The sequence below is a fragment of the Streptopelia decaocto genome (assembly GCF_964273445.1).
Source record: "Streptopelia decaocto genome assembly, chromosome: Z".
Lineage (NCBI taxonomy): Eukaryota > Metazoa > Chordata > Aves > Columbiformes > Columbidae > Streptopelia > Streptopelia decaocto.
Window position 1 is genome coordinate 71,075,373 of NC_138657.1, and position 137,254 is coordinate 71,212,626.

Genomic DNA, 137,254 nt, shown 5'->3' on the forward strand with positions numbered 1-137,254 from the left:
ACATACACATACACATACACATACACATACACATACACATACACATATACATATACACAAAATAGTCATTCGGTGTTCTTTCTAAGTTTCAGTAACTAACATCTTTGTTCAATTTTATCTTCTCACTGGTCAGGCTGGTTTGTTATACTGTGTGTAAGAGCAATTAGCACTTGCATGAGTCCCTCCCTGCCTCTCCCTAGTCCAAAACAGCCAGGTTGCTCTTCCTTTGTCCCCTTTGTGTAAACCGTGTGCCTTTCTCTAGGCACTGCTGACAAAGGAGATGGCTGATCTAGTTGGACTTGAGTAGGAGAGGAGAATCTACTGTTTGCAGAGAGTTTTTCTTCACCAGCTGGGGACTGCCTTTAGGTTTGAATTTCTAGCACGAGCTTTGGCTTAGTGGAGTCCTATCTCTGTTGTCCTGATAGGAGCTGAAAGTCTGGAGCTTCTTGGAAAGGAAAATGTCAGTACAGATCAAATGCAAAGGGCTTCCATTGCTCTGAAGTGTTGGATGCATACAATGCCTGTCAGCAGTAAACAGCAGGGTATAGCACCAAGGAGCTCTTCTGCTGGAAGAGCTAGGTACATTAGGGCATTAAGTCTCAGTCCTGTGATTATCTGACTTAATAATAATTTAGTTTTGCTGTGTATTTTGCTTACTCTTTTCCCCTCCAAGAAAATGGGATCTGATGTGTCATACAAATAAAATGCCCGAAGACTGATTGTGGGAGGAGGGAATTACCAGCATCTGATGGAATTAAAACTGTACTCTCCACATTCCTGTTTTAATTATACCTGCTAGAGAAGAGGCTCTTCAAAACAAGAAAGTCTATTAAAATTTCCATGAGGAAAGGACTTGTTGATTCACAGTGTATTAAGCCCATAAGAGGCCACAGGATCACCTGGCCAGACCTCTGAAATGGCCTGGGGGGAAGGCTTCCATGCAGCCCACACCACATTGTGAAAGGCCTCCTCGGGGGCACAGGAGGTCTCAAGGTCCATGTTGGCTCTGCTGCTGACTGATGGCTTTTGCCAGCTTGTTTTCTGTCTTCTCACAGTGCTCACTTGAGCCTTCGGTGGTGCAGCAGCTTATGACAAGTGCCCTGGGCTACCTTCCCCACTCAGGGACTGCCTTGGTAGCCCTCAGCTGTCCTGGCATCCCTTGAGCAGCAGTGGGAACTGATTGCTCCCATGTGCTCTGTGCAGAGCATATGCCCTACTTCTGCTCTCCTGGTCAGCTGTGTTCCTACCAGCTGCAGCTGCCTGCTGATACCACCTGTGCACCTCTCTCTCCTGGGAGAATATTTCTACAGTGCCTGCACAGACCTGAAGTGCTGCTGGTTTGGGCTTTTACTTGCCTGTCAGGTCAGATGGACACTGGTGTTGTGTGGGGATGTAGCTTTTACCATGCTGCTCCTGATTCCCTCCATCTTGCACCTCTGCTTGGGGCAGCAGTGTTGGTTATGTGCGCCGCAATATGTTACAGCACGCTCTGAGCCCCAACCCACACTGTGTCCACAGGAGCTCCTGTTGTCTTTGCCCGCATGGAAATGCAGTCCCTCTAGCAGTGACAAAGCATCCCAGTGGAGCCTGGTGCCTTCTGTTAGCATTTGGAGCAAGGAATGCCTGGTCTGGAGCACGTCAGCAGACAAAGTAATGCTAAAAAAAGCCATGAGATGTTAAGTGTTTCAGCTAAGAAAGTACTGGGAGAACACTGTGCAGAGAGCTGCATGGGGTCAGGTCCCCAGCTGCTATGTGAGCATTGCAGGAACGCTCTTACTGCATTTTGCTGGCAGCATTAGCTTCCTCAGGCATCACATGTGCCAGGAGTCAACGTGACTGAAGAGGAGATCCAGGCACAACTGGGTCAGAGACCTGCAAGGGCTGGCTTGGTTGACAACGCTCGTGTGGTGAGCTAAAGAGGTTGTAGGAGGATTTGTTGAGGAGTCCTCTGATTCTGCAGGAGGTGGAAATACTGTCTGGTCTCTGACACAATGGTGGCATAAAGGTGGGTGTCCCCAAGCTGAGCTGTGTGGCCCTGGGACACCCCAAAGCCCTGGTGCTCAGGGAGTGATTTCCTACAGCTCGAGGTCAGCGCTGCTGAATAACAACCCTTCTGCCTTGTGCTGCTGGCAGCCAAAAGGCACGGATTAGGGTAGAAAAGGAACCTGGTGCATGTGATACCAAGGTTCTGCCAAGAAACCTGGGAAACAAAATGATTTTGCCCAGAGCACCTTGGTCAGGCAGTGCTTCCCTTGTTTGTCAGCACTAAATGCAGAGCCCGAGCCCAGGAAAATCAGGAGGAGAGCAGGCAGGGACAGGCAGAACCAGTTTGAGAAAAACAGCAATTTAGTGATAGATGCTGTGGTGAATTGAGACATCCTCACCTCCTCTTCCCAGTGTCCTCCCAGGAGTCATCAGTGCCATCACTGTCGCATGGCTGTGAGTAGGAGTGACACAAGGCATAGCTGGCTCACACACATCCCTACTGCCTTGCACCCCGTGTCCTGCTCCAGCTGTCACCCAAATTCTGGGTGGCAGGCCCCTCCGCCCTCTTTCATCAAGGAGCTAGTCAGAGGTTGTGCAAGGTCCTCTCCTGGAGCTGCTGTCTTCGTTGGAAGCAGCAGCACACTTCTATAGGCTTTCCTACCAGCTCTTCGCCATCTCAGCTCATACTGTGCTGCTGATCACGTCCACCCCAACACTCTGCTGGCATAGTTATCTGTGGGTTTTATCGCCCAACAATGCGTGCAATGTTATTGTGCTAAAAAGAAAACAAAGCCTAATCCATTTTAAATTAAAACAGTGCCCCAGTGTCATGCAACTGATGCAGACATGGTCTGGCTGTGCAGTCCTGCCGGCCCCCCAGGGGCTTCACCCCAGAGGTGCTGTGCTGTCTGCTCTGCTCCCAGCAAACTTCAGCCACTGCCTTCATGCTGGGGGGATGGTTTGCACAGGCTCCCTCTAGTCCAAAGCCTCTGGGCTCTCCTGTCTCCTGAAGAACTACATCGCTTCAGATGAGAAGCAAAGCATTGCCATGTGTCAGAAGTTAGCAACAGACAGAAAACAGAGAAAACAGAAACATCTGGGAGCTTTTCACAGTGTTATAAGGCTTCCACAGAGCCTTGGTCAGGTCTGGCCTGGGGTTTGTGAAGTCTTGAATGGTCTGAAGAGGATGTGAGCAAGGGTGCAGTATTTGCAAAGCAGGGCACTGGTCCTTTCAGCTCCAAAGAGTGTTTTATGGCTGTACTGCTTGTGTTCTAATAAATCAGTTTCTGTGATGGCCCCTTGCAGCTGCCTTTGTCACCCGGCAATATTACCGGGGCTGCTCTGGAGGCAACGCTGGCCCTGGCAGCGCTGCCTAGTAGGAGCACTTCCCCAGCCCTTCTGCAGTGTGGTTTTGTTTCCAGCTGCAGTGAAATGTGCATGGGCACACTGGCCACAGATGTGCAGGGCAGACCCGTGGTGCTCACACCAAGTTGCATGGTAGAAAGCAACGCTTTGTGGTTGTGTTCAGCAGGGTCACCTCCCCTTTCTCTTTGCCCCTGAATCTGGCAAGATGAATAAATCTTCACTCCATTGTGATGGGTGACATGCTCTGCCCCAGCAGCTCCACGGGGCTGGACAGACCCATTTTGCTTGTTTTGTCTAAAGCTGTTTTATGTCTGCACTATCCTGCCACAGTCGTGAGTGTGGGCTTCACCCAGTAACCACTGTGTTGCAGTTAATCTTGCCAGTGGGAGCTCTGGCTACAAATCTCTTCTGAGATCTTGGCTGTCTGCTCTCCTGCTGCTTGCCCCTGCACGCAGGAGGGCCTGGCCGCCAGGCACGGGCTGCAGAAGATCAAGGCTCGCATGTGCTGACGGGACTTGATAGACATTAACTTATTATAAGCCTGATTTGGGCAATTAAGCCAGGTGGCTATGAGTAAAAACTCTTCTGTTTGTGTGCTGCATCTCTCTGCATCTGACCTGTGCCCTTCTATGAAAGATCACAGAATCACAGAACCATAGAATTATAGAATCACAGAATGGTTTGGGTTGGAAGGGACCTTAAAGATCACCTAGTTCCAAACCCCCTGCCATGGGCAGGGACACCTTCCACTAGACCAGTTGCTCAGAGCCCCATCCAACCTGGCCTTGAACACTTCCAGGGATGGGGCAACCACAGCTCCTCTGGGCAGCCTGTTCCAGTGTCTCAACACCCTCATGGTGAAGAATTTCTTTCTTACACCTAATCTACATCTACCCACTTTCAGTTTAAAGCCATTAACTTAATTTTGCTTTGCCTCCATCTCTCCTTCAGCAGAGTGGACCTTAAAAGGTGAGTTCTTGTCTAGATTTAAGAAGATGCAGCTTTCCAGTGGCTGCTCGCTCGGTGCAGCCCCTGTTCATGGCTGTGCATCTGCAGCCGGCACCGAGGCGCGGGGAGGACGGGGGCTGGCGGGCTGGAGCCGAGCACCCCCGGGGGTGAGCGCTGGCTGTGCTAGCCCTGAGGAAGTCTGTTTGGCATATGGCGGAGCCTCAGCATTTCCATGCGGCTTTCTGACTCTGCTCTTGGCTCTCCTCTCCTGTGTCACAACTCGGCAAGTATCATTTGTGAATCCGACTTCCTTTTCTTCAGCCTATTTTGCCAGCTCATCTCTGAAGAGGATGATGACTGAGAACAGAGATTAAAGAGTGCGCTGGATCTCCCTTGACCCTGTGGTACCCTGGCATGCTACGTATTAAAAAGACCTCCTGTTTTCTGTTTGCTGTCTTCCACACAAGCAGCACCAGAGATTCTCAGGGCATCTGAGCTCCAGAACTCAGTTTCTCAAGATGTTTGACAGATGAATAGTTCCCTTCCTTTGCGAAACTCCCTGCCAGGCTGACTGTCACGAATCCTGCAGGGACTGGTTCTAGGTGGGGGTAATTAGTCTCTGTTTTGGAGCTTCAGAGAAGGGGTCTTTGGTAAAATCCCAGCTGTGCCTAAAGGCTGGTAAAGTGAGAATTTACTGTGAGGAGGGTGAGTGGCCTGGATCTCTTGGAAAGCACAGCCCATGAAAGCCAAGCAGGCAGGCCGGGAGCAGGGCAGGCTTAGGAAATGAAGGAGTTTTTCCTGGAAACCCGCATGCTGAAAAATGGTCTTCAAGTCCTATATGCAGAATGGTATGTATTCTCACCAGGATGCTGTGCCAGGAGGAGCTAATGTTTTTCCAGCCAAAAACCTTGGACCAGCAAGAGGGAACAGGAAAGAGATTCTTCCTTCATGAGCAGTTTTGGTGAGGTTGCAACTGATGTAAGGGGTCGTCTTTTGAAGTCCTCATCTTTGAAATGACTTCGATGGAAAACTGGCGAGGGCACAGGAAAAAATTGTAGACTGCTATAAAGCTGGGAAAACGCCTTCCAGAGAAAAAGTTAAAGGGCTTCACTTGATTAGTTTACCAAGGTGGCTATTGAAAGATTCTTTGAGTAGGATATGGGAAAATACAGGTACGAAATGTGTCCTTTCAGCACCCATGGGAGGAGATTTCTAAGGGAAATACTAGGTCCCCCTAAGTTTTTGAACCCCTGCTGTTAGAAGGTTTCTGACCAAACCACGTGTTTCCCAGAAAGCAAAAACTGAATCACACACAAGCTATTGGGCTCAGTGCCAGGGATGATGTGGTAAGGTGATGCAAAGCCAGGCAGAATGGTCTAGTGAATCTTTTCACAGCTCTAAGTCCGTAATTGCAAACTCCTCTGCTTCCTCTGCCACAGGGGTATCCTACCCCCGATCCCAGGTACTTTCTATTTTGTTTTGACCACTTTAGGTCAGTAAGACATGGTGACAAGGATTCAGAATGGTTATTTTTATCTTGCTGTCCCATTAATTCCCCTCTCTCCAGATATCTGGCTTGTGGTCCTCTGGCCACAACAAAGGCTTGAGTAGTCCATTGCACTTTTTGGGGAAGTTCTTAAGAAAGAAAAAGTCATCCTTGTGCCAGCAATCTGTGTGAGTAGCTCTAACCAGCACCAAATACCTTCTAAGTAGTGAAACATGTTTGGTTTACAGGAGTATGCAGTTTGCAGTTCTGTGGAAATCTTTACCAGGAAGCATTTCACAACTTTCTGTAAATTACAGACAAGATCCTCAACTCTGCTCATTTCTTATTCATTGAGATGTCATTTCTCTTTCCTGAGTGCCAGTTCACACTGCAGACGGGGGAGTAACTTAGTAGTTTCCTGTGACTATAACACAATCGGATTTTGCTAGTGGCTTCTAGCATGAGCCACTTCCATCAGCCACGGCTTGCTCAATTTAAACTTCCAGGGAACTGGCCTGAGTCAATGGTCAGTGTCTCTTAGATGCAGCGATATATTGTATACAAGCTGGTTACATAAAATAACCATATATTGAGTGATATATTTTAATTACACAACATAGAAAGTTAAAAATGTTTCAAATAATTATTCTTACTTTCAAGGTCAGCAGTTAGAGACATAAATTACAAAATAAATAAATTACAAAAACTAGTTAATGAAGTTGCCTGGATTGAGAAGCACAAGGACATGGCATGGAATAAAGAGGGCATGGCATTTTTTGTTCACTCAGTACAAAAGCCATCTGAAACTTGCATCCTGAATAATGTGTAAATACTTCAGGAGGTGACTCCAGCCCTCAGTAGTTGTATAGCTACAGAGAATGATACTGAGAATGAACAAAGAATCTGTTAGTAGTAAAAGTGGTCAATCAGCAAAGGATGTTGTGTCTTGGAGGCGAAGATGTGCGTAGAAAACCTGAGAATTGTTTCCAGTTGAGAACCTCCAGATGAAACTCTAATACTCCACAAAAGGGTCTTTAATAGTATTTGAGGGAGATTGGGGGAACAATAGAGGGGACATGGCTCCTATGCAAAAATTTAAAATTAAACTTCAGGTGTAACCCCACAACTGAGCAAGTATTTACCTCCATGTTGGTAGACATAGGAACAGAGGACCCAACAAAAATCAAGTGTAAGGACAGACCACCCCATCCAGAATAAAGCTCAGAGATAAAGGTATTTGAATGGCTTGGAGTTCACAACCTGCGAGCTGAAAGAAGTAACAACCAGCTTGCAGGTCTGGTGTCCAGCTGGAGGTGGTGCCACATGAGAGATGAAAAAATATGCACCTCACTTTCAGTGGAGAAAAAGGATCTAGATATCTTCAGAAGAAGGAAAGTTATAGAAAAAGCAGGGAGAAGGATAAAATGGAATACATACTTGCTAATTTTTTTTTGTTCCAAATTGATCTTATATCTCTCTGGACAAAGGAAGTGTTTTTGGCTACTTTCTGTAAGTTGTTTAATGTAATTTCGGATGTGAGCGCTAATTAAAGTGCACAGGATAAGGACCATAAATATTCAATAAAACAAGGAAAACGAATAGGTCATCTCAAGAAAAGAGGCACTGTGCAGCAAAGAATATGTTGCTGAAACCCACTGAAGCGAGTTGTAGGACCCATTTTCATCAATGGTGTCATTAGGGTCCTTCAATAAGTGCAAGAATGTGCCCATAACATGAAGCTGGGAAACACTGCTATTGCAGTTGAAAATCAAAGTATTGCAGCAGGGAGCGGAGCATCTCCCTTATGAGGAAAGGCTGAGGGAGCTGGGTCTCTTTCGCTTGGAGAAGAGGAGACTGAGGCGTGACCTCATTAATGTTTATAAATATGTAAAGGGTGAGTGTCATGAGGATGGAGCCAGGCTCTTCTTGGTGACAACCAGTGATAGGGCAAGGGGTAATGAGTACAAACTGGAACACAGGAGGTTCCACTTAAACTTGAGAAGAAATTTCTTCTCAGTGAGGGTGACAGACACTGGAACAGGCTGCCCAGGGGGGTTGTGGAGTCTCCTTCTCTGGAGACATTCAAACCCACCTGGACACCTTCCTGTGTAACCTCATCTGGGTGTTCCTGCTCTGGCAAGAGGATTGGACTGGATGAGCTTTCAAGGTCCTTTCCAATCCCTGACATTCTGTGATTCTGTGGGTTGTGAAGACTGTCTGTAACAGCACAAAACCTCATACCCCAGCGTGATGAGCTGCTAATGAGAACTCCTGGTATGAACTGTAAGAAAACAAAAAGAAGAGCAGGCAATACACCTGATTGTGTTCTTACTATGAGCAGTTTCATCTGTTGCAGAAGTATTTTCCTTACAGGTTAAATGTATAATTTAGCATGTGTACATTCAGAAAAGATTAATTAAAACTTGAAGTGGTACAGAGGGTTAAAGTGATCAGAAGAAGGGGCGTTTTTTTTCTGATAAGCTAAGCTCTTTTGAACTTCTGTCTAACCTTTCAATATACAGTTTGAGAAGGGATAGAGTTGCTGCCTATAAATACATCACAAATGCCACCAAAAGGGCAGACTTCACATAGAAACAAATAAATACATTTTAATGGAGAAATGAAAGAAGGTTCATAAACACTGTGGTTTTACAATAAGCCCAAGGAAATACAGAGCAGGAGGAGGACCACTGCTTTCCACATACAGCTTGATGAAGTCATGAGGGAAGCCATGTAGTTGCTTTTTAACAAAGGGGGTCAGACTCGATGCCCAGGCAAGGGCTGTCAGTCCTAATTTGCACATAGCTATGGGTAAAATCTTGTTCTGTTTTCTGTAATTAAAAAGATTGACTTACTCACCGCTTGAGAGAGATCATGGCGCACCTCAGTGCCCTTGGAAGTGTTTGCCAGCTCTGACTCTCCACATTTTTATCCTGCTGGGACAACACTATAGCTGGTGTTTGCCAGCAGCTGCTGGGGAGGTTGCTTGCCCACCTGGAACAGACTGACAGGCATCCAGAGGCTCCTATGTAGACCTTGCTTAAGATCAGACTTTCTAGTTCCCAGGAGGTTTGTTATTTTGAAACTCAGTTTTGGAAGCAAATCTCTTAAAATTAAGATAAAATTCAGTTTATCAACAGGTAAAAATGGATGTGTAACTATTATATGTTATAATTGCACATAGAAACATAAAAAAAAAGTGTATTTTAAAATCAGCCCTACTAGACCTGCTAAAACTCATAGCTCCAAAGCAGCTGCCATTCCAGAGGGGTGGTCCTGGTCCAGGAACTCCCAGGCCAACTAGTTCCACTGGCTACCTATCTCCTACAGTTTGGTTACACAGTGAAGCAGGTGAGGATCTGGCAAGACTGAGTCTAAAGCCCCATAACATCAGTGCTGGGGTTATTATGAAATTAGGAATTATTATCCTAGAAAATCAAGGGATAGAAACAAGCTAATTTACATTCTCACCTCCCAAAATTAATTGCCGTCCTATTCTTAGGCACTACAAGGTGGTCACGTGCTGAAGATAAACTATGCACTACGGTGGTGGAGGGCTTGGGTGTCCAATGGTACCAGCACAATGAATGTACAGCTATAGAGGCAAAACCAAAAACAATTGGTAGGAGATATTTTATGCAACTTTTGCAATTGCAAAGCAGAGTCTAATATCACCTTGAAGGAAAGATTATTATTTAGGGAATTCTAACCAAATCGAGTAATGAGATACAAAGTGTAGGTTTTAGGTGCCAGGGTATGGGATTCACCTTGGTGAAGAGCGTAGATCAGGCTGGTTTCATTTGGAAGTCAACTAGGGAACTTCTAAATCACGAATATGCACAACAACTGCATTGACAAACTAGTGCCCACTGCTGTTATGTTAAAAGTAACAGACAATAAGCCTGCAAAAGAGCTCAGGAATTCACTAGTATATCCCGTGGGAAAGGATTACTGGTACAAATCTGAATCAGCCCCGGAGTCCCAAAGTCTTCGAGACGTCCAAGCCTTTCCTTAGCATGAGTTAATTTTCCTGGGAATGACGTCTTTTCCCTGAGAATAAACCCTTTTACAAGCATTTAGAGGTTATCCCTCCTCACAGCACTGGAGTTAAAACAAGATCAGGCAGTGTTTCCAGAAGTACATCCATTCTAGCTCAGCCCAGTGCACCTTCTGCTGCTGAGGATCAGAGGAGGTTCCTGGTACACCAGTGCTTTGTGCTTCAGACTGGATCTGTGCTGAACTGAGCAGAGGTTTGATGTTGTGTATTTTGAGACACCTCATAGCAAAGATGGCACAGAGCTGAGCTGCTAACGGGAACCTGAATCCAGCCGACCACATTTCCTCTGAACTAAGTCCACCAGAGAATCCCAGGGAACAGCTCTTCATGAGGATAATACATTGGCACGACCTTGTAAAGGACGACAAATGCTGTGCTTTTCCACCTGGCCTGCAAGGTTCATGATCCACAACCCCTGGCATTCCCAGAAGGCTCATCCAGACAAAGTGCCCTGGTGATCGAGTCACCCTTCATTCTAACCGTGTCCTGAGCTGCCAGACATCATCTCTACAGAAAAGCTGACAAAGTGTAAAAGGTCATGGGTGGAAAGAAGACACGTGCGATTACAGCTTCTGTGATATGATATATGCAGCCTCGAAGAGTAATGAAGAGGGAGCACAATGAAACCTAAGAAAGGGCAGCAAAGGTGACGGCTCCACGATTACTCCATTTGCACATAGTCAAAGCAGGGAATGCAGGATCATCTCTCTGGGGAAGCAGACAGAAGGAATATACCGAGGTGTGAGGTGGGAACAGCATGGGGCTTTTCCTGAAAAGCGGATAGACTAAACCTGTCCTTCCTCTGCCATATCCACCCTTCTTCTTCCTCTTCATTCAGGATAAAGACCATTAACAAGATAAGCCACGGGAACATGAGAAGGAAAGAGCACTGAGATTGTGGTTTATGGTTTGTTTTCACCCTACAGTCCTGTTTCCTTGAGCCTTGATAAACTAATGTCTTCTTATCTGATGTTTCAGTTTATCTGGTGTTGAGATAAACAAGGTGAATCAGGATCAAGTCTGAAGTTTGGGAGTGCATTGATCCTACCTGCAGGTCACCACCCGAGACAGGGCTTTCTGGAAAAGCCAGGTGTGCGGGAACGTGTCTAGCACAGCAAACAGCAGGGGCCCACCGTGCCAGGTTGCAAAGGGTCAGCCGCTTGTGTTCCCAGCTGCCAGCTTTTTGGGAGACATTTCTTCTGCTTAGCACAAAATCCAGCCCCAGATTCAGCAGGATCTCCTCTACAGCTCTCCAGAGGTCTCAAGCCCTCTTGCAATGATGGCAAGTCTGTGGATGTGGATGTATTCACATGCGCTACACCAACCACATTCATAAAAGGAAGGTGCTGGGATGGCCAGTGATTTGGGCTGGGAAACAGCTGGGCAAACTGGTTTAGCAGAGGTGTGGAACCCATGGGGCACAGCACAGAGCTGGGACTGTGGAAGTGCTGCAGAGTTAACAGTCCATTAACCTGTCTGGTATCTTCTTTCGTGTGCAAAAATTGCAGGTTTGGGGAAAGGAGTTCCCCCATTCCCTTCTGCAATGCATGCAAAAATATTTTGCTGATTGGACTTAAACTTCCTAATGACGATTTCAGTTGACTGCCATAAATGCTGTGTCCCGAGAGAGTAAGTGTTCATTCCCTGCTCCATGATCCTGTACAAGCTGGGATGCTGTGGGCACAGACTACACTTCACCAGGCTGGGCAGCAGTGCCTGCTTTGCTCCCTCCTTGCACAGAAACCACCCCCCACCCCCAAAGAGCCCTGGGGCCCCGTCCTTGCTGTTTCTGATTCTGACAATTTTGTCATGGGAGAAACAAAACCGTGGGCAAGGAGAAACAAAACCTTGATAGGAGATTTCACTCAAGGTTTATACAACAGCAGGACAAGATTTTGTTGTTTTGTTCCTTGTTTCTTTCTTGATAACCCTTGATGTTTACTTCATTTTTTTCTTGGCAAGAAGTGAGCTGACATCACCACAGCTCTCTGATCTCTTCTGCGAATTGCATTAGCTAATTTAAGTCCAACCTTGTGACGTGCATCCTTGTTTGCACCACCTGTGCATTGCTTTGCATCTACCAACATGAACCCAATCTGCTGTTGATGTGCTCAGTCACTCAGCATCAATATTGCCCCCTTGAACTCGTCAAGGCAGCCTCAGTCCTTTACTGCCCTAAATTAGTGTCACGGCTAATTCTGTCCCGCCACTGCTTATGTGCTTTTCCAGGCCATTTATAAAGATGCCAAAAAGCATAAGCACTGAAAATCACAAGCCCCAGTACAGCTTTGGGGAAGGCATCTCTGGTACCTCCCACTTCCTTGAAAACTGACCTGCCATCGTACCTTCCATTGCTTGTCTGCTTAACCATGGAGACCGGCATCTTCTAGCACAAGATGGACTAAGGAGATTTGGTGCAGGACTTTGTTCAAAGCTTTTTGGGATCCAGTTATTCTATATACATAAACTGAGCTGCACCCACACGCTTTCTAACACCTCTGAGAAACAGCAGAAAAGCAAGACTTCTGCCCAGAGTAGAGGTGTGTCATCCTCTAGCCTCAGCAGGAAGAAATGCTTTTCTTAACTGTACATCACTAAGAAGAGGGGACACTCACCACAGAGGGTCCTTCACCCATTGCTGAGGAAAGGAGACACCAACAGCTGAGAGGTCCCTCACCCAACACTGAGGAGTAGCGGTGACATCCTCCTCTGAGGGATCCTTCCCCCATTTCTGAAGAGAGGGGACATCCCATCACTGAGTTGGGGTGGACACCCACTGCTGAGGGGTCCCTCACCCAACACTGAGAAGACAGGACACCCACCAGTGAGGGATCCTTCACCCATTACTGAGGAGAGGGGACAGCCATTGCTGAGGGGTCCCTCATCCAACACTGAGGGGACACTCAAGGTCCCTCACCCACTACTGAGAAGAGGGGACACTCATGGTTGAGAGTCCCTCACGCACCACTGAGGAGAGCAAACACCCACCACTAAGGGGTCCCTCACCCATCGCTGAGGAGAGAGAACACCCATCGCTGAAAGGCCCGAGGAGCCAACGGGGTCCCCTGTATCCCACACAGGGACCTCACGCATGAGCCAGCGGGAGGCTGGCATAGGGTACGGGCAGCTCCCGAGGTTGTGGCGGGTTCGAGTCCCGCGTCGGACGGCTCACCTGGCCGGGCCGCGCCGGGCTGTGCGGCGGCAGACTTTGCCTCCCGCCTCTATAAAAGGTAACGGCGGCGTGAGTCAGAGCCACCGCCTTCTCCCCGCCCGCTCTCACGTACGCGCGCCGGGCGGGCAGGCAGGCACGGAGCCGCTGCCGGCCGTCCCGCACCAGCGCACTTGCCGAAGATGAGCCGCGCCGTGCTGCGGGTCTCCCTCCTGCTCCTGGCCGCCCTGGGCCGCGCCGGCGCCGGTAGCGAGCAGGACCAGGACCAGGAGCACGGCGACGAGGACTCCCCGCACCCCCGGCAGAAAGGTGAGCAGGGGGTCCGCCGTGCGTGGAACGTCCCCGATGCATGGGGCACCCAGCTGCTGGGTTTGGCGTGCCTTGTGCACGGGGCACTCTGATGCACGGTACAACCAGGTGCTGGGTTTGGGGTCCCTGGTGCCTTGGCACCCCGATGCAGGATGTACCCCAACTCTGAGTTTGGGGTCCCTGTTAGCACAGGGATCCTCGCTTAACTGTTTTGGGATCCTGGATGCATGGGGCACTCTGATGCATGGGTTGCTGAATTTGGGATGCCTAATGTTTTGGGGAGTCCCCAGTGCTGGGGAGCTCTCTCTTTTCTTGGCTTGGGGGGCTACTGTGTCTCCTGCTGCACCTCTGTTAGGGGCCCAGGTTTTCCCAAGTGTGGGGTGCCCCTGTGGGGCTGTGCTGCTCCCAGCATCGCCAAGCTGCAGGCGCTGCCCCCGCCCCCTCTCCCCAGCACTTCCCTGCCTTTGTCCTTGCTCCCGCCAACTCCTGTGCAGCCCGACCCCTGCCCACGGGCTGGGGGCCCCTGCTTTGTGTGCAGCCCTTTTCCCCCCACTAAGTCACTTTTGAGGGGCTCACGGCTGCTGGTGTTGGGGTAGGCAGGACTGTGCAGCAAGCAGTGCCTTACTAGGACCCCACGGAGGGTCCAGCCATGGACCCCAGCGTGGCAGGACGGCGGCCCGTCCCCTTTGTCCTGCAGCGTGGTCTCTCCACAGCAGGGTCCGCTGTGCTTGGCCCTGCATCCACGTTGTCCCTTTGCAGTCTGGCAAGGATGGGGTCCAGCCCTGCTGTGGGCATCTCCCCATGACTGACGATGAGAAACAGGGGACACGCCTGAACTCAGGGCTGGGTGGTATTGTGTGCCCCCCATCCCAAGAACTGTCTTACTGGTAGTGAGTGGGCTTTCAGATTTTTGGCTCACTGTTTCGGGGGAAAAGTCCTGGGTCTTTGCTCTTGGTGACTTTTCTGACAGGGGACTGTGACGCAGCCAGTGCTCAGCAGGGATTTTAGGGGCAGTGCCATGCATTTTCTCACGTGTGGCTGAGTGCTGCACTGGGATGTTCATGCCCCTGGCTACACTCTTCTGTCCGAGCTTTTCCCACAGATTTGTTTCTTGGGCTCAGCTTAACAGTGTGTCCTTGGTTTTGCCTCTGGTAAGAAGTTGTCCTGACCTGTGCCAGGACAGCTGCCCTGTGGTATGGACCAGCAATTGTTTGGTGCCAGGAGCTGCTTTTGTTATTGCAATGAATCACATTTTTTACCAGAGCTGCTCTTGCTGGGCTGAGCACTGGACAGAGATGAGGACACACATGGTCCTTGCCACAGAGATGAAGTAACCCAGGCCACAGGGTGGGATGGTGTCAGGCATTCAGAGTACTGGTATGGTGTGCTGGCAGCAAGCGGCTGGGCACAGCTTGGGGTTTGGGATGAGTGGGTGGGGAGATTTGGATGGAGATGGGAAAAGGAGGTGAGAGGTGGCATGGAGGCAGGTAGAGAGCAGCCAGCCTGACCCATGCTGCATGAGGGTTGGAGGCTGAAGATGTAGCTGGAGTCCCATAAGGGAGCAGGTTTCAGCTGGGACTCAACAAGCCTCTTGCCAGGTGCTGGATGCTGCGTGTCTCAGCACCACTGCCGGGCAATGTGCTGGCTCCCTTTTCATCAAGACTTGTGCCTGATGTAGGGCTGGTGGTCCCCCAGGCCTGAGGAATTGGCACAAGCTGGAGCATTGTCACTGAGGCTTTATTACGGGGTTGTTCTCTGAGAAGCCTCTGGTTTGCACAGAGAGCAGAGTGCTGTATTATGGGTGTCTTTGGGAAACAGTAACTCCCCTGCCCACCGCAGCCTGTTTTGTCTCTCCTTCTTATTCAGACATGTCCTGCTCTCTAAGTCCTCTTCTTGTTCCTTCTCCAATGCCCCTTCCATCCATCTGAGCCCATTTTTTTTTCTTAATACCCCTTATTCATCTCATTTCCCAGCTCCAAGCACTGATCTGTCCCCTGGGATTTCCCCATTTCTACCCCTTCTGCTGTGATGCCCTTTCTCTGCAGCACTCTGCGATTATTTCCTCTTTACCCTGGCACTTGCCAGAGCAGTTGGGTTCAGAGGGAGCCGGAATGTGCCCTGGAGTAAAGCCTGCCCTATGCCTTCCTCCACCCAAACCCTTGCCCCTCTCAGGGGGGAGCTGGCCCGAGCAGTCCTCCCCCAGGAGCACAAAGAACAATCCCTGTGGTGACCTGTGCTACCAGTTACAGATTAAAGGCTGATCCCAAAGGCTTGCAGTGGGTCAGATTTTATAAACACAAAGGGGCTTTAATGCAGCTGGGCTGGGGGGGAAACAGTGCCCGCATAGGCAGGGCACGGGGTGGTGTCCTGGGCTGAAAAGACATGGGTGCTGCACAGGATTTGTGTCTGGATGGAGAAACCAGGTCTGTGCTGGCAGAGGTAGGGCTAGAATGGCAGTCCTCCTGTAGAGAGGTTCCTCATGGGGCTTGGCAGAACCATTCTGGGGTCGTGTGCCCCACTTCCCAGACCCCCATGACTGACGATGAGAAACAGGGGACACGCCTGAACTCAGGGCTGGGTGGTATTGTGTGCCCCCCATCCCAAGAACTGTCTTACTGGTAGTGAGTGGGCTTTCAGATTTTTGGCTCACTGTTTCGGGGGAAAAGTCCTGGGTCTTTGCTCTTGGTGACTTTTCTGACAGGGGACTGTGACGCAGCCAGTGCTCAGCAGGGATTTTAGGGGCAGTGCCATGCATTTTCTCACGTGTGGCTGAGTGCTGCACTGGGATGTTCATGCCCCTGGCTACACTCTTCTGTCCGAGCTTTTCCCACAGATTAAGACCCGGCTTCCCCCCTTCCCTGGGCCATGAGCTCCACTGGTTCCCCCACAGCCTGGGACTGATCTGCAGGCAGGAGCTTCTCCCTCAAGGCCACAGTGAGGTGGTCCTGCCCTGGCATGCCCTGAAATTGCGCCACGTCCCAGAGGGCTTTGACCCAGGCGTGGCCCAGGGCTGGGTCCCAGTGGGGAAAGAAGGGTCTGGCATCGTGTGCCCAGCTGGTAAGAGAGCAGGATGTGCAGGCTAGAAGCAAGCCCCCTGCCCTGCCTGCCTCACACAAGCCATTGAACCCATTGCTGGAGTTCAAGGCAAGCAGGCAGCACTGATGGCCATGTTGCTGCCAGGCAGCAGCCATGCTGTGAATGGCACACGTGTTGTTGGGTGCTTTGCAGCAGCTTCAGGCTGTAAGCCTCTAAAATGTGAAAAGCTAAGGATGGAGGGGGCAGACATACAGGGCCCTCTCTGGTCTCTCTCATTGCTTGGCTTTGCTGAGCGGTGCCTCTTCCTCTGTGCAAATGATCCTAAGTCCCTCGGGTTCACGGTCCATCCTGATGTGCCTGTGGTGAGGTCTCCTAGGAGCAGCCTCCTGCAATGGTGCTTTTCCGATGTGGGATTAGCAGCGGCCCATGGCTGTGCTGCCAAAAGCTGCTCCTACCCTTCCTCGCGGGCTGCGGGACATGCCGAGCAGCACGCTGCTAATGGCAGCGTCTGCCTGAACTCGGCAGGAAAGTGTTGTTGGATGGTGTTGGATGTCAAGGAGGGAAGGGAGCGGGAGCTTGCAGCAGCGGCAATAACCCAAAATGGGAGGGCCAAGAGGGAGTGAGCAACTGGGAGAAAGCACAAAGGAGGGAGCAAGTGAAAGGGGGAAACTGCTGGATCGCAGTCTGCTGGGGGAACGGCGGTGGTGCTTAGTGCTCAGCTGGACCGGAGGGGCTCTGTAGGGCTGAGCAGAGAGGCTTCCATGCCTGTAAGGACAGGCAGCTCCTGTTGGTACCCTACTGTGTTTCCCTTCAGGGACTCCAGCACGGAGTTGTCTTCTTGCATGTTATCTCCCTGTGTGCTCATTGCAGCAGCAAGGTTGTTTCCCCCCACATTCTTTTGGGGTGCTTTGCAGTGCCTGCTGGGGCTGTGGGTGCTCAGAGTTAGGGCAGGGCATAAAAAGAACTGCAGCACCCACTGCTGAGGTGCAGCCACGTCTGTTGTGGTGAGTGGCAGCGGTTCAGCAGAAAGGAGACCTGGCACCATGCAGCTTTTGGAAGAAGACATGCTCTGGCGAGGAGCATGGGAGGTGAGCTGAAATTATGCAAATCAACATTTGGGCAGGGCAGTGGGTTAATGTTCATGGCAAAGGGCTGCGAGATTGCAAATGCCCCCGTGTGGAAGGGACCGGAGTACTGCAGGGCTCCTCTGAGCCACTCTGAGGCCAGGGCAGATGCCGAGACCCAGATCCAGTGCCTGGGCTGGGCTCACCTTGGTGCTCGTTTGCAGCTCATGGTGAGCTTGCAGCCCATCCCTGCACAGCTGGGCTTGTGAGATGCCTCCCCGAGTGGGTGGCCCGGCTGTGCCGTGGCTGCGCCCAGATCCATGGGATAGGGAAATACAGTCAGGCAGTTTCAGTATGTGGATAAGCGCTTGTGTGTCCTCTTGGCTCAGATACCAAAAGACACCCAGGGAATGTGTTGGGATGGATCTGACTGATTCTTGGATGTGGCTGATGCCTTCAGGGTGTTCAAAGCTGCTGAACTGATCTGGCAGAAGGCTGCAAGGAGGGTCCAAAGCTGTGGGAACAGACAGGTGTGTGGGGCACATGGGAGTCCGGGGTGAGTGGCACGGTAATGACACAGCAGGGCAAGTGCCAGCATGGTGCTATTTCTCAATCTACAATAGGATGTTTGGGTTGCTTTCTGTCGAGGCAGAGTCCCTGGAGGTGAGCAGAAAGCAGGGTGCCAGCGCAGGCCATGCTGGTTGAGGCATGCGAAGCGAACTGAAGCACCACGTGCCAACCTTGGGCTGCTATCCCTTAGCTGTGGCGGGACTGCCCCAATGCGAGTACCCCTCGCAGGGCATCCCCATGCAGATAGGTACCCTCGCACTGCAGGAGGGAAATCCTACCTTGGAAGCAGCAAACATGGTTCTCTCATGCAAGCCATGACCACCTCATGCAGATGGTAGAGTCAGGTGGGACAGGAAAATAGAGACGGGGTGGGGGAAGATATATGGTGTTTCCAGAGAAGGGTGGGTGTACTGTTGATTTTGGTGCATAGTCAGTGTCCAGGGAGCAGGTAACCTTTGTGTCAGCAAGGCTGGCAGGATGAATCTCAGCTTGCTGCAGCAGAGCTGGGTGCATCCCAGGGTAGTGGCATGAAGGCAGGCATGGAGAGGGCACTGCAGCCTGTCCTGGGGCACAAATTTTTTGGCTTGCCTAACTCTCTGCTTCTTCATATGCCTTCAGGAGTACCCCATGCCTAGGCAAGTGACTCCTGAGCATCAGAATCACTGCAGAGATGAGTCACTGGTGATGCTGGAGGGAGCCTTGTGGGCTGTCCCTGTCTCTGTGACTCTCGGTGCCCCTAAGCACCCTCCAGCCCTTCCCAGTCCAGTTTTGCCGTGACCATCCACTCACCAGGGCAGCAGCTGCACCAAAGGTCCCCAGCAGCACCCATGCTTGGATCCTCACTGAGAAGAGGGCAGGATCCTGCTGGGCTTAGGGCCTTGCATAGGACATCTGGGCCTGGGAAATCGTGCCTTTTCCTTTCTCACCCCTGAGCTGGAATCTGCTCCTATTAATAGCAAGTGTCTGCCGATAGCTGTTAGCAGCAGGGATGGAGACCAGAGCAGTGCCTGCTGAGCCCCTCCTGTGTCCCAGTCAGCCTGGCAGGTGTTTCCCCATGCCAGGGGACAGAGATGGTCTCAGGGATGGACTACACCTGCTAAATGCTCCTCCATGTCCTTGCACCTGGGGGAGCTAATGGAAGTGAGCACAGATGCTGCTCCTCGCTGCTGGGTGCATGCAGCACTGTCAACCCAAGCCTGCTGCACCCCATCACCCTCTGCTCCTGCCCTTGTGGGCTGGGATGTGTCAACAGCCTGTCTGCACTGACAAGCACACTGGAAAGGACAAGTCAGAGGAAGAACCCACTAATTACCTGTTGTACCAGTCAGGGCAGGAGAATAATCCTTGTGGGCCATGCTTCTCTGCTTGGGGCAAATCCAGGCCCTGCATCCCTTTGCCTGGAGCTGGCTGCATGCAGAAGAGCTGGTGATAGACAAGGTGTTTGGTTGGGGGCATCTGAGAACAGGCTCTGGATCAGCTCTAAATCCAGCTCCAGTGGTGTGCCAGGAGCATGGGCTTTGCTGGCAGCTCTGGAGGAAAGCGATGGTGTGCGGGCTGGTGTGTGGAGCACTGCCTTACCCTCAGGACCTGCCCCAGGAGGGCGTTGCTCCCTCTAGGTCTGCAGACTGAGGACCCAGCCATGGGAGGCTCAGGGCATGCCAAGGTGTCCCACACCATGGTGCACCCTGCCCTGTCATGGGGACATGTGTGCCCCATGGGTGACATGGCTCATGCAGAGGTCCTCGCATGGGCTCTACCATCCTCTCTCCCGCTTTTCCTAGGGAAAGGGTTTGTGTGTGGTAGGACTCTTATGCAGCTCTGCATGGGAATTTGGGTGGTCAGGTGAGCTGGGGCAGGGGGCTGCCAGCATGGGAGTAGGGGTGTGTGTTTGATGTGGCACATTTTTCTGTGGCAGTCTGCTCCCATGGTAGGGGCACTTGCTGCTGAGGAAGATGAGGTTATGGAGCTCATTTGCTTCTTCTGCTGTGAGTGCTGGGACTGCTTTCCCTGCTGGGAGGATGGCATTTGTGCAGTGCAGCTTGCTGGCCAAAATCTTCGTGGTGCGAAAGCTGCTCTTCCCCACATCCCCTCCAGCATTTTGGCATTGCAGGAGTGCCATCAGGACAGCTGCTTCCCTGGCTGCTCTTGCTTTCAGGGAAGCTGCAGACCTGGCTCCTTAAGTACTTTGTCTTGGGACTGAGAAAGGTTTTGGCTATGCCAGAGTAACTGCAAGAGCACTGGTACAGCTGATCAGTGACGGAAGCCAATATCTCTGATTTTTCCATTATAAAGATGATGATGTAATGTCAAGCTCTGGGGTTTTCTGTCTGGACGATGTGTGCAGGAGACCTGGCCCTGCTCAGAGGGGGCAGTGCCATCTGAGAACATCCCCTTCACCAGGGCAGGGGGAGGAGTGGGAAAGCAAAGGCAGGGAGAAAGACTGAAGGCATTGGGGAGCCCAGAGACCTGCTGCTGAAGCTGTGAGCGCTGCCTGGCAGAGGTGTGTTTGCTGACAACCTTTCCCTTCCATTCACGTAGGTTTTTTTTCTCTTTTTTCAAGGTCCTGGCCACAGTCACTGGAGCTATGAAGGTAAATACCCTGCACTTACTCCTGCTTTTTTCCTACCACCCAGCAGAGCCTGGACTGGAGCCAGCAGTGGTTAATGATTATAGGGCTCCTGTGCGCACTCCTCAGCTCACCCTTCCCTCCTGCCTGACCCTGATGCTCCAGCAGTGCCCAGACCTGGGCATGGATGGGCTGAATAGCTGGGAGTGGTTCTGATTTGAGTAGGAAACAGCAGCTCTGCTGAGGGTTCCCCCAACCCGTGGGTGTGGGGGGATGCCCTGGGGGCAGGGCTCCTCCCTGAGATGGAGCTCCCCTTATCCTGTGGCAAGCAAGGGAAACAGGCTGGTCTCTCCAGGCTCAACTTGCAGCCCATCTGGAACTTTGACCTGCCCAGGGATTAGCTTGTGTTCTCATCCCTGTGCTCTGTCACCTTCCCTCCCCATCCTGCCTTGCCCTGCCCTCCCATCATGGCCTGGGGGGCTTCTCCATAGCACCCATGAAGTTGCTGCAGTGCTAGCACCAACATATCCCTTCCTGCTGCTGTGGCAGGCCAAGCCCCAGCACCACCACTCTGTTCAGGACCAGGGGCTGTTTTGGACCTGCTAATGCCCAGGTCCATCTTTACAGGGGTCCTGTGAGGGGCTGAGCTGGGGACAAACCTTGGTTTGCACGGAAGCAGTGCAAGGGGAGGTTTCTGGGGCATCAGCCATGCTTATCCCAGCAATGGCCTTGGGGAGAGGTGGCAGTGTAAGCTGCAACCCCAACCATGTGAGGTGGCCCATTGCAGGGCTGTACCGGTGCAGTTTAACAGTCGGGAACCCGTCAGACCTGTGGCTGTGGTCTCATGTGATCCCAGCAGCACCGTTGTACCTCACTTGAGCAGCATGGGCAAAGTGGTGGGTCGATACCTGCCAGAGGCCAGGCTGTGCAAGGCAGCAAGCGTTTGATGAGCTGCAGAGCAGCAGCTTCTTGGCTTGCCAAGTCCACTTGTAAATGATCTTCTCGCACTCTTCCCAAACACCCCAAAAATAGACTTTCCTGGCAGCTCACCATGCTCCAAGACCTTTCCTGATACAGCCGCATGTGGTCACATGGTGGCACAGAGCTGCTCCCAAGCTAACATGATGGAAACTAACCCTGCATGCATGGTTTATTCCCTGGCCAGTGTCCATCCCCTTCCCCATCATCCACCAAACCTCCTTTCTGGAGGGGTCCTAGCCCAGGTGGTCTCACTGGCACTCCGTCCCTTCCTCCTCATACCAGACAAAGATCACTGGGGCATGGACTATGTGAACTGTGATGGTACTGCACAGTCACCCATCAACATTGACACGTCCAAGACCATCTTCAGCCCCCAGCTGCGGCCAATCCAGCTCTCTGGCTACAGCCTGCCCGCCAACGAGAAGCTCAGGCTGAGGAACAATGGGCACACAGGTGGGTGCAAAGGCACAGGCAGAGCCCAATCTGCCTCTCCCAGCAGGACTGGTCTCTGATGCCCTTCCCCTGGGCTCTGGAAAGGGGATTCTCCTGCAGGTTGCAGTTGTGTTGCCTTCAAGGCCAAAAGGGAAGCATTGAGCTGTTGAGCCTCTACAGGTTTCTGTGGCTGGAGGGGAGAAACCAGGAGATGGAGAACTCCCTACACACTTACTGCCTTTGGTAGCTGGCTCCAGGAATTTATTATAATCCATGTGTCCCTGACATTTCTGATGCAGGTTTGCAGCCACTGTTTTCTTTCCTGCATTTCACTTTCAAAGGACTAGTCAGTCTCTTTAAGGTACCTACCTTTCAAGTCTTTCAGGACAAAGCAGTGGTCAGCTTCTTTAAGTCTGTGTTTTGGGACGCTACCAGATGTTTCCCAGAAAATAAGACCTACCCCAAAAATAAGCCATAGCATGATCTTTCAGGATTTTTGAGGATGCTCAAAATACAATCCCTACTCAAAAAATAAGCGTTAGTTACAGTTCATTTTTTAAAAAGTCAATTTAAATAGTGTTCATGCAGCTAATGTGTAAAAAAAGTAATACGTTTTGGAGCAAAAATTAATCTAAGACCCTGTCTTATTTTTGGGGAAACAGGGTATCTCAATAACTTAAGAAAATTCTATAGGTCTTTTGTTTCCCTTCTCCAATTTTATAATATTTTTAGAAAGTCTGGACACAACTTACTATTTTAATATTAGCCTCACCATGCCAGATATGGAGGAAAAACCTGTTTTCTTCCTGGTCAACACCCCACAGCTGGGGATGGTGAGTCCTGGTTGTTACCAGCTTTTTCTGGGAGCAAGCCAAGTGTTTTGTGCATGCTGGTGTCTGCCAGTCCCTGAGTTAAGAAAAGGTGGCGTAGAAAGGGACTTTAAAACTTGTTGACGGTGTGATAAGGCACCTCTTTGCCCTGGTAGCTAATGAGATGGAGCTGACCTATGTATACAGCAAACTCAACAGGTCAGACTTGCCGTGCATGGTCAGAACAGCCGCGCAGTGCATGTACAGAGCTTTATATTATGGCCTCCTGCCCTAGCATGCCTGTAGAGTTAAACTAGTTGAGCTCAGTAGTTGCTATTTTGGACACCCTGGCATCTGGTGTTGCTTGGTGTTCGGAAAAGCAGTCAGAGCATTTTCATTTGGGGGGGTGGTAGGTTCTCACATGCATATAAGATGACTCTTTTTTTTTTTGTTCTGGCAACTACAGGTCTGCTTTATGAAAAGCCATAAATAAATAAAAAGTTGCAAGTCCAGTAAGATATTTGTATGGTTACTCCCTTTTGTAGTATAAAGTGTATACACTGTAAAAGCATTTGCAAGGTCCTGAAAATTACTCAGGTAGCTAGCAGAAGATATAGATATCAAGATATACAAAATAAATGTAAAAGCAGATAAATTCACAGGGAGGGAGCGGTCTCCCACTTCCCATGTTTGAGTTTTGTATCTCTGAACCCAGTGTCAGGGAACACGGGAGAGGACAAATGACTCATTACAGCCCTGTTACGTGGTTAATCCTCAGTATGTACACTAGCTCCCTGATGTGGCGAAGGGACACTTCACCTACAGAGAAGGAGGAAGGAAAAGAGGTGATTTTAAAAATTAAGAAAAGGTACTTAAAAGGCTAGGACAGCATTTCTCAGGGCCCAGGGTTGCTGCTGATATTTTTGCCATGTGTCTAGGTAACTCAGCTCTTAGATTTGCCACGCTGCTGCATGAGTCCAAGCTAGATAGCTAAACTACATTAAAGTAGAAGGAAAAGCCAAGTATAGGTTAACTGTGCCCAAAGAGGCAAAATTTTAGCTCTAAGTGCTTTCAAAAGGTTTAATGCTTCCATGCCACCAGCTCCAGTGCTGTCAGACACTCACAGGCTGCTTTACTTGAAAGGTCCCAGCTCACCAAGTGCTGCAGCTCATTCCGTCCAGCTGCCCTGCTCTTGTAGGTATTCACCACTCTGCCAATCTTTCTCCATGAACTTTGTCCACAGCCTCTTTATATTACTCTCACTTACTGAAGAAATTGTTGGATAACATTTAGCTCAGAGCTGGCCCCTGGGAGCCTCTGCAGATGGGGTCTTCATTTTTCAGCCTTTTCATAGCAGCTATTTTTGAAGCTGACTTATCTGCTGGATGTCCTGTTACCTGAAATTGAAGTTGAACCCTGCTGCGTTGGCATAGCTCTGGGCATCGACCCACCCATAGTGCCACTAAAGATGGAAAGCAAGTTTGTAGTGGCCCATTTCCACAAGCCTGGGGTGACTCATTCCCCTGAGACACCTCCTCTGTGTACATGTGTGATGGACTGGGCTTTGTGTTCTACTGACTGGCCTCTTCCTTCTGCCCCTGCAGTTCTCCTGGAGCTGCCTGAGTCCCTGGCCATCACCGGGGGCTATGCCCAGCAGTATCGAGCCGTGCAGCTGCACCTGCACTGGGGGTCCCTATCAGGACCTGGCTCGGAGCACACGGTCAACGGGCACCGCTTTGCTGCAGAGGTAAGGAGACCCTCGTGATGATGGATGCATCCTCTCTTCTCCCAGTGCTGGGCAGGGAAGGTGCTAGAGTGCTGTCTTGCTCCTAACTCCTGGCCTTGGTTGTCACTGGATGAATGCTGGCCATGATCCCCATTCCCCAAGCAGCTCTGCAGCAGCAGAGTTCACTGTAGGAGCCTATGCTTCAGTGCTGAGCACCTAAAACAAGAGCCAGGCTCATGCCACAGCCTGCAGTGCAGAGGTGAGGAGGAGACCACCCTCCAGGATGCTCTGTCCATAGGTGGATCTTATTTATGCTTGTAAATATCTCAAGGGTGGGTGTCAATAGAATGGGAGCAGGCTCTTTTCAGTGGTGCCCAATGACAGGATGAGGGGCAGTGGACACAAACTGAAACACAGGAGGTTCCATCTGAACACGAGGAGAAAATTCTTTACTCTGAGGGTGCCAGAGCACTGGAACAGGCTGCCCAGAGAGGTTGTGGAGTCTCCTTCTCTGGAGACATTCAGAACCTGCCTGGACACATTCCTGTGTGATCTGCTCTGGTGAACCTGACCGAGATGATCTCCAGAGGTCCCTTCCAGCCCCAACTATTCTGTGGACTGGGGCTGGGCAGGTGCAAGTGGTGCAGCCTGTCCTCACGTTGCAGGCCAGTCCTGGGCTGATGAAGCAGGATTCATGGCAGTGTCTGGGTTGAGGGAGCCAGCTCTCTGGGTGGCTGTGAGCAGCCTGCTTTGGGAGCTGCAGGGACTGTTTACTCTGTACACACCGTCCTCTGGCTCTGCCAGCTCCCATCTGGTTTTATCTCTCGTTCTCTAGCTGCTGTCCTCAAAGCGAGCCCAGCTCTGCAGTGCAAACCCCTGGTATCTGGGGCAAAGTAGTGGTGTGCTGAGCCTGACCAGGGAAGTTCCTGTGGGCACACCTTCATGCTTCCTACTATGCTTTCTCAGTCCCATCAGCATGGAACACATGTACATGCTGAACATGAGCCAGAAGTGTGCCCAGGTGGCCAAAAAGGTCAAGAGCATCCTGGCTTGTATCAGGAATAGTGTGGCCAGAAGGACCAGGGCAGTGATTGTTCCTCTGTACTCAGCACTGGTGACGCTGCACCCCGAATCCTGTGTTCAGTGCTGGGTCCCTCACTACAAGAAAGACATTGAGGTGCTGGAGAGAGTTCAGAGAAGGGCAATGAAGCTGGTGAAGGGTCTGGAGCACAAGTCTGATGAGGAGCGGCTGAGGGAACTGGGGCTGTTTAGCCTGGAGAAAAGGAGGCTGAGGGGAGACCTTCTTGCTGTCTACAAATACGTGAAAGGGGGTTGTAGTATGAAGGGTGTTTGTCTCTTCTCCCAGTAACAAATGACAGGATGAGAGGAAATTGTCTCAAGTTATACCAAGGGAGGTTCAGATTGGATATTAGGTAAAAAGTGTCTTCACAGAAAGGGTTGTCAGGCATTAGAACAGGCTGTCTATAGTGGTGCTTGAGTAATCATCCCTGGAGGTGTTTAAAATACATATAGATGAGGTTCTTAGGGACATGCTTAGGTGCCAGTGTTAGCTTATGGTTGAACTCAATGATCTTGAGGGTCTCTTTCAGTCAAAATGATTCCATGATTCCCCTCCTTGGAGGGGTGCTCAGCACTGCTGCATGTCTCTTCTGGCCCTTGCTCCAGCAGGCTGGAGCCCTATGGGGGTGAGTACTTCCTGGAGGTGCCTTTCTTGCATCAAGGTTGCATATTTTCCTTCCAGATCCATGTTGTCCACTACAACACCAAGTATGCCAGCATTCAGGAGGCAATGAAGCAGCCAGATGGCCTGGCTGTACTGGGAGCCTTCCTGGAGGTAAGTTCCGTGGCTCAGCCCTGAGCAAAAAGGGGGCAGGGGGAGGGGTTTGGGGTGAGCAGAGCTGGGCAAAGTTTTTGGGGACAGGCAAAGGCACAAGTGCTCCTGGGGGGAAGGGGAGAGAGAAGGCAGGGCAGCCCCAAAGGGAGGAAGGTGCCACTGGGACAGGGTGCCCTCACAGGGAGTGATTCCTCTCTGCTGGTCAGTCTCTGTTCGGCCCTGTGCTCGTCATTACTGTGCAGTCTCTGTGTTGCAGGTTGGGCCAAGGGAGAACCCATACTATCAGGAAATACTTGAGCATCTGTACAAAATCCAAAGAGAAGGTAAGGTCCTCTCCCACCTAGTACTTGTCTCAGAGGTCACAGCCCAGCAGAGAAACCTGCTGCATGGCAGAAGGAGGCTGCAGCAGGCACTTGCCGTATGTGTGAGAGTAGGGGAGCATTGCATGGCTTGTACAGAAAAGAGCTCTCTAAGCTGCCTTCGGCTTGCACATGCTTTGCCCTTTCTCCAGCTCAAACCCACTGCTCTGTCTTCAGCTCATCAGCAGCAGCAGTGTGGACCCTGGCACATGCAGTGGCAGGCTGCCCATGATCTCCAAGGCAGTCCTGTCTATTGCCCTCCAAGGTGTTGCCCAGTCTCACACCTGTGGTGTTTTGTTTTTTTTTTCTGCCAGGCGAGGAAGTCTTGGTGCCTGGATTTAACATTGCAGGTCTGCTGCCTGCCAACCTGAAACTCTACTTCCACTACAATGGCTCTCTGACCACCCCTCCCTGCTACCAGTCGGTGAAGTGGACGGTCTTCAACCAGACCATGATGATCTCTCATGCCCAGGTCTGTCAAGGCAATGAGTTCTGTGTCCTGTCTTGCCCAGCCTCTCACTGCAAGCCTGCACCATCCGTGCTGGTTCCCTGGAGCTCATCTGGCTCCCAAACATGGGATGCACCCCACTCTGCTCACACCATTCTCCTTCCAGATGTCAATGCTGGTGACAAGCCTGAGACATGATGACAGCGAACCTCTGCAGAACAATTACCGGCTGGCCCAGGACCTCTATGGGCGACGAGTGCTGGCGAGTTTCCAGACCACCCTCCCTTCAACAAAGCACCTGCCTTCTGGTAAGGCACTTGTGAGGGCGTTCGGGCTGCACCCAGCTGTGGGGATGCAGGGATGGGACAAAGAGCAGGAGTCAAGGCTTCATGTCTCTTCTGGAAATGCAGCGATTGCATGGGTTAGCCCTGCCCAGCAACGCTGGTCTTGGGGTCCTGCTCTCCACCATTTCTGTACTTGCCTTGCCTTACATGTGGAATATTAGTTTCTAGGAACTATTTTATTCTTGGTCTTGCAGAGATAACAGTAGTGGGACTAGGGAATATATGTTCAAGGGCAAGCAGCCAGGTCGTAGCACCCCAAATAGCCTCTCCGTCCCCAAACATAATGGCTAAAATTGGTAGGAGCTGCAGTGAGCACCCCACTGACAAACCCCCTCCCCAAAGCTGTGCTCTGCCAGTGGGGCTGTGCTGCCATTGTGGCTGGGTGCATGGTCCCCTGCCCAGCACAACCCTACCTGCCCATCCTCAGTTTGTCCTTGAAAACCTTTCTTGCATTGGTGGCTTCCAGCGATGAGTAGAAATTCCTGTTAATTCTCAGGTGTGACTATCACTCTGCATCATGGAATTCTTGCCTGTTGCTGCTCTCTGAGATCACTGGGGTTTTTCTGTCCAACATCCTGTTCCTTTTCTATTTTGATGGCATGCCTTATACCTTGTGTCAAGGTGACTAACAGAGACAGCACATGGGCTTGGTCCCAGGCCCTTGGGCAATGCCTTGGTAACTACACACCACGGTGCAAGGCACTTCCCTTCACCATTCCCACCTGCAACCACTTTGTTAGCGGCTGCAAGCTTTTAATCACTGTGGTCTCCAACCTGGCTAGCACTTTCCCATGAGGCACCGCATCAAATGCTTTGCTGAACTCAGGAGAGATAAAATCTACCACATTTTCTTTGTCTAGAATATCACTTATCAAAGAAGGATATCGGGTTAGGCTGGCATGCTCTATCTTTGGTAAACCTGTTAGATACTTTATCATATTTTCCATTTACCTCTAAGCTTTTCTTTTACCACTTTCTTGCAGAAGCTGTTCCAAAGCCTCCAGTTGCCGAGGCTGGGGTGACGGGGGAGTTATCCAGCTCACCTTTTGATTTTTCTCTAGTTGCCATTTCTGTTCAACAGCCCCCACTCTAACAAGGCCATGAAGCCCTTGTTCCTGGAGAGCCAGGATCACGTCCCAGGACTCCCGGATGTGGTTACTGGTCCCCTGACTTGTGTGCCTGGGCTTGTTGGGGTTTTCTCCCCACCTTGACGCTGATAAGGGCGTATTTAGCCCTGGGGCAGCTGAGATGGAGTGTTGTGGGGTCACCTCTTGCTTTGTTTGCAGCTGCACCTCTTGTTCCCACGCTTGTTGATCTTTCCCGAGTCACCCCCAGTTGAGGAGGGCCATTCCTGACCCTGGCTGCTGGTTGAAGGCGGCAACTTCCCTGCAGCAGCCATGCAGCTGGATATGGTCTGCAGATAGTGCCACTCTGTGAGCAATAACTGAACCATGTACAGATGATAATGCAGCTGTTTAAAAGCAATGCTGTCACACCTGGTAAATATTTGCCTGGTACAGCCCCTTCCCAGCATATAGGGCCGCCAAGCCATCCCCATGCAAGGTGCCCTGCCAGCAATGGCCTCCCGAGGAGCTGCTCACCATCTCCCTGCAGGCAGCTGTCCCCACCATCACTGCCTCTGGGCTCACCCCATGCCCCTCTCTGGGGTCTACTGCAGGGTTTGGTGCAGTCGTGGGGTGCTGCAGTGCTTGGCACCTTGCCTGCCTGCTTCCCCAGTGGTGGCAGCAGTGCTGAGGGAGTTTCTGACTGGGCTGTGCTTTAGAGATCCTTTTATAAAATTATGTTTTTACCCCTTCCCTCGATGCTTATGGCAGGGTGTCAGGGCTGGTCTTCCTGCAGCAGGATGTTGTGAGCTGCTGGGGACCAAGCAGACAGGTCTCCCGTGCCTGCTGATGGGGACTCTTGTGGGCAGCCCTGCTGTGTCTTGAAGCCCTGTATGTTGGACACTTCCCAAGCACCTCGGGCAACCTCTTGACTGTGCTGTCTCTCTTCTAGGTAGTGTCGACTCTGCAGAAGCAGGTAGGTGAGGGGCTGGCCTGGGGGAGGGCAAGGTGGCTGGGTGGGTGTTCCTCCCTGGGAAGGAGGGTCCCAACAGCTGTGTGCTGAGCTGGGGGGCTGGTAGCCATAGGGGTCTGCAGTGCTGCCTTAGCATCCCTGCAGCCAGCTCTCATCCTCTCCTCTTTGTCTTTGTTGCAGGACACTCTTCATTTCACCCAGGTAAGCATGCTCAGACAAGGCTGCTGCCTTCATGTCCCCTCTGACTTTGGGCTATGGGCCTGCTCCAGCCTTGCCCAGTAGCCATGGGGACAATCTCCAGTATAACACGCCTGTGCTTGGCTTGCAGGGGATGTGCTGGCTGTACTCTTCGGGGTGCTCTTTGCTGCCACGGCTCTGGCCTTCCTGCTGTACATCTACAAGCACCGCAGCCAGAACGCACGGTGAGCGATGTGGGAGTAATACAGGTCTGGGGCTTAAGAATGAGAGTTAAGGGGTGTCTTTTGGGCAGTAAGATGGGTTAGTGGGTTCCCCTGCCTGCTCTAACACTCTGCCCTCTTCCTCCCTGACCAGGCTCGACTCGCCAACCAAATCCAAGGTCATCTACACAGCAGCTGCCACTGAGAACACTGCCTGAGCCCCATGCCTCTGTGGTGGTCCCAGCCTCAACAACTCAGCCTGTCACCCCCTCTCCCCTCACTCCCACCCTGAGCCGAGGGACAGCCAGCAGCTCCAGCATCCCCCGACTGCATGGGCTGCCCACATGGACTGTTTGCCTGGGGCAGCATCTGGCCTCAGCAGGTATTTTTGTTATAAAAAAAGGTTAAAAATGTATTTAAAAAAAAAAAAAATAAAGTTTTTTAAAAAAGTAAAAGCAAAAGCCTTCCATGGTGCCAGCCCTCTCTGCCATCCATGTACAAAGCTGTGGGGCAGGAAAGGGCAGCAGTGGAGCTGGACCCACAGTGGAGCAGGGTGCACAGGGACCCCTACCCAACTCATAGATAGAGCATTGGCCTCCATGTGTTGGGCAGAGCTCCAGAGCAAGCAGCACAGGGCTCCTCGCACAGCCCAGCCCTGCCCTCCATCACCATGGGACTTCTTCCTCCTCTTATTTGTGCAAAGTGTTGGAAAAACATAAGCCGTGGCTTGGCAGAGCTTGAGAAAGGCAGAACTAAAGGTGGCAAAGCCATTGCTGCCTCGCTGGATGCCCCCCACCCAGCACCCTTCCACTCTCCCACAGCTGGAGCAGTCCCAGACCCACAGCTGCCTCCCACCTTTCCTGGTGGCGCCTGTGCTACTGGAGACAAGCCCCAGGGAGCTCTATGGCCACATGAAAACAGAGAGAAACATGTCAGGTCTGAGAGAGTGGAAGAACCCAGAGTTCTCCAGCTCCCAGCAGCCTCCACCCCAAAGTAGTAAAATTAGAGCCCAGCCTTTGCTAGGATGGACAAAGCAGGAGTGAGGCCTACAGGCAGCTGGGGTCTACAACTGCCAGACCCTTCCCCAGTCACAACAGCACAAGCCACTGTCACCACTGCTGCAGGGTGCTCACACTCTCGCAGTGAAGGCAGTGCTCTGTCCGCACACAGCCCCACTTGTCTGTGGTACTTTTTATTGGTATAAAAGCCCGCTGTGGATAAAACAGCTTTCTCAGCCCTGAGCCCAATGGCAGCTTCTCCCTCTGAGCCATGTGGCTGGGCATCAGGGCTAGTGCCTGCCTAAAAATCCCCATCTGAGTGCAGGAAAGAGCAATAATCCCCTGGAATGGTCCCTTGAACCTCCTCCCCAAGCTGTGCTGGCATCTGCTGCAAGGTTGCATCTCCTGAGCCCTCCACCACCATCTATGTCTGCTTGGCCCTTAGGGCCCACCCTCCTCCCATCCTAGTTCCCCAGCACCATCATCCCTGCATCAGGATGCCAGCTAGCTGCAGCCACCACAGTCCAGCGCCAGGACTACAGCTCCCAGAGCAGCCAAGCTGGGCAAAGAGGTGGTGAAAGTAACATCACAGAGGTCAGCCCTCACTCAGAGCATGGCAGGCACTTTGCAAAGCTGATTCCTCCACCTGCGGTGAGGAGGCAATGCGGGTTCCCCTCCCCGGCACAGGGGATGGTGCATCTTACGCAGCGGTGGGAGAAGCGATGGGTTTCTTTGGGCTCAGGCCTCTGGCAGTCCAAGGTAGCATCCTTCCCAGGCAGGAAAACTGGGGCTCCGCTCACAGTGAGGCCAGCAAAGCCGAGTCCCCCAAAACTAGGCCGTTTTCTGGGGGCTCCCAAAGGGGCATCAGAGCGAGCCAGCCCCAGTCACACTTGTCAGCTGGCTGCCACAGCCAGACCCCAGTATGTGCTGTACTGGGACTGGCCAGGGTCCCCCAGTGCAGGAGAAAAGATATTGCAGAGAAGGTGACAGCCACTCTTGCTGCCAGGATGGAGGGGAGGGCAAGGGTGGTGGGGACACGAGCATCCCGCAGGGCCTCAGGATCCTGGCTGGGGGCTGGCTCCACTACGTAGACCTGTAGAAACCAAGAGAAGAGCATGTTAGCTTTCACTAGACTCCTTACTCCACCCACTTTTCCCAGGAGAGGCAACAACCTGACCACAGCCCAAAAACCCAGCATCTCCTCCATTCTGGCAGCAAAGGGGATGATGCCCATGCTCCAGACCCAGGGACACCCTCACCCACCCTGGCAACAGTCCTGGTACCCAGAAGAACCCACAGGGTCCCCCATCCCTTTGATGCAGCAGGACTTACAGAGCAGGAAGCGTCGCAGGTTCTGGGCAGATCCCCCTGAGAGCATGTAAGCCCAGGTGGCAGCAGCGGCCATCAGCAGGTAGGAAGGCACCAGGCTGCCCACGTACAGGGGGTTGAAAAATGTCTGGAGAGAGAGGAAGGGGAGGACAGGGACAGGATGGGTGGCAGTGTCACTAGCTCAACAAGTAGAGCCAGACAGGGGACACCAGCTCTGGGATTCAGTTTGTATAGGGCCAGGTGCAAAACCCCCAAAGCCAACTGCTTTGCTAGTGCTGAAGGCTGTTTCCGTAAACCCAGCACATGGACCAGCACACACAACTGCTGTCCCCAAATATAGGTCCCAGTGCAGAACTCTGCTCCCAGATACTCACCGACCCCGAAACAGCAAGGTGCATGACAACAACTGCTGTGATCTCCCACCAGCGCCGATGCTCACAGCCATGGAAGAAGAGGATCCCCCAGAAGGTGTGAAGGAAAATCAGCACCATGGTCATAAAAGCTGCAGGGAGTGGCAGAGAAGTGTCACCAGAGAACCACCTGCCCTGACCTGGCCCAGAGGCTCAGGGAGGGATGTAGAGGAGCTGGGGGAGTAGGAACACTGCTGGGCCGGACTGGGAGGCACTGGGACAGACCCCAAGCATGTGATGGGTGTGGGAGAGGAGCAGGTAGGGTCACAGGGGACAGAGAGAAGGGTTTGGCACAGAGACTTGTGACAGGGTACTGTAAGAGGCTTGGATGGGTACAAGTGCAGCATGGAGGGGATGGCATGGAGAGGAGACCACAGCCTCTCAGGCGTGCTTCCTTGGCGGGGCAGAGGGTGCCGGTCACTCACCTGAGGTCAGGAAGTAGAGCTGCGAGTCCCCATAGATCCCCACAGTGCCGGGCCCCAACGCGTCAGCCAGGAGATTGATCATGGAGAAGGCGCCACTCATGAGCCCAAAGCCCACACCAGCCACTGCCAGGAGAGGGACACCGTCAGGCCATGAGCCACCCAGGGACACCCCAGGCACCCCAGGCACCTCCTAGACAGCTTCAGGGTGAGAAACCTCCCCTTCCCCACAGCACCATGTCCAGGCCTGCCCAGGCTCACCCCTAACCCTGCAGTTGGGGTGTCCTGCTCTGCAAGGAACTCACCATACGCCATTTGCTGGATGGAAATGGGGGAGCAGCCATCCTCGCTGAGGGCCACCAGCCCCTCGATAGCCTTCCTGTGGGGTGAGAGCATGCTGGAGCCTGACACAGCCCGGTCATCTCCCAGGGCACGGCGCAGCACTGGGATCCAGCAGACAGGAACTGGGGTCTCTGAACCATCCCACCCTCCTGGTAACCTCCCATCATGAAACCACAACTGGCCTGCACCACCAGACAAACCGTGCACGTGAAAACCACACAAAGCCACATAGAAAGATTTTCCACAAAGAGACGTGAGTGCCAGCCAGCCCGTCGCTGGGGCGAACGGGACATCAGGAGCAAAAAAAGCAGCACCCTTGCAGGGAAAACAGCCCCAGCACCAGCGTGGGAAGTGTGTGACATGAGGGCGTACATGATCTTCACATTTATACTCTTAGAAGATGTTGGAAGAAAAATGGAGAAAGTGCAGAGAAGAGCTCAAAGAGCTAGAAAAATTATTTGCCTGCAGAAACTGGGAGAGATGGGCTTGATAATTCTTATCAGATAGAGCTGTGGTGGTGAGGAGGACACCAGATGGCTCCTGGACCCGGGGAGGAGAGCAGAGCTTGCAGCCAGAGATCCACAGGGTGAAAGGAAGCTCAGTGGCTGGTGTTAGAGGCTGCTCGGTGGAGCTCTGCTACCCCCTGCCTGCCTGCCCCTGGCAGTGCCCAGCTGCAGGGAGTGGTGCGAGCCCTGGACTGGCCACCCAGTCTCCCTCCAGCCCCTTGCCAGCGCCCAGTTTGGGGGTATGAGGTAGGCCGACCCCTGCATCACCTTCCCTCGTTTGCCTGCACTGCCCAGCCCCGGCACAGTGTCTGTCTGTCTGTCCGATCACAGGACAGTGTGCAGCGTGTGCTCACCTGCAGGCGGCACAAGCCCCGCGCTCCAGGCCGGCGGTGCCAGGGAGACTGGGAGCTGTTGAGGCTGTGCCCAGACTTTGCCCTGGGCTGGCCAGGGCACCAAGCATGGCGTCAGCAGTGATGTGCCACCCCCGGGAGTGCCAAAACCACCTTCAGGCTGTCCCCATTCACACAAAGCCCTCCCTCAGAAAGGAACAAGACCTGCCAGGAGGCAAGGGCAGATCCTTAACCCTTCTCTGTCCCACATGCAGCAAAATGGGCATTTCCAGCATCCCCCTGGTGTCCCCCCAAACTGTGGGAGCACTGCTGGTGCTATTCACTGTGGTAGACAGGATGTGGCATGACCTGCAGCAGCCCAAACCCACAGTCTACCTGTCCCAAATTCAGGGAGATGCTACCAGCCACTTCAGCCATGGGTCCTCCAGTCCTTCTGCTCCACCACCTAGGATCCACTCAAGGTCAACATCCCAACACAGGTACCACCCGTGTGCTCCTAGTGAGGACTGAGGTGGCTTGGTGCCACACCTGGCATCCCCCAAAGCCCAGGGGCTCCCAGCCAAAATCCAGCACCCACCACAGCCTGGAGGACCGTCTGGCAGTGCTGGAGCAGGGTGGGAGACGCCCTTACCTGAGGAGCTTGTAGTAGAGGAAGCGGAAGGCCTCCTGCAGCAGCACAGAGAACATCACCCCGAATATCAGGAGCCCCTTCTGCAAGGGCTCATCCCGGGGGTCGCTGGCTTTGACTGCGATGAACCAGATGAGGGAAGAGAGCAGCAGCGACACAAGCCAGAAGAAAGCCCTGCAAGTGAGAGAGCGCTGCTGGCACCAGTGCTGTGCCAGGACTGGCACCGGTACCATGCCCATCATACTATGGCAGCACCCCAGTTTTGGTACCATACTCTACTGATCCCACACTGGTACTGGTACCAGTGCCCCTCCTGTATGCATGCACTAGTACCACTATCAGTTCTGTACCGGTACCAGTGATCCACTGATCCCATGCCATTTCTGATATCAGTGTCCTCTCTCTTGTGCCCACTCTGTGCAGCGACCATAATGACACCAGTGTAAAGAATGACACCAGTACTGGTACCCCTGTCATGCCCACAATGGTACCAGTACCCCTGCCACACTCACCCAGGTGTGAGCACCACTACTGGTGCTGCTGTCATAACCACAGCCACCAGTGTGAGTACTGGTACAGGTACTGGTCCTGCTGTCATACACACAGCAGCACCAGTACTGGTCCCACCATCGTGCCTCTGCCAGCACCAGTAATGTCCCTGTCACACCCATGCTGGCACCAGGGCCGTCACACCCATACTGGTACCAGCACTCGTACCAGTGCCCTCATCGCACCCTTACTGGCACCAGCACCAACACTCGTACAGTGCCTCTGTCACACCCATACTGGTACGAGCACTCGTACCAGTATCCTTGTAATACCCATACTGGTACCAGCACCAGCACTGGTACTAGTGCCCCAACCATGTCCATACTGGCACCAGTACCAGCACTGGTACTAGTGCCCTATCACACCTATCATACAAATACTGAAGCTGGTACCAAAGCCCCCATCATACACATACTGGTACCAGTTCCGGGCCTAGTACCAGTGCCCCATCATGCCCATACTGGTACGATTACTGAAGCTGGTACCAGTGCCCCATCATACTCATATTGGTACCAGTACTGAGGCTGGTACCAGCACCCTGTCACACCCTTACCGGTACCAGTACCAACACTGGTACCAGCACCCGATCACACCCATACTGGTACCAGTACTGAAGCTGCTACCAGCATTCCTGTCACACCCACACTGGTACCACAACCACCACTGGTACCAGTGTCCCCATCGTGTCCATAGTGGTATCACCACCAGCCCCGTTACCAGAGTCCCATCGCGCCCATACTGGTACCAGTACCAGCACTGGTACCAGCACCTCTGTTACGCCTATACCGGCACCAGTACCAGCACTGCTACCAGTGCCCTTGTCCCACCCATACTGGTACCAGTACTGAAGCTGGTACCAGCGCTTGTCACGTCCATACTGGTACGAGCAGCAATACTGGCGCAACACCAGCACCGATACCAGTCCCGGTGCCCCCTCCACGCCCACACCCGTGCCCCTCCCGGTGCCGGCGCGGGACCGACCCGGCGATGAGGATGATGATGCGGAGGGGGTCGCGGGCGATGGTGAAGACGAAGAGGCCGAAGGCCGGCCCGAAGGCGATGAATGTGCACCCGAAGAAGACGGCGAGCGTCATGGCGGCGGGGCCCGGGACACGGGAGCGGGCACGGGACCCGCACACTCGGCCGGACCGGCCCCGCGTCCCCCCTCCCCCTCCCCGCCCTTCCGGGGGCGCCTGACGTCACGGGCCGCCTGCGCGCGCCGCCGGAAGTGGCGCGAGGGCGGGGCGGGGCGTGCCGTGGAGGGGGCGTGGCCAGCGCGGGGACTCGGCCGTGTGACGGGGGGGTCCGGTCTGTTCCCGGGGTGGGGGCTGCGCTGGGACACGGGGCCGGTGCCCTCGGCCGGGGTGCGAGCCCTGCAGCGGGGAGCGCAGCCTGCGCTGCCGGGAGCCTGGCGCTGCTGCTGGTGCCCGGGCGGGGCATAGGCCAGGGGGGGCTGCCGGGGCTCGGGCGAGACTCGAGTGCAGGGTCCTGCACCTGCATCAGGGCAACCCCCGGTATCAACACAGGCTGGGGGATGAAGGGATGGAGAGCTGCCCTGCCGGGAAAGACTATGGGGTACTGGTGGATGAAGGATTGGACAGGAGCCGGCAATGTGCACTCTCAACCCAAAAGCCAATGGTATCTTGGGCTGCATCAAAAGCAGCGTGTCCAGCAGGTGGAGGAAGGTGATTCTGCCCCTCTGCTCCACTCTGGTGAGACCCCACCTGGAGTCCTGTGTCCAGCTCTGGAGCCATCAGCACAGGACAGACATGGACCTGCTGGAGAGGGGCCAGAGGAGCCACAAAAATGATCCGAGGGCTGGAACAGCTCTGCTGTGAGGACAGGCTGAGAGAGCTGGGGGTGCTCAGCATGGAGAAGAGAAGGCTCCAGGGAGACCTTATTGTGGCCTGTTAGTGCTCAAAAGGGGCCTATAAGAAAGACGGGAACAGACTTTTTAGCAGGCCCTGTTGTGATAGGATGAGGGATGATGGTTTTAAACTAAAAGAGGGGAAATTCAGATTGACATTAGGAAGAAATTTTTTTACACTGAGGGTGGTGACACACTGGCCCAGGTTGCCCAGAGCGGTGGTCAATGCCCCATCCATGGAGACATTCAAGACCAGGCTGGACGGGGCTCTGAGCAACTTGATCTGATTGAAGATGTCCCTGCTCATTGCAGGGGGTTGGAGTAGATGAACTTTGAAGGTCCTTTCTGTGATTCGATGTGGTGGCCGTCTCTGAGGGTCCTCAGCTGCTCGTCACCCCACCAATGGTCTGTATCACTGCAGAGGGCCTCGTTTCCCCTGGCCCCCTTGCCCCACTCCCTTGCAGTGTCTGCTCGGCACTCCTAGCTCACGTAGTGCAGCCCTGATGTGAGGCACAGCACCAGGGGCTGTGTACATAACCTGTGCAGAAATGAGGCAGCACCATGTGTTTATGACCATGCACATTTTCTTCCAGCTGCCTTGTTTTCTGGTGGGATGGACACATCAGTAATATTGATTTGGAGGCTGGGAGCTTTGTGCGGCACTTGGTTTTAGGTGGCCTGACCTGTTCTGAAATCACCCAGAGCCCTGCAAAACCCACACAGCTTGGCAAGGTGGCTCTTCCCATCCCCACCCAAATGCATGGGACTGTAAATGCAGGCAGGGACTGCAGGATGGTGGTGGTGTCTGTCTCATCTAAGTATCTCTGCCATGCTCTTTGTGTGGTCCTTCCTCTCAAGCATGGAGCTTAAGGGCATTGAACAGGAAGGATTTGTAGATGAGATACCAGAGTGACGAGAAGGCTGGAGAAGAGAGCAGAGGTGAGAGGCTGATGGAGGTTAATGTGGTTTATCAATGGGTCGGCAGCCCATGCCAGGGCTAAAAGCTCATTGGGGAGATCTTCGGTCTGTCAGGCCAAGAAAAACAAATCCAAAGGTTGAAATTCAATGGGAGATGTGCAAGGGGAGGGAGGGAGGAGGGGACAGGCTCAGATGTCCTCAGCGTGGGTCCAATTGATGCATGTGGGAGATGTGTCTCCAAGTTGAACCCTCTGCCAGTGGCTCCACTGTGCCTGGTCTCTTGGAGCTTCTCCCAGCTCCATCTTTCTTCAGGGTCACCAGATGAAGGGGATAGGTGGGATGATGGATGAAATGTGAAGCTCTGCTGAACTGTGACATTATCACCTCCAGTTTTTGGGGCAGAGCATCACACTGGAGTGGCAGCCAGGATCTTACTGCCAAACCACAGAAAGTTCAGAGGGAATAAAAAGAGAAAAAGGCCCTTGCAGCAGGGTATAAATGGTTAAGTGAAATGGACAGGTCTCCAAACCAGGAGGCAGGAGCAGCAAATGGGGGGAAAAGTCTGTGTGTGAAAGGGCTCTTTGTCCCCACAGGAAGATGAAGGGCACCCAGAGCCTGGGGATGCAGCCTGACAGCAGCGCAGGGCAGGCTGGTTTGCAGCACGGAGTGCAGGCTCCCACAGCAGAGGTGGGTTTGTGTTCTTATACATTTTGCAGCCAGACTAACCCCTGCCTGGGAGGTGCTTTGACCAAACAACAGAAGGGCTCAGCTGATGTGCTGTGGAGAAGCAAGGCGGACCCAAGGAGGAGCTCCAGCCCTTGCTCAGGGCCTGTTCCATGGGCCGGGACAGCACGTACTCTCCTTCCCTCCAGCACATCCCAGGGAGGGAGGCTGCAGCTCCCAGAGGGACTTGCAGCCTGGGAGGCCAACTGGAAAGTGAGCACCCCACGCAAGGGGAGCCCCTCTCCCTGTAGGACAAGGTCTCGGAGCCATAAAACCAGAGGTGCATGGCCAGAGGATGGCAAGGAGGCCGGCAGCACCTGGGCAGGAAAGAGATGCAATCTCGCCACCCTCCTTTCCTGAGCTGAGAGGTGCAGCAAATAAAGGAAGACAGATAATGAAAGCTGTCGCTGCTGCTGCTCACTGGGGCAATGTCCTGGCTCAGCAAGAGGTCAGCATGAATTGTGTTTCCTGGCAGCGTGAGGCTGCGCTTCTAGAGGGATATCCGCTGGGTAGCGTGGGACAGCAGGGCTCGGGGCACATCACGGCGGGCCCTGAAGCGCAGGGCAGGGACTAGATCATGACTTTGGGCATCTCCAGGGAATCCAGCCCATTTTGGTGACAGCGATGAGGCACATCCTGCTGCTCTTCTCTTTGTGTTGGAGAAAATACAGCAAGTCAGGAGCAGACTTCCTGAATGCTTTGGGAAGTGGCTGCCTATTGCATTAATATTTGCTAGTTTATACAGCTGTCCCTCAGGCAGGCATTCAGCAACTGGTAATAGAGAATGCAACTAGTATGCAGAGTAAGCAGCTAACCACAGACTGGGAAAAGACCCTGATAACTAATAATCATAGAATCATGGAATCATTTTGGTTGGAAGGGACCCTCAAGATCATCGAGTCCAATCATTAACCCAACACTGGCACTAAACCATGTCCCTAGGAACCTCATCTATTAATACGTGTCTTTTAAACCCCTCCAGGGATGGTGACTCAAACCACTTCCCTGGGCAGCCTGTTCCGATGCCTGACAACCCCTTCTGTGAAGAGATTTTTCTTTATATCCAACCTAAACCTCCCCTGGTACAACTTGAGGCCATTTCCTCTTGTCTTATCACTTGTTACTTGGAGGAAGAGACCAACACCCTCCTCTCTAAAACCTCTTTTCCAGATAGTTGTAGAGAGTGAGAAGGTCTCCCCTCAGCCTCCTTTTCTCCAGGCTAAACAGCCCCAGTTCCCTCAGTTGATCCTCATAATGATGTGTGCATGCATAGTCACACACATGCTCAGATGGCAACATGAACCATGAAGCATATCCTATGGAGAGATCAAAGACCTTGTGGCTTCCCCAAGTAGGTAATGTGCTGGCTATGGAAGGGGAGACACAGTGACATAGGTCTGTCACTGTGCACTTAAAGAGGATGGTCAGTTTGAACTGAGCTTTAGATGGGGAAGTTTCCTGGGCATCTCAAGGGAGTGATAGAGATGCAACCTGAACCATGTGGTTATTACTGCCAGCCCCCATGGCTGCAGAGGACATCCTTATGGTGCCCATACCCACCTGGACCCAAGCCCCTGCAGAACCTCCTTGCATGAACCAGGCAGGGAGACCCCCACTGCACTGCCCAGAGCCTCCATCCACCCTCAAGGACTGAGTGCACCCATCTGTTTTGTCAAACTGCTTTAATATCTGGACATGAAGACAGGACAGAGCCAGTCAGGCTGTGCACAGACATGACGCCCCCAAGCCACGGTATAAGGCTGCAGGGCTTCCCTTCTCAATGGATGTGTGGATTTGGCCAAGGCGCAGTTCAGCTGATGACGTCCTGAGCATGCCAGCAGGGTGCATGTGTGGGGTAGGATGAGGGATGGGGACTCCCCAGGGCAGCTCAGAGGTTGTTCAGCTCCAACAAGGTCTGGTCCAGGACCTGGTGGATGCCCACGTTCTCCTCTTTGGCACTGGCCAGACTCTCTGTGGATACAAGGGACACCCAACCACACACACAGACACATCCCAAGTGTACCCAGGTGCAGCCGGACCACACACACCACACCAAGCAGAGACACACACACACACAGGTGGACATTTCAGTACGGTGCTAGCCTCCAGCTGAGCAGGGCATCCCTGTGGAGCTGAGTCCATGCAGGCAGCCCCACCACCAGCAGGGATGAGCCCAGCCACCCCGGGACCTGCCGGCGCAGCCAGGCCAGCCAAGCCAGTCCCTGGGGGCTGGCAGTCCTTGCTCTTCATCATTTCCATCCTCCCATGGTGCCCCTGGCCCCATGCTGGGCCCTCCACAGTGTGGGTACCACTGGTGGGTACCACTCTCCGGCCAGCCACCAGCACATTCAGCCCCAGGGTGGTTGTGGGTATTTCCACAAACCCTTGGACAGTGAAAGAGGAGAGCCAGTGCCTGCTGTGTGACCCAGCGGTGCTCCGTGAAGAAAAGGAGTGAGACAGCAGCCCAGGCAGAGAGGACAGCAGAGACAGAAGGAGCAGAGCTAACGAGGCTGCAGAGATGAGCTCCAGTGGTCGCTTCCAAGTGGCATCCTCCTTTCCTCTGGAGATGAAGGGGATGGGACAAGAGCTCTGCCTACTCAGCCCCATCTCCCAGAACTCCCTGCTAGGCTCTTCTCTGTCCCTTCCCCATTCCCTGCCCCAAGTTTGAGGCAGTGGGTGCTGTCAGGTCCCCAGCTGCTACCCCAAGCCTGCAGGGATTCCACTCTGAGGAGATCATCCCCTGCACAGTTTGGGGTGACCAGACTGAGGAAGAGGAGGCTGGCTGCCAACTCCTGGAAAAAGGGGAGGAAAGCAGCGATACAAAACACTGCACCCCCTCCCCAGCAAGGCCAGGCTGATGCCACGGGACAGCCATCACTGCGTGGGCTTCCCAGAACATCACAAAAATCCCCACTCATCTCCAAATGAAAACTAATCAGCTCCAGAGGGTCTGCCTGTCCCTGCCAAGCAGGGCAGTTACCTCCATCCCCGCCAAGCAGGGCAGTTACCCCCAAGGCTCCACACCCCGCCTAGCCCCAGCGGAGAGCAGGCAGGGGCTCCTAGCCCCAAGCCAGCCCAGCTGAAAGGGGGGGGGAGGCTGGGCTGGGGCTGGGAACTCTGGGCAGCTCAGTTGTTAAGTTCTGTAAGGATGACCCGCAGCTCGTTAGTGAGAACGCGGTTTTTCTCAGCCTCCTGCCGGGAGCGCTCTAGAGAGAACAGAGACATCAGCGCAGCAGAGGGAAGAGAGAGAGAAATCCGAGTTAGTGAAAAGAGACAGCATTCCCCAAAGCCCTCGCTGGAAATCCTGCAGCTGCCCAGCCCACAGCAGCAGGGATGAGCTGGGCTGGCAGGAGGAGGCAGCTAGTCCTGGACTATGGGTCCATCAATTTGGGAAGTGGGTTGTGGGGCAAGGTAGGATGCTGAGGAAGGAAGAAGAGGAGCAGAGACCTATATAGGGGTCACTGCTGAATGGTAGGGTCAGCACCTTCGTCGAGGGAGGGTGATGCAGGAGAGATGCCAGGGCCGAGACTGCTGCTTGCAGGCAATGGCTGGGAGTGGGGATGTGGAATGGACAGGACCAGGTCTAACCCTACTATTTCAGGCCAAAACAGTCATGGAGAAGATGGTACAAGATGAGGAAAGCTGTGTACGAGAGCCAGTGGGGTGGTGGGAGTCATCCCCTGGGCCGAGGCACAAAGAACCCTGTCCTGCTCAGCCTGGCAGCACAGGAGCTGCTCGGGAGGCTCAGCCAGGGCCATCCTGAGGGTCCTGCAGCTGCAAGCTGCCCATGATCACCTCCTACCACCCCATTGCCAGCACCCATGTGAGACAGGCACGAGATGAGGGACAGAGTGGCATGAAGAAAACAAAAGGAGAAACCAAGGAAAGAAAACGCTTTATTGAGACCAACTCAGTCACCCAGAGGGACAGAACATAAAAGAAAAGTCATGAAATGCAAACTGAAGAGCAATGTGCAAAGGACAGAAGGCAGGCAGGGGCAAGGGAGGAGATGGGGTCTAGGGGCTGCCTGGCTGGGAAGGAGCTGCCAGACCCAACCTTCTATCCCCAGGGCCTGAGCTTTGGCGGTGGAGCTACTGCTTCCCCTCTGCAGCTCCTCCCCACCCTGGGCCCAGCAAACAGCACTGGGTGGTTTTGCTGGGGGGACATAGAGGGCAGGTGGTCCCCCCAGCCCTGGAGCTGTGGGGTCCCTGGTGCTTATGCTGCTGGAGAGCCAAAGAGGGAGCTGCTGGAGTGAAGGGCTGCTGGGCACAGCCCTGTTCCCCACTGGGCAATACTGGGGCATGGACCTGCAACTGCATGGGCACTGTCTACCCAGCCCATGGGGGTCCCAGGGGCTGCTCCCCTGCCCCACCAAGCACCCCTAAGTGCCTAAACCTTGTCTGCCCCCAAAGAGGGGTATTGCAAGAACACCCAGGCCGGCTCCTGTCCCAAAGGAACCGACAGAGAGGCACAGGCTAGGAAGGGCAGAGGAGGACAGAGTGGGCAGGGAGAATGGTGGGGCAGCCAGGCAGGCAAGCAGCCGAGCTGGGGAGGGGGTGAGGCAGGCAGGGGGTGCAATGCTGGTGCCCGATGGGGGTCTCAGAGGGAGGTGATGTCATTAAGTGCATTGTCCAGCTCCTCACTGATGGCTTTGTACTTCATCTTCTGCGCATACACTTCGTCTGCAGGTGGGGGCCAGGTGGTGGAGCAAGGTAGGGGACAGGCAGCAGAGAGAGAGTGGCTGTGAGTGGGGGGCCAAGGGCAGTGGGAGCGGCAGGCACAGGCGATGTGGATGTGGCCTTATTCTCTAACTGAGGACAGAGCCCAGATCCCAGCAGTTCTGTGCTCCCACACCAGTCACCACAACATCCAGCCTCCCTCCTCCCGGGACCCCTGCCCAACCCATCACCCCGGACAAGCCCTGGCCAGCCCTGCCGGGTACACATCCCGGCAAGTGCTACCTGGGAAAGAGGGACACAGATCTGGTGGGGACATTTTACCTTCTAGATCATCAATGGTTTTCTCCAGCTTTGCCACAGACCTCTCTGCAAACTCTGCTCGGGTTTCAGCCTGTGGAAACATTATGGGGAGAGGGTGAGCAGAGAGGCACAATGGGGACAGTGCAGGCTGCACTGCACCCCGAATCTGCCCCATCTGCTTCTCCCATACCGCACTCCACAAGCCCTCCCCTGGGAAATGCAAGGGACAAAAGGCCTTGTGGACACCCAAACCATAAACCACGAGGGCATCCCGAACCCAGGCACCTGCCATGCTGCAGGGCTGCAGTTTTGGGAAGGGTGAGAGGACATGGGCATCACAGGGTCAAAACCAACATGGGATGACAAACTCCTGCCTGCACTGATGCAGTGCTGGCCCCAAACCCCTTACCTCCTTCAGTTTTTCCCCTAGAAGCTTGATTTCCTCCTCGTACTTGTCCTCCTTGGTAGAATACTGCAGAGATAGAGACGGGTGCCCATAAGCACCATGGGACAACTCCAACTGTCTTTCACCCCATCAGGAGACCCCAGCACCCCCAGGCCCCAAGCACTCTGCCCAGCCCCAGCAGCCCCGCTGGGTCCTACCTTGTCAGCCTGGGCCTCCAGGGACTTCAAGTTGTTGGTGACAATTTTCAGCTCCTCCTCTAGGTCACCACATTTACTACATCCCAAGCAGGGGCCACCAGGAAGGGGTGCAGGGCCAAGGAGCAGGTAGTGGAGAGAGGGGGTGGGGGAGCAGAAAGAGCGGGGTGTGGGGAAGGAGGAAAGAAAAAGAACAAGTTGAGAGAGGAGAAAACTCAGCACAGGTGTAGAAGGAGTGGAGCCGCTACGAGCGGGAGGTGCTGGGACACATCCGTTCATCCGTTCCTTGTGCCTCCTCACACGGATGCCCCGTGCATCACTGCCAGCTGGGCTCTTGCCAGCCCCACTGAGGAGGAGCGCAGGCACGGAGGGATGGAGGAGCATGCCCAGCCTGCGCCTGCCGGAGCGGGAGGCGAGGGGAGGGCGGTGGCAGAGGCAGCAGTGCAGAGAGGAGAGAGGTGGCTCGCACAGTTCGAGAGACAGCGACAGAGAGAGGGGGGGCTGCTGCACGTCGCCCCACGCCCCTGCCCCAGTACCTCTTCCTCTGAGGCAATGAGGGATTTGAGACTCTGGTCCATGGTCCGCAGCTCTTCTTCCAACTGTCTCACTCGGCTGGGGTTGAAAAGGGGCACCCCAGGGGTGCAGACAGCAGAGAACAGGGTCAAGGATGGGCTGCTAGCAGGCTGGTATCCCCCTGCCCCCAGCCTGCGCGCCCAGGGACCATCCCGATAGCAGAACCCGCCGCTCCCAAAGAAGGACATCCCCATCCCCACACAGACATCCCCATTCCCACAGCTGCCAGAGACTTGGGGCAAGGGCAGCATGGGACTGTCATGTGCTGCCCACAGAGAACCCTGCTCACCTCTCTGCCACCTCTGCCCTCTCCTCTGAGCGCTCCAGCTCTCCCTCAAGGACAACCAGCTTGCGGGCGACCTGTCAACAGCAGCAAGAGGCATGTGTCAGCCCTGCGCTTGCCCGGGCTGGGGCACAGAGCTGTGAGGAGGCAGCCTTGGGTCCTGCCAGGGGGCCAGGACTGGGGGAAGGGGGCACGCACCTCCTCATATTTGCGGTCGGCCTCCTCCGCTATGTGCTTCGCCTCCTTCAGCTGCATTTCCTGGAGCTCCATCTTCTCCTCATCCTTCATGGCCCTGTTTTCGATGACCTTCATGCCTCTGAGGAAAGCCCAAGCCAGAAGACGTTACTGCCGTGGGTTGAGGTGGCACCTGCACCTCCTGCCTACCCACTGTACCCTAAACACACCACCTTCCAGCTCAGAGACATGGGACATTGCCTGGGGATGCTGGCACTTGCTGGCCACCCCAAGCAGTAGGGTCACACCATCAGTACCACAAGGATGCTCACAGCAGCAGAGCTGACCCCAGGGCCATGTCTCAGAATGAGGAGATGTGGCCACTGTGCCTCTCAACCAGGCACATCCTGAACCCACCATCTGGTGGGGAAAAAATGTAGCAGCCCAGGATGAGACAGCTGCAACTTTCACAAAAGGAGCCCAACAGGCCAGAAACCTTTACAAAACACTAGAAACATCCTGTGGCAAAGCCTTTTCTTATTCAGGGTTGATGCTCACAAGCAAGAGGTCACCAAACCCACACAAGCCCCATGGCAAGGACTCCTGCAGATTCTTCTCCTCTCCCTCAGATGCTGTTGCTCAAACTGTATTTGCCAATGGAGGGAAGAGCTCACGTAACTGTCAGGAATGCTGTGACATGTCTGGGCATTCCTGTACAACGTGAGTGCCCTCGCCTGCACAGCTCCTGCCCGGGACACCTCCTTGCCATGAGGATGGGGCAAGACACTTTGCAGGACTGCTTTTCAATGAGGTGGGTTCACTCTCAAAAGATGACCTTGGTACACATGTCCCCTCCTGGACTGTTGTTCAGCTCTTGAGCAGAGGAGCCTGCCATGGGGCAGAAAACAGGCTCCAAGCACTCTCTGGCTTTGGTTACAACCTGATATTTCTGTAAACAACAGGTGACATTTTTAAGGATTTTATGAGTGCCCTGGAAATTTCAAAGCCTTTTTAAGAACAGCTGGACCTGGGGAACTCCTCTGCTTTGTGTCTTTGCTCTCTCCTTCAGGATCTGCAGCACAACCAACACACACCCCATAAGGTCACTTCAGAGGGACCCCACTATGAAACCAAGGGGGCTGCCTGCAATCAATGGTAACCAGATGCCACCCCCGCTGTCACTCCGCATCACACCTCTCGCTCTCATCAGCCGCCTTCTCAGCCTCCTCCAGCTTCTGCAGGGCAGTGGCCAGGCGTTCCTGGGCTCGGTCCAGCTCCTCTTCCACCAGCTGGATACGGCGGTTCAGAGAAGCCACTTCTGCCTCAGCCTGTGGGAACAGAAACTCCTTGGTCACCCCATGTCTCATATACATATATCATATACATATATATATGTATATATGAAAAAAGCATTTTCAGCGGTTACTTCTACATTCGCTACCCAGAACACCTCTTGGCACTGTGCAACAGGCCAGTGCTTGCTGGCATGGGATGCTTGACCATGCATCCCCTCATCTTTCTGTAGGGACAACGGGGTTTTCTCCATCCCTTGTATCCTGTTTGATGCTGGCTCCTCCCAGCCACACAACCCCAGCCCAGCACATGCAGCCTCTCCACTGCATCCTCACACCTCCGGCTCCCACCCCAGAGAGACACACGGAGCGTTCACCAGGGTAGGGTGGCCAGAGCAGCCGTGCCGTCACAGGGATGGTATTCGGGGTTTGCAGAGCAGTGAGCAAAGGGGGAGGAATGCCCTGTACAGCTTCACTCCCGAAAAGGAGATCGGAGCCACTTGTGGATTTCCTGTTTACGGAGGCGGCGGAGCGAGCCAGGAGCCTCTCCTGCGGGAACCCCCCCGGCCCTGCGCAATGGGGCAGCCTGGAGCCGAGCGCAGCCCCCACCCCCCATGATGTACAGCGCAGTGCCGGGGGCAATGTCGGGGGCAATGGAGCGAGTCGCCCTCGGCCGGCTGGCGCCTGGCCAAACTGCGGCCGCTGGGGCCCATGGGACCGGGGCCCCCCGCTTTCCCAGGCTCCTCGTGCATGGGGCCAGGAGCTGGGGCTGGCCAGGAGCAGTGGCCCTGGCCTCCCGCCAGTCCCTTGACGCCTGGCCTTGCGCTCTTTCCATTTGGTAAAGGCCTCCTGCTCCATTGCCACCACCGGGAAACGCTGCCTCAGCAGCTCCCGGCCCTGCTCCCCACCAGAGGGGCTGCGGGGAGGACAGGCCCTGGGTGCAAAGGGATGGGTGGCAATTAGACCTCACTGCAGGCAGCAGCCCCATGCACCAAGAGGCAGGGAGATATGCACCAACCCAGGGGATAATGTCTCCTGCTTATTCACAGGCTGGAGCAGGCCTGGCCGGCTGCAGTGCCTGACCCCATCTGGCCTGATGCTCCAGCACTGGAAATGCCTCGGGGTATATGAGCCAAGCTGGGAGTCCAGGGGAGCAGTGAGGAGCTGTCACCCTGTGTGGCCCCACTGGGCATCAGTGGTCCCCCACTGCAAGCTGGCAGGCTGGGGACAGGTGCAGATAGCATCTCTCACAGCAGGACAGCCTGTTGGCATGTTGGGAGGGTGGCCAGCCCTGCAGCTGGCACAACAGCCGCCTCCGCCCTGTGAACACCCTTTTTCTGTGCTCACCAAGAGCTTGTCCGTAGCCAGACAGCCCAACAGGGAGCTGGGTCTGGCTCCTGCAGGGCAATGCTCTGCCTGTGGCATCTATCTCACCCCAGCGGGCGATTTTTTCCCAGGGAATCACCCCCAAAGTGGGTCAGAGCTGCCTGGATGGGTACTTGGGAATATGAGCTCTCCGGCAGCTCCCAGTGACCAGGGAACCCGATCTGCAGCTGCAGGAAGGGGCCATTTCCTTCGCACACAGCCCAAGTGACAACAGCCCGGGTACCGCACCCAGCTCTGCCGCTTCTGATATGGTGAGGATGTCAAAGGAGTGGGCACAGGAAAAAAAACAAAACAAAACAAAACAAAACAAAACAAAAAACCAGCTCCAACAACATTAAAAAAAAACAAACTGGGAACAAGCTGCAGCTTGGAAATGCCGTCCTACTGCCAGAGTGGAAATTTTGGGCTGTGGCAGTGCAAAGGGGTGGCTTGTCCCTGCAAAGGGACACGCTGGAGAGCTGGAGGCTCTGTGACTGCTGTGGCCCGGACCGCAGAGCCCATTGGAAGCCAGACAAGAGCCTGGGCGTGGGATTTTTAGCCGTGCACACGGCCAGCCTCCGAGGGAGGCGATCCTTTCTCAGGATCTGCCCGACCCCAAGCAGAGCCAAGGCAGAGCTGGCTGCTCACTGCTCCGCCGTGCCCCGCAAGCCCTGGGGAGCCCCGCCGCATGGAGCATCCCTCACAAGACCCATGGAGGAGGCAGCTGGAGGAGGCAGCGCGGGGGCAGGAACGCTGCCCCCTGCTCCGGTGACTGTCGCCAGGTGCTGCGGTACCTGGATGGCAGCGCCTTCCAGCACCCCCGGGACCGCCCGGCGCTCTGCCCCGGGGGCAGCCAGCCCGGCTGCCGGGGCGGCGGGAGGGTGGCCGGGGCCAGCCCGCGGGGAAGGATGCCGGCAGCGGGGCCGGAGCCGGTGGGGCATTCCGGGGAGCTGCCGGGGCGGCCCCCGCCCCGCCGACCCATGCGCCCCCCCCTCCGCCCCGGCGGCCCTTACCCGCTCCCGGGCCTGCCGCTCGGCATCGGCCTCCCGCTGCAGGTGCTCGGCGCGCTCCTCCGCCTCATCGGCCACCTGCTGCAGGCTCTGGATCTTCTTCTTGACGGCGTCGATGGAGCTGATGCCGGCCATGGCGGGGGGCTGCCGGCGGGGAGGCCGCGCCGCCGAGCCCTTTGTGGGATCCGCCCGGCTCGGGCAGGAAGCGCTCAGGCAGCGGCCGCTCCCGCCGCCCGCCCTGCCTCCATCCCTTCCTGCTCCTCCTCCTCCTGCTGCCATCCACCGACCTGGGCCGCCGCTCCGCCGGGCAGCGCACACGGACCCCCAGGCAGGGTGCACGGTGCCTACCCCCGGCAAGGGAGAGTCCCTCATCAGGCAGGCTGCACGGTCCCCCTCACCCCAAATAGAACACCGGGTGCTCCCCTGGGCAGGAGGCATGGTCCTCGGCACGCAGGGTTACTGTCCCTACCCCCAAGGAAAGATGCACAGTGGCTTCAGGACAGGGCACACTGACCCCCCCCAACCCGGGGCAGGGTGCATGCTGCACACCCAGGCAAATGCATGGTCTCCATTGCCAGGGCATGTGGCACCCCAGACAGGGTACACAGTGCCCCCCAAGATATGGGACACAATCCCCGCAAGACAGGGCACGTGGTGCCCCCCAGGCAGGTGCGCACAGTCCACTGAAATGCCCCAGAGAGATAGAGAGGAGCCCAGGGAGTCCTTTTCCCTGGGGAAAAAGGAGCCCAGAGTCTGCCCCCTGTGAGTCCCCATGGAAGCAGGTGGTCCCCAAGATCGACCCCTTATCCCCCCCTGTTGCAGAGCTGTAGAGGGTCATGGACTTTTACCCCATGGGTAAGTCAAGGAGAGGCGTGGGGCAGAGCCTGCTCCCAAGCATCTCACCAGATGACCTGGGACTGGAGCCCCACGGCACAGCCAGGTCTCCAGTGGCCATCCTGCTCAGCCTCTTAGCATCCGCTCCCCCAAACAGGGACCTGGCTGGCAGCACCACAGAGGCATATAGAGCCTATGGAGCCTCCTGCACACCCCAGCTGCTCTGGGAGCTCTGCCCCATTGGGGAGGTCAGTCCCCAGCTCCCGGCTCTGCATCCTGGCTGGGTCACATGCTCTGATCCATCAGGAGAAGTTGATGCTGGTGACACTCAATCCTCCTTTAAGTAGCTCTGACAGCTTCCAGGCAGCCCCAGCAGCACTTTACACCTGCCTCCAGGGACGTAAATTCCTGGGCTGACCCCATTGGCTGCACTCAGTTCCAGTGCCAAGGGTCCTGGGGAGACCTGGCTGCACTGCCAGCACAGCCCTGCAGCCCCATGTCTACCTGCTAAGCAGTGGTGGAACAGGCAGCATTGAAGGTCCCCTGGGGCCACATGCCTTGGGCTTGGCCTTGGTCCTAGCCAGATCTGCCCAACTCCCAGCCCGATGCCTGCGTGCCAAGAGCACCCCCAAGACTGCACACAAGGCCTGGAGCAGAAATGGGGTCCCCTGTCAGTAATAGGGCAGGGGTGAGCTGGCTGCAGGCAGGCAGAGGGCAGGTTGGGGGGCAGGCTGGGGGGCAGCCATCCCTGTCCTGTGGCAGCCAGGCTGGGTGCCTCCTGCTCTGGCCCCACCCAGGGATACAGTCACTTCCCAGCAGAGCCCCGTTCCCTCCCACCGGCTCGGGGAATCGCCAAATAAGAGCAAAGTCTCGGCTGGGGAGAGCAGCCGGGGCGGGAACTTGGGTGAAGCCTTTGGGATCATGGCCTGGGAAATGCAGAGGCTCCCTGGGCTCTGCTCGAGTGGCCAGGGACAGGCCACCAGCAGGGAACACGGGCGGCTGGAGGGGCCTGTGCTGGTTAAACGTGCTATCCTGGCTGCACCGTGCCCAGCAGCCCCTGCCTGCATCCTGCCCTGGGCACAGCGGAGTGTCCCTCCTGGTGACAAGAGGTCGTGGTGCCGCATTAGCATCGCAAAGCTGCTGGGAAGGAACTGCCAGCACCGTAGAGCTGCTGAGCAAGGATCAGTTGCTCTTGGGTCTGTGCCAGCATCTGACCCCCCACCAAGTGCATGGGGGGTCGAATTTGTATCTGTTAGTGCAGTTCCTGTGGGCTTTGTGCACTGCCACCCAGTGCTGGAGGCAAGGTGGTGGCTGAGCAGGGGAAAATTTATTCTATTAAGGCATTTGTTGACATTTTTGATAACAAGAGGACCCTGCCTGGATCACTGTGATGGGTCCTGACCTGGCTGAGTGATGGGGATGCTCAGTGCTCACAGGCACGTGCTGTCCTGGCAGTGAAGGGGGCACAGGGGTTCCCAGGAAGGGGGGCGGGTGGGGTCTGGGTGTCTAACCTGCACTTCTGTTGGACCCACGCTGTGCTGCACCTCGCCCTGGGGAGGAGGTGACACCAGCCCTGGCACTTAGCACTGTCAGCACATTCAGGTCCCTGGCGCAGGGACCTGGTGACTCCCAGAGCCCTGCACATGGCACAGCCTGTTCAGGCTTCTGCACGGAGCTGGGGCTGCTGGGCTGGTGATGGGCTCACCTGCCCTCCCTGATGCTGCTCCTTCACCATGCCACCCCTCCAGCCCTTTGTCCCCCGTATCTGCTGGGCAGGCACTCTGTGCTGAAGCACACAGACATGAAGAGCTGCTGTGGACCAAGAGCAGGAATATGAATGCTCTAGGTGCCAAGAGCACCCCCAAGACTGCGCACAGGGAGGCAGCCCACTGCCAGCAGCAAACCACTCCTGTGCGCCCCATGGCTGACACCTGCCCGGCTCCACTGTTTAGCCCTCTTGTGAGCCCCACACTGGGGACATCATGTCCATGCTCAGCCAGACCCCACACTGAGTTTGCCATGTCCCACACCAGCATGGATCCAGTCAAGACAGTGTGAACCCCACTACACACAAGAGCCACCCTGCCCAGCTCAACATGCCTGCCACACACCAGGATAAATGTGCCCTTCCAGAGGATTTTCAATGTTTTAACTACTTTGTTTAGTATCTAAGCCAGGATAGGTCTGTAGATTCAGCAAACAAGGCTGAGGAGCCACCCAGGCACTCCCTGGGGGCTCTGTGCTTCTCTGGGCACTTGTGCTGTTGCTGCTTGTCCTTGTCTCTTCACCCTGTCCTTGGCAGCCACCTCAGAGATTTGACACATCTCCCCCATTTAGCTCCATAAACCCGCTGGGATTAAATTTTTTGTTCTCAATCCGAAAAAGTCTGGCTGTGCCCTGCTGGCCGTGCTCCAGCCGGGTCCCCTTTAACTTCTCCTCTAGTTTCCAGCGTTGGTTTTCATCAAAGAAGGACTGGCTATCAAAAGGAGGATTTATTTATAGGGTGTCAAATACCCTGTGTGGCACCACAGGTCGTTATACCCTGTTCCCAAGTGGCTCTGTGGCCACACACAGCTGTTCCACCCTTCATCCTGGCCAGGCACAAGCCAATTTCAACACCTTCCTAACATCTCCCGGGTGGGATCCATTTCCCAGGAGAAACATCAGTCATGGCAATAAATAAAACTCTTCCTGACATTGCCCTTCCTAGGGTACAGAGTACATTGGGCCCCAAAATGACTGAGCTCCCCCACATGCCCCTCAAGCATCCTTTCTTGCAGCCAGTACTCAGCAGCTGGCCATGGAAAAGAGCTTTTTCCATTTCTCTACTCTTTTTCACTTTCCTGCCACAGCTTAATAAGTGCCACAAGCATTGCAGAAGAGCATGGCTGGGGACTGGTGACACAGCTTGGGACACTCGTCCCCATTAGCTCTGGGGAGTTGGGCAGGCGGCTGCCCACAAAGCTCCAGGCAGGACTGGCTGCCCGAGCAGTGCCCACCACAGCTGGCTTGGCCCCTGCACCTTGAGCACGATCCATCTGGTCACTGCCCTGCATCTCAGCCTGGTTCAGTGTCAGCATCGCAGGAATGGGATCCTGACAGCCTTTCCCACAGACGCTTTCCATATAAGGCCCCCCCCTATCTTCACCCCCCCACCCCGAAGCCCAGTGCTTGCGCAGGGGAGGAGTTGCTGGCGTGCCTACGTACGTCTGTAGCTTTCTTCTCTGCCTGCTCCAGCTTCTCCTGGGCCTCCTTGACGGACTCGGAGTACTTCTCCACCTCATCCTCTGTGCCCTTCAGCTTCTTCTGCAGGCCCTGCTGTTCCTCCTCCAGCTGGGGAAGGGACAGAGGGCAGGGGTCAGGGGGGATGGTGGTACCCACAAGGTTTTGGGGCATGACCATCCTCCTGGGAAGGCCCAGGCTCCAGCCACAGCTGGAGTACACAGACACATTTCCCCTCTCAACTTTAGGGCCACACGTCTCCAGGGAGCCCTTGGTCCCCAGGGCCAGAGCAGCCCCCAGCATCGCTGAGCCCAGTGGGAATATGGGGGTGGTGGGCTCCCTCCCTGTGTAGGGGACAAGAGAGGTCCTAACGTGGGGACACAGCTTCAGGAGACACTCAAGAAAGTCCTCCATCTCTGTGTGGCTGCGGCGGGAGTAGGCTGTCCCCAAGAGTCTCCTTGGCAGAGGGATAGGGAGGTGGTGCTGGGGCATCCCACCAAGATAAGGCATGTTCTGGGGAACTAATGTGAGTGGTCAGTGGCAACAGGCTGTAGCGCTGGTCCCAGAAACAGGCACCCAGCAGGCTGAGATCCCCAGAGACAGGAACCCAGCTGGGTGACGTCCTAAAGGATGGGCATGCAGCAGGGAGAGGACCCCAGGGACAAGCGCACAGCAGGGTCAAGGTCCCTTGGGACACAGTGGGGTGAGGTCTAAAGGGCTGGGCACCACTAGAACTGGGATCCTCAGTCTGGACACTCAATAGGACAGGGTCCTCAGGGCAGGAAAATCCTAGGACAAGGGTCCCAAGACAGGGCAGATGGCATGAGGAGGTCCCCAGCCTAAGCACCCCAAGGGTGGAAAGCCCCCAGGCTGGACCCTCAGTGGGATGTGGTTCTCAGGGCTGGACACCCCTAGGTTGGAGGGTCCCCAGGCTGGACACCCAGCAGGTCGGGCTCCCCAGGGCTGGAGACCCTTAAGGCAGGGGTTCTGCAAGCAATGCTGGGGAAATCCATGGGACACCCACCTGCTTGCAGCGGTCCTCCGCCTGCTTCTTGTCAGCCTCCGCCTGCTCGGCACGGTCGATGGCGTTCTCCTTGTCCAGTTTCAGCATCTGCATCTTCTTCTTGATGGCCTCCATGGTGGCGGCGGTGCGGCGGGGCGCGGTGCGGCGGCGGGGAGCGGAGTACCGGGGGCGGCAGGAGCACCGGGGGCGGCGAGAGCACCGGCACTGCGCCCCCCGCCCCGCCGCGCTGCCTAAGAGCCGGGGAGGGGCCGCGCCGGGCGGGGGCCGCCCCGGCACCTCCCCCGCCGCCTGCCAGCACCTTTTAGGGACAGGCTCGCCACCGACCGCCGCACCGAACGGGACGGGGGGGCGGCACCCCCGGCTGGCACCGACGGCGGGCACCCACGGAGGCACCGGGCGAGGAACATCCCTGTGCGAGGGACACCCGTGTGCGAGGGACACCCCAACGCACCGGGAGAAGGACATCCGTGTGCGAGGGACACCCCGGGGCATTGTAGAGAGGGACAACCCTGTGCGAGGGACACCCCGGGGCGCTGTGAGGGAGACACACCGGGGCACTACAGTACGGGTACCTTGGTGGCACTATGCTAGGGACACCCTTGTGGCACTGCTCTAGGGGTACCCCTGTGGCACTGGACTAGGGACATCTCAGTGACACTGCACTGGGGGAACTAGGGACATCCTGGTGGCACTGGGCAAGGGACACCTCGTGGTAATATACTAGGGGTACCCTGGGGGCACTGTGCTTTGTACACCCCAGGGTGTACACACCATTAGGGAGACCCTGATGGCTCAGCAGGAGGGACAACCCCAGTGGCAGTGTGCTACGGGCACACTGTGGGCAGTGGACTAGGGACACGTTGGTGGCTTTGTGCTAGAGACATCCCAGGGGTATTGCACTGGGAACACCCTGGTGGCATCATGCTATCGACAGCCCAGGGCACTGTGGTAGGTGCATTTCTGGTGGCACTTCCCCGGGGACACCACAGTAGCACTTGGGACACCTGTGGGCTGGCGTTATGCTGTTATTGTGCCACAGGGGCACCACCAGCCACCCAGTCCCAGGGCCTTAGACCTGTCTCTGCTCCAGCCACAGAGCTGCCCCCATGCTAGAGGACATTGCATGGTTGCCACTGCACCCTGGGGCCTGGATGACCCTGCTTGCTGGTGCCTCAGGGGCTGTTGGAGCATCTGGGGATGCCCGTGGGCTGGCACTGCAGTCTTAGGGACACTTTCAGGCTGTGATTGCACTCAGGGACACCCACAGTCTCTGTTTGCAGCTGGGGATACCCGTAAGCCGTGATTGAACAGGAACGTCACAGGCTGGCACTGCAGAGACAACCCCAGGCTGCAATAGCACCCACGGGCTGCGACTGTACTTGAGGACATCGTGGGCTGGCACTGCCCACCTGGGGAAGATCCCCCTGGGAGCGAAGTGAGCTGAGCCCCTGTCCTCCCTGTCCAGCTCCCACATGACGGTGGGGCAGGAGGGCTGAAGCTCTGTATGGGCTCCCTGGCACCCACCTCCCTGCTGCCTTGCACCCTGGTGCTGCTGTCCTTGGCACCCACAGGGACACCCGGCATATGCACAGCCCGTAGCCTGGCATTTCAGGGTGACGTGGGACACTCAGGCGGCCCACTGCCCCTCTCTGTCTTTCTGCTCTAGATAAACTGTATTCCACAGGCAAAAAAATGCAAACCCTTCAGATCCTAGCTCCTCCAAAAATAACCCGTGCTTTAATAACGCTCGTAAATGCTTCTGGCGCATTCCCAGCTGCAGGGTGGGCTGCGGGCCGGGGTGGGGGCTGGAAGGAGCCAGCAGAGGGGCCACAAGAGCCATGTGGCATGTGGGGAGGCTTGGATGGGATGGGGACAGGAGGCTTGGATGGGGTCCCTCAGTCCAATACCCCAGGACTGCATCCAGCCCTTGCCCGCAGCAACTTTTCAGCAGCGGTGCTCCAAGCAGAGAGAAGCAAAAAAAATTTTGAGAGCTGTAGAAAGTGACTTTCTAGGAGTGCTCAGCCCTAGGACGTAGTAGGGATGGGAGCAGCTGAGGACCAAGGGCCTGCTGGCACCATGGGTAGAGCAGCAGAGGAGCTGCTGCTGGGCTCTGGAGAGCAGCTATTAATACTGACGAATTAGGCACATATTTGGACAAGGAGAGTCAGTAACTGTCAGTATGCAGCTTCTGAGGCGGGGGAAGGTCCGTCTCCCATAATTCCTGGGCAAAGATGGATGGTTTTCCATGAGATACTTCAGCCTGGAGCAACTTCATTGGCTCAGCACTGAGAGTAAAGACGATGATGTGCATGGTGTGAGCAGCCAGGCACCCAGGGACTGCAGCTCTCAAATGTCCCTCCAAAGGAGACGGTTCCCTCTTGTTGGCCGCTCGCCTTTGCTCCAGGCATCATGGCCAGGGCCGACAGGCACAACTGGGACCATCTGGGTGTCTGAGCGCATGAATTTGCCCTTGAAGCTGCCTTCTGGGAGAAGAGGGTGCAGAGGGGTGTGGGGGCACATCCCTCCCATTGCTGCCCCGTACCCAGCCCCACCCTGGGCTAAGATCTCCAAGGACAGGGACCCCACTCCTTGCCCTGCTCCAGGGTCCACCCGCCCTGCAGGGAAGAGGCTTGTCCTGCTGTTTAATGGAAACTTTCTGCGTGCAACCCATGCCACAGCCTCTCACTCCATCTCTGGGATCCCCAAGAAGTTGGGCTGTGGCTTCCCTGCCTGCCTCCAGCTTGACTGGATTTGTGTCCCGACGGATGGGTTGGCAACTCATGAGTCTGCTGTCCAAACCTGTGTGTGCTCACCCAAACCTCCCTGCCAAAGTAATGTCTCACTCTGGTGGGGGAGACTCATTGGGCTCTCTCTCCTGGTGTCTGAGCCACCTCCCCTCACCTGTATCCCATCACAGAGAACATGGTGAGAGGGGACTGGGGGTGCTGTCAGCCCTGTGCTGGGGGTGCTGGAGCTCCCATGGCCCCAGGGTGCCAGGACAAGGCTGGGGCTGCTGCCACACTGTGCCCAACTCACTGTCCTTGCCGTCTGCTCAGAGGGGCCCCGTGCCTGGCTGGTACCTGGGCGAGAGCCTGATGCTGGGTCAGGCCAGTGGAGATTGTCAGGGGACAGCTGGGAGGACTGGGATGCCTGTGAGAGCCACAAATCCCCCCTGGAGCCTGGCCATGAGTGAATGTCCCAGGGGGTCAGCTCCTCTGCACCCCCAGGGATGTGCCCACAAGGGGACAGGGGGTCACCAGCCAGGATGCTGTGGGATGCTGCCCTCGACGACTGAGATGCTTGTAGCTCATGCTGCTGGGGACAGGTCCTGGAGGTAGGGGACATGTGCCAGCCTGACTGTGTCCTTACTCCACTCTGCAGCATCCCTGCCCACCCCACCACCGCTTGGGCCCCCCAAACCCCTGCTGAGTGACAGGGTGGGAACAGGTGTGGACACACTCAGGGCAGCTGCTGCCTGCACAGGTCGGCCCCGGGGGGCTATTTCGGGGCGTGAGCTCAGCGCCAGCAGCCGGGAGAGCTCTGTCCACATTCCCAGACCCACAGCACGCCAAGCTCTGCTGCTTCCCCACCGGTGGGCCACCAGTGACCAGGGGTCCCCCACCTGCACCCCTGTAGCACCCTACCCAGGGATATTTTCAGCTAGCAGCACCCCTGAAGACCAAATCCCCCAGCAACAAAAACCCTGGGGCCCCCTCCCGTGGCGGTGGCCCCCCAGGAGCACCTGCGAGGGCCGGCACATGGCTGGCAGCGGGGGTCCAGCCTGCCGGGTGCCTGGGGCTGGACGTGCCTCAAATACTTTCCATGCTGTATAAGCACCCGTGCTACACTTCCCCCTCCTCTGCTGGCAGGGCAGGCATCCGTGGCCCCCCTGCCCACCAGCCCCCACTTTCTCCTGGGGGGTCCTGTTGATAGCCAGGCAGCAAGAAAGCAGGAAAACCAGATTTTATTGATGAATGCGTCTTTCCAAGGAGGTGTCGGTATCCCCATCCCACCCCGGAGCCTCGGGGGGGAGCTGGTTTCCTTCAATGTTTAATATGGGATGCTTAAAGTATCAAAATAGTGAGAGAAGCCTCAGCGAGTGCACGAGAGGAGGGATGGGGGTCCTGGAGCCGAGGAGGGGTGAGATACTGGGCTGCAGGACCCCGGCGAGAGCCGGGTGTTAGTTGGCAGGACACGAGCTCGGGGCAGGGAATAAATGAACTTTGAAAGCTGCAGGCTCAGTACTAGAGGAATGGAAAAGTTACAAAAATACTGCAGATCTTGGAAAACAACGCAGGCACTTGGGAAGGAGAAAGAGGGCAGAGCTGGCTGGGTCCATGGGGAGGGGAAGCCCCTTGGGAAGGCAAAGAGCAGCTTTGGGAATGAACCCATCGCATTCCCCTCATCCTGAGCGGAGGCACTGCAGCTTGCAGCCCTGCTGCTCCCCAGAGGGGCCCAGGCTGAAGAAGATGCTCATGGAGGGAGCTCAGTGCTTCCCAGGAAAGCTACAGGAGAGGAAGAAGAAGGGGAGGAAGATTCAGCCAGCAATAAGGCATAAGAGGTGAAAGGAGGCTCCATGCGAGAGCTCAGCGAGGGACCATGCTGCTCCCTGCACCCCATCACACGGGAGAGGGCAAGCTCCTGTGTGGAGGAGAGAGACGAAAGGAGCACGAGTGGGAACAACAAAGGCACACGAAAAATATCCCCATCAGTGGAAAGCCCTCCGGCCCCGCACCCCGGGGCTGGCGGGTGAGCCCTGAGCCGGTGCAGCCCCGGCTCCCACCCCAGCCGGGTCCCTTCGGGCGCTCTGGCCATGCCCTGGGTGAGCGTGGGAAGGTGGGCTGGGCGGCGAAGCAGAGGTGCTGGTGCGGCGCCGGCTTGGAGCAGCGTCTGGGTTAGTCCGAGCGCTCTGGGTGCAGGCAGAGCTCTGGTCTATCCCAGGCAGCCCTTGGCTTGAGGCGGGTCATACTTAAATAGGAGCGGGCGGGCAGGCAGAAGTCTGTGCGGTGAGTGGTGGGAGGGTACGGGGCTCAGTTCTGCTCCTCGTCCCGCAGCTCTGAGGGCAGGAACTTGTACTGCTGCTGTCGGATCATGGCCAGCTTCTTCCGCGCCTCCTCCAGCTCCCGCTCCTTGCGCAGCATCTCCTCCTGGGCGGCGATGATCTGCCGGGAGAGAGCCCTGGGGTCACGGCTGCCTCCAACAGGGACGGCAGGAGCCTTTGGCCACAGCAATGCTGACCCCAGAGCTGGGCAATCTGTCTTCCTCCCATCACAGCCACAGCCGCCCTGGGCTGGTGTGGCCCTGGGCACAAAGGCTCTTGTCCCTGCAGTGGGACCATGCTCCCCTGGGGATAACGGGGAGCAGAACCACTACTAGGGCTCAGCCCCACATGTGCCAGGGAGGGTCTCAGCTGAGAGCCTGTGGCACCCCATATTGGCAGATCTCAACCCCTGCCGGATCCTCTGCCCTTCACATGTGTCAGGGACACTGGGATGGTGCGGGTGCTGCACCAAGGAGAAGCCAGAGCATTACATTCCTGGGAACATGCACCATCTCACCGGCTGTGCCCGCTGCCACACGTGGCAGGACGAGGGTGAAGTCACAGTGTTTAACTGGCACTGGGTGGGATGGGTGCACCCCCACATTTTTGTGAGGTTCTCTGGAGACACGCCCCATGCTGGTGGGGGCTAGGACATGCTCCTGAGATGGGCACACACAGGTTGTGGTGTCAGCCAGAGCCACCTCTGCCCCATTACAGCAGCCTCGCTCCTCACCTGTGCGATACCCCCGACCATTTTCTCCTTCACCACCACCGTTTCATCATGGTCCTGGAAGGCAGCGGCCTTCTGGGCTGCTTTCACCAGATTGTCAGATGCTCTCTTTACTGCATTGCCAGCAGCCTGCAGCAGGGAAGGGAGGGAGAGGCAGCGTTAGTCACAGCCCTAGGGTACAAATGCTGCCTGGGGGGGGTGAAAAATCCCTGCCCTAGGCCAGGCTGGCAGGCAGGACAGGCAGCCAGGAGTGCTGGGAGCTGCAGGCTGGGATTCCTTTACATGGCTCACTGCCTTGCCACCCGCTCATGACCATTTCAGGCGCTGCTGCTCCCAGCTGGGCTCTGGCTCCTGTCTGAGCGGGACAGGGATGGGGGGCAGCCCTGCTGACCCTTCCCAGCCCTTGGTCCTGAGGGACCAGTGCTGGGACACTGTGTTAAACCCCCAACACATGGGCATTAACCTTTTGAGTGCTACAGCCTCTGAGGATGAAGGGTGCTACAAAACGTGCCCCCCAAACATTAACCTCTCGAGTGCCAGTGACGCAGCGCACACGTTTCAGGCATTCCTGCGCCAGTTCATCATCCCTGAGCACTGCCAGGCTCAGCAGCCCCACATCACTCACATGCCTGGCATGCAGTTTGCAGTGAAGTCCAAGTCACCTGGAGCCTGAGCCCCAGTCAGGTCCCCAGTGACAGCGCACAGGCAGGGACAGTGAGCTTTGGGGAGCACGCACCTGTATGCACCCCACTCCCACCCACCTCTTGGGCAGCCTGGGACTCACCTGGAGCCGCTTCATGGCCTCTGAGTCGTGGTCAGCCTTCACTTTACAGGCCACCAGGAGCTGCGCCGTGGAGGCAGCCACCTGCTTGGCAGAGGAGATGAGCTTCTCCTCGCTGGCGTGGCCCTGCACCGCTGCATTGGCGGCTTCGCACAGGTTGTTGGTGGCAGCAGCCACCATGCGTGCCTGCAGCGAGAGAGGCTGTCAGGGAAGGTACAGGAGTCTCCCCCAGGGAGGGTATGCCCTGACTGTCCCCAGGGAAGGTTGTGGAGCATGGGATGGTGACAACCGGCTTGCACACCATGTCTCAGATGGTAGGAGAGAGAAGTAGAAGCTTGGTTGCTTCTTCTACTGGGGAGAAGCACAAGGGCAGAGCATCCTCATCTTGGCAGCAAGAGCCAAGAGGGTCCGCCCCCATTCCCTGAGCATGACTTTGATACTCACGGCTGAAATGAGTCCCTGGGACCACTGTCCATCATCCACTGCGTTGGCGGGGATGGCGCCCACCTGTGAGGAGAGGGGTGAAGTTCATCACCCAGCACACCCCTGGGCATGGGGCATAGAATCATAGAACAGTGTGGGTTGGAAGGGAACTTCAAAGGTCAACTAGTTCAACCCCCCTGCCATAAGCAGGGACATCTTTACCCAGATCAGGTTGCTCAGAGCCCCGTCCAGCCTGGCGTTGAATGTCCCCAGGGATGGGGCATCAACCAGCTCTCTGGGCAACCTGTGCAAGTGTTTCACCACCCTCATTGTAAAAGATTTCTTCCTCATGTCTAGCCTGAATCTCCCCTCATTCAGTTTAAAACCATCACCCACATCCTATTGCAACAGGTCCTGCTAAAAAGTCTGTCCCCATCTTTATTTAAGGCCCATTTTAAGTGCTGAAAGGCCGCAAGAAGGTCTCCCTGGAGCCTTCTCTTCTCTGGGCTGAACAACCCCAGCTCTCAGGGCACAAGGGTCATGGGCAGCCCCAGGAGAAGGGTGAACCCACCACAATCCTACATTTTCTTATTTCTTTTCCTCTTCCAGCCTTACCTTTCCTTGAGCCACTAATTCTCGCTGGGCCGCTGACGCTGCCTTCACCAAGGCACTCGTGGCTGCAGCAATGGATTTGGCAGCTTCCAGGATCTGCTCCTCAAAGTTCAGGCTCTCGTCTGCTTGCTATGGGCAAAAGTGGGGTGTGAGTGCCAGGCAGGGGTGCTGGGACAGATGGGGCAGAGCTGGATGATGTCAGAGGGCTGAGGGGGCACACACAGAGCTGAATGAAGGGCTGTGGGGCACAGGAGGGTATGGACTGAGGCCTGAGGAAGGTCCAGCCAGGGATGTAGGAGGCAGCAGAAGCATGGGAAGAGGTACTGGCTGTCAGATGGAGCTTCTCACGCATGACCCATCACACCTGGCCAAAGCACAGACAGGCTGAGCACAAGGGTCAGCCAGGGCTCAGCATCACTACCTTGGGTTTAGCCCTCGGCTTCAGCTGCTCCAGCTTCTTGGCCGCTGCCTCAATGGCAGCTGCTGCCCCCAGCAGCTCGTTTTCAGCGATGACAGTCGGGTCTTCCGGGTCAACCCACTCTGTTCCTAGTAAAACGAGGAAGCGATGCAGGTTAAACCTGTGCATGCCTCATTTCTGACTTGCCATACCCCCTCCATCAGTCTAGAGTCCTCCACCCTAATCCCAGCCCTTAGTCCTGCCCCTCCGAGCAGGACATTCCCTTACCTTTCATGGCCTCAGCTGCCTGGATGAGCTCAGTGACGGAGCTGGCCACGCGTTTGGAGTAGCCTGCCAGCTGCTGCTTCAGCTCGTGAGTCGGCTTCTGCAGGATCTGTGGGGAAGGAGCAGATGTAAGCACCTGGAAAAGGGGGATCTCAGAGGTCTGTTCAGGGTGAGCTCCCCAGGGAAGGAAGGTGGGATCTCCCAGCTCCCCCACACGTGTACACATCAGGTGTTGTCTGTGATGCTTTTTCTAGTGACCCTGGCTGGTCTCTTCCTGCCTGAGGATGGGATAAACTTCCCGTTAGCACTGCTGCATCCACAGCTTCTGGGACATCTTGCAGCCACGAGTCCTTCACTGCGAACCTTCCTGTGCTCAGCAGCTACCCCTCCAGGATTTCTTTCCCCTACAAATCATTTCAAGCTCCAAAAGTATTTCACCCTTGCTGTCCCCATTTTGGAGATTTGTCTGCAAACAAGCTGGACAAAGCGGGGAACCCTGGAGCCACATCCCAGCTCAGAAGGGCTGGTCCCACCAGTGCAAGGTGGTTGGCAGAGCCACAGGGCTCCTACACTGAGGTGGGGGACACACACATGCACACACCACAGCACACACCTGTGCACACACACAGGGTCCGTATGCACAAGCAGAGCTCACCACTGGCCCAACTCGCACCGCAGAGGCGGCAGCTGCCCATGAGCCAGAGCAGGTGTGAGTACATACACACAGACCGTGGGGTCCTTGCACATACCACCCCAGTGCCAGACTGGGCACGCAGACACACTGTGAGCAAGGCACATGCTGAGGTTAGATATCAGCAGGCACCCCAATGTTGCCTTACTCACCGGCTGACAGGGAGGGAAGGAGAAGAGAGAGAAGAAAGCAGTGAACACCCTGGCCAGGACACGCGGGTGCTGGGGATCAGGGGGAGGTGGGTGCTCTCTGGTGGAGGGTGAAGAGGAGCCAAGAGAGGAGAGGTGGGAATGAAGGATCAGAGGTCCTGGGTGGAAAGCTGTGCTGCCATCATTAGCTCATACTTCACCCTCGCAGGGCCAGGGGAGCTGGAATGCCTGGACGAGGCTCCAGGGCCAGAAGAGCCACCTACGCCCAGAGCAGCCACGGAGCTGCTCTCCTCCTTGCCCCCCCTTTGCACCTTATTTCTCCTCACAAAATGCTTCACTGCAGTTTTTAGCCACCAGACTTCTCTGCTTTTGGAGGGAGAGACCTATTGTTACCAAATACCAAGTCCCTGTGGAGGTTCAAATTCCTTCCCCTCCCCAGTGAAATATGCAGGCTTTCCCACTCCTCTGCCGAGAGCCACGTTTTCCATCCCAAGCCAAATAACCCTCTTTCTTAAACACTAATCATGCTTGTTCATACTCTGTGCAAGGCAGTGGTTCTCCAGAGGACCCAGTGTACAAATGTGAACTTGGTGCTGCTGGGTAGCGAGGCAGCATCACATCTGTCACCCCTGTTCCCATACATCCTTCCTGCTCACCGCTTTCCAGGAACCTGCTGCTCCCTGATAAACGAGACCCAAGAGCTTCGTTCCTGCCGTCGCAGACCAGAGTGCTGTGGAAGCTGGCAGGGCGGTCATGGCTTTATCCTGGACTTGTGTGGGGCCATCCCAGCAAAGTCACCAGAGCTGCACTCAGAGTCCCTGAGCTGGCGGCACACAGTGAGGGCTGGTTTACCCTCATTAAGTGCATCCAGACCAAACGCCACGTTATTAAGTCTGCTCTCTGCTCTGACAACATGTTTAAAACTGCTAAATGATTCCTGTCTGGAGCTGAGGGCACCCTGGAGGCTTCGAGCTTACTAAGATGAACCTCCAGTGAGCATTTCATGGGATGTACCAACATATGGTATTCAAGAGACGTCACGTGGCAGCTGGACAGTTACACCCAAAATGCAGTGGAATAGCATGTTCCTGCAAGCAGGCTGACCTCAGGCACTGCCACACGGAGTCATTAATTAGCCCGAATCATCTGTTAACAGGTCAGCCAGAGAATTTCTCCTCAGCACTCCTGCCTTGGCTGCCATGACTTACGTGTTGCTAAAGCATCTTCCAGACAGACATTTGATCTAGATGCAGTGGACAGAAAACTCACTGCTCCCCTTGGAACTGCACCCCTGTGGTTAACTCCTGTGGATAAAACCACCCTTCATCGCTGCCCAGCTTCAATTTCTAGCCATCGATTCCCTCCTGCCTTCTCTTTGTGCTGCCAGCACTGGTTACCTTCTGCCTAAAGTGTCTTTCCCTGCAGGAAACCGCAGTCAGAGCTCACCACCTGGTACCTGGTGGACCTGAACAAGAGATTCTCATGAAGTACTTCTAACCAGGTTAGTGAAACCTTGCTGCAGGGCTTACTTGCCCTCAGACTTTTTCCTGACCTCAGTCTGAGGGCCCTGGCAGCTCTGTGGGCTGGATCTATGCATGCTTCCAGTGTCCTTTACTCCACTTCTGTGACCTCGCCAAGAATACAAACCACTGGAAGGATCTCACTGGATCCTTTCTACCGCTTTATGGTCCCAATTTGCCTCTGAGTTGCACTTATCTTGTAGGACAGCTAATTAAAGCAGCCCAGCTGAAGTCCTCTGGAGGACTCAGAGGAAGATCAGATCAAAAGGGTGCAGCTGGTGCTTGCAGTCATCACCTCTGCTATTGCCCATCTCCCACTCTGCCACGAGGTTAACGAGCTCTGTTTTCACACTGCCTGAAGTCTCTTACTCCCACCACTTTTACTGGAAGCTGCTTCAGGATTTTGCTCCCATGTTGTCAAATTTCCAGCCTCTATTTGTTTATGGCCATTTAATCTCCATCTGTTGTTAGCCAAATACCTTTCTTCAGAGCCTGTTCATCTCTCTGACATCTGCTTCCACGGCAGGGCTTGGCCACACGCTCTGCACCGTGAAGGGGATCGTGCAGAGACCTCAGCAGGAGGAAACATAGAGCCCGGAGGACCTTGGGGATTTGGGGACAACCCTGGCATCCATGGGCAACCTCTGCCCACCCTGGGAAGGGGGGCGGGGATACTCACCACCAGCACGTGCTCCAGCAGCTCCAGGTAGCCATCAGCACACTCCTTGCCAAAGCGCAGCGCCCGCTGCCGCACATCCCCGCTCACCTCCGGGTGGTAGGCAGCTTCCTGGAACCCAGAGACAGGGAAGCCCCAAATCACATCCAGCACCATCCCTGCTGGCACCCACAAACCCGTGCTAGATGCACGTCCCCTGCCTGCCCCACCTTGCAGGCGCGCAGCATATCTGCGATGGCACGGCGGCTCAGGTTGGCCGTGGCGATGACGTCCTCCTGCCGACATGAGTTGCCAGCGGCTACTGCTTTGGCTGTGGCCATCGTGATGCCTTTCGTCATACGGATGAAGTCCTCTGGCGTGGAGACCTTGGCAGGAGGCACAGGGGAGGAGAAGACCTGCAAGGCGAGATGCAGCAGTGAGTCCTGGGGCAGTGGGCAGGAGGGACAGCAGTCACAGCACCACGGCTGTACTCACCGCCAGCTCCTGGCGTATGTGCTCGATTGTGGCCTCCAGCGCCCGAGTTCCCTTTGTGGCCTCATCCTCGACGGCCTTCACGGTCTTCAGCAAGGAAGTGACGTTTGTCACCATCACCTGTAGAAGGAAGAAGAGAGCGAGGTGAAGCCCCACACAAGCTCTGGGCTGCTGCCGGCACCTGTTCCTCCCTCATTGCTTGGTCCAAAACAGCCCTGTCCCAATGCTCCACCCACACCACCTCACCTTGTTCTCCTACCAATGCCGCCTCTGCATCTTGTGTCCCACCTTTTATGTATCACTCCCTCCCCCTTGCTCTGACTGTCCCTATACAGGCAGAGAAGTCCCCCTGCTCTTTCTCCAGCCCCCCTTCCCATCACACCCAGCTCAGACCTTGGCAGAGTTCTTCAGCTGGTAGACAGCAGGGTCATCCCCAGCTTTGCCAGCAGCTGCCTTGGTGGCACCAATCAGGTCTCCAAGTGCCTTGGCCACATCCTTCACAGCATTGATCAGGACCACCTGGGGAGAGCAAGACCGGGGCAATGGCATGGCTACAGTCACACTCGGGCTAGAGGTGGTGTGGCCCATCAGTGAGAAATTTGGGCACACAGCGAGTCCAGCTCAACCAGAACCAGAAAAAGCCCAGCCAGCCCTCTCCACAACACATAGGATGCCAGGGCACCACATGACACATGCAACCTGCAACCCCTTCAAGCAAGCTACGAGCAGCCTCCATTCACCCTACACACTCCATCCCACCTGAGTCTCTGGGTCTTCAGATCCCAGGCTGGCAGCACCCAGCTTCACCACCTCTGCCAAGCGAGTGATGGTGGACACAGAGGACTGGGCAGCCTGGGCTAGCTTCTCCTGGCTGGCTGTGGCATTTTGCACTAACACCTTGGTGTCCTCCACCAGTGCCTTGGCTGTCTTCAAGATGCCCTCCCTGGGGACAAGAAGGTAGTCAGAGAGGACACAGACCTCTACACGCACACATGGTCCTTGGGGTGTACAGATACTGTGGACTCTGCCTTTTGTATGCATAAGCTGAAGGGGAAACTGAGCCAGTGTGATCTGAACTTGTAGCTCTCCTTGGAGCTGGTCCACAGCTCAGAAACACTGGAGACCATGGGACACAGTCTGACCCCCCACCTCTGACTAAGCAGGGGCTGAAGTGTCCTGGTACCTGTGGTCAGCAAAGGTCTCTGAGTTCTCCCGGTTGAGGGTTCCTGCCGTGGCAAACATGATGGTGGTGTCTAGGTCAGCAATGATGCCGGAGACAGCGCTGGCTGCTGTGATGCAAGCTTGTGTCCCGCGGTTCCCAGCCTGCAGGGCTGCCAGCACGTGAGACACCTGCGGGGTACAAGCAGAGTGACTGGGGAGCAGAGCAGGTTCAGGAAACCCCCACTGCACATTCCTCCAGCACCTCCCAGGATGGTGACGCTTCACACTAAGGAATTGGAATCGCATGGTCTGGACACTCCTTTTTGACTTCTACTTATTTGTTTTTACACTGTACCTATCGTGTTCGGGGGCCCAGAAGATTTTGGACTCCGCTAGTTTCCAAATGAGTAAGGTTTGCACGATGGACATTAGAACATGGCAGCTCATTCCTTCTTTAGCTGCTAAACTCTATTTCTGTACTTGGGCAAGTACTCATAGAAGTTTCCTGATGGAAAACAGCCTTGGAAAGGAAGGACCTGCAGATGGTCCTGAGCATGCAGGCATGTGTCAGGCACTATGAACAAGTCTTGCTTTTCTACTCTTGCTTATGAGCCTTGTTGCTCTATCGCTGCCCTTATCCACAAGAGTTTTTTAGCCATGTTTTCATATGTGATTCAGAAGCACATTCTTTAGATTGACTGATGGACAGGATGCTTTCCACACCAGCAATAGATGGTGGGGAGACTGATTACCCAGCATGAGCTGCTGGCTTGGCTGGAGACACAGCAAAGGCTATGCCCACCACTGCAAGAGCTGATCTGGAGAGCCCTGGGCTGCCAGCAGTGTGTCGATCAGCCTACCCTGGCAGGTCACCATGAGAACATCAGCAGGCAGTCCCTGGATGTCACACCCACCCATCACAGCACCAGCTGCTGTTACAGTGTCTGGAGAGGGGGATCCATCCTCCATCCTGCCAGCTGGGCAGGGTGATTGTGGCTGCAAGACCCAACAGAGCCAAACACAACCAGGGAAGAACCCAGTGTGGTGGCTGCAAGGGCACGTGGCTCAATCCAGCATCCCTCCCACCTGACCACACCACCACCCCTCTCTCTGGACCATTTACCTTCTCGGAAACCTTGCGTGCGCTCTCTATCAGCTCCTTCTTGGTGTAGGCATCGCTGGGGCTGCATTGCAGGGCTCCAGCCTTGGTCACCAGGGCAGCACAGCCGTGACCCAGCTCCTGCACCCGACGCTTGATGTGGGAGCCGATCTGTAGACGAACACATGTATGAGAGAGCCAGCAGGGAATGAAGCTCCACATCGAGGATACCCTCCAGGAAACACCAGCAACCTTTGCGCAGCTCCTCTCTCCCAATCCCCCCACTCAGGAGGGGAAAAAAGGAAACATGGCTTTGCTGCGTGTTTCCACACCGTGTTGCAGGGAAGGTGTGAATGCTGCCTGTCCCCAGCTCTGATGGGAGATTTGAGTGTCGCTCTCCTCTGCTCTTACACTCATCACACCCTGCTCTGCCCCACAGCACACTCCAGGAGTGCCCTCCATGCTTGTACCTCTTCATTTTCAGCAGTGAGCGCAGCCAGCTTGGCTTCTTGTGCCAGCTGTCCATAGTCGTTGGTGAGCTGGTTGGCGAGTATGCCCAGCTCATCTGGGTTGGTGGTGGATTTGGTGACCTGCCGATGGAAGAAGAAGCAGGAGTTGGAAGGGCCCTACACTGTGAATGGGGAAGCAAGGAGGATAACCGCCCTGCCTGGGTGGCAGGCAGTGTTTTCCGCAGTGACAGGCTTGCTTGCACCCACCATCTCCTGCACAGTCACTGCGATGGCCTTGGCTGTCTTCACCATCGTGGTCTGGTAGTCCACAAAGGACCCCTCCGGCTCGCCCATCGGCACCTCGTCCAGCTGTAAAAGACCATTGTGAGACTCTGGCTCCAGGCCCAGCCCAGATTCCTTGTAAGTTTCGACTTTGAGCTTTCCTCTCCCCTATCCCCAGCCCTGGCCAGGTCCACTCCTCACTGCACTCACCTGGTTGATGGCCTGGGTGATGGAGTCCACCATGCCCCCCACGACACCTGCAGCACTGGCTGCCTCATTCAGGGTGGTGGTCAGGTCCTCCACTGCTTCCTTCATCATCTGCACGGCCTCCTCCAGAGCCTCCTGGGTATGGGCAGCTTGCTGCAAGGGCAAGACATAGTGAGGGAATGTAGGCAGCAGCTGATCTCCCAACAGGGATGCTGCACACTTACTCCAGGTTTCCACATCCAGCACACGCTTGTGCACCACAGGGCACCCCCACGTGAAGTGGTGCACACCACAGACATGTGCCCCTCCTGCTCACCTTGGGGTTCCCACCAGCCTCCTTGGCCGTGTACAGCATCTGCAGTGCAGATTCAGCCAGTGTTTTGGTCTGGTCCAGGAGGTTCATCTGCTGCTGGTGGTTGGGTGTTTTGGAGGCAGCGCCGATTGCTGCCATAATCAGCGGCTCAAAGTACTGAGCCATCTGGGATACCTAGAGAAGAGTAGTGTCAGCATAAGCAGCTTCCAACCCTGGCTGCCTTGTGCCTTTTCCCCCAAACCGTGAGCTCCTGACATCCACTGAGCAGCCCATCAGCAGCTCCCCATCCTTGGGTTACCTTGTGTCCCAGCTGTGAGGCCTCAGCCCGTGCTGCGCTGGCCACGGGCTCGATCAGGTTGCTGATCTCCTGGACAGCAGTGATCATCTGGTTGTGCAGAGCCTGTTACAAAGAGAGAATGTTGTGTGAGGCTGAAGCAGGGCTGGGGTCACTGCACACTGCTGGGGAAGGCAGCCTGCCCCTGCTGAGTTTGCAGCAGTGCATCCCTGACCCACCTCCTGGGAGATATCTTCTCGGGGGGCCAGCTGCTGGCTGATGGCAGCGAGGGAGGCCTGGTCCACCTCCCGCATGCATCTGTTCAGCACTTCGATGGCCTCGTCACACTCCCGCTGTCCTGGAGCTTTGTCCCTGCATGACAGACGGATCATAGAATCATAGAATAGCTTGGCTTGGAAGCTATTCAAAGATCATCTAGTCCAACCCCCCTGCAATCTGCAACTAGATCAGGTTGCTCACAGCCCTGTCAACCTGGCCTTGAATGTCTCCAGGGATGGGGCATCAACCACCTCTCTGGGCAACCTGGGCCAGTATTTTACCATCCTTATTGTAAAAAATTTCTTCCGTATGCCTAGTCTGAATCTCCCCTCCTTTAGTTTAAAACTATCACCACTTGTCCTATCGCAACAGGCTCTGCTAAAAAGTCTGTCCCCATGTTTCTTACAGGCTCCATTTAAGTCCTGAAAGGCCACAATAAGGTCTCCCTGGAGCCTTCTCTTCTCCAGGCCTCTTCAGCCCAGTACTAGAAGGCATTATGCCAACCCGCTGCCTCCAGCCTTGGCTGGTGCTGGTGAGCAGGATCCTTCTCCCAGCCTTGGGCAAACCAGCATCATAGAGGCTGGATATACTGGCATGCATTCCCATCCACCCACAACAAGGCTGGAGGAGCAGCTCCCATGCAGGACAAGAGGGACAGTGTCTTTCATCCCATCCCTTGACTCCCCACGACTGGTAGTGGTCAAGAAGATGAGCCAAAACATCCCCAGGGATGCTTGGTCAGAGCAGGGGTACCTGCCAGCACAGACAAGGCCACAGCCAAGGAGGCAGTACTCTCCTCACCTCATGTTGGTGATCAGCTTCTTGATGGAGTCTGAGACGGTGCGAGAGTGACCGGCCAGCACTGACCACTGTGGTGGATCCTTGGGGTTGACAGCCAGAGAGCGGGCAGTCTGGATGAGGCCGGCAGAGCTCTCCAGCATGGTCTTGGCCGAAGAGACAATGGGCTCCATGGCTCTGCGCCCCTGCACAGGGAGACAATGGGTCGCTGAGGTGTGCCAGGGATTGTGCATGGGAAGTTACTCCCTCTCCTGCAATCCTCACGCAGAGCAGCCCCCCAAATCCCAGGGCTTGCTGCCACCTCTCCATCACACCACCCAAAGGCACCAGACCCATACTGGGACTCCATCCCAAGCTCGGGAGGAGACACAGTTCCTCCCCACCTTTCAGCAACCCCCATCACAGCCAAGCCACATCCCCCTGGCCCCAGTGGCATCCCACCTCTGGGCTGATCTGAGCAGGAACGGTGGCAAACTCTGGGTTGGAGGCAAAGGCTGTCAGGTTATCCACGGCCTCTATGAGAGGGGCAGTGGCAGCACGGCACCGCTCCCGGTTCTCTTCGTTGAACTCGCCATCGAGGGCCTGGTGTGGAGAGACCAGGGCAGTTATCCAGACCCCGCCATACCCCAAATTCCATCCCCACCACCGTGTCCCAGCAGGGAGACTGCACCTTGATGGTCTTCACCAGGTTGGCGGTGCTGTTGGCCACCTCCTTGGCCGACTGGACAAACTGGCGCTTGGCCACGGGGTTGGCGGTGCGGGAGGAGGCCAGGCGGCATGTGTTGCACAGGGCTGAGGTGTGCTTCGCTACGATGGTGGCTGCTGACAGCACCTGCAGGGAAGAGCAGGGTGAGGTAGGATCCACCATCTCTTCCCATCCCCACAGCTCTCCCTTCCCACCAACCCCACGTGGGGGACCAGTGACCGCATGGTTCCCTCTTGGGACCCAAGAAGGTTCACCAAGGTCCTGCACAACCCATACAATCCCTCAGCTGGACTGTTACCATTGCACCAAAGCTGTCAGCTGGTGCCCAGTATGGCTGATGACGCCTGATGAGATACTAGCCATAACTTTGGCCAGCTCTTGGGACACAGCTCTCCTCACTAGCCTCATCCCTTTTGTGCAAAAATATGGCCGTAACAGTGACCCATCTCATACTCACCTGGGACTGGGTACAGGCAGGATCCACCAGGTTCTGGCAGGCCATCTGGATGGCTTGGTTGGCTCTGGCAAACTGAGTGGGGTCTACCAAACCCTGCTGTCCAGCCTGGCTGTTGGGGTCTGAGACCCCCACGAGGTAGGCAGCCTAGGAGCATGAGAGAGGTGGTGAGAGCAAGCTCGCACATGGCAGGGAGGCTCAGAACAGGCACAGGCTGTGGAAGAGACCGGTAGCACCACCCCAAAGGGCCAGGCGAGGGGTCTGTATGGCAACTACAAACCAGAGGTAGTGCTCAGGGATGGGACATCATCAGAGATGAATACATCTCACCTGGGCAGCTGCCTCCGTCAGCCCACAGAGAGCTTTGGAGGCGGCACTGATGGATTCACCAAACTCAGGCAGTTTGCTGTTCTTGGCGTTCTGGGAGATGCCGGCCATGGACTCACCCAGCACCTGCAGGATACACCATACGTCAGTTATGGAGACCACCTCCCGCTCCCACAGTGCTCCCAAGCTCAGAGCTCACTGTGGTTCACCAACAGGGGAGGAATCACCTTTCCCTTTGCCCCCACGACTTTCCCAAACCTTCCTTATCCTTCCCAAACCTCCACTTCTGGCTCAGGGCTCACCTTGGAGTTCTCCATGACGCTGTCAAGGCAGTTAAAGTAGGACATGTCATTGACGGTTTGGGTGGGGTTCTCCAATAGCTCCTTCACCGTCTGCAGGAACACAAGTGTCACATCCAAGGGAAGGGTCCGTGCCCTCCATGTGCCCCTCCTCTTCGCTCCCTCTTGCCCCTTGCAGTAGGATGCAGGTTCCCCCTCCCCACGATTCCAGCCCCTCCACTCCCTCAGCAAGATGCAGCTTCTCACCTCCAGCTCCCGCAGGGCATTGTCACACTCCTTCTGGCCTGGTGCCTGCTGGGTGCACATGGTGATCAGCTGGTTAATGCTGTCGGTCACAGCCCTGACATGGACAAGGGAGAAAGACCCACGGATCAAGGCCAGCCCTACCACCCGGCCCCACTGCTACAGCTCACAGGGAGCAGTTTGTCCTACCGTGCTGCTGCCGCCAGCTGATTCTTGAGGTTGGGGGCTGTGGGGTCGGCGGAGAGCGCCTTTGCAGCCAGCAGCAGCTTGCTGGAGGACATGGAGATGCTCTTCAAGTTCGACACCACCTGTGCCTGGTCTTCCTTATTCTGCAAGGCACCAAGAAGAGTTACCTGCAGCAGTTTTCCAATCTCCATGCCCACTGTTAGTCTTCTCCAGTGGTTTTCAAGCTGAACCAGTTCCCTTCATACAACTCATCCGCCAACAGTGATGATATGGTGGCAATGGTCGCTGAACTGACACAAGCCACTTTCTCCCTGCTCCTGCAGTTTTGCACAGCTCCAGACCCCATTTCACCAGCTGTGTTGGCCAACAGCAACCCTAACCACCTCTACCTGGCTACCCCTACCTGTGGTCAGCCAACTTCTCAGGCATCCCAAAACTCTCACCATACCCAGGACCCCGCAACAGGTATTTGCTCTCACCGGGGACAAGCTGGCCATCTCCACTCCTGCCTGCAGGAACTCATTGAAGTCCTGCCCAAATTTGCCAGAGGACTTGGCCAGGTCTTGAGGGGTGCCACGCGATGCCTGCACCAGCTCATTGGCAGACTGATTGAGCCCTGCGGCCGCCCGGTTCAGCTGGCTCTGCGCCTCCTGGAAGGTCTTGGTGCTGGGAGGGAACTGGAGGCAAGAAGAGGGGTTAGGAGAGACAGTGAGAAGGATGGAGATGGAGGATGAAGATCTGGCATATGCTTAGGGACACACTAGAGAAGAACCCAGTGTGGACAGACCGGCTCACATTCCTACAAAGCTTCTCCCTTCCCTCCCGCCCTGTCCCAGCTCACCGAATCCGCGAGCAGCCTCTTGCTGGCCTCTCCCACCATGCGGATGGCAGCATCCACGTCCCGCTGGCCTGGCAGGCAGTTAACGCAGCGGCTCAGGGCCTGTGACACCGCTTTGGCCACCTGTGGAGAAGCAAAAAGTGATCACCTTCCCCCGGCCAACCCCATACCCTTCCCAAGGGCTGGCAGGGGGCACAGGGGCACCCATTCTCCCTACCTGGGCCAGGCGTTGCTGGCTCTCAGGGTCACCGGGCTTGGCCACCGCTTTCCGCGCCTCCTCAATTAGGTTGTTGGCTTTATCCATGACATCGCTGGCGCACTCCAGCATGGCGCTCTGCGCCTGCGGGTCGGGGGTGCTGGCTGCCACACCGCGGGCAGCCTGGCTGAGCGAGCGCAGGGCCTGGGCCACCTCTCGGGCAGCGATCCCTGCGGGGATGGAGAGCTCAGTGGATGCCAGCACAGCCCCTTCCCCTCTCCCAGCCCTGGTGTGGAAGCCAGTACCTGTGTAGTTCTCGTTGCCCTGGGCCACCTCTCCCAGCAGGTGAGCGATGGCAGAGCTGACTGCTTTTGTGCTGTTTCCCAGGTCCTGGGCACATTTCTCCATCTGCAGGGGGATGAGTGGGGACACTGCTGGTGGGCCGCACCTTCTGGGGGTTCCCCTGCCACAGTGCCCACCCTACATCACACACATCACCCTTCCCCATGCCCTCACCGTCTCTCCTGGCAGAGGCTTGAGCTTGCCATCGCGGGCAGCTGCCTTGGCTTCCTGCAAGTCCCTCTCCAGGCTCTGCACCAGACCCAGTGCTGAGTCTATCTCCAGGGGTCCACATGCCTCCTGAGCCTGTGATGGAGGAGAATGGAAGGTGAGCAAGGCAACTGCTGAGCTCACCCTGCTGTAGCAGAGACCATGACCCGTCATTGGGCCACCCTCACTGTCCCCCCTGCTCTGCACAGCCAGGGTCCAACTGCAGGACAGGACCCAGCCTCTCACCTTCTGGGCAGCCGTACGGAGCTCAGCCAGAGCTGCGGCCAAGTTCTTGGCACACTGGCTGAGCTGCATGGCGGAGGCTTGGTCTGTGATGGTAGGGACGGTGGCCTTGGCTGCAGCTACCATCTTCCCACCAGGCTGCCAAACCAAAAGAAAAAGCAGTGAGAAGGGGATGAACATGCAGCATCTCTCTGCTGCTCACGTATAGGTTTCCCAGTATCCCAGTTGCAGTAGGAACGCTGTAATGCCAGAGCTGAGGCAGGAGGCTCTGGGGGGCGCGAGTACCTGCAGGAAGTTCTGGCTGGCAGCAATGAGAGCCAGCTGGGCGCTGGGGCTGTCCGGCTGGGACTGGCTTCCTCGTACGCCTTGCACCAGCATTGGGATCTGTTCTGCCACCACCTGCCAGAGAGGAGGATCACCAGAGGGCCTTGGCCATAGAATCATAGAACTGTTTGGGTTGGAAGGAATGTTCAAAGCTCATTTAGTTCAACCTCCTGCAATGAGCAGGGACATTTTCACCCAGATCAGGTGGCTCAGAGCCCCGTCCAGCCTGGCATTGAGTGTCCCCAGGGATGGGGCATCGACCACCTCTCTGGGCAACCTGTGCCAGTGTGTCACCACCCTCAGTGTAAAACATTTCTTCCTCATGTCCAGCCTGGATCTCCCCTCCTTCAGTTTAAAACTATCACCACTTGTTCTATCACAGCAGACCCTGCTAAAATGTCTGTCCCCATCCTTTTAAGTACTGAAAGGCTGCAGTAAGGTCTCCCTGGAGCTTTCTGTTCTCCAGGCTGAACAACCCCAACTCTCTCAGCCTGTCCTCACAGCAGAGCTATTCCAGCTCTCTGATCATCTTGGTGGCCTCCTCTGGACCCTCTCCAACAGGTCCAACAGGCCAGGAGGAGATAGACCTAGTCCAGGTCCAGTAACTGAAAGATCAACTCCCAGGGGAGCTGTGTGAGGACCCCAAGGTCCTTCCTGCCTGCTGCAGCCAAGCACAAAGCCCTGGCATGGCTGACGGGAGAAAGGTCAGTAAGAGGTGGTGCAGGAGACCCCAGGATCAGGCCTGGGCCCTTACCTTGCAGCTCTGCACCAGCTGCTGCTGTGCGGCAGGGTTCTTGTTGGAGGATGCTGCATGCTGTGCGGCGGCGATGGTCTGGGTGGCGGAAGCGGCAGCTTGCTTGGCTGCGTGCTGGCAGAGGAAGGAATGGGTCAGCTCTGGGCAGTCTGACAGAGTCCCCCTGCCACACACCAGGGCTCATCACCCCCTAAATTTTTCTCCTCTGCCTCCACCTGCGATACTGAGGCACCCCAGCATCCTCAATGCCCAGTGTCCCAAAGCAACATGGTGTATGCAAGAGATGGGACAGGACGGGAAAGAAGCAGTAGCGAGGGCTCTGTTCAGCATGGACACTGTACATGAAAATGATTTTATCCCTTTGGAAAGTGCAGGGATGTGGAAGCTCCTGGCCAGGTCTTGCTCACTGACAGTGCTGCCTCGTCCTCCACAGCCCAGCATTCTCCCCCTTGCCCAGCATCTCACCTCTAGCTTGTGCACGAGCTTCTTCTTGATGGCATTCTGGGCTGCAGCGTTGGTCGCCATGCGTAGCCCCTCTGCTGCCTCACGGAGCCGCTGCTGCTGCTCCTCACTGTCTGGGTGGGCTGCAGCTCCCTGGAGAAATCAGGAAACCCATCACACCTTTCAGGGGCCATCGGAGTCCACTGTCTTCATGAAGCAGCAGCTGTGCATTGGCCTGATGCTGAGCAGCATCCCCAGACAGCCTGACTACTGGGGAGATGTCAAAAGCATTGCCAGGAGAGCTCAGCAGCAACTTCTCTGCTACCACCCACAGCCTGAGGAGCCCCACTCCATTGTATAGGTCCTCAGCTCAGTGCAGGGCCTTGCTCTGAGAACTGGTCCCCCATCCAGGGGCTGCTTGTCCCCTCTGCAGTACCGAGCCAACAGTGCTGGATGGGGCTGGTGACCAAAGCAGAGTCCATCCCCCCCGCACCACTGACCTTTGCAGCCTCCACCATCTTGGCAGTGGCATCAGCCAGGATCTTGGCCGCGCTCAGCAGCTTGCGCGAGTTCTCCAGGTCCGTCTCTCCCTCTGCATCAGCTTTGATGGCGTTGACGAGGTCAGAGGTAGCCTGGGCCAGAATACGAGCCTGACGCACCATTTCCCCTGGGAGAGAAAGGAAGGGTGGCCCGTTAGCAAGTCCCATGGGCTCCCTGATAGCTCCTTGTCCACCACCCTCTGTGCTGGGTGCCATCAGCCACTCTCACCAGCATCGCCCATGGAGCTGAATATGTTCTCGGTGACGTTGAGGATGGTGTCAGTGGCCTGGTCGTAGCGCCCAATGGGCTGCCCGCCCAAGGCGTGCTGCTTGATGTGCTGCAGAAGGTCATTCAGCGCCTGGGTGACAGCTGTGGCTGCCACCCCCACCTGCTTCAGGAGCTGGTCATCACTGGTGGCTGCCTTGGAGGCCTCCACACAACCTTCCGCCGACTTGGCCACCAACTTGCCAGCCTCGATCAGCTGCTCCTGGCAGACTGGGGAGCTGATTGTGGGAGCCACTACCTGGAGGGGAGGAGAAAGGCTGGGCAGTGAGCATGGTGGGCTGCTTGCCAGAGCTGTGCAGAGACAACTGTCCGCAAATTCAGCTCCTCCAGAGAGGATATTCAATGCTTGGGTACACTGGCAGGGATCCCAGCCTGAAGCAGCCCACACTTCTGGTGTCAGACCCCAAATGTCCTGCCCAAGTGTGGTCCTGGCACACCTATGACCCCACCGTGGAGCTGCCAACAGCCAGGTGATACTTGCAGCCACACTGAGACAAGGGTTAACTTTGCTGCTTACCTTGGTGCAGGCCACCAGCTGGGAGGTGGAGAGGGCACACTGGGTGGCAGCAGCGATCACCTGTGTCTGCAGAGCCGCGTCCTCTGTTTTCTGAGCCACGTTCTTGGATTTGAGCACGAGAGTGGCAGCGGCACTGGCCACCGCCTTCGCCAGCTGCATGAGCATGTCCTGGGGGGGATGGAGAGGGTCAGTGTGGGAGCCACACAGCAGGAGAACCAGCAGCCGCCCACAGGGCTCTCATGAAATATTCAGCAGGGAAACATGAGCTGTCGGGGTCCTTTCATCTACTCTGTCCTGGCACTGGCAGTACCAAACACCTGGATTGGCTGGCAACACCTTGACCCTATCTCTACTATGTGCTACAGCCGGCGGTGAGGCTGTAGCCTGGCCCTGTGCTGCAGCCTGCACCATGGCACCACCACAAACACTGCCCAGAGCAGCTTGCGCAATGCTCAGCATCACCACAACATCACAGCTACAAAGATGATGAAGCATCTGGAGCACCTTTCTTATGATGAAAGGTTGAAAAAGCTGGGTCTGTTCAGTCTGGAGAAGGCGTAGAGGAGATCTTATTCATGCTTATAAATATCTCAAGAGTGGACGTGAAGAGGATGGGACTAGACTCTTTTCAGTGGTGCCCAACCATAGGATGAGCGGCAATGGGCACAGACTGAAGCATAGGAGGTTCCATCTAAACATGAGGAGAAAATTCTTTACTCTGAGGGTGCCAGAGCCCTGGAACAGGCTGCCCAGAGAGGCTGTGGAGTCTCCTTCTCTGGAGACATTCAAAACCCGCCTGGACACATTCCTGTGTGATCTGCTCTGGTGAACCTGCTTTAGTAGTTAGGTTGGACTTAGATGATCTCCAGAGGTTCCTTCCAAATCCAACCATTCTGTGATTCTGTGAACACCCACAACCTGCTCATTGTCCACTCCCAGGCAAAAATCCACACTGAGGCCCTGACTGAAGCACAGCCACAAGCTGCTGCAAGGCACAACCAGCTCTGCCTGGGTTTGCAGCCTGGGCAAACAGCAAAAAAGTGACAAATCCCTCAGGCCAAATGCTAGGCACAAGCTGGCTGCCCCACAGCCAAACTGGGGGCAGGTACCTGCCCACAGGCTCATCCCACCAGCAAGAGGTGAGTGGGAGATGCTGCCCACACTGGTCACCTGTACTGCAGGCATACCAGCTGTTTTCTAGCTCAGTAGTGATGGGTTATATCTCTGCTGTAACTCCCAGACCTAAAGGAGAGGTTGGACACAGCAACCAGCCTCCTTCCCTGGGAGGGTGGTGGGTAAGGCATGGGGCTGCGCGGCCAGCCTGCAACAGGCAGTGACCAGCGCAAGGCAAACTGCTTTCCCGCAGGGCATCAGATGTGACAGCATGCTGCAGCCTTCAGGATTAGCTCCCATGGCACACTGTCAGCAAAAACAGGCAGCACCAGCGTGAGCCAGCAAATGCTTGGGGCAAAGACCTCGGTAGGCACGAAAGTGTTCTCCGCTTGCCCTGTGTGTGCTCACAGTGAGTGGCCCCGCACCCTATGACAGCTCAGCCTCTGGTCACCAAGCCAGATGTGTGCCAGCATCCCCTCGCCTCCTGCAAGCCAAGACTGCTCCCGCTGTGATCCGCCACCTTTCCCGACAGGAGGAGAGACCAGAGAGCGCATGCACCCAGCTCCAGAGTCCCCAGAGTCCCCAGACCGCTGCATCTGAGCCCAAGGAAGGAAGTAGATACACTCGGGTCTGGCAGCTGCAAGGCAAAGCATCCTGCTGCACATGTGCAATTTCTCTTCCACGTCCTAGATCTGCCCCTTGGGGCTGTCCTGTCCTGGCACTGCCACCTGGCCAAGCATGGCTTCTTGCCCTGGTCATAGCTTTTCTGCTCCCTTTGTCTGTCTGTCCAGGCTTTTCTGCTCCTGTTGAGGTTGTGCGGCCACCACAAACAGAAACCCATTCTTTATGGAGTCTGTTTTGGTCTATACTACATCTGGATCCTTCTCTTCAGCACAGTGTGCTATTTCCCTTGTGCTGGAAGGAGCAGTTGTGAGAAAACAAGCTGGCTGGAAGTCAGCTCAGTCAAAATAAACCACTCCATGAGGCTCCAGCCACTCTGGATCTCCAATAGGGGCAGGCAGGCAGGCAGCTCCCACAGGCAAAGAGCAGCAGACAGGAGCGGAGCTGGCTCCCAGGGCAGCACTCACCCAAGGGTGACCCGAGTGCATGGACTTCTGAGAGCCAACCACCAGAAAAGCAGATTTTTGACAAGAGCCCTTCTCCAAAGAGTTCAGCTGATAGTCCCCAGAGGAGCACCCCTCACGTTGGAGAGGGCAGGGACCATCAAGCCGTGCCTACAGTCCCCTTTTACCGTCTTTGGGTCAGAGGCAGGCAGGATCCAAGCACGCCGGCTTTCTGCGATCTACATGGGAATCCACAAGACAAGAGGTGTTATATCACAGCAGCTCTAGGGACAGAGATGGGCAATGGCCTGTCCCCTCACTCAGCAAAGTCACTGCCAGGTGCCGGCCCAACTTTAGTCTGGAGCCGTCCTGCCAGGTGCAAAATCTGACTGTTTTAGGGAGTGGGTGTCCCTGTTTGTCACCAGGTGCACTCACCTGGAACCGGGGGTCAGTGTCACTCTCCCCGATCTGCTGCAGCAGCTCCCCGCTGGTCTGGCCCACGAGGCCGGCAGCCTGCAGGAGATTCTGGCGAGGCTGCAAAGAATGAGGCAAAATCAACAACAGGCTCATGAGCAAGCCCTAAAACCTCACCTCAATGGTTTCCCTTGGCTTTCACCCTCCTCTCAGTCCCTGGGTCCCTCCTGCCCCTCACCTCAGCGCTGGCAGGCTGTGCTGTTTTCAGCAGGTCTGAGACGGCACTCGCCAGGTTCTTGGCTGCCTGCAGAAGCTGCCGCCCATTCCCTCCCTCGTCCTCCATCAGCGCAGCCAGCAGCTTCACGCCCTTGGACATCTCCGTCAGGTTGGAAGAGATGGTGGTGACAGCACAGCCCACGGCTGTGTAGTCTGTGTCTGCTGGATCCCCTGCACAGGGAGGAGACGAGTCAGGATGGGATGCACTTCAAGTGATGCTCCAAGAACATCCCCACACCTGTCACTAGTGTGGTTTTCCTTTGTGGGGGAAAAGACACCCTGGCTCCTAAGTCTGAAAGGTTGTTGCATCAGTTGAGTTTGTGCAGGAGAGCCTGGGGAAAGAGAGCTGCACTGTGCCATGCGTGGGCCTGGAGCTATGGCAGGGACAAGACAAGACGCTTCTGGTCCAGAGGATGGCTGATCACCTGAGGGCTGGGAGGAAGGACTGGGTTGGGCACAGACAAGGATCTAAAGGTAAGGTGAGGTGCAGGGGCATGGCCAGCTCTACAGGTACGTAAGCAGCATTTGAGGCTGATTTAGCTCTAGCTGGAGCAGGTTGGCTCCTCCAGTTTCTGCTGGAGGGCAGGAGCCATGACTTTCAGCCAGACAAGAGAGACCAAGCCTTCTGCAGATGGGGTATCCCTCCTCTCCAACTCTCCACACACCTGCAGTGAGGTTGACCACCGAGGCTGTGCCGGCAGTGATGGCATCCACTTGGGAGTGGATCTCATGCTTTGACTCATCCATCTTGTTTTTGCGCCAAGCTTTGGATGCCTGGAAAGGGAGAACAGGGTCAGGAGATGGTGGTGGAGGTGGTGGGTAGCTGCACCCATGCTCACACAGAGAGACACAGGAAAGAACAGACAACAAACAGGGAAGGAAGAGCTGCAACCACCCAAAACTCCCCAGCCCATCCTGACCAAGCAATATGACCAAATGTCCCCTCCAGCCCTGCACCCAGGGTGGGATGCAAGTCCACCTCTTTGCAGGTGGCAGATCTTCCCAGGAGCTGCTGACACGTCTCCTGGGAATGCAACCGTCCTCTCCTAGCCCAGCCAACAACCTCCAGCAAGGTCCCCCTGAGCACCCCGCCTTCAGCCAGCACTCACAGCATCCTGCCCGAGAGGTGGCAAGGTCTCGAAGTCATCCAGCGTGGCCTGGGCTGCATGCACAGCCTGCATGCTGGAGTTGATGGTGCCAGTCAGGGCTTGCTGGGCTGAAGTCTGCAACACAGAGACAGATTGAGGCACACTGGAGGCTCAAAATCTGGGCTTAAATATTTGGCTCGCATGCCTTTCTGCAACATGGCGTAACATGCTGTTGATGACCATGCTCTAGGTAGGTGCCTCCACAAAGGGGAGTGCACCTAGCAAAAAGGAGTTTCCCCTCTGCACCTCCCACTTGGAAATGCCCCATCCGCCATGGGTACAAGCAACTTTCATAGTTAACCAGCTCTCAAGGAGTGGGGAGCAGATGCAGTGGGACCCCACAAGGCTTTTACAGCAAGCCCCACAGCAGGCTGAGCAGTGCCAAAGAAAACAGCCTTCTCGTGGCCTTTTCCAAGTGCTTCTCCAGCTGCTGAGGACATGGGGATCACCAAAGCCAGGCACAGGGCTCTGCTGCAAACCACAGCACTGGTGGGGCTGGCCAGGCACAGCAGCTTGGGGCAGCTCAAAATGAAGGAGAAGCTGAGGCTACGGGCCAAAGGAAAATGCCAAGGTGTAGCTCAAGTTTGCAGAGCGGGTGCAGGAGGATGCCAGCTCAGCCAGGCCAGCAAGCACAGGAGGCCAGCGGCACTGAGCCCCTGCTCTCCACAGCAAGCCAACACCTGGCCACGGACCCAAAACTGATGGGTCTACACAAGCCTGATGGGCACCTTCTGGAGTTTGTGCCCTACGGCGGGCACAGGGAGAGCTTACCAGGGGAGGCATGTGCCCTCGGTGCATCTGGCCACTGGTGATTTGCAGCTGAGGCTGCGGCATCGTGCCCACCTGGAAGTTTTCTGGCCCTCCAGCCCCTGTCCGCATGATGGCTGGCAGGGCCACTGAGCCCAGTTCCGCCTTGCCTACACGGTTAAACTGCTGCTGCAAGACAGTCGACCTGAAATGGGGAGAAATACCAGGTTAAGGAACACCCACAGCCATGGCACCAGGCTCTGTGCGAGCGCTGCCACCAAAGGACTGGCAGCTCTTCTTCCAGATATGCTGTTCTGCAAGCCTGGCTGGAGCCCACTCTCCATTCAACTTCTGCTCGGAAGCTAACTTGATCCTGGAGGACTTACTTCTTTGGAGACACAGAGTCTTCCAGCATGGTGGATTCCTCATCTCCCTCCAGTCCAAAGTGGTCTTTGCTCTTTTTCTGTACAGGAAAGGAGAAAACGTTTCAGCCAGCACATACTTCCCACCCTTGCCCTCCTCCTGCAGACCAGGCACTGTTCTGGGGCCACTGGGTCCCTCTGTCCTGTCTCCAGCTCCCTCAGCAGCACCATGTGCCAATGGCTGTCTGGAGGCAGCTGGCATGGGCACCCTGCACCCCTCTCCAGAGAGGAGCTGGTTTTCAGTGCCTTTCTCAGCAGCGCCTCACCTTTTTGAGGATGATATCAATGTAGCCAGCAATCAGCTGGGCGATCTGCTCCCCTTCCGTTGTCTGCACCGAGTAGTAACCATCCTGGTAATCTCCAAAATCCTGCAATGGCAGGGCACAGGGTAGCACCGGAGCTGGGCACTGGCGGCCATCCTGAGCCCCTCTGGTATGCGCTAAGCACCCAAGAGCCGGCCTTCAAAACAAGAGCCAGGAGAGGCACCACACGAGGGCAAGGCTGTCCCACCATGGGGCAACACCAAAGAGAGGGGCTGGTGTGAGAGCAGCCCCAAAAAGGGTCAACACTGGGGAAGGGGTGTGCAGGACCAGGGCTGGTCCGTACCAGGGTGAAGCTCTTGGGCGAGGCTGCCCAACGCTTGATGTTGGTCAGGCTCCACTCCTGAATCACTTCCTTGGTCTTCTCGTCCACGCGCATCACGCACTCCTTGGTGATCCCCAGGAGCCGCGGCACCAGCTTGTTCTTCCCCTTCATCTTCTCCTGCGGGCCATGACAGAAGGGTTGTGGGCTGTCCCCAGGATGGATCCGTCCAGGCAGAGACCTTTGAGGCCTGCTGTGGCTACCAAACACCCCCAAGGCCACACTTTCTGGTGGTAACAACCACAAACATGGGGCTTGAAAATGAGAAAAAGCATAAACCAAGGAGCAGGAAGGCAGTTCACAGGGAAAAGCAAGAAGAAGGAGAAGTGCATAGCGGACACTCAGGGAAAACCGGAGCAACGTGGGTTGAAGTGTAGCAGCTGGAGACGAGGACTTTTGGTTGGTGAGAGGTGGGAGCAGGGGGACTGCTGCTCTACCTTGACCAAGAAGAAAGAGACCCCGTAGGTCTTGAGGGAACGGGCAAGTTTCACGTAGCGAACTTTGGCCTCAATCTCACTCATGTTCCCACAGTTCTTGTGGGCCTGCAACAGCAAAGAGAGAACATCACGCTAGCTCCACAGTCTCCTGGCTGTGCCCTGTCACAGCCTTTCCAGGCTCTCCCCAACTCACCAGCATCCCCTGCCCCTGCTACAGCATCCCTCTGACCTCTGGGACCTCAGGAGCTGCCTGTCTACCCACCTACAGCTTCTTGCTGTTTCTCACCCACCAAGCTGCTATGTCTTGCCTTCGGAGACTAGAGCAGCCTCAACCTTTGGCAAGGAGGAACAAGAAGCCCAGGTTTCAACACCTCCCCTGCACATACCATAAAGATCTTGCGCTCCCCTTTCTGCTTGATGTATTCCTTGGGCAGGAAATCCTTGAGTCTGCCAAGAGACAGCCAAGTCAGCTGTTAGCAGCAGAGCCCAAAGCCAGCATTTGTCTCCAACTACAAAGAGGCCAAACCCCATACCCGTGGACAAACCCCTGCCAGGGCACAGGCTGGGAGTTTTCGGGAGTAGGAAGCATGAGGGAGAGGTTAGTGTAGTAATGAAAACTGCCCCAGGAGCTGCCCTGCTCAGTGGGGTGGAGATACTGAGGATGCAGCCCCTCATGTGGCATCAGGGGAGACCATACAGTGCTCTAGGGTGCCCCCATGAGAGCTGGCTGCATGTCCTGGGGGTGCCAAAGGGACAGAATGGATGGGGGGTCTGGCACCCCTTGCAGCCAGCATGGACTTCCATGCTTGGCACTGTGCTGCGGCGAGGAAAAGAGTTGCTCCAGAACTATCTGTGTCACCCAGCCCTGTGTGCTGGCGCAGTGCTGGGGGCTGCCAAGCTGCCCTAGCCGCCTGGGGCTCTCCAGGACACTCACTCCAGAAAGCCTGGCTTGTGCTTTTGCTCGTTGTGCGGCCCAAACTGGATCTGGCACTGGTAGCCGGCAAACTCGCAGGCTTTGTCAAAGGAAACGGGGTGGGAACCGTTCAGGATGTCATCGCGAGCCTGTGTGGGAAGAGAAGACACCGCTGTGGGCTGGGCAACAAGGCAGCCCTTTCACCGTTCTCCTCCACATCAAGTAGGTCCTGTTTCCCAGACTTAAAAGAAGCAGCCGTGAAAAAGAGGAGGATCTAGGACGAAGCTGTCCCCTATGGGGACCACCACCAAGGCTGGGAGAGGAACAGCAGCAGGACTTCAAGATGGTTCCTACCAAACAGGAGACATGGGATCCTCAGGGGAGCTCTGGAGTACGCAGAGGGCAGGGCTGGGACTGCCAGCATTGGCTCTTACCCAGGGGACAACTGGGCATCCTGAAGTGAACCCTGTGGTAGCTCTTGGCCAAAACCTTCAGCCACCAGCCCTGGCAAGGGGCTGGCACATGGCAATGGAGCCAGGTGCTCCGGGGAGCTGTACCTGCACGTAGAGCAGGTTGAGCTGCACAGGATCTCGCGAGTCCACGTTCTGGTCGGAGTAGAAGAACTTGCGCCGCAGCAGCAGCGTTTCATTGTCATCGATGCCTTGCTCGCGCAGGGTCCGGCCATGGTCCAGCCAGTTCACTGTGGGCAAGGTCAGGGCATGAGCATGGATGGGATGCAGAGCAAGAAGCTGATGTCTGTCTGACGCACCCCAGCTCTCACCCCTCTGCCCTGGGCCTCCATGTAGGAGACACTCTAAGGAGTGTGGGCACATGTTTCCTCACCACAGTCCTCTCCACTCCCCGTATCAGCTCTTCCACTTGCAGGGGCCCCTGCTCCCCTCTGCACTACCTTGGCATGGGCTCACTCAATCCCCAGGATGCTCAGGTACGTACACTCATCATCTGTGTGCAACTTCTGCTTGAGCTTCTCCATCTTCTTCTCATCTCGCAGGAGGGTCTTGTCCTTCTTAAGGGTGCCAGTAACCTCCTCCTTCTTCTCTTCCATAATCTCCCGAACAAGCGAGTACTCATCATAGTTGGTGATGCCTGCAGAACAGTGGAGGACTAAGCTCAGCACAACATTGCTGCCAAATATAGAGCTTGGAGCAATGCAAGGGTGCAAGGCAGTGTTTCCTCCCCAGTGTCACACACCCCTTGGACATCCTCACTGCCAGGTCAACAGCTGCAGAGCTGTGACTGCTCCCCCAGGCCCCCACCAGATGCTAACATCTCTCCCCCTGACCCTTCCTTCCCCTGTTGCTGCCCACTCCTCTCACCGATTCGGGCACAGATTGTCATGAGCATGTCTGTGACAGTTTTGGAGTCATCCACCATGACCGTTTTCACTGTCCCATCCAGCATGCGGATCTTCAGAGGTCGCTGTTTCTTCTTGTACTCCATGGTGTCCTGCAAGCACAGTGAGTACAGCTTCCAGCGGTGGCACCAGCGTGGGGTGCTCACATCCCACTGTCACCCCAACAGCTCCTGTTTTCTCAGTGCAATTGTGGGGGGAATGTGGGGTGCTGCAGGGCACGATGCAAGGCAGCAGGGCAGGCACCCACACCACCTCCACACTGCGGGCACATGCAAGCATGGAGCCAAGCTGGAAGGATGTGGGATGGATGCTTACCCCATTGCGAAGCATGTAGTAGTCCAGAGCCTTCCCAGCCTCCAGCCAGATCCCTTTCTTTGGGTCTTCATCCGAGAGGAACAGCCCAAAATCATTGGCTGAAAAACAGGTAAAGTCTCTTCCAGGGTAATCCTGAGCAGAACAGGGACACCAAGACGCCAGCCTGTACCCAGGGATGTGCATTGGTGCAGCCCAGCGAATGAAGCACAGCAGTACCATGAATGCTGGAGCCTAAACCTAATGAGTGGGCAACAAAGCTGGCCAGCAAGCTTCAAGGTACATGCTTCTACCCTAGTTATCTACATAAAAAGTAATCTGAAGCATGCCTACGAAATGCTGAACTTGGAACTGATAGTCACAACAGAAAGAAGAGCTTAGAGTTGTGGTTGAGAGCTCTCTGAAATCTTTGGTGTGACATGTAGCCGTGGCCAAAGCACGTCAGTAAAACAGTGGGTGCTGGGAACTGGTCTAAAAAACTTAGGCACATCCATACTTCTGAGTACTCTGTGATGATGTGGTCTGCAGCTCCCCACAAGAATGTGGTGGAGTTTGAAAACATAGAGACAGGGGCAACTTCAATGATGGACCCTTGGTATGAGGGACTGAAGGAGCTGGGACGCCCCTGCTTCCGGATGAGGAGGCTGAAGGGGGATGGCATCAAATCTTATGTTAGGGAATAGACTGCCTTAGCTTATTGAACTATTAGATACCGTGCTTCTTCCAGAACCTGATTAGAAACTGCTTATATAGAATTCACTTAGAATAAGTAAGTTTGCTTAGCATAACTTCTGTAAGCTGTGAACCTTTGAAGCTTCTGCTTTGTTAAGTATAAAAGGCCCTAAATCTCCAAGATAGAAGATAAGGGAGCTGCGTCCCTGGAGATAAGTAAAGAACAGCATCTAACAAAAGATGACAACAGAAGAATGTTTTGGCTATTGCCAAGCATGTATTTTTCTTCAGCTGCAGATGCAAAATAGCGAGTGAAGGTCAGGGCTTTGACTGACAGCCTGCCTGACAAAAATGAAGAGATTCTGTGAAGAACAGGAAGACCCGAGGCTCTAATTTTGCAATTGGACTATCCATGCTTTTTTCTGCTGAGGTCCCTCTTCAGGAGGCACCAGCTCGAGCTGCTATGCTGTACCTTGAGAATAAATTATTTATTTGAGAAGAATTTCTGGAATCCGTGCCTGAGCCTCTGCTATGGGAAGCCTCGGGAAAAGGAACTTCCGTAACAGCTTACGAGATCTCAGAGGTGGTGAATAAATGCTGTTCACCAAATCCTGCTCCCTCAGGGCTGGGATACCCAGTGAAAGTGTCGCTGCTGGAGCTCGGGCAGTGGCACCCCAGCTCAGACCCACAGGGTTCATCCTGTTTTCCTGCTGCGAGAGGCCAAGACCACGCCTGGCTTTATCCTGGGGAAGGTCCTTCTCCACCTTTGCAACAACCCTGCGCCGCAGGCTGTCTTGGCTGGCTCTGTTTAAAACACGTCATTCCGTTGGCAGCTCTCTGCGGGGAGGGACAAATTCCTGAGCCGCCCTGCTCTTGCCTGGCTAACACTGCCATTAGGATCCTACTAAATAGGGAGCAGAAAATCAGGGAGGCTTGGCTTGCCCTTTTTTCTTTTTTTTTCAAAAGCTGTTTTCAAGCAAATTCCAAGAGGATAACTCTAAAGCACTGAAAACTGAGCAGCTTGCTCCAGATCCACAGCTTGGGCGGGGAGAAGCACTTCCTGAAACAGAGCAAAAGCAGAGCTGGAAACCTACCCGAAGGTGACAAAAACCCAGGGCACCCCAAAAAGGGACCCCCGAGTGCTACTGGGCAAAGAGAAACAAAAGCTGCAAGGAACTGATAGGCAAAAAAACGCAGTGAGTGACTGAAAAGGAACTCGGGAGTAAGCAGTTCCCTTCAAGGCTTTCCCCTTGCCTTGTTTTTTTATAAACAGGCTGGCTCACACCCAAGAGTAGGAAATGCAAAGCTCCTTCCAACACCACCACAGCCCTGCATCCACACAAACATCCAGTCCCTCTCTGAAACTGAAAGTCGTGGTCGGACAGACCGCTGGCTACCCGGGCACGGCGTGAGAAGGCATTTCCTTCCATCCTCCCAGAATCTGCTGCTCCCAGATGTCGCTGCACTCCCCCTCCTCTTCCCACGACTCCTGACCTCCTGTTTGCTGCCTCTCCCCTGTGGCACAGATGCTTTTGTGGGGGGCAGGGATCCAGTACAGCCCCTGAGATGATGTCCCAGAGCTCCAGCCCCACCATCCACGATAAGGTCAGGCCACTTCCACGTGGGCCTGAGTCATATCATAAGCTCATGAGCCATAAACTTAACTTTGAGCCTGGCAGCAGCAGGGAGATATTAGAGCTGAGAAGACTTAGCAAGGTAATGAAGCACCAGTGTGGGTCTGTCAGAGAGCTGCTCTTGCAGGACAGACCTGATAGATGACTATATATCCCCCAAGAAAGGAAAAATTAACTTATATGGTTTATCAATGCTTGCTACAACCGCTGCAGCTGTTTAAATCCACCTAGACCTGGCTAGAGGTGATGGCTGCAAGTAGGAGAGAGGAGCAGCGACAGAAAGGGCAGGAGGCTCAAATTGCATTATGAGTGTTTCACTTCCAAATGTGGTTTTCTACCTTCAAAACCCCAAAATTCCTTCTGGAGTGTCAAGGAGGGAGCCCTAGGAGCTCAGCCCCATGCCTCAGCAGACAGAAGGAAGTAGACTTTGCTCCCCCCACCCACCACTGCTCTGGGAAAGACCAGACAGGCAGAGAGACAGTAGAGGGAAGGGAGACTGGTGAAATGCCAGAAGCTAAGCCAGGGTGGCTCTGGTACGGGAGGCAGCTCCACTGTGGACTTACGCTGTCCCATCTGGGCCTCGGGCACCCGCTCGCGGATCATCCGGCAGGCATCGTACACCATGGTGGAGGGCTCAAACTGCATCGTCTTCACCACATTGCCGATGCTAATCTTCAGCGAGAGTGCAACCATGGTGGCGGCTGGGCTGTCCCCACTCCTGCGTCACCTGCCAGAGGAGACACACGGGTTAGCTCTGACTGCAGGCACCTCTGGCATGCAGGGTCACTCTTCCTCCCCTCTGGCAGCACCTCTGCTCCCCAAAAGCTGGGGTATGGCTTCTAGCAGCAAGTAAGGGCTGCACGCTGCCCTGGTCCCAACTTCCAGCGCCGTGCTGATCCCAGGGTCTCTGGCCAGCATTGGGACCCTTATCTCCTCCTCCTGAGGTGCCAAATTTTGCTTGCCCATGGGAGTGACAGTAGCTGGTACCCAGCGGAGATGCTGCCAGCTCGGAGGAAACAAGTGTGTGGGAGCACACGAGATAAGCTTGGAGAGCGCAACAGAAGGGGTTATAATTAAACTTGCCATGACACAGAAGCCACAAGAGGAAAACCAAGCTTTGACCCGAAGCTGGCAAGGTCTGCTCTGGCTATCAGGGCCCCCCACATTGTCAGCGGATGGTGCTGAGCCAGCACAGCCCAGGCACTGATGGATCCAGAGGGATGGAAAAGCCCGGAGCTGCTTGGGGAGATGAGATAAGGGCACCAGGCACTGAACTTGCCCGTTAAAAATAATTACCTAGGGAAAGTACCACTCACACCAAGCGAGTGCTCACAGATCAAGGTCTATGGCAACAGCTACTGCACAAACCCAAGGATGGGGAAACTGCGCACAGGATGATGCACATGAGGGCAAGGGACCAGCCACTGCAGGTGTCACTACAAGGGCAACTGAGAGATGCACCCTGCCATCTGAAACAGGCCCCAAGCCTGGTCCAGCTTGAAGGATCAACGTCAAGCTTGAAAGACTGCATAGATCAGCTTCAAAGCAGGCACCCCTCAACAGGGCTCCAATACACCAGGTTTAGTAACACCTAATTAGAACTGTGATATCTTTGTAGCAGAGTAAAATCAGAAAGAAGTCACAGAAGTAAAAGGAGGTTGCAAATAAGCGCCCTGCTTGCCTGACACAGCTTGCAGGGCTTGTCAGACCCCTTTTCCTTTGGGTTTACACACTGTGCAGCAGCTTTCAGTGCCTTCCCAGGTTGCCACATGCCTTGGGGTCTCTGCGTTGGGTCTTTCTCCCCATCCTTCTCAGTATCCCTGGTTCCCAGCTGGCCCCAACCCAACACTTCCCAGCAGTGACACCCCTTTTCCTCTCCCCAAGAGCAGGCTCACGGGGAAGGAGTCCTCTGCTCTGCCTCACCCCAGGCTGCCTTGTCCTTAAACCCCAGCTGGTGGGAGGATGCAAGAGCAACGGCGGGTTGCACCATATCTGCTTATTCTCTTTTAGATTGATTTTCTCCTACCAGGCCTCCTATTATGGCTGTCAGTGAAAGGTTGCTGGCCACGTGCACCCTCAGCCCAGCCCAGGGAGGTTCTTGGCCAAGGTTTGCTGGCAGCCTCCCTTGCCTGTTGTGCACCGCAGTGGCACACGTCGATCCTGTGTGCCCCTGCCTGAAGCTGCCAGCTCTGATCCACCGCAGAAGCGGCTACACCTGGGCGGGCTGCTCCCAACCACAGACCCAAGTGAGCTAGTGGTAGGATCTGAGATAGATAAAGCAGGCTCCTACATCTGATTTTGGCCAGGAGAGAGTCAGAGGGCAGGGGTCCTGCTCCTGCAGAGCCATAAAGCCATGTTGGTGGTGCAGGGAGGGAGGCAGGGATGGAGGAGCGTGCCGCCTCCGCCAGCACATGGAGTGGCTCCAGCTCTGCATTCCTGAGCCGTTCGGCAATGTTTCTGCGGAGGCCCGCGGCCCCCACTGCCTCTGCTGACGAGGAATGAAATGCATTTCGGGTCCGGAGCGAGGGAGCCCGGCGGCAGCGGGAAGGGGGAGGCGGAGGTGGCCGCCTGTGCCATTGCCATCCAGCCAGAAGCCCTAGCAAAGCTGTGGAGCCAAAGGGATGAGGAACACCCTGCTGTAGAAGGGGCTTTCTGGATATTTCACAGGAAGGGCAGGCGGCTGCGGTCACCAGGCCATCTTCTTTATATCTAAAAATATTCTTGAGTTGAGCATAAAGCTGCTTTCCGTCCCTTTGCAGGAAAAGGAGAACACGCCACTGTCAGGACAAGGTCAGAGACCATGGAGGAAGGGGAGGGGAGGACACCGGACAGCAGAGAGGAACCAAGAGGAGCCAGGCTATGGTCTGCCATTTCTGCAGCCTCCTTCTGCCCTCCCAAAGCCACCCGAGAGCAGTCCCTGCACCAGAGGCTCCCCTTAGGATATCCTTCATGGGGACCACCGTGCTTTTCAAGACCCCACAGGAGGATGACTGACTGCTCAAGCCTTCCTGCTCTTACAAAAACAACACAGCTTGGTAGGGAAGGTGCTCACAATATCAAGCAAGTCCTCTGAGGGAAGGGAGACAGTTCATTTTAATTCCCATAGTCTAGGGAAACAGTTCTGGCTCCAGCAGCTGAATTTTGCTGACATCAATGTCTAAAGTAGAAATGCTCTCTGCTGCCTAAGAAGTACACCTCCTCAAACCCTGGAGAGATTTGTCAGCAAACACGACAATTAATCACACCGGGTTTGCAAATCTGCTGCCTCCTGCAAGGGCACCAACGCAGACCTCTCCCCTCTGGGTACCACATGGAGGAGGAAAAGCCGACTAGACATAAGGGATGAGACAGCGTGGGAGCCCAGTGCTGCAAACCAGAAAAATAAAGGAAAAGGACAGCGAAATTCAAGCTGTCCCTGTGGAAATAAAAACCAAAAAAACAAAACAAAAAAACCCAAACAAAACAAGTTGTGATGAACACACACCAAATTTCTGTGCTGGCTCATCTCCAGAGCAAGCAAACCCATTCTCAATCGGTTGTTGGTATGCGAGGGCAGATAAGGCACTGGAGCAGTGAGCTGGCAGTCAGATTAACGCACTTCTGCATTTTATACCAAGCTGCGTGCAACTCTTTGAGACACCAGCACGCTCCTGAGCCAATCGATCGCAAAATGAGGGGCAGGGGATTTTGATGGGGTGCCACCCAACCCAGGAGCTGTCCTGGCTTCCTCCATCCCACCCCACACTAGGTGAGCAAAACCATTGTGGTGATGGAGCTCTCCAGGCTCTGCTTAAAGGCAGGGTCAGGCAGGGATGGTTGTGGGCACCGTGTCCTTGCTGGGACCACTGAGAGCAAGTTTTCCGTCACGTGATGTAACTGCTATATTTGCATCGGCACTGCGAGAACGGTTACAGAGGAGGTTTTATATCTTAAAAAAAAAAAAGAAAAAAAAAGAAAAAAAAACTGATAGCAGGCTGCTGGCACACTCATAATGAGTTTCCAGAACAAGCTGCAAATCTTCAAATGTAACAATTTTGCCTTTTTTAATGTGCCCTTTCTAAGGGAGACTATGGATTAGGTTTAGGTTTGGTGCGTTGTGTTTCTTTTTTATGGTAATGCCTAATTTCACTTGGGAAAGGCCCCACTCCTGACCACCCCCAGGCTGGAAGCTGGCTGCAGGAAGCTTTATCAGCTGCAAATTGCCTCACTGTGGGGTTTTCCACAGGCTGTGTGTCTGGCCAGCACAGCCACCAGCACAGCCGGGCAGGTACCAGGCCAGCATCTGCACAACAGCATGATGAACCAGGGCACAAATTAACACAGTAAGAAGGCAGACCTGGCTCTAGCCAGGTTTTCCAGTATGGGATCAGTACACACAGCCACGGCAGGCACTGGGGCATGGGTGGCTGAGCCCCGTGCCAATGGGAAGGCTGAGCCAACAGCCCCAGCCCGGGATGGTGCTGAGTGCTGCTGAGCTGATTCAGCCCAGTTCCTCTTTCCCAGCTGTGCATCCGCATTGCACAGTAAAACGGCTTCTTCCAGCTGGGGCTGAGCTTGTTCTTGGGGAACACAGCAAACCACGAGGCCAGCCCCGGCCCCACAGCACCCCTACGACCACCCAGCTGCTACCCACAGCTGGGGTGGGAGCATCCTCCGGCCTTGCTTGGTGTGGGAAACCAGCAGGCGACGGGTAGCGGGGCTGGGGGATCACAGGCCGCATTCTGCCTGCAAGCTCACCCACGCTGAGGTGAAGCAGCTCTGGCCGTTAATCACCAGTGTTTCCCCACGCATGTCTGCTCCTGACAGGCATCACCGCATCTCCAAAGGTGGGGGGCAAAAATGGTGGCAACCCCAGACTGCACATTGCCAAGGCAGGACAAGGGCAGGAGGACAGGACACCTGGCTGGTGACTCCACCTGTAGCCTCTCCTGCGTTCTTCGTGAGGCAGCCCTCCAGCACAGCACCCCAAAAGTGCTGCTTGGGAGCAGTGGGTGCTACCATGGCCTCTAGATACCAGCAGGTGACCTGAACTGGGCACCCACGCTTGCCAGGGCAAGTGACTCTCCCGCTGCTGAACCACTAGCCAGGCAGAAACGGGAAAGTGAAAGGAGAACAGAGCCAGGTTTTGGGGGGCATCTCTGTCCAGCAGTCAACAAGGTTCAACTCCAAAAAGGAGGGTGCCCCACAGGATGCTGTTTCCTCCTCCCCAGCCTTGTTGCTTCTCAAAATCTTCCAGGATGTGACACATTAGTATGCGCTAAGCTCCCACCACTGCCGTTTGGTGAGCAAGCAACATCCATGGCCAGTGGTCCCCATGAACCATCACCTGCTCATGTAGCACTAGGGAGTTTCACCCCATGGTCTACAGGGGGGGTTTTGGACCCTTCCCTGGGCAACTTGTGGGCTTTGGCAAAGCTAAAGATCCCAAAACTATGTCCCCTCCCCTTCTCAGCAGCGAGGCGCAGGGAGAGAGGAGAAGGGAGTAAACAATTATTGCTACCAAATATGGGTCTAACAGCCAGCGATGAAGCCACGGCAGAAGCATGTAGACATCCTGCCGGCAGATTCAAAGGGCTGGGGAGCTCACGGGGGTGCGGGCAGGATCTGGCAGGGAACGGGCAGAGGATGGGGCAGGGCTTCCCTTGCCCAGTTAGGTGCTGCAGCCAGGGCACGGTGGTGACCCACACTCTTGCCAATGGGGGTCAGTCCTGCCCCACAGCACAGACCCCAGCTCCACATGTCCCACCCCAGTGCCTCATCCTCGGGGGCCACGACCAGCTGCCTGTCCCGGGATGATCAGCGGGAGCTGCCTGCTTGAGCTGCCCCGGCTTCACTGCAGCCATGGCGAGCATGTCCTCTGGCGTCCCCACCCAAAACCGCACCACGGGCCAGAGACACCCTTCCCACTCACTTCCCCCCAGTACAGGCAGGGTGGGCAGGGGGACACCATCGCCCCCGTGCCAAGCCGGTACCGAAGTTCGTCCCCCCACCCCGGTTCGAGGAGTGGTAGCCACAGCCTCTCCCACTTGGTCCCCGGGGGCCCCTGGGGTGCGGATGCTGGCCAGGGCCTGGCAAACAGAGATTTTGGGCCAAGGCCTAGGGTGGCTATTTCGGGGCAGGGCAAGGACAGGCCCACGGTTAACGGGGCCCGGCACCGCCCGCCCGTGCCTGACCGCGCTGCCCCGGCTCCCGATGGCGTCAGTGCCCGGTGCCGCCAGCCCCGGGGCGCGGCCCAGAGCCCGGTCAAGCCGTGACCGACTCCCGGAAGCCCCCGGGGTCACCGCAGCCCGGGCCAGAAGCCCCGGTAGAAGCACGGAGGCTCCGGTAACCGGAAAGCTACTCCCCCCCGCACCCCCGGTAACCGGGACGGGGGGGCTCCTCCCGGACATCCGTTTCCGGTAGCCCCCCGGGAGCCAGGGCGCTGCCAGTCATGAAGACCCCGTGTCCCAGCGCCCCCTCCCTGGCTACCGGGACCCCGTGTCTCCCCTGTCCCCCGTCCCCGTACCTTGCGCGGGCAGGAGCAGCGCGGCGGCCCCGCCGAGGCTGAGCAGAGCGGGGCGGCACCGCCCGCTTCCCGCCCCGCCGCCCCCCGCCGCGCATGCGCCGGGGCAGCGGGCGCCGCCGGGCGGCACGGCACGACACGGCACGGTGTCCCGGAGCTGCGCTCCGCCCGGTTCCGCCCCGCGCCCCGGCCTCAAGCCCGGGGCTACGCGTCTCTCGGTACTCTCGCAGCCCCACCCTGCGCCCCGGGGCTGGGCACAGCTCCGCGCCCGCACCCCGGGGCCGCGCTCTGCCCGGGGCCGCGCTCTGCCCGCTGCTCGCACCCTGGCGCCTCCGGGCCCCCGCACGCCCGGGTCACTCCCGACCCCTCCGCCCCCCCCTCACCCCGCTCCCGGCCGCCGCGTGCCCCCGCCCCGTCGCGCGCTCCCGCCACCGACGCGGCACCGGCCAATGGGCACCGGGCGCCGCCGCGTCACCCCGGTAGGGGCGGGGCTGCCCAGCGCGCGGGACCTGCCGGGAGGCGGGTGACGTCACCGCTGGTGCCGTGGAAGCGGCGTGGCCGGGCGTGTCGCGCGGAGGTGAGGACGGGCCGGGGGCTTCGGGACCGGCTGCTCTGGGACCGCCGCCTTCGCCCCACAGGCTCTGCTGGGCAAGGAGCGAGCTGCCCCGGGGCGGCGCGGCGCTGACAGCCCGCCGGTGGGGCGCCCGGGGCCGCGGCCCTGCCCCGGCGCTGCCAGGCCTTGGGCTGTGCTGCCCGGCGGGGTCCGCTGGCTGCCGCTGTGCCCCAGGCCGGCGCCGCGCTTGCAGCCCCATGGCTGGGTCTGTGAGAGGTGCTTGGGGTCCCTCGGGTGGGTGTCCGGGCTGGGGAGCGGCTCCTCTCCCGCCTGCTGCCGTCCCCTCCTCAGCCTTCCCTCTCCAGCCCAGCGCCCGTTCCTTGCACCGACAGTCCCCAGTGTCCGTGGCGCTGCCCGGGCCCTGCCCAGCTCCGCTTCTCCTCCTTGCTCTGTGCCTGCCGCTGGCCGTGCCCCCTGGCAGGACAGCCCCGCACACCAGCTTCCAGCTCCCGGTGGCTGGGGTCTGCCCTGGCTGCCTATTTTTGGGTGGTTTTGGGTTTGTGGTTTTTCTTTTTTTTTTTTTCTAATTTTATTTGAATGTGACACCTGCTAGCTAGATGTGAAAGGTTAACAGAGCGAATGGGGAGACGTGAAGGTCCTGACTGACAGCAGTACTTTGGTTCAGGCATCACAAACATGCAGGTGACCCTGGTACCAAACCTGCCGTGGCCCTGCAAACCCTGAGAACCCCACGAGGCAGCATCTTCTCAGGCACCAAGGAGTCAGGGCCATGTCTTATCAGGAGATAACAGCACCGGCCCGAGCTGGGACTAGACAAAAATAAAACTGCCCCAGCTGCACGCTCGCACAAACAACAAGGCTGAGTTTGAAGACGAGGCTGTTGCTTCACGCTATAAATGCCTGTGGCCTCACCGAGCCCGCCAAGCTCAGTGGTTCGACAGTGAGCTGCACTGCGGTGAACTCCCCTGGGGCAGGGGACCCTCTCAAAGTCACTGCTCGAGGCTGACCGACCCTTCACCTGGCATCTGATATCCACAGCGAGGTAAGTGGCATTTTATATTCAACCTAAAAGTATATTGTATGCTATTAACAGTTATATAGATAGATATAGCTATAGCTTTATTGTAAGTGTAGTGAATAGTGGAGTGTTTGAGTGCTGCCTGAATGATTGTTTAAATAATCACTTAAATAATTGTTTAATTAGCATTGAATTATTTCTTAAGCACCATTTGATTACCATTTCATTTTCATTCAGTTGTTGATTAATTATAATTTGATCATTGTTTAATCACTAATAAAACCCTTCTAGTTAACCTTTTAGTTAGCGATGACTTCTCTTAGTAACTTGCCTGTGGCAGGAGGCAGGTCCTAGTGGCTGCATGCTGGGGGTACAACACCTTTGGGTTTCAATGGAACAGAAGGATCTTGCATGCTTTCCATGGCATAAGGTCTGCGGCCCTTCCACTTTCCTTCTCCTCACTGAAGCTTCTGCATTCTGGGTGGAGCATGGATCCTGTGGCTGGGTCCCAATAGTCTGGTGGGGAAACTGGTGTGGTGGGGCCACCAGTGCTGGTACAACAGCCTTGCTGGGTAGATACTCGTGGGCTGGTTGTTGCTGCAGGGTCCTGGCAGCTGTTGCACATGGAGGCTTTGTCTGCAGGGACTGAGGGACATCTCAAAGGAGTGTTGGTTTCTGCCCCGGAGCCTGTGCTCACTTTGGGTGTCCTGCTCAGATGTCGTGCCCAGAGGAGCTGTCTGCCCTGGCAGATGAGGACCTGCTTGAATTCCTCCTGAAGGATGATGCTCCCTGCCTTGAAATCCCAGGGGAGGAAGATGGTCTGCTGGAAGACTGGGGCCTGCCAGAGCCTGAGGTGAGTTCTTTGGGAGGAATCACTGTTGGGTTGTGGTTCAGGAGGTTTGGGTCCCTGCTGAGCAAAATATTTTTTCCACAGCTGCTGGACAAGGAGATGGATGACTTCATCAGCTCACTGCTGAGCCCCTTTGAAGATGAACCAGTCACACTGCAGGGTTGTACGACTGACAGTAGTGTTTACGAGGATCAGCAGCTGTCCCATACCTCCAGCGGTGACTTTGCTGACAGCCCTCGGAGTTCAGACATTGTGCAGGTTGATCACAACTATTCCCTCCATCAGGACTGGCCTGTGCTGGAAAGTGTGAGGTCTGAAATGGCAGAAGGAGATGTTTCCATTGACCTTGGTAAGTGGTGTGCATGGGCTCTCTCTGTCCTGGGTACAGGCAGAAAAGTAGTCCCACGGTGGAGTTTTTTGGGTGGTTGCCAGGCAGTGATGGAGAGATCTTAATTTAGTGTCTTTCTGCCACTGTAAAATTGTGATTTCATGGTACTCAAAGCTGACTGGTCAGGTGCTGCTTCACTGAGGCCCATGATCCTTTCCTTCCCCAGGGCCATGGACAGATTTGGAAGGCTCAGACAAGGCGCTGGAACAGAGCTCTGATTTCCTCACTACTGTTGCTGTGGATGCCAAACCCCAGCTTGTGCCTGAAGCCATTGTGCAGGTACTGACTGCCACGCGTGTGGGCCCCAGCCTTTGCTCTGCTCACATCTCCTCTCCTGGCTTGTCTCTTCTGGGGCATATCTCTGAAGAAGCATGATGCTGATTTGGGAGCGTTGGTCCTGGTCCTGTGTGCTTGTCCTCTCTGCTCTGAGGTGGACTCACTTTATTTTGCATTCTAAGCAGGTGTATTTTTGTTGTTTTCTAGTCTGACTTCCCAGAGCTGGTACTGACAGAGGAGGAGAAGCAGCTCCTGGAGAAAGAAGGTGTTTCATTACCAACCTGTCTACCACTAACCAAAGTGAGTCCTTGCTATAGCCTGTAACTGCCAAACAGGCTTGGACCACTTGAATGCTTCAACCAGAGTCAAGGTTTGAAAATACAGGATAGTGCCTTGATGAGAGCATTGGTGCCCAAGTGCTGTGTTGAAAGCAGGGTGTGGCAGGGTTTGATGTCTTTTTTCTCCTTTCAGGGCTTGGGGGACTCCTTATGCACAGCAGCCTCTGCTTTGCTAGTTGGGTGGATACAGAGAGCAGTGAGATCTGGCTGCTGTCAGTCTCACTACTCACGACTGCTTGCAGGAGGCAGTTACACCACAAATGCCTCCAGCTGTTTTTTTCCCCACTTGCTCAGTGGCTTATGAGCTGCATGCTTTTCATTTCCCTTAGGTTTACCTCACTTCTCTATACCAGGGAAGTTGCTGGCTGCAGCAGCAGACCAGGGTTTGCCTTGCAGCTCCTGCAGTTTGTTCAGCGCTGTGGGAGAGACAGAGGACAAAAGCACGTGGGTCGAACACAGAAATGTACACAGGATTTGTGAGGGCTGGATTGCCAGTGCCCTAGGGTTGCTGCTAATGAGAAATGATCCTTGCAGACTGAAGAGCGGCTTCTGAAGAAAGTACGTCGGAAGATCCGGAACAAGCAATCAGCCCAGAATAGTCGTCGCAGGAAAAAGATCTACGTGGATGGCCTGGAAAACCGGTATGGGTACACAACAGTGTCACCCGACACTGGGGACACAGAAAGATTCTGTTAGGGATCTTTGGAAGAATGATGAAGGCACTAAATTGTAGTTTCAATTTAGGTTTAATGTTCTTTACATACTATGGTTAGAATAGCACAACATTTCTACAAGCAGAATTAATGTAGTGCAATCTATTAGCAGTGTAATACAGAATTTATAGAATCATTTTGATTGGAAAAGACCTTGAAGATCATCAAGTCCAACCATTAACCTAGTAATGTCAAGTCTGTTTCTAAACCATGTCCCTGTGACTTGTAATTCCTAATCACCTAGATCCTAATAAAACTTAGTTTATCATTTCTAATCACCTGGACCCTCTACTGATGAAGTCACATCTTAATACATGGTTTGCTGTATCAACATAATGATCATAATCCAGACTCAAATATTATATAAAGGAATATGAGTTACTCCCTCAGTCATGGGAGGAAGCTGATGATGGTGGAGTTGTCCCTGGCTGGGGGGGTCCTGGGTCTCACTGTCCAGCAGCAGTTATGGTCCAAGTTTCCCCTTAGGACTTGTAACTGCTTGATTTTATGGACAGTGCTCTGTGTGCTGTTACGCTTCCCTGCTCTGTGACAGGGTCGTCAACAACACCGGGCTGGCCGGGTGCCTAGGACCTTCAAGGCTGGTAAGGAAGGGAGTAACCGGCCTGGCGCCCAGGAACCTTGAGGCTGGTAGGGAGGGGAGGAAGAAATCTGTTTGGTTTGTCTACTTGGTGCACAGGACCTTCAGGGCCTGATAATGAGGGGAAGGGAATGATTATGTGATGTGCTTGATCACAGAGAATGGTGCTCTCCTGATGAAAGGGTGTTAGTTGTGCTAACGACATTACCAGGTGTCAGGAGCAGAGGGCAGTTGGTCACAAGCAGCTGTGCTGTGCTGCTGCTGGAGTCTTGCCAACCCTGGGGAGAAAGTGAGCCTGACTGTAGGGCAGCAGCTCTCCTCAAGGGGCTCAGAAGCTTGAAGCATAGCCTGCCCTGCTCTCTTAGGCTTGGAGATGGCCCAGAGCTTGCTTTGTTCAAGCCAGGTGTTGGCCTACAAAGTCCAGCGTATTCTCCAGGTCAGGCTATGTTGCAGTACAGCCTGATGTTGTGGATCTGCAGAGCTGGTGTGTCACTGGGAGTGAGCATCCTTAGGGATTAGCCTGGTGCTTCTCTGGGGGACTGGGCAGGGCTCATCTTTCCCCAAACCTGGTGTGAGATATTACTCTCTGGGCTTTGCTCCAGGTGGTGCCAGGTAGACTCCAGGAGCAATTCTCTCTACCTCAGCCACCCAGAGGTGGTGGCTGATTACCTGAGGAGAGACTCTGGTGAAGTCCCTGCTGTTGGCTAACAAAATCTCTTTGTTCTTTCCCTGTGCTGTTCATCTTTCCTGGGAAGGGTGGCAGCCTGCACAGCTCAGAACCACAGGCTGGAGAAGAAGGTGCAGCTGCTGCAGGAGCAGAACATGTGAGTTCTCATTGTTGGGTGTGACAGGAGATGTGGGGAACGCTGTTCCTTTTCTTGGGATTGTGGCCTGTCCAGGGCTGCAAAGGGGGAGGAGAAGAACATGCAGGACTTGATTCAGCCACTGTATTAATTGGTGTTGCCTGCTCTCATGCAGGTCACTGCTCAGGCAGTTGCGGAAACTGCAGGCCTTGGTGATCCAGTCCACCACCAAAACTGCCACAGCAAAAAGCTGCACCATGGTGAGTGGCTTCAGGCCCAGTGTCTGGGAAGGGGTCTCTACTGTACTTAGAAGTTTGGGAGAGAGGCATTTATTGAGGCTGGTGATGCTATCCATGTCCTTTGCTGAGGTCTTTGCTGTTCTCCTGTTTCCAGGTTCTGGTTCTGTCCTTCTGCTTCATTCTCTCCCCCAACATCTGCTCATTGGGCGGCAGAGAGCCACAGCCAGAGCTCAGAGGTGAGTGCCCGGGGGCTGAGACGTGGCTCCAGGTGATGTGCTGCCCTCTGAGGCACAGCACCTTCCTCGGAGACAGCCTGAATTCTGGATGGGGGCCTCCAACCCAGCAGCCCCTTGTCAGGGGTCACCACTAGGTTTGGCTTTGCTGTCTCGACCCAGCTCTGGACTCTTCCTCAGCCCTGTTGCAGGGGCAATAGCAGAAACTGGAGGGATCTAGTCCCTTTTGATTACCAAGCTGTGCAGCATTCCTCTCCCCATCTCACCTGGGAGAAGGCAGCTGTGGCTGAACAGTGTGTTCCTCTCTATGGGCTCTGTAATGGCCTGTGCTCAGAGCAGGATGGCGAGAGGTTGGCAATGACAGGCCTGGCTCTACCTCTCTTGCAGTGCTGTCCCGGCAGATCCGCGAGTTCCCGAACCAGGCAGCACCTGAAGTGCAGGAGAAGGCTGCGTTACAGGGGCTCATTCCAGAGCCTGAGGACCCCTCGTTGTTGGGCAGCCTCAGTCAGTCATGGGAAGAGGAGCAGAGCCCACCTGACCCGGATCTCAGATCTTCTTTCTACAGCAACTCGTCTTCTGATCCTCCAGCAACAGCGGGCTCAGAGCTGGGCCCTCCCCAGTCCCAGGAGCAGCTCTCCCAGAGCGACTCTTTGCAGGCAGCGATGCTGGTGGCCTGGAAAGCCAAGAGGCAGGAGTGGATGGAAGGTGCTGCCAGAGTTGTCATCCAGCAGCACCATGCCAATGAGATGTGACCCCCGCCACCTCCTGCCTCTCAGGGTGACTCCAGCCACCCTGCCAGGCAGGACAAACAGCTGCGTTAGCAGATAATCTATCAAAGCAGATTCTTCTGAATACTCTCCTGATCGGTGGCAGCTCAGAGGGTTTACTAGGGAGGAATTGTTTTAGGGTTGGCCTATTCTGATGCTCTGTATGTCTATAGCATGACTCTATCTGAGATTGGGTAGGAAACGCTGGGAGCTTTGCAATGGATGCTGATGTGGCCTGCAGCCTGGGGCTGCAGAGAGGGGATGTGGCATGAAAGCTGAAGGCAGATGGGCCTGAGGTGCCTGTGCTTCATCTGGCTGGATGCAGTTGGTGATGGAGACTGCTGCCCTGCTTCTTCCCTGCCCAGGTTGAGGTGAACAGGCTGCATCCCACACTTCTTGCTGCCTCTGGTGGCTGCAAGCGTCTGTCCCTTGTTCCCTTCCTTGTAATCCTGCAGTGTTGCATGATTCCTATATGTGAGATAGTGAGTTGACCTTCAGTGTCCTCACAGGGAGTGATCCTGCCATTGCGACAGACCCTGCATGTCGCCTGTTCCTGCTAGCTTTTGAGCCACAGGCACAGCTCCTGGCCTGGCTAGAGAAGGTAATGTGGAGTCCTTCCCAAGCCGTGTGTGTTCTTCCCCATCTATAGGAGCTGGGCTTTTCATCTCCCACAGCCCTGGGAGCAGGACTTCTGGGCCTGAGGGAGAAGGTGTGCATGAGATGGGACTGCTGAGGGGCTGTGGAGCGGAGAGCAGCAGAGCTGCTTGCCCTTGTGAAGGCTTTCTTGGCCACGGGACAGTTTAAAAGCTGTGTCCTCGTGTGCCTGGCCTTTGCTGCCCTGCCCAGTGATGTGGTCACCTGGCTCTGGTTGCTCCCCGGGGCTGAGCAGGGACACTTTGAGCTGGTGAGCGGTGCCTTTCCTGGAGTGCAACTTAGTGGTACCTGTTGATCATCCCTCCTTGTCCTACTTCAGGACATTTCATAGAATCTTACAAAATAGTCTGGCTTGGAAGGGACCTTTAAAGATAATCTAGTCCAACCCCCATGTGATGAGCAGGCACTTCTTCAGCTAGATCAGGATAATAATGATTTCCTTATTAATAACATGTAAATAAATATTAATGCTGTGTGACTGTGTCCTCTGGTTGTTGTGGTGAGGGGCTGGGAGTGTTGTGGAAGGAAGCAAAGGGAGGCTGGTGGATGATCACTCTCACAGCCTAGCGAAGGGGAACATGCGCTGCCTTCCTGTGGCTGTGGCCGTGCACAGGGGCTTGTTAAGGAACAGTGCAAGTTTGTGGGGCAGTTGCTCTGCTCTCGCCACCTTTCAAGGGTGTGAAAACACTCTTGAACCGCTTTTGGGGGCGAGTGGATGTTGTGAGCACGCAGCACCCATGTGTGACCTGCATGTACCCGAGCCCCCGGCGCAGCGGAAACGAGCAGCTTCCCCCAGAGGAAGCAAGAGGAGTCAGTGTCTGCCCCCACCTCTGCTTTCGTAACGGGGAGCTGCACAATCGCAGGAAGTGGAGCAGAGCCAGGGTGGTGCAACAGCCCCGTCCCCTTGGCCAGGGGCAGCTGGGAGGGACTTGCATGCAGGGTGGTTGCTAAACCAGGGCTGGTTTGTGATCACTGGGTCTGTGGGAGGCTCAGACAGAGCCTGAGCTCAGGCTGCAGAATGCAGTGTGGAGTTTGGGGGCATGAGGGCCCAGCGAGGAGGTGGGTGCAGGCATCACTGTGCTTGCAATCCACTCGGGGAGCAGAGGGTACTTGTACAGGTGAATGAAATATAAAATTGAAGGTTGTGTCTCTGCTCGGGGAGGGGAGACAGGCACGGGGGTGGCTCACCCATGGGACCTGTCTCAGGACAGGTAACAGCACACTTGAAACAGGAGCAGGGGCAGATCTGCCGTGCCTGGGCCAGGCAGCCCATGAGCATCCCAGGGGAAACACTGGACCCTTCCCCAGGAGCTGTGTGTGGTGTGAAGGTCTAGGACTGTGTCCTCACTTCAGTTTCATTTTTTGCAGTGCAAGGCTAGGGTGTGTAATGCCACTGATATCAGTTGGAGTCCCTGGCCCAGCACTAATTGATGTTGTATAAGTCATCTGAAATAAAACGTGGTGTTGCCAGAAAAGCAGGGAGTAGCTACCAGAGCTGGTGTTTGGCCAGGGGTAGTGGAGGCAGCACTATGCTCTGCAGTGGCTGGGCTTTCTTGGCCAAGTGTCAGGAGGAGAGATAGCTCTGGGGTAACAATCAGGGTGAGTGCAGCGGGTTCCTCATCAAACGCAGCTGAACACATGTTCCTGCTGGGAGTTTTGAGGATGGCTGCTCTGTGGTCTCAGCCCCTGTTGGCTCAGGGCTGCTGTTTTTCATTGCTTTCTGTGTTCTTGTGCTAGTCCCATGGTGATCAGCTCTGAATTGGTGAGAGGAAGGAAGCTCAGCCTGGGCCTTACACCTTGGGTTAGAGGGCAGCCATGATAAAAATGCCTGGAATAAGTCCTTTGGCCGAGGAGACTTGCACCTTGTTTCCATCAGGAAGCGGAACAAGAAGAGCCTGGTATTCCTTTCACCCTCGCTGCAAACCATCCATGACGTCTTTCCCTTGCATGCTGCAGGGATCGCAGCGCAGGCTGTGTGGGTATCGGTGATGTCTGCACGCACACACAGCCCTGCACTCTGGCTTAGGTGGGTGTTATGGTCTCTGCTCGCCCTCCCTGCTGCGCTGCCTCAGCCATTCCCAAGGTCGACCTGTATCCTGCACATGTTGCAGCAGGTGCCTGTGTCAGCATCATGGGAACACACTGACAGACCAGAAACGTGAGCCTTTCAGGGCAAAATATTCTGCTCAGCCCTCAGCAGGTCGCATACGGGTGTTGCCACATGGAAACTCTCTCTGTTTTGTTTGGTGACTCCACCAGTGTTGATAATGCCATCTCCTTTCCATGGTAGTAACATATTGGAAGTTACGAAAGCATGAAATGAAATTTGCCTCCTGTTGCTGGCGAGGGCCTGGGGTCTGTGGCCAGGACAAAACACGTCCTGCTCATGGCTTTAAAGAGATCAGGTTTTGCCTTTTCTTAAAGGAACCAGGGTTTCTCAGAGAGGTGGGAATTTCAGTCGGTAGCAGAAGACAGGCATACCCTCATTTTCAAGGGAAACCCAAATCCCACAGTCAGCATCTGTCCTATTTTTATCCACTAGCACCAGCTGCTGGTTATTGGTGGAAACAGAAAAACTAGCAGAAATCTGAGCACTTGGTTAAAAAAGCAGCAGGAAATACAGCAGGGGAGTCACCATGTTCCCCCAGTTCTCAAAACTTGGCACCTTAGCCCTGGGACTACTGAACCCCCAAAGGAACTGGTCATGTCAGGGCTGCTTTGGCAAAGTGTCTGAGGCAGGAACTGGAGAGGCTGGGCTGGAATGCCTCAAAAAAAACCAGCTGTTGCCAGATGTGTGTCTCCTCTCTTCCCTTTCCCTGGCCACATGCTGTATAGCAGGGGCTTGGCTGGAGACCCCCGTGTGTGTATTGCTCTGGGGACACAGCTGTCTTGGGACAGGCCATTTGGGAGCTTTCCCCACCCCTGGGTGGGTTGGCAGCTGGCCACCGCAGTGCATCCGCCGGGGCTGGGAATGGGAGGCTGCCGGCTCTGCAAAAGCTATTTGCAGCTGCCCCACGTATTCGGGTCCCCAAGAAGCTTCCTCTGCTCTGCTCACACAGGGAGAGCTCTGCCTGGAGCCTACCCTGCAGCCCTGGGACATGCTGTCCTAGTGAGGCTGTGCATCATCCTGCTGCCTGGTCACAGCCCAGCCTCCCCACACCCCTGGGGATATTTGGGGGGGACCCTGAGGGACAAGTTACTCACAGGACAGCAGCAGGTTTGCAGGTGCAGCACTGCTCTACGCTGTCAGGGAGGGGACATGGGATAGCTCCTATGCCCAGGGACCCTCCTGCCCTTGGTGATGCTGCATGAAGCCTCTCCAGGAGGGTGACTGTGAAGCAAGACAAACCCAGTGGGTTTAAGGTAGGGCAGAAACCAGAGCCAAGCTCTGCATCCCTACAGTAACCTTTTATTTTGTACCAGGTGCCCAGCCTTCTTCCTGGGTGGAACTTGCCTGGGAAAGCATCAACCTGTGGGCTGAGCATTGCTGAAATGCAGCATGTCGGTGTGGGCAGAGTCTGGCTGGGAAAACCACCATCTCCTCGCAGTCCTGCGCCTCCTGGATTTTCCTGCTTGCTGTTATTTTATTCGGGTGAAAATGCTGGTGCCAATCCTGCAGGAAATGTGAAATAGGGATCATTCACCCAGCCAGGCTCCCCTACATTGTGCTGTTGTGTACAGAGGGGAAACCCAAGGTGGGGGCACCATGTCCTCCTCTGCCTCGCTGGGTGCTGAGTGCGATGCCCAGGGCACCAGCATGCTGTGGTAGAGGCTGCACTGGGTGCTGGCATTATGTCCTGCTCTCTTGCTGCTGCGTGCAAGGAGAGTGCCTGGGGAATTTGGCTGGGGCCAGATCCTGTTGTGGAGTCACCCACCCTGAGGCACACCCGGGATGCAGGAGCTGGCCAAGTCACAGGGATGCTCCTTAGCACCTGCTCATCACCAGTGACAAACCCATTTCACCTTCCTGGTCCCACCGTCCCTCATCCCACAGGATTTCTCCCCTCTCCAGCTCCAGGGTGCAGGAAAGTTTGGCACAGAGGTGGCTGGGACCTGGTTCTCACCGGGTGGCTTTCCAGTCCTCGGTGGGGCTGTCAGCCGCCTCTCGCATGAGCCACACGGCATGCAGGGTCTCCTCCCCATTGGTGCTCACATAACACTGGCCCAGGAAGGCAGTAGTCCGTGCTGCCTCCGAATCTGGAAGGGTCCAAGGGGATCATGAGCCAGGATGGAGAGATACAAAGCCACCCCTCTGGGTCCCACTGGCATCCCTGTTGCAGGGCCAAAGTCCCCTCCTGCCTACCTGGGAGCCGCCAGTGCACGGTGAAGGAGAAGGTGGGCTGTGGCACCAGTCCCGTGTCCTGCTGGGACCCCTCCAGCGGTGAGGTGAGGATTTGGGGGTCACTGGCCGCAGACCCCGGCAGGTAGGAACCGGAGAATCTACCGTCCTTGCTGAGGATGAACACGACCATCCGGCAGCCGGTGTCACTCCGCCAGGACCCAGAGAGGAGGCACTACAAGGCCAGCACTGTGGCTTGGGCTGCTCCACGAGGTGTAGGAGGCACCCTGCTCCTGCCCCACCACCCTGGCTCTTCCCGGGCATGGGGAATGTGGTGCAGACTCTGGGCAAAGCTGGTGCAACCAGCATCGCCGTCTTGACCGGAGCATTGCACCTGGTGCACTGATTGCCTTCTGCCCATCTGCTGTTTGCTGCTGCTGTCCAGAGGAGAGCAGGTCCCCGCCCAGTGCTAAAGCAGAGGGTGCGCTGCTTTCCCAGCACGCTTGGTGGGAAATGTGGTTTCTTTGGAGCATGGCTTTGTTTCTGGTTGGATTCCCACAGCGAGAAGCATCCTTGCAGGAATGTTCCCTCCCTCCCAGCCCCTCCGTGGCTTCCCTCAGCACTGCATTAGTGCTGGTCCCACCAGTACCAGCATCCCAGTGCTAGCTCCCTGCTGGGCACTACAGCCCCAGCAGCAGGCTTTGGGGTCTAGCAGGGTGCCTGTACAACATCCACATCACCACCCATCCCCATACCTTCCTCTCCGCAGGGGTGACACACACTGCCAGGGCGAGGACCAGGGCAAAGGCACCAATCCCCATGGCCACAGGGCTGTGAAGCACACAGCACAGCTGCCTCTCGACCCTAAACCCCAGCCCCCTTTATAGGGCTGTAACTGGAGCCCCGCAGGCACGGGGCTGGCAGCCGTGGGGTGGGTGGCCAGGTGGCAGGGTGCCCAGGACAGGCGAGGCGAGGAGGTCTGGGTGACCTCGGCAGTGCTGGAGGAATGTGGGGATGAGCACGGCTGTGGGGAGAGGTGGGGACTTGGGCCATTTTTAAGGCCTTTATAGCAGCATGGAAAACATTAACTGTCTTCCTCGTGATTTTGACTCCAGTGCATGCAGGCTGGGAATTATTACCTGTTCAAACATTTAAGAGCTCCCTGCTTTACTGGTGCTACTGCCTGACCAGGGTGTCACCTACTTGGTGCCATGGCATCCCTGGCAGCGGCTGCAGCACTGCATGGGACGGGAGGCTCTCCCTGCCTCCTACTTTAGCAGCAATAACGTTTCCCCAGAATCTTCTGGGTACCAGCTGCTCATTTTGCTGGTTTTGTTTTTAGAGGAGTTAGAGGAAGAAGTGACCACAGGGAGGCACTGGTGCCCAAGCAAACGTGTTTGCTGAACGCCCAGCATGCTGACCAGCTTTGTATTTGCACCTCTTATGTTTGCTGCTCCTAGGGGCTTTGGATGTACAAAATAGAGTGTGCGCTGTCCCTGAATCCCTGAGCTGCCTCTCTGCTCGCTGCAGTGCGTGGAGCAGGCATGGTGCTGTGGGCAACTGAAAATTAAGGTGGGATTCAGCTGCATAAACACATGCCGTCCCCAGGACAGCAGTGTCCAGGGCACCGAATAGCAGCAGGGTTGCGATGCAGGTACTGCGGGTGGTGGAGTCCCACCCGGCGGTCACACCGCTCAGTGCCCAGCACACCCCAGGACCCTGCTGCTGCTGCGCAGCTCTCCCTATGGTCTGGATGGCTCCAAAGGCTGTTGCAAGTGGAAACCACCCTCTCCTAACATATACTCTTCACTGTCACTTTTTATACAGTCCCAAACTCACTGGCTTATCACAACGGCCTGAGAAATCCCCCCTCAGGGCAATTGCCCTGGATTCCATACTCCATCCTTTCAGCCTGACACCAGCCCCTGCCTTTCCGCACTGCTTGGCAGGGACAAGCCGCCCTGTTTGAGGTGCCAGGGAGGTGGCAGCCACTGCTCCACATCACACATGACGCTGTGCACTGACCTTGCTGGGGATGAACCAGGCTGGACAGACTGTACCAGTCGTGTGCTGGTGGTCCTGGCCCTGGGTTATATTTGTAACGCTTCTTCAAGAGGCTTCATCTTCACCGATGGACCTGCCAAAAACCCTACACTGGAAGAGCTGACTAAGCTTGGCAGGTGTCCACAAAGGCAGATAGAGTGGCACTGCCAAAATGCAGCAGCACTGAATGGTAAAATCCCTGCTTCTAATGCAGGAGGATGAGATGGGATGGGGCAGGGGCTTTAACTGTGCTCACTTCAGGTGCCATGTTGTGCAAAGGAAGCAGTTTACTGACATCTCAGGTCTACCAATGCCATTACCTCCATCACCCAGCCCTATGGAGCATGGAGTCCTGGGGTTGGAAATGTGTCTGGTGGGGATGGATATGAAGGTGCTGCAAGGAAGTTGGCTGGATTTGGGATGCTGACACCACCTCTGCTGCTGGCAGGCAGGCAGGGAGTGGTGGCTCGGGGTGGAAGTTTGGGTTAGGATGAGGTGGGGAATGAGCCCAGGGAGCTAGATGAGAGGGATCAAAGGGCATCCAGACGTCCCTGGGAAAGGACAGCGGTGGCCAGCAGATAGCAGTGAGCCCTCCCCTCTGCAGGAGGACCCATGGGGACAGAAGCCACCTCAGCGGGGAAGTGAGGGCAGAATTTTAAAAAAAGATGACCAGACCAGAACTGACATGATTTTTAATTTTGGTTTGGTTTTTTTTTTTTTTAATGTGAGAGACTGATTTTACTTCCCTTGGTGGGGCCAGTGTGTAGCTGGAGGGTGCTGTCATGGGGTGGGTGAAGCTGCATCCTCACAGGATTGTGACAAGCTCAGCAGGGTCTTTCCTTTCGGGGTGCGTTTGCGTATGAAGACGTTTCTGCCTACCCTGCAGAAAGCAGAGAGATCCCATAGGACAATCCACAGACAGAGCCCACTCAGGGGTGTCCCTAAATGCCCCCCAACTCACCCCAAGAAGCTGCCAGATGCCCCTAGCCAGGGCAAGCCCCTAGCCAGGAGGCATTGGCAACCCCACTGCAAACCTATGCTGTGGGGTTCCCAGGGGTGCTCCCCTCACCCAGGTGGGTGCTTGTCCTCAGGGGTCCTGGGGAGGGCCCCTCTGTGGGGCCACTGACCCCAGTGTCCCCCCCACTACCTAGTGGCTTTCCAGTCCTCCTCGAGGGACCCGACGGGTTCACGCAGCAGCCACATGGTGGTCAGCGTCTCCTTTCCACCCCTGTCCACGAAGCACTGCCCCGCGAAGGCAGTGGTGGCGTCTGGGGGAAGCATTTGGTGGAGGTTCGATGGGGATGACACCTCTGCTCACCAGCTGATTCCCCCTCCCCAAGGACCTGCCCTTCCCCAGCATCTCCCTCAGGGGACCCAGGCTCTGCAGCACCGCATCCCCATGCCCAAATGGGGTCTGGACCCACCACGGTCACCTTGTGCTGCCCAGCAGGGGTGTATGTAGAGACTCTGGGTGCAGAGGGGCTGACTCCTGCAAGTCCAACATTGCCCGCGCTGGGCAAGCACCCCTGCTTTCCTCTGCTTAGCTGCACCTAAGCATAACCCAGTAGACTTTCCAGCAGAGGAAAAGTCATGCTGGCTGTCCAGGTGGCTCCCATTGCCCCCATGGTGTTGACCCAGGGTGTACCAGCACTTACTGGAGAACTTGTCCCAGCGCACGGTGAAGGCAAAAGTGGGCCAGACCCCATCAGTGGGCTGCTGCTGGGCACCCTTCAGTGGGGAGGTGTGGGCGCAGCCGCCGGTGAGGGTGACCCGCGTCAGGTATTTCCCCTGGAAGTCCCCGTTGTCCCTCACTGCTGAAATCTCCATCAGCGAGTCCTGCTCATTCCTCCACAGCCCACTGAGCTGACACTGAAAGGACAAGGCCCAGAACATGGTACAGAGGTGAGTCCCATCCCTCCCACTGCCCAGGTACAACTGCAGGACATGGCTCTCCCTGTCCCCAGTTTGGGGTGGTGCTCCCCCAGGTGCTGCTGGCTGCAGAGTGGATGGTGCAGCAAGGCACATCCCAGCCTGTCAATACGTATGGTGCTCCTGGGCACAGACCCTGCAGGAGGGGGTGCCCTGTGCACTGTACCCCTGGGTACAGACCTCATGGGAGGGGATGCCCCATGAATGGTGCCCCTGAGCACAGACTCCATGGGAGGGGATGCTCTGGGCATCGTCTCCCTGTGGGAGCAAAGCTTTGTTGAGATGGTGACTGGCTGGGTGAGGGTCACTCAGAGATACCTTCCCCATTGTCTGGAGAAGGTACTTGCAAAGCTTTCCTGCTTGTCCCAGCTTAAAATGACATTTAATAGAGACCACCCCCTGGCTGCCCATGCTGCCTTCCAGTGCCATGTCTGCCACATCCCCACCACCAACTGTCCCCATACCTTCCTCTCTGCAGGGGTGACGCATGTTACCAGGGCCAGGACAAGGACCAGGGTGAAAGCACTGCTCCCCATGGCTATGGAGCTGTGAAGTGTCCACCACGGTTCCCTCCCAGCTCTGTGCCCTGCCTGGCCTCCTTTATAGGGCTGTAACTGGAGTCCTGTGGGCACAGCAGGTGCCAGGCTAGCAGCCGTGAGGGGGGTGGTCAGGTGGCAGGGCGCCCAGAATAAGTGAGGTGAGGAGGTCTGTGTGACCTGGGCAGTGCTGCAGGAATGTGGGGATGAGCATGACTGTTGAGAGAGGTAGGGTAGCAGGGATGATTTGCACATCCACTATCCAAGAGGCCCTGCCAGCCCATTTTTTGCTCTGTGACAGAACCTTTGGGGTCAGCACAGCCTGGCACTGTCCTGCTGCCACCATCCCTGTGCTGCCATCCAAACACAATGCTGCAGCAAGCACAGCCTGACCAGCTTTTCTCTGCTGTGCTGAAGGGTGGTGTGTCTGCCCATGGGAGTTCATCCTCATGCCGGTCTCCTCCTGCACTGCAAGTTTCTTCTGTTGTTTCTAAGCTGTTTTTTCTCCTGGCTGTGCTGGGCTTTCACTGGCTCTAGGAGCTGTGACTGTTACTGCAGGGGGAGCTCTTGGACACCCTGGAATTAATCCCTCTTCACAGTGCAGAAGGGCTTTTCTGGAAGATACGTAGGTATTAAAATTTGCTTATCCCCATGGGAGGGGATGCCCTGTGCATGGTGCATGATGCTTTGAGCCTGGGCAGGGTACAGCTCCGTGTCAGAGCCCAGCCTGAACCATTCCAAGGGGTCATTAATGGTTCAAGACTATATGAAGGATGGGAAGGTGAATAGGGGTCCTAAGACCACCTGGCTCTTGCACAGGGACATGACATAGCTACCTCCTCCAAGATATATCTCCAGTCAGGTGAACATGTCACTGCTGATGCTTCAGGGGAAGACAGAACTGGCACCTGGCTGTGTCCAGATCAGAAGGGATCTCTCTGGCCCCTGCCCTGCACAGAGGATGAGCATCTGCTTGAAGAATCCAGCAGACACACATCTGCCTCAGGGTTGAAGACACCAGAAGGAACACTCTCCTCTTTCCAGAGAGTAGGATGTGGCGATGCCCGTGTGCAAATTGCACTTCATCTTTAATTAGAAAATTATAGTATCTGCCTTCAGCTCCCATCCCAAGGACTTAGTCCAAAAGCCCTTGGGGTCCCACTGCCGCTCTCCCTTGCTTGCTGCCCAGCTGGCTCCCAGCACCCACCTTCAGAGCTCAATGTTCCCCACACGGTCTCCATAGAATCATAGAATGTCCTGAGTTTGAATGGACCCACAAGGATCATCAACTCCGACTCCTGTCCCTGCATATGACAACCCCACAGTTCACACCATGTGTCTGAGAGTGTTGTCCAGTCTCTTCTTGAACACTGTCAGGCTTGGGGCCGTGACACCTCCCTGGGGAGCCTGTTCCAGTGTCCAGCACCCTCTGGGTGGAGAACCTTTTCCTAATGTCCCCTGGCACATCTTCCTGTCATTCCCTTGGATTCTATCCCTGGTCACCAGAGAGAAGAGATCTGTGTCTGCCCCTTCTCCTCCCCTTGTGATGAAGCTGTAGCTGTGACGAGGTCTGCCCTCAGTCTCCTCTTCTCCGGGCTGAACAAACCAAGTGACTTGAAGCACTCCTGGCATGGCTTAGTTGCTCCTCATATCCATGGATGTAGCCCCACCACAGAGCAGTGGTGGAGAAGTCCTCTGCAATGCTGCTCTGCCCAGGACTCACCATTGGCTTTCCAGTTATCTTTGAGGCTGTCAGCCTCCTCTGTGTGATTCATGTGGTCCTCAGTATTATCTTCCTGTCCTTGTCCATGGAGCACTGGCCACTGGAGGCAGTGGTGGAATCTGCAGGGGGTGGGACTTGGGAGAGTGCGCTGGTATGGGACTTTCCCTCTCAGGCAAACAGCTTTCCCGTTTGTGAGTGGGAAAGGCTGCTTGTGCATGGGTGATATTTCACTCCTCAGCCTCCCATCCTGCTGGGACTGGGGACATGACAATAGACAGGAGCCAGCTACATAGGGAGTGGGGGGTGAGCCCAGCTGAGCCTGCTACCGGCTCTGCATCACCTCATCCTTGGTAGGACCTGCCTGGAGAAGAGCCAGAAGTGGGGACCAGGACAGTGCCATCAGCCATGCAGGTCTGGTGTTGGGGATGGGGTAGGACTGGGGACACCATAGGAGTGCAGAGGACCACGAAGGACACCACAAGGAGGGCTGAAGAGCTCTGAGGACACTGCAGAGATGGAGGAGCGTTTGGGAAACCAAAGGGGAAGACAGGGGATCAGCAAGGACACTGCAGGAGCAGGCAGAAGTGCATCAGTGACAGCACAGAGAGGGCAGGGGAGGCCTGGGGACATAGCAGGGAGGTAAGGAGAACATTTGTGACACCACAGGGAGGGTAGCGGAGCTCTGGGGACACAATGGGGAAGCTGGGAAAGGAGAAACACCTGAAAAGCTCCAGTTGAGGGTGAAGCCAAAGGTGGGCTGGCTGTTCTGGATCGTGTGATACTGGGACCCTAGTGTCATGACACAAGGAACTTGTCTGAGGTGTCTCTCATGGTCATGTGGTAGGAGCCAGTGAAGTTCCCTTATCCATTCACATCCTTGATGGTCATGTTGGAACCCGGGTCATTGATCCAGTGCCCGGTCAGCATACGCTGGAGCAGAGAGGACTCGGTGCCACAGCACAGCCTGGTCAGGACAGCAGGAGGAGGGATGCCTGGCAGCTGCAGAGGGGAAGCTGGACAAGCCACAGGTCCCCCATCCACTCAGGGGGACCGACAAGTATGATGAGCTCAGTTGTGGGTTGGGGAGGCAGATTGCACCTGGGAGGGTGCCCCGGCTCCCATCCAGCCCCAGGAGGAGCTGGGGACCTGGCCAAGGAGCTTCTCCACCCTCCCAGATGACGACCCATGCTTGGCAAGGCTGCAGCCAGAGCTGGGCCAAGGATAGAGGCAGAGGACCAGAGCAAGGTGTGTGGTCCCAACAAGGGGGCTGGCAGCAGTGATGATAACCAGATGCAGCAGAGGGGATAGAAACTATGGGACTTCACTTATAAGTGAAGTTACAGGCCTGAAAATCAAATTTATTCTTTTGTCATCACTGCAGTGTGGCAGTGTACCTGGCTTTGCCTGTGCACACACCTGAATTGACCAGCCATGGAGACCTTGAGTGACCTGTAAGCTCCCTAGCTCAATCTGCTTAGGTGGGACAAAGCTGGATTGAGACAAGTGTTGAGCACTGACATGCTCAGTGTTGAGATATCTGTAAACAGTTGATAAGAACAGTCTCTGCAGAAATGGTTGTGCAGGACAGTCTTCCACATGTGGTTAAGACATGTAAATTCTGGAAGACCCCTGCAACAGCAAATACTTCTCCGTTTTGACAGTCACTGGTTGTTTGAGGCATTTGATCCCCTATGTAAGCATGACCCCATGCCAAGATCCCGATAAATGAGTTTTTCATTTATTAACCAAAACACTATGTGTGAGCACTCGCTCAACACAGCTGTGGCAGCAGCCACATGCTCTGCATGACTGCAAGGTGCCTACTGCCTCCTCCAGCTCCCTGTGCCCCTGAAGGCATTGTGGGACATGAGTAGCCATGACCACAATGAAGGTTTGTCATATAACAGCAAAGGCTGGTTTTCCTCACAGAGGGAGGTCTGCAGTGAGGCTGAAGGAGACCCTGCTGCTCAGGACCCTACAGCACCAGGGAAGGTATCCCCATACACATCCCTCCCAGGGACACGAACAACCCTGGATCTCGCTGGGTTGGGTCTGCCCACCCGGACCTGGCCGGCTATGCCAATGCCTTCCCAGAAAGTCCTGGGTGGTACAGGCAAGGAGGGATGGTGAGAGGGATGGGTGTGGGGACACAGAGAGAGATGGGGAGAAGGATGGGATAGGGATGGGGATGGGGCTGGGGGCTGGGGTGGGGACAGGGATGGGGACAGTCATGGAGATGGGGATAGACATGGAGATGGGGGTAGGGATGTAGATGGGGCTGACTAGAGCATCCTGGTGACATAGCACAACCTGGGCATTACTGGCTGGAGTCCCAGTGTTCTCTGGCTGAGGGCTGTGCCTGGGCTTCGCCTCTGCCCTGCAGGAGCCCCTGTACCAAAACGGCATCTGGTCACTGCAGGGGACAGACAGAAGAACAGCGAGTCACCAGGTCAGGGCGAGGGCCTGTGTGCAGGGATGGATAGTGATCTGCAGCAGCTCCATGGATTCAACAGGTGAAAGAAGTGAAGCTGACCAAGCAGGAACAAGAAAACCCTAGGGCATTGCAGGTTGGAGTGGGCAGCCCCGGTCAAAGGTATCAGGCGATAGCAAAAGGCCAGAGAATGCTGGGGCAGGATCAGGCCAGGGTGGACTGTTGCTCTCGGGAAGCAGAACAGCCATAGAAGGATCAAGGGTGAGGCCATTGGGAGGCGGGACCAGGATGGGGGAAGTTTGAGGCAGCTGCGGAATGTGGTTCGTGGGGCAGTGGTGGTGACACCATCAGTGTTGGCTTCCTGTAAACTCTGTTGTTTTACTTTCTGTTCCCCTGTTTAGCAAGCAGGCTGCTTAGATCATCTTTTATCCCATCAGCTGTCTTTTTAGGAGACTCCAAGATATTGAATTGGAGGCTGTGGGGGTGACAAAAGGACAGAACCAAGTCGTACTGCCCAGGGGTCCCACATGGTCCTGCAAACTTCTGGATGGAATTGCATCCCCCCGGTGGGGTCCTCCCACCAGAGCTTTCAGCCTCATCCTCCCATACCCACTGGAGTCCCAAGGCTTTAACCTCACAGTCCCTTTGGAGAAGCTTATGTGGACCCACTCATGCTTCTGATGACAGCCACATCAGGCGTTTCAGGAGGGTGAGCATGAGAACGAGCACAAGGTGGTCAGGGCAGTGCCAAGGATGCCCCTGTGCAATGGGGCTGAACTGAGAAGCTGTGTATGGAATGCAGGGATGAGGATGAGGGTGCAGGGGTGAGGATGATGACGCAGCAGCGAGGATGAGGGTGCAGGGATATCTTTTTATTGAAAGCTGAACCACCAGGCACAAACAGCCAATTGAGCTCAGCCAGTACAAGCATATGCTGGACAGGCTGTGGTCCGGGCACTCTCCAGGAGCTGGGGGAGCTGAAAGCAGTCCCAGAGTCCAGCAGGGAAGGAGGGAGAGGAGCTGATGCTGAGTAAGGCTGGGGAAGGGTGGGCACACCATGAGAGGAAGAGGATGATGGACAGGCCTTGACACTGCCCCAAAGTCCCTGCTGCATCCCAGTGTCTTTCCCCAGCAGTCCCCAGGCAGACCCCAGACAGCACACTCCTTTGAGCCCTTCTCACCTCTCCCTGACCACACAATTCCCCCCAGTGTGCTCAGGATGCCTGAGTTAGGAGCTGCTCATTATGGATTAGGAAACTCCTGAGTTAGAAACTTCATGAGTTACGGAAGTGAGTTAGTGAGTTCACATAGTAGACAGGTCCGTGCAAGGGTATTTGTTTGATGTGACGTGTTTGGTTTCTTTCCTAATGAGCTGATATAATAAAGCATAATGTAATGGTAATATTTTACAGTGAACCTGAGCATCTGGAATGAGCCTTATCCTGTTCCACCCTCTGGCTGATGGAGTGAGAGCCAGTTACTGTGAAATACATGCATATGTACATAGATACAACAGGGATCCTTCCAGTATCTGGCCTTAGCCATCCAGTGTGCCCAGTAGCTGCTCCTGGAGCCCAGGTCCCTCCCCTGGTCCTTCAAGTATCTAGTCTGGACTTTGGGCCACACCAACACCTCTGGCTCCCAACTCATGACCATGGACCCCTCTGTGGGATCTGCCACCCAGCTCTTCCTCATGGTGTACCCAGCACCAAGCCTCGCAGCCTGAGCAGTAGCTGGAAATGAAGTTTAGTGGGAAGAAGAAGTAGACTGGGATGCAGAGATGCCAGATGAGGCCAGGCGAGTGTTCTGGCTGCATGCAGCCTTCAGCCCGACCCCTGGCCATGTGGCATCGTACTGCTTTGTGCCAAAGATACTGCCCAGTTCCACCCACCACAGGACCCCTGCAGGTGCCCCAAACAGTTGCATGGACAAGAAGGCACTTGTTGAGGCCTGAAGCCATGGTCAGCAAATGGAATTACCCAGCTGCTCTCCTCCCCTTGTTCTATAGCCCTGCCCCTCCCAGACCCCCAAAACAACATTCCTCACCTCTCCCTGCTCCAGAGTGGCTTCTTGCACCCCAGGGTCACATGAGCTATGGCTCTCTGCCAGGCAGAGATGTGTTTAATAGGCTCCATATGCAGGGGACACCAACTTTTGGAAGGTGGGCCTAGCCAGCAGGCTGCCAGGAGGCACTGAGAGGCACTGGGAGAAAGCCGGGCATGATCAGGGTGTGTTTCCCTGACAGGATGCTGGGAGCAGGTGGGAGCCCAGCCTGAGACTGGTGCAACAGAGAGCCTTGGGGATGCAGACAGGACAGCAGGGTGCAGGCAGCTCTGATCCCTGTCCGCAGCACTTGATGTGGATGAAGACGGAGGTGCTGACCCTGCTAGGAAAGCCCTGTCAGCAGAAGGGGAGGCAGGGCTGTGGGATGGGAGGGCAGGTTCAGGGCTCACCTGGTGGCTTTCCAGGCATCCCTGCAGGATGGGACCTTTTCCCGCAGGAGCCACGTGCTCTCCAGTGTCTCCTTGCCACGATGATCCACAAAGTGTTGGCCCACAAAAGCTGTGGTGGAGTCTGGTGGAGTCCAAGGGGGCAGAGGGATTCAAGGCCTGCATCTCCAGACAGGGGAACCTGAGCCAGCTGACCCTGGCAGACAGACAAATGGACACCACCTGCCACATGCCCTGGGCAGACAGGTGGACCTCCCTGCAACATTGTCCAGATTGGTTGCTTCCATACCCCCTGGGCAGGTGGACAAGCACTGCTTCTGCCATGTTCCTTAGGCAGACAGATGGACACCCCTGCCAACTGTCCTAGACACAGCCATCCCCCCATCACATCCCATGACATGAGCAAGTATATGTAGCTGGTCTCTGGCTGCAGCCAGGGTTTCTCTGTGTGCTACAGGGAGTAGGGGTGACTAGATGTAGGGAATCTTGCTCCGAGCATGGGCAGGGCACAGCATGGCACCAGACAGCAGAGAACAACACAGCAGGAACAGGCAGCCTTTCAGCTATTCACACTGCACACTAGGGATGGCACAGCACTGCATGGCACAGTACGGCACAGCCAAGGTGTACAGCCCCTCATCCACTCACCCTGCACCCTGGGGACAACACAAGTATGGCACAGCAGGAGTAGGAAATCCCCGGCCAAGCACTGTAAGCAGTAAGCAGCAGTGGGGCTCCCCGTGGCAGAAGCAACAGCAACTGTGGTGGCTGTGAGTGGTGCCCCGGCCCTGCCTATGCTGCCACCCTGTGTCTGCTTGGCCTCTTTTGTAGTGGAGGGGGTTGCAGTTGGGCAACAGCTGCCCGTGTTGGGCCTCCTGCCAAGGGCCACCCTGGTGGCAGCTGAGCCATCAGGCACCATGCCAGGCTGAGCAGGGTCCTGCTCCTTGAGCAAGGTGGGAGTCCTGAGAGAGCATGGTGGGGTGGTGGGGGCTGTGATGGAAGAGCCTTAGACATAGGGATGCCACAGCAGGGACACACACTGGGCCTTGGGAACAGTGACGGGAGAGGCCATGGGATGCCATTGAGGGGAGAGGAACATGGGCACTGAGCCATGACATGACAAGAGCTGGGTATGTGTTTGCAGCAAAGCTTTATTATCAGAAGCAGGTAGTGGGGCAGGACATGGGGTGTGCGAATTAGAAACAGGTGGTGGGACAGGAGACGGAATCTGTATATTAGAAGCAGGTGGTAGAGTCTGAGATGGGGTCTGCATCCCAGTCACCTTCACCAGTCTCAAAACTGTCAAACTTTTCCTGTGAGTGCAGGCCTGTGGTGGAGCAGGAGATGGGGTTTGTATCCCAGGTGCTTCCTTCAGCGTTGAAATCCACCCCGGGGCAATCCCGCTTGCATGTGCACAGGCGGCCAAAGTAATACGTGCCGCTCCTGTGGGGACACAGAGGAAAGACATGTAAGGGTGGGAAATACACCATTGCAGAGGGCAAATGCACCCTCCCAATGCTGTAACATGAATCCAGTTCTGTTCCACCCCGCAGCAGCATTTGCACCTTGGCAGGACCCCCAGGGATGTCCTGCACGAGTACCACATCCTTGGTCACCCCCACACTGGCAGCAGCTCTGCTGGGTGCTCAGCAGTGCAGGGTGGAAGAGCCCTAACCCCACGGATGTGCAGGGGACACGCGGCAGGGACAAGAGGTTAACCTGATTGTTATCCAACGGTTCTTGTGTGACATCAGGAACCAGGTGCTCTTCAGAATCTTATTCCCCCAGTAATTCACAAAGGAGTTTGTTTTGAAAATGGTCTTCTTGCCTGAGGGATGAAGCAGGTGGTGGAGGTGAGCGTGCCTGGGGCTGCACGTCAGTGCTGAGCCAGGACCCAGCTACAGGGACAGTAGACCCAGCTTGTCCCTGCCTTCTGGTGGCAGCAGTGATGGGGAAAGCAGGCAGGAGGGGTCAGAGGGCTGGGGGTCTCACATGGAGATGGGCAGACAGCAGCAGGTTTCAGCCCCCAGGGCATCCCATGTGATGCCAGTGAACTCTGGGGTGAAGGATGGGGGAGTGTGAAGGATACTATAAGGAGAGATAGCAGGTCATCAGGGACATCACAGGGGATGGCAAAAGAGCATCAAGGACACCACATGGGAGGGCAAGGGAGCACTGGGAACACCAGAAGATGAGCAGGGTAACTTTGAGAATAGGACATGAAGGGCAGGGGACAAGTGAGGATATGAGAGGAAAGGCAGGTGAGCTCTTTGGACACCACAAGGAGAGCAGGGGGCCTGTGGAGAAATCACAGGGAAGGCAGAGGGGCTGTGAGAACATCACAGGAAGGGCAGGGGAACATTTAGAACATCATAGGGAAGGCAGGGGAACTCTGGGGACATTTCAGAAAGGGCAGGGGACCATGGAGACATTATAGGGAAGAGAAAAGACCTTTGGGTACATCAGAGGGAAGACAAGAAGGCAGGGGACCATTGGGAACACTATAGATAAGGCATTTGGGACATCAGAGGGGGCAGCAGATTTCTGTGAACACAACAGTGAAACTGCAAAAGGAGAGGCACCTGGTGACCAGTAGACGGTGAATTCCAATTCCAGTGTCTGGCTATTGTGGTTCATGCCATGCTGGAACCCCTCCAGTGTATATGGCCTGTCAACGATGTACGTCCCATTAAATCTGCCTTGTTGATCCACAGGTCCGATGATGAGCTGGTGGCACTTGCTGTTGATCCAGTGGCGTTCCAGCTCCCACTGGAGTGGAGGGGAATCAGTGTTGGTGCCACAGCACAGTGCAGCTGTGAGCAGGGTGGCAGGAGCGGGCACCCCCAGGAGCCGCAGCCCCCCTGCCACCCTGCCCCATGCATCCCAGCCCTTGGTTACCTTTCTCTCAGAGAAGCCGGGAGCCACCAGGGCCAGGCTGAGCACTAGAAGGAAGGGAGTCACTTGCACCATCTCTGTAGTGGGCAGACAGCTGGCGTACACAGGGATCTGCTCCTCGCAGGGCCCTGCCGATGTGTCTCATCTGTCAGCTTTTTATTGCTGTGGATGGCACCTCTGGCCAGGGCGTTGTGCAGTCTAGGTGTTTCCAAATTGGCAGTTCCTAGCTGTAGAAGAGGGTGTTTACATGCAGATATTCCCACAACCACCTGCTGAAATGATGCCTCCTTATGGTGACCTGCCCCGGGGCCACCAGGCAATCTCAAGACAAGCCAGTGCCATGTTCTCAGCATGGCTATAAGTGTTCTTGCGTTGACCACAGAGGCAGTAGTAGAAATGAACTGGCGCTCCTCACCTTACCCCTATTGGAATGACTCTCACACTGGTGAGAAAAGTGTTGCAATATGAAGACATGAAACAATTGCTAAAAAAACCTCAGACCAAATGGACAGAAATCCCTAATCACTATCCATCATGATGCAGAGAGGGTATGTCATGTCCTAGGAAGAGTGAAGAAAGATGGAGAAGACGGATGGTGGGAAATCCTGTTGGGACGGTCTCTGACAGCAGCTGGAGCGTTGAACCTTATGCTACACCCTATCGTGATTTTAGTGACTCTTGTTACACTATGGTTGTTTTCAACTTTGATTTATGTATCGAAGTCTGAAGAATGGTGTTTAGGGAGCAGGCTGCCTTAGGTTATTGTGTTATTTGGTATACTGCTTCTTGCAGAGCTTGTTTAGAAAATGCTTATCCAGGATTCATTTAGCATAACTAACTTTGCTTAGCATAACTTCTGCAAGCTCTGAACTTCTGAGGTTCCTGCCTCATTAGGCAAAAAAGGCCTCGGAAGATAGGGGTAGGTGTAGGTAAGCAAAAGAACAGAGTGTCATCTAAACTAAGTCAAAAGAGAAGAATTAGAATTGAAGCTGGCCAGTTCTGTGAAGGACAATAAAGAAGGCTTTTTAAAATATATTAATGGTAAAAGGAATACTAGAAATAACATTGGCCCATTACTTGATGAGCATGGCCACTTTATTAACAGGGACATACACAAAGCTGAGATGTTTAATGTTTTCCTTACCTTGGTCTTCAACACAGAAGATGGACTTGGGCGCCCCCATAGCCCTGGATTGAAGAACCATGGCTGTGTGAACAATAAACTCCCAATCAATCTGGAACATGTACTGAGCCTGGCAATATCATGGAGAAGTTTGTTCTGGGAGTTATTGAAAAATATCTGAATGACAATGCAGTCACTGGTCCCCAGCCAGCAGGGTTGATGAGGGGAAAGTCCTGCTTAACCACCTTAATTTCTTTCTATGACAAGGTCAGCCACTCAGTTGACCAAGTTGGTATGGTATTTTTGGATTTCAGTAAAGCCTTTGATACCGTCTCTCACAGTATCTTCCTGGACAAGATGTCCAGCACACAGCTGGATAAATACACAATACAGTGGGGGAGCAATTGGCTGACAGGGCGGGCTCACAGGGTTCTGGTAAATTGGGTTATGTCAGTCTGGTGACCTAACACTAGCGGGGTCCCACAGGTATCCATCTTAGGATGGATATCCATCCACCTCCACTCTTGATATCTTCATAAATGACTTAGATGAAGGACTTGAGGGAATACAAAGTAAGTTTGCCGATGACACAAAATTCGGAGGAGCTGTTGAGATTCTTGAGGGCAGAAAGGCCCTGCAGAGGGATTTGGACAAATTGGAGAACCGGGCAATCACCAACTGCATGCAGTTCAACAAGGGCAAGTTCCAAATTTTACACACGGGACACAGCAACCCTGGCTGTACATTTAGACTGGGGAACAAGATGCTGGAAAGCAGCTCTGCAGAGGGGGATCTGAGGGCTCTGGTTAATGGCAAGTTGAACATGAGCCAACAGTGTGTCCTGGCAGCCAAGAGGGCCAACTGTGTCCTGTGTGCATCCAGCACAGCATTGCCAGCCGGGCAGGGAGGTGATTGTCCTGCTCTGCTCTGCTCTGCACTGGTGTGGCCTCAGCTGCAGCACTGTGTGCAGTTCTGGGTGCCACAGGATAAAAGAGATATAAAGCTACTGGAGAGTGTCCGGAAGAGGGTTATGAAATTGGTGAAGGGTTTGCAGAGGAAGCCATATGAGGAGCAGCTAAAGTCACTTGGTTTGTTCAGCCTGTAGAAGGGAAGACTAAGAGGAGACCTCATCACAGTTTGCAGCTTTCTCACAAGGGGAGGAGGAAGGGTAGGTGCCGATCTCTTGATCAAACCCAAGGGAATGGCAGGAAGATGTGCCAGGGAAGGTTTAGGATAGACGTTAGGGGCAGATTTTTCACCCAGAGGGTGGTGGAGCACTGGAACACACTCCCCAGGGAGGTGTCACGGCCCCAAGCCTTTCAGTATTCAAGAAGAGATTGGACGATGCCCTCAGACACCTGATGTGAACTGTGGGATTGTCATATGAAGGGAGATGAGTTAGACTTGTTGATCCTTGTGTGTTCCTTCCAACTCAGGACATTCTATGATCCTGTGACTTTTGATGTTTTCATTTGTGACAGGAACTTATTTTTCACCAGCTGCAGTAGAAGCACCTCAAGGTCAGGACTTTGATTGACCTGCCTGGACAAGAGCCAGAAGTGGGAACCAGGATAGTGCCATCAGCCATGCAGGTCTGGTGTTGGGGATGGGGGAGGACTGGGGACACCATAAGAGTGCAGAGGACCATGAAGGACACCACAAGGAGGGCTGAAGAGCTCTGAGGACACTGCAGAGATGGAGGAGCGTTTGGGAAACCAAAGGGGAAGACAGGGGATCAGCAAGGACACTGCAGGGGCAGGCAGAAGTGCATCAGTGACAGCACAGAGAGGTCAGGGGAGGCCTGGGGACATAGCAGGGAGGTCAGGAGAACATTTGTGACACCACAGGGAGGGTAGCGGAGCTCTGGGGACACAATGGGGAAGCTGGGAAAGGAGAAACACCTGAAAAGCTCCAGTTGAGGGTGAAGCCAAAGGTGGGCTGGCTGTTCTGGATTGTGTGATACTGGGACCCTAGTGTCATGACACAAGGAACTTGTCTGAGGTGTCTCTCATGGTCATGTGGTAGGAGCCAGCGAAGTTCCCTTCTCCATTCACATCCTTGATGGTTATGTTGGAACCCGGGTCATTGATCCAGTGCCCGGTCAGCATACGCTGGAGCAGAGAGGACTCGGTGCCACAGCACAGCCTGGTCAGGACAGCAGGAGGAGGGACGCCTGGCAGCTGCAGAGGGGAAGCTGGACAAGCCACAGGTCCCCCATCCACTCAGGGGGACCGACAAGTATGATGAGCTCAGTTGTGGGTTGGGGAGGCAGGTTGCACCTGGGAGGGTGCCCCGGCTCCCATCCAGCCCCAGGAGGAGCTGGGGACCTGGCCAAGGAGCTTCTCCACCCTCCCAGATGATGACCCATGCTTGGCAAGACTGCAGCCAGAGCTGGGCCAAGGATAGAGGTAGAGGAGCAGAGCAAGGTGTGTGGTCCCAACAAGGGGGCTGGCAGGAGTGACGATAATGCAGATGCAGCAGAGGGGAGAGGAACTATGGGACTTCACTTATAAGTGAAGTTATAGGCCTGAAAATCAAATTTATTCTTTTGTCATCACTGCAGTGTGGCAGTGTACTGGACTTTGCCTGTGCACACACCTGAATTGACCAGCCATGGAGACCTTGAGTGACCTGTAAACTCCCTAGCTCAATCTGCTTAGGTGGGACAACAGCTGGATTGAGACAAGTGTTGAGCACTGACATGCTCAGTGTTGAGATATCTGTAAACAGTTGATAAGAACAGTCTCTGCAGAAATGGTTGTGTAAGACAGTCTTCCACATGTGGTTAAGACATGTAGATTCTGGAAGACCCCTGCAACAGCAAATACTTTTCCGTTTTGACAGTCACTGATTGTTTGAGGGATTTGATCCCCTATGTAAGCATGACCCCATGCCAAGATCCCGATAAATGAGTTTTTCATTTATTAACCAAAACACTATGTGTGAGCACTCGCTCAACACAGCTGTGGCAGCAGCCACATGCTCTGCATGACTGCAAGGTGCCTACTGCCTCCTCCAGCTCCCCGTGCCCCTGAAGGCATGTGGGACATGAGTAGCCATGACCACGATGAAGGTTTGTCATATAGCAGCAAAGGCTGGTTTTCCTCACAGAGGAAGGTCTGCAGTGAGGCTGAAGGAGACCCTGCTGCTCAGGACCCTACAGCACCAGGGAAGGTATCCCCATACACATCCCTCCCAGGGACATGAACAACCCTGGATCTCGCTGGGTTGGGTCTGCCCACCCAGACCTGGCCGGCTATGCCAATGCCTTCCCAGAAAGTCCTGGGTGGTACAGGCAAGGAGGGGTGGTGAGAGGGATGGGTGTGGGGACACAGAGAGAGATGGGGAGAAGGATGGGATGGGGATGGGGATGGGGCTGGGGGCTGGGGTGGGGACAGGGATGGGGACAGTCATGGAGATGGGGATAGACATGGAGATGGGGGTAGGGATGTAGATGGGGCTGACTAGAGCATCCTGGTGACATAGCACAACCTGGGCGTTACTGGCTGGAGTCCCAGTGTCCTCTGGCTGAGGGCTGTGCCTGGGCTTCGCCCCTGGCCTGCAGGAGCCCCTGTACCAAAACGGCATCTGGTCACTGAAGGGGACAGACAGAAGAACAGGGAGTCACCAGGTCAGGGCGAGGGCCTGTGTGCAGGGATGGATAGTGATCTGCAGCAGCTCCATGGATTCAACAGGTGAAAGAAGTGAAGCTGACAAAGCAGCAACAAGAAAACCCCAGGGCATTGCAGGTTGGAGTGGGCAGCCCTGGTCAAAGGTATCAGGCGATAGCAAAAGGCCAGAGAATGCTGGGGCAGGATCAGGCCAGGGTGGACTGTTGCTCTCAGGAAGCAGAACAGCCATAGAAGGATCAAGGGTGAGGCCATTGGGAAACGGGACCAGGATAGGGGAATTTTGAGGCAGCTGTGGAATGTGGTTCGTGGGGCAGTGGTGGTGACACCATCAATGTTGGCTTCCTGTAAACTCTGTTGTTTTACTTTCTGTTCCCCCGTTTAGCAAGCAGGCTGCTTAGATCATCTTTTATCCCATCAGCTGTCTTTTTAGGAGACTCCAAGATATTGAATTGGAGGCTGTGGGGGTGACAAAAGGACAGAACCAAGTCTTACTGCCCAGGGTTCCCACAAGGTCCTGCAAACTTCTGGATGGATTTGTATCCCCCCCGTGGGGTCCTCCCACCAGAGCTTTCAGCCTCATCCTCCCATTCCCACCGGAGTCCCAAGGCTTTAACCTCACAGTCCCTTTGGAGAAGCTTTTGTGGACCCACTCATGCTTCTGGTGACAGCCACATCAGGCGTTTCAGGAGGGTGAGCATGAGAACAAGCACAAGGTGGTCAGGGCAGTGCCAAGGATGCCCCTGTGCAATGGGGCTGAACTGAGGAGCTGTGTGTGGAATGCAGGGATGAGGATGAGGGTGCAGGGGTGAGGATGATGATGCAGCAGCGAGGATGAGGGTGCAGGGATGTCTTTTTATTGAAAGCTGAACCACCAGGCACAACAGCCAGTTGGGCTCAGCCAGTACAAGCATATGCTGGACAGGCTGTGGTCCGTGCACTCTCCAGGAGCTGGGGGAGCTGAAAGCAGTCCCAGAGTCCCAGCCCAGAAGTCCTTCCCAAAGAAGGAGGGAGAGGAGCAGATGCTGAGGAAGGCTGGGGAAGGGTGGGCACACCATGAGAGGAAGAGGATGATGGACAGGCCTTGACACTGCCCCAAAGTCCCTGCTGCATCCCAGTGTCTTTCCCCAGCAGACCCCAGGCAGACCCCAGACAGCACACTCCTTTGAGCCCTTCTCACCTCTCCCTGACCACACAATTCCCCCCAGTGTGCTCAGGATGCCTGAGTTAGGAGCTGCACATTATGGATTAGGAAACTCCTGAGTTAGAAACTTCATGAGTTACGGAAGTGAGTTAGTGAGTTCACATAGTAGACAGGTCCGTGCAAGGGTATTTGTTTGATGTGACGTGTTTGGTTTCTTTCCTAATGAGCTGATATAATAAAGCATAATGTAATGGTAATATTTTACAGTGAACCTGAGCATCTGGAATGAGCCTTATCCTGTTCCACCCTCTGGCTGATGGAGTGAGAGCCAGTTACTGTGAAATACATGCATATGTACCTAGATACAACAGGGATCCTTCCAGTATCTGGCCTTAGCCATCCAGTATGCCCAGTAGCTGCTCCTGGAGCCCAGGTCCCTCCCCTGGTCCTTCAAGTATCTAGTCTGGACTTTGGGCCACACCAACACCTCTGGCTCCCAACTCATGACCATGGACCCCTCTGTGGGATCTGCCGCCCAGCTCTTCCTCATGGTGTACCCAGCACCAAGCCTCGCAGCCCGAGCAGTAGCTGGAAATGAAGTTTAGTGGGAAGAAGAGGTAGACTGGGATGCAGAGATGCCAGATGAGGCCAGGCAAGTGTTCTGGCTGCATGCAGACTTCAGCCCGACCCCTGGCCATGTGGCATCATACTGCTTTGTGCCAAAGATACTGCCCAGTTCCACCCACCACAGGACCCCTGCAGGTGCCCCAAACAGGTGCATGGACAAGAAGGCACTTGTTGAGGCCTGAAGCCATGGTCAGGAAACGGAATTACCCAGCTGCTCTCCTCCCTTTGTTCTATAGCCCTGCCCCTCCCAGACCCCCAAAACAACATCCCTCACCTCTCCCTGCTCCAGAGTGGCTTCTTGCACCCCAGGGTCACATGAGCTATGGCTCTCTGCCAGGCAGAGATGTGTTTAATAGGCTCCATATGCAGGGGATACCAACTTTTGGAAGGTGGGCCTAGCCAGCAGGCTGCCAGGAGGCACTGAGAGGCACTGGGAGAAAGCCGGGCATGATCAGGGTGTGTTTCCCTGACAGGATGCTGGGAGCAGGTGGGAGCCCAGCCTGAGACTGGTGCAACAGAGAGCCTTGGGGATGCAGACAGGACAGCAGGGTGCAGGCAGCTCTGATCCCTGTCCCCAGCACTTGATGTGGATGAAGACGGAGGTGCTGACCCTGCTAGGAAAGCCCTGTCAGCAGAAGGGGAGGCAGGGCTGTGGGATGGGAGGGCAGGTTCAGGGCTCACCTGGTGGCTTTCCAGGCATCCCTGTGGGATTGGACCTTTTCCGGCAGGAGCCACGTGCTCTCCAGTGTCTCCTTGCCATGATGATCCACAAAGTGTTGGCCCACAAAAGCTGTGGTGGAGTCTGGTGGAGTCCAAGGGGGCAGAGGGGTTCAAGGCCTGCATCTCCAGACAGGGGAACCTGAGCCAGCTGACCCTGGCAGACAGACAAACGGACACCACCTGCCACATGCCCTGGGCAGACAGGTGGACCTCCCTGCAACATTGTCCAGATTGGTTGCTTCCATATCCTCTGGACAGGTGGACGAGCACTGCTTCTGCCATGTTCCTTAGGCAGACAGATGGACACCCCTGCCAACTGTCCTAGACACAGCCATCCCCCCATCACATCCCATGACATGAGCAAGTATATGTAGCTGATCTCTGGCTGCAGCCAGGGTTTCTCTGTGTGCTACAGGGATTAGGGGCGACTAGATGTAGGGAACCTTGCTCCGAGCATGGGCAGGGCATCTCTGGCTGCCCTGGAATGCCATGCCAGGTACCACTGTACCTGCAAACTGCCAATGCACAGTGAAGCCAAAGGTGGCTTGTTCTTTGTCACTGGGGTGCTTCTGGGCGCCTTGCAAGGGCAGCACCAGGATCTGATTTTTGGTGGCCACCACGAAGTGTGGTAGGAGCCCAAGCAGGTTCTAGCTGCATCCAGGGCTGAAAAGGTCATGTTGGAGCCCATGTCATTCTTCCACAGACCCTTCAGATCACACTGTGGACCAGCGGTTGTACCAGTGCCATGGGGACAGCACAGTCAGAGCTGGTAACTCCCATTGTCATGCATACTGCACTCTGGAGTGGCATGGCATGGCACAGCATGGCAAAGAAAAGCACAGCTCAGAACAGCATGGCATAGCATGGCAGAACATGGCACAGAACAGCAAGGAACAGAACAGCACAGCACAGCCTTGCGAAACACACAGTGGCAAAGCATAGTATGGCACAGCATGGTATGGCATGGCACAGCAGGCACAGCATGGCACCAGACAGCAGAGAACAACACAGCAGGAACAGGCAGCCTTTCAGCTATTCACACTGCACACTAGGGATGGCACAGCACTGCATGGCACAGTACAGCACAGCCAAGGTGTACAGCCCCTCATCCACTCACCCTGCACCCTGGGGACAACACAAGTATGGCACAGCAGGAGTGGGAAATCCCTGGCCAAGCACTGTAAGCAGTAAGCAGCAGTGGGGCTCCCCGTGGCAGAAGCAACAGCAACTGTGGTGGTTGTGAGTGGTGCCCCGGCCCTGCCTATGCTGCCACCCTGTGTCTGCTTGGCCTCTTTTGTAGTGGAGGGGGTTGCAGTTGGGCAACAGCTGCCCGTGTTGGGCCTCCTGCCAAGGGCCACCCTGGTGGCAGCTGAGCCATCAGGCACCATGCCAGGCTGAGCAGGGTCCTGCTCCTTGAGCAAGGTGGGAGTCCTGAGAGAGCATGGTGGGGTGGTGGGGGCTGTGATGGAAGAGCCTTAGACATAGGGATGCCACAGCAGGGACACACACTGGGCCTTGGGAACAGTGACGGGAGAGGCCATGGGATGCCATTGAGGGGAGAGGAACATGGGCACTGAGCCATGACATGACAAGAGCTGGGTATGTGTTTGCAGCAAAGCTTTATTATCAGAAGCAGGTAGTGGGGCAGGACATGGGGTGTGCGAATTAGAAACAGGTGGTGGGACAGGAGACGGAATCTGTATATTAGAAGCAGGTGGTAGAGTCTGAGATGGGGTCTGCATCCCAGTCACCTTCACCAGTCTCAAAACTGTCAAACTTTTCCTGTGAGTGCAGGCCTGTGGTGGAGCAGGAGATGGGGTTTGTATCCCAGGTGCTTCCTTCAGCGTTGAAATCCACCTCAGGGCAATTCTTCTTGCAGGTGCTCAGGTGGCCAAAGTAATACGTGCCACTCCTGTGGGGACACAGAGGAAAGACATGTAAGGGTGGGAAATACACCATTGCAGAGGGCAAATGCACCCTTCCAGTGCTGTAACATGAATCCAGTCCTGTTCCACCCCGCAGCAGCATTTGCACCTTGGCAGGACCCCCAGGGATGTCCTGCACGAGTACCACATCCTTGGTCACCCCCACACTGGCAGCAGCTCTGCTGGGTGCTCAGCAGTGCAGGGTGGAAGAGCCCTAACCCCACGGATGTGCAGGGGACACGCGGCAGGGACAAGAGGTTAACCTGATTGTTATCCAACGGTTCTTGTGTGACATCAGGAACCAGGTGCTCTTCAGAACCTTAATCCCCCAGAAATTCACAATGGAGTTTCTTTTGAAAATGGTCTTCTTGCCTGAGGGATGAAGCAGGTGGTGGAGGGGAGCGTGCCTGGGGCTGCACGTCAGTGCTGAGCCAGGACCCAGCTACAGGGACAGTAGACCCAGCTTGTCCCTGCCTTCTGGTGGCAGCAGTGATGGGGAAAGCAGGCAGGAGGGGTCAGAGGGCTGGGGGTCTCACATGGACATGGGCAGACAGCAGCAGGTTTCAGCCCCCAGGGCATCCCATGTGATGCCAATGAACTCTGGGGTGAAGGATGGGGGAGTGTGAAGGATACTATAAGAAGAGATAGCAGGTCATCAGGGACATCACAGGGGATGGCAAAAGAGCATCAAGGACACCACATGGGAGGGCAAGGGAGCACTGGGAACACCAGAAGATGAGCAGGGTAACTTTGAGAATAGGACAGGAAGGGCAGGGGACAAGTGAGGATATGAGAGGGAAGGCAGGTGAGCTCTTTGGACACCACAAGGAGGGCAGAGGGGCTGTGGAGAAATCACAGGGAAGGCAGAGGGCCTGTGAGAACATCACAGGAAGGGCAGGGGAACATTTAGAACATCATAGGGAAGGCAGGGGAACTCTGGGGACATTTCAGAAAGGGCAGGGGACCATGGTAGACTTTATAGGGAAGAGAAAAGACCTTTGAGTACATCAGAGGGAAGACAAGAAGGCAGGGGACCATTGGGAACACTATAGATAAGGCATTTGGGACATCAGAGGGGGCAGCAGATTTCTGTGAACACAACAGTGAAACTGCAAAAGGAGAGGCACCTGGTGACCAGTAGACGGTGAATTCCAATTCCAGTATCTGGCTATTGTGGTTCGTGCCATGCTGGAACCCCTCCAGTGTATATGGCCTGTCAACGATGTACGTCCCATTAAATCTGCCTTGTTGATCCACAGGTCCGATGATGAGCAGGTGGCACTTGCTGTTGATCCAGTGGCCTTCAAGCTCCCACTGGAGTGGAGGGGAATCAGTGTTGGTGCCACAGCACAGCGCAGCTGTGAGCAGGGTGGCAGGAGCGGGCACCCCCAGGAGCCGCAGCCCCCCTGCCACCCTGCCCCATGCATCCCAGCCCTTGGTTACCTTTCTCTCAGAGAAGCCGGGAGCCACCAGGGCCAGGCTGAGCACTAGAAGGAAGGGAGTCACTTGCACCATCTCTGTAGTGGGCAGACAGCTGGCGTACACAGGGATCTGCTCCTCGCAGGGCCCTGCCGACGTGTCTCATCTGTCAGCTTTTTATTGCTGTGGATGGCACCTCTGGCCAGGGCGTTGTGCAGTCTAGGTGTTTCCAAATTGGCAGTTCCTAGCTGTAGAAGAGGGTGTTTACATGCAGATATTCCCACAACCACCTGCTGAAATGATGCCTCCTTATGGTGACCTGCCCCGGGGCCACCAGGCAATCTCAAGACAAGCCAGTGCCATGTTCTCAGCATGGCTATAAGTGTTCTTGCGTTGATCACAGAGGCAGTAGTAGAAATGAACTGGCGCTCCTCACCTTACCCCTATTGGAATGACTCTCACACTGGTGAGAAAAGTGTTGCAATATGAAGACATGAAACAATTGCTAAAAAAACCTCAGACCAAATGGACAGAAATCCCTAATCACTATCCATTATGATGCAGAGAGGGTATGTCATGTCCTAGGAAGAGTGAAGAAAGATGGAGAAGACGGATGGTGGGAAATCCTGTTGGGACGGTCTCTGACAGCAGCTGGAGCGTTGAACCTTATGCTACACCCTATCGTGATTTTAGTGACTCTTGTTACACTATGGTTGTTTTCAACTTTGATTTATGTATCGAAGTCTGAAGAATGGTGTTTAGGGAGCAGGCTGCCTTAGGTTATTGTGTTATTTGGTATACTGCTTCTTGCAGAGCTTGTTTAGAAAATGCTTATCCAGGATTCATTTAGCATAACTAACTTTGCTTAGCATAACTTCTGCAAGCTCTGAACTTCTGAGGTTCCTGCCTCATTAGGCAAAAAAGGCCTCGGAAGATAGGGGTAGGTGTAGGTAAGCAAAAGAACAGAGTGTCATCTAAACTAAGTCAAAAGAGAAGAATTAGAATTGAAGCTGGCCAGTTCTGTGAAGGACAATAAAGAAGGCTTTTTAAAATATATTAATGGTAAAAGGAATATTAGAAATAACATTGGCCCATTACTTGATGAGCATGGCCACTTTATTAACAGGGACATACACAAAGCTGAGATGTTTAATGTTTTCCTTACCTTGGTCTTCAACACAGAAGATGGACTTGGGCGCCCTCATAGCCCTGGGCTGAAGAACCATGGCTGTGTGAACAATAAACTCCCAATCAATCTGGAACATGTACTGAGCCTGGCAATATCATGGAGAAGTTTGTTCTGGGAGTTATTGAAAAATATCTGAATGACAATGCAGTCACTGGTCCCCAGCCAGCAGGGTTGATGAGGGGAAAGTCCTGCTTAACCACCTTAATTTCTTTCTATGACAAGGTTAGCCACTCAGTTGACCAAGGGAAGCCTGTTGGTATGGTATTTTTGGATTTCAGTAAAGCCTTTGATACCGTCTCTCACAGTATCTTCCTGGACAAGATGTCCAGCACACAGCTGGATAAATACACAATACAGTGGGGGAGCAATTGGCTGACAGGGCGGGCTCAAAGGGTTCTGGTAAATTGGGTTATGTCAGTCTGGTGACCTAACACTAGCGGGGTCCCACAGGTATCCATCTTAGGATGGATATCCATCCACCTCCACTCTTGATATCTTCATAAATGACTTAGATGAAGGACTTGAGGGAATACAAAGTAAGTTTGCCGATGACACAAAATTCGGAGGAGCTGTTGAGATTCTTGAGGGCAGAAAGGCCCTGCAGAGGGATTTGGACAAATTGGAGAACCGGGCAATCACCAACTGCATGCAGTTCAACAAGGGCAAGTTCCAAATTTTACACACGGGACACAGCAACCCTGGCTGTACATTTAGACTGGGGAACAAGATGCTGGAAAGCAGCTCTGCAGAGGGGGATCTGAGGGCTCTGGTTAATGGCAAGTTGAACATGAGCCAACAGTGTGTCCTGGCAGCCAAGAGGGCCAACTGTGTCCTGTGTGCATCCAGCACAGCATTGCCAGCCGGGCAGGGAGGTGATTGTCCTGCTCTGCTCTGCTCTGCTCTGCACTGGTGTGGCCTCAGCTGCAGCACTGTGTGCAGTTCTGGGTGCCACAGGATAAAAGAGATATAAAGCTACTGGAGAGTGTCCGGAAGAGGGTTATGAAGTTGGTGAAGGGTTTGCAGAGGAAGCCATATGAGGAGCAGCTAAAGTCACTTGGTTTGTTCAGCTTGTAGAAGGGAAGACTAAGAGGAGACCTCATCACAGTTTGCAGCTTTCTCACAAGGGGAGGAGGAAGGGTAGGTGCCGATCTCTTGATCAAACCCAAGGGAATGGCAGGAAGATGTGCCAGGGAAGGTTTAGGATAGACGTTAGGGGCAGATTCTTCACCCAGAGGGTGGTGGAGCACTGGAACACACTCCCCAGGGAGGTGTCACGGCCCCAAGCCTTTCAGTATTCAAGAAGAGATTGGACGATGCCCTCAGACACCTGATGTGAACTGTGGGATTGTCATATGAAGGGAGATGAGTTAGACTTGTTGATCCTTGTGTGTTCCTTCCAGCTCAGGACATTCTATGATCCTGTGACTTTTGATGTTTTCGTTTGTGACAGGAACTTATTTTTCACCAGCTGCAGTAGAAGCACCTCAAGGTCAGGACTTTGATTGACCTGCCTGGACAAGAGCCAGAAGTGGGAACCAGGATAGTGCCATCAGCCATGCAGGTCTGGTGTTGGGGATGGGGGAGGACTGGGGACACCATAAGAGTGCAGAGGACCATGAAGGACACCACAAGGAGGGCTGAAGAGCTCTGAGGACACTGCAGAGATGGAGGAGTGTTTGGGAAACCAAAGGGGAAGACAGGGGATCAGCAAGGACACTGCAGGGGCAGGCAGAAGTGCATCAGTGACAGCACAGAGAGGTCAAGGGAGGCCTGGGGACATAGCAGGGAGGTCAGGAGAACATTTGTGACACCACAGGGAGGGTAGCGGAGCTCTGGGGACACAATGGGGAAGCTGGGAAAGGAGAAACACCTGAAAAGCTCCAGTTGAGGGTGAAGCCAAAGGTGGGCTGGCTGTTCTGGATCGTGTGATACTGGGACCCTAGTGTCATGACACAAGGAACTTGTCTGAGGTGTCTCTCATGGTCATGTGGTAGGAGCCATCGATGTTCCCTTCTCCATTCACATCCTTGATGGTTATGTTGGAACCCGGGTCATTGATCCAGTGCCCGGTCAGCATACGCTGGAGCAGAGAGGACTCGGTGCCACAGCACAGCCTGGTCAGGACAGCAGGAGGAGGGACACCTGGCAGCTGCAGAGGGGAAGCTGGACAAGCCACAGGTCCCCCACCCACTCAGGGGGACCGACAAGTATGATGAGCTCAGTCGTGGGTTAGGGAGGCAGATTGCACCTGGGAGGGTGCCCCGGCTCCCATCCAGCCCTAGGAGGAGCTGGGGACCTGGCCAAGGAGCTTCTCCACCCTCCCAGATGACGACCCATGCTTGGCAAGACTGCAGCCACAGCTGGGCCAAGGATAGAGGTAGAGGAGCAGAGCAAGGTGTGTGGTCCCAACAAGGGGGCTGGCAGGAGTGACGATAATGCAGATGCAGCAGAGGGGAGAGGAACTATGGGACTTCACTTATAAGTGAAGTTATAGGCCTGAAAATCAAATTTATTCTTTTGTCATCACTGCAGTGTGGCAGTGTACTGGACTTTGCCTGTGCACACACCTGAATTGACCAGCCATGGAGACCTTGAGTGACCTGTAAACTCCCTAGCTCAATCTGCTTAGGTGGGACAACAGCTGGATTGAGACAAGTGTTGAGCACTGACATGCTCAGTGTTGAGATATCTGTAAACAGTTGATAAGAACAGTCTCTGCAGAAATGGTTGTGTAAGACAGTCTTCCACATGTGGTTAAGACATGTAGATTCTGGAAGACCCCTGCAACAGCAAATACTTTTCCGTTTTGACAGTCACTGATTGTTTGAGTTCCCTTATCCATTTGTTATAAATGAAGACAAGTTTTTAAGCCAATCAATTAATTTTATTAAAGTTAACCAATTAAAGCAAGCGGTAATTAGGCAAAACAGTGCTGGCTGACCGGGGGAACTTGGTTCCGCCAACGGGCATACCCTCCACTCTTCATGGGGGCTTATATAAGTTTTACACGTGCTCATGCATTGGTTGACGCTGTTCGCGGGCATCCAGCAGCTCTCCGGATTGGTGGACGGTGTTGCTGTGGAAGAATTTGCTGTGGAAAATGTTGCCTTTTGAGAAACCGGACACTGCTGGTTTTTGGCTTTGAGAAGCTGAGTCACTGGGGGGTGCTTGTCCTATTTGACCTTGCTGCCTTATCCAGGCATTCAGGCCTTGGTTTAACTGTCACTACAAGGTCCTACAAAACATAGTCAAACTTGTTCAAACACAGTTACTACATACAACAATATGCATAATATAACTGAGTTCCGCTCGATTTGTTCAACAATAACAATTTTGACCATTACTTATTACAATTCCCCCCTCTCCTTTTACCCATTTATTTGTTGATCAAATCGAGTTACCGCTTCTCAGGCTAGTAAGGTTATTTCGGCGTCTTCATCAGTACCATGTTTCTGTAGCAGCATAAGGTGTACCTGCTCTACACGGCTTTTAATTAGTCCAATAAGTCGATTTAGGATACAGGGTCCAAAGGTTAGGGTAAGTAATAATATTATTAAGGGTCCGGCTATTGTGGATAGCAATGTAGTTAGCCATGGGAATTGCCTAACCCAAGATTCATACCATCCTTGGGCAGCTTCTCTTTCCCTTTTTCGCTGTTCCAGTGTTTCCCTTAATTTCGCCATCGAATCTCGGACTACCCCTGTGTGATCTGCATAAAAACAACACTCTTCCTTTAAGGCTGCGCATAGTCCCCCTTGCTGTAAGAAAAGGAGATCCATTCCCCTTCTATTTTGTAGCACCACTTCAGATAGTGAGGTTAGAGATCTCTCTAAGGCAGTTATGGAGTTTTCAATTCTCTCTAAGTCCTCATCTATCACAGCCTTCAAGGAATTGAATCCTTGATTCTGTTGTACGAGTGAAGCTATTCCTGTTCCTGCTCCGGCTGCCCCTAACCCTAGCAGCGTGGCTATAGTAATAGCTGTAATGGGTTCTCGCTTGGTACAATGGAGCCCTGTATCCCAAATATCATACGTCACATCTTCTGGATGATATAATATCTTTGGAATAATGGTAACTGACATGCAATACTCTCGGGAACTGTTAAACACTTTTAAAGACACACATGGAGGAAGTCCTGTCCTAGAACATATCCATTTTGTTCCATTCGGGGGAATAATATATCCTGT

At 55.2% G+C, this 137,254-nt stretch overlaps 7 protein-coding genes across 17 annotated transcripts; 2 read left to right on the forward strand and 5 right to left on the reverse strand.

Annotated features, from left to right (window-relative positions):
- Positions 1–13,193: 13,193 nt before the first annotated feature.
- On the forward strand, positions 13,194–30,655 carry LOC309451261 (carbonic anhydrase 9-like; the record flags this gene model as incomplete). Of its 2 annotated transcripts, XM_082074848.1 has the most annotated exons (12): positions 13,194–13,320; positions 20,551–20,580; positions 21,820–21,990; positions 24,383–24,525; positions 26,267–26,359; positions 26,616–26,682; positions 27,033–27,190; positions 27,333–27,474; positions 29,527–29,550; positions 29,728–29,748; positions 29,876–29,969; positions 30,100–30,655. In XM_082074848.1, 12 exons carry the CDS (start codon positions 13,194–13,196, stop codon positions 30,161–30,163), a joined length of 1,134 nt encoding a protein of 377 aa, XP_081930974.1. In that variant the 3' UTR covers positions 30,164–30,655. The 2 variants fall into 2 exon arrangements, with proteins under 2 accessions (XP_081930974.1, XP_081930975.1); XM_082074849.1 differs by lacking the exons at positions 29,876–29,969; positions 30,100–30,655 and having other exon boundaries at positions 29,444–29,550.
- A 456-nt stretch (positions 30,656–31,111) lies between these two features.
- LOC309451392 (gamma-secretase subunit Aph-1b-like) lies at positions 31,112–36,661 on the reverse strand. The gene is made up of 7 exons (XM_082075026.1): positions 36,461–36,661; positions 34,934–35,104; positions 33,410–33,483; positions 33,108–33,230; positions 32,647–32,774; positions 32,276–32,399; positions 31,112–32,036 (listed from the first exon to the last, which is right to left on the reverse strand). Exons 1-7 carry the CDS (start codon positions 36,571–36,573, stop codon positions 31,999–32,001), a joined length of 771 nt encoding a protein of 256 aa, XP_081931152.1. The 5' UTR covers positions 36,574–36,661; the 3' UTR covers positions 31,112–31,998.
- A 3,993-nt stretch (positions 36,662–40,654) lies between these two features.
- TPM2 (tropomyosin 2) lies at positions 40,655–54,508 on the reverse strand. 4 transcript variants are annotated; one of them, XM_082074603.1, is made up of 9 exons: positions 54,344–54,502; positions 53,305–53,430; positions 46,791–46,924; positions 45,621–45,738; positions 45,429–45,499; positions 45,103–45,178; positions 44,376–44,438; positions 43,988–44,057; positions 40,655–40,958 (listed from the first exon to the last, which is right to left on the reverse strand). In XM_082074603.1, exons 1-9 carry the CDS (start codon positions 54,455–54,457, stop codon positions 40,876–40,878), a joined length of 855 nt encoding a protein of 284 aa, XP_081930729.1. In that variant the 5' UTR covers positions 54,458–54,502; the 3' UTR covers positions 40,655–40,875. The 4 variants fall into 4 exon arrangements, with proteins under 4 accessions (XP_081930729.1, XP_081930731.1, XP_081930730.1 ...); XM_082074604.1 differs by lacking the exon at positions 40,655–40,958 and adding an exon at positions 42,864–43,669 and having other exon boundaries at positions 54,344–54,508; XM_082074605.1 differs by lacking the exons at positions 53,305–53,430; positions 54,344–54,502 and adding an exon at positions 49,267–49,490.
- Positions 54,509–58,288: 3,780 nt separating this feature from the next.
- On the reverse strand, positions 58,289–95,665 carry TLN1 (talin 1). Of its 3 annotated transcripts, XM_082074076.1 has the most exons (58): positions 95,558–95,665; positions 89,616–89,779; positions 86,750–86,847; positions 86,397–86,526; positions 86,014–86,166; positions 85,617–85,759; positions 85,081–85,208; positions 84,533–84,593; positions 84,147–84,251; positions 83,674–83,829; positions 83,334–83,435; positions 83,032–83,108; positions 82,670–82,850; positions 81,860–81,973; positions 81,416–81,524; positions 80,713–80,921; positions 80,496–80,594; positions 77,884–78,051; positions 77,310–77,604; positions 77,042–77,208; positions 76,566–76,694; positions 76,101–76,214; positions 75,308–75,421; positions 75,026–75,160; positions 74,747–74,875; positions 74,536–74,638; positions 74,252–74,460; positions 74,038–74,157; positions 73,676–73,873; positions 73,200–73,339; positions 73,014–73,107; positions 72,771–72,860; positions 72,472–72,594; positions 72,145–72,288; positions 71,652–71,813; positions 71,423–71,563; positions 70,985–71,166; positions 70,144–70,276; positions 69,929–70,030; positions 69,634–69,804; positions 69,321–69,470; positions 69,096–69,197; positions 68,850–68,969; positions 68,404–68,550; positions 67,303–67,469; positions 66,879–67,062; positions 66,513–66,638; positions 66,123–66,239; positions 65,961–66,043; positions 65,858–65,906; positions 65,652–65,759; positions 62,616–62,721; positions 62,352–62,476; positions 61,934–62,059; positions 61,340–61,402; positions 60,899–61,081; positions 60,118–60,243; positions 58,289–59,505 (listed from the first exon to the last, which is right to left on the reverse strand). In XM_082074076.1, exons 2-58 carry the CDS (start codon positions 89,743–89,745, stop codon positions 59,374–59,376), a joined length of 7,572 nt encoding a protein of 2,523 aa, XP_081930202.1. In that variant the 5' UTR covers positions 89,746–89,779; positions 95,558–95,665; the 3' UTR covers positions 58,289–59,373. The 3 variants fall into 3 exon arrangements, with proteins under 3 accessions (XP_081930202.1, XP_081930203.1, XP_081930201.1); XM_082074077.1 differs by having other exon boundaries at positions 65,858–66,043; positions 82,742–82,850; XM_082074075.1 differs by having other exon boundaries at positions 65,858–66,043.
- Positions 95,666–95,752: 87 nt separating this feature from the next.
- On the forward strand, positions 95,753–103,480 carry CREB3 (cAMP responsive element binding protein 3). 5 transcript variants are annotated; one of them, XM_082074080.1, is made up of 11 exons: positions 95,753–95,772; positions 96,721–97,170; positions 97,862–97,999; positions 98,081–98,345; positions 98,551–98,663; positions 98,868–98,960; positions 99,533–99,639; positions 101,065–101,133; positions 101,288–101,372; positions 101,506–101,587; positions 101,972–103,480. In XM_082074080.1, the coding sequence occupies exons 3-11, from the start codon at positions 97,862–97,864 to the stop codon at positions 102,334–102,336; spliced, it is 1,317 nt and encodes a 438-aa protein (XP_081930206.1). In that variant the 5' UTR covers positions 95,753–95,772; positions 96,721–97,170; the 3' UTR covers positions 102,337–103,480. The 5 variants fall into 5 exon arrangements, with proteins under 5 accessions (XP_081930206.1, XP_081930205.1, XP_081930208.1 ...); XM_082074079.1 differs by lacking the exon at positions 95,753–95,772 and adding an exon at positions 96,038–96,131; XM_082074082.1 differs by lacking the exon at positions 95,753–95,772 and adding an exon at positions 96,047–96,131 and having other exon boundaries at positions 96,725–97,170; positions 97,789–97,999.
- Positions 103,481–106,384: 2,904 nt separating this feature from the next.
- Positions 106,385–108,136, reverse strand: LOC309451659 (avidin-like). The gene is made up of 4 exons (XM_082075581.1): positions 108,040–108,136; positions 107,309–107,519; positions 107,070–107,202; positions 106,385–106,618 (listed from the first exon to the last, which is right to left on the reverse strand). The coding sequence occupies exons 1-4, from the start codon at positions 108,103–108,105 to the stop codon at positions 106,585–106,587; spliced, it is 444 nt and encodes a 147-aa protein (XP_081931707.1). The 5' UTR covers positions 108,106–108,136; the 3' UTR covers positions 106,385–106,584.
- Positions 108,137–110,084: 1,948 nt separating this feature from the next.
- Positions 110,085–111,816, reverse strand: LOC309451657 (avidin-like). Its single transcript, XM_082075579.1, has 4 exons — positions 111,721–111,816; positions 110,983–111,196; positions 110,475–110,595; positions 110,085–110,207 (listed from the first exon to the last, which is right to left on the reverse strand). The coding sequence occupies exons 1-4, from the start codon at positions 111,790–111,792 to the stop codon at positions 110,108–110,110; spliced, it is 507 nt and encodes a 168-aa protein (XP_081931705.1). The 5' UTR covers positions 111,793–111,816; the 3' UTR covers positions 110,085–110,107.
- Positions 111,817–137,254: the final 25,438 nt, after the last annotated feature.

Coding starts and splice junctions, on each gene's coding strand:
- LOC309451659 (XM_082075581.1), bottom strand. CDS start 108,105: ATGGGGATTGGTGCCTTTGCCCTGGTCCTCGCCCTGGCAGTGTGTGTC. Junction 107,203..107,308: donor CGTGCACTGGCGGCTCCCAG/GTAGGCAGGAGG, acceptor GGACCCTTCCAG/ATTCGGAGGCAGCACGGACT. Junction 106,619..107,069: donor GAGGACTGGAAAGCCACCCG/GTGAGAACCAGG, acceptor CATTTCCTGCAG/GATTGGCACCAGCATTTTCA.
- TLN1 (XM_082074075.1), bottom strand. CDS start 89,745: ATGGTTGCACTCTCGCTGAAGATTAGCATCGGCAATGTGGTGAAGACG. Junction 76,695..77,041: donor AGATGGTGGAGGCTGCAAAG/GTCAGTGGTGCG, acceptor TGATTTCTCCAG/GGAGCTGCAGCCCACCCAGA. Junction 72,595..72,770: donor GCGTCATGGAGAACTCCAAG/GTGAGCCCTGAG, acceptor TGTATCCTGCAG/GTGCTGGGTGAGTCCATGGC.
- LOC309451392 (XM_082075026.1), bottom strand. CDS start 36,573: ATGACGCTCGCCGTCTTCTTCGGGTGCACATTCATCGCCTTCGGGCCG. Junction 35,105..36,460: donor ATCATCATCCTCATCGCCGG/GTCGGTCCCGCG, acceptor TCTCACTTGCAG/GGCTTTCTTCTGGCTTGTGT. Junction 33,231..33,409: donor CATCCAGCAAATGGCGTATG/GTGAGTTCCTTG, acceptor CTCTCCTGGCAG/TGGCTGGTGTGGGCTTTGGG.
- CREB3 (XM_082074080.1), top strand. CDS start 97,862: ATGTCGTGCCCAGAGGAGCTGTCTGCCCTGGCAGATGAGGACCTGCTT. Junction 98,346..98,550: donor AGATGTTTCCATTGACCTTG/GTAAGTGGTGTG, acceptor TTCCTTCCCCAG/GGCCATGGACAGATTTGGAA. Junction 98,961..99,532: donor CCTGTCTACCACTAACCAAA/GTGAGTCCTTGC, acceptor TGATCCTTGCAG/ACTGAAGAGCGGCTTCTGAA.
- TPM2 (XM_082074603.1), bottom strand. CDS start 54,457: ATGGAGGCCATCAAGAAGAAGATGCAGATGCTGAAACTGGACAAGGAG. Junction 44,439..45,102: donor TCATTGCCTCAGAGGAAGAG/GTACTGGGGCAG, acceptor CTATCTCTGCAG/TATTCTACCAAGGAGGACAA. Junction 44,058..44,375: donor TAGGGGAAAAACTGAAGGAG/GTAAGGGGTTTG, acceptor ATGTTTCCACAG/GCTGAAACCCGAGCAGAGTT.
- LOC309451657 (XM_082075579.1), bottom strand. CDS start 111,792: ATGGGGAGCAGTGCTTTCACCCTGGTCCTTGTCCTGGCCCTGGTAACA. Junction 111,197..111,720: donor TCACCCCTGCAGAGAGGAAG/GTATGGGGACAG, acceptor TTGTCCTTTCAG/TGTCAGCTCAGTGGGCTGTG. Junction 110,596..110,982: donor GCGCTGGGACAAGTTCTCCA/GTAAGTGCTGGT, acceptor TGCTTCCCCCAG/ACGCCACCACTGCCTTCGCG.